General features: G+C 37.6%; 2 protein-coding genes across 7 annotated transcripts; one reads left to right on the forward strand and one right to left on the reverse strand.

The window, feature by feature from the left end:
• Nucleotides 1-25,766: 25,766 nt before the first annotated feature.
• Nucleotides 25,767-90,891, reverse strand: LOC133818577 (DNA repair protein RAD4). 5 transcript variants are annotated; one of them, XR_009885954.1, is made up of 17 exons: nucleotides 90,762-90,891; nucleotides 90,018-90,089; nucleotides 89,821-89,942; nucleotides 89,283-89,582; nucleotides 89,096-89,188; nucleotides 86,851-86,943; nucleotides 86,651-86,752; nucleotides 86,202-86,251; nucleotides 72,603-73,370; nucleotides 58,824-59,193; nucleotides 58,525-58,719; nucleotides 58,281-58,433; nucleotides 57,730-57,939; nucleotides 56,815-57,423; nucleotides 55,831-56,674; nucleotides 35,308-35,440; nucleotides 25,767-26,023 (listed from the first exon to the last, which is right to left on the reverse strand). XR_009885954.1 is itself a non-coding variant. In XM_062251533.1 (14 exons), exons 1-14 carry the CDS (start codon nucleotides 90,787-90,789, stop codon nucleotides 57,028-57,030), a joined length of 2,952 nt encoding a protein of 983 aa, XP_062107517.1. In that variant the 5' UTR covers nucleotides 90,790-90,891; the 3' UTR covers nucleotides 56,771-57,027. The 5 variants fall into 5 exon arrangements, 1 of the variants encoding a protein (XP_062107517.1); XR_009885953.1 differs by having other exon boundaries at nucleotides 31,218-35,440; XR_009885955.1 differs by lacking the exon at nucleotides 35,308-35,440.
• LOC133818578 (probable UDP-N-acetylglucosamine--peptide N-acetylglucosaminyltransferase SEC) lies at nucleotides 38,406-44,497 on the forward strand. 2 transcript variants are annotated; one of them, XR_009885957.1, is made up of 5 exons: nucleotides 38,406-39,360; nucleotides 39,446-39,528; nucleotides 39,679-39,784; nucleotides 43,524-43,600; nucleotides 44,258-44,497. XR_009885957.1 is itself a non-coding variant. In XM_062251534.1 (4 exons), exons 1-4 carry the CDS (start codon nucleotides 39,335-39,337, stop codon nucleotides 44,280-44,282), a joined length of 240 nt encoding a protein of 79 aa, XP_062107518.1. In that variant the 5' UTR covers nucleotides 38,417-39,334; the 3' UTR covers nucleotides 44,283-44,497. The 2 variants fall into 2 exon arrangements, 1 of the variants encoding a protein (XP_062107518.1); XM_062251534.1 differs by lacking the exon at nucleotides 43,524-43,600 and having other exon boundaries at nucleotides 38,417-39,360.
• Nucleotides 90,892-144,179: the final 53,288 nt, after the last annotated feature.

Here is a 144,179-nt window from a genome sequence, read left to right on the forward strand (position 1 = left end):
ACCCCTGAGGAGAAGAACTTCAAGGTTCTCGTTACTTCAGAGAACCTTAGGAAGGTCAGATTGTTTCCTTCTACTGTCTCCAATGTTCCGGATGGAGATGGTCCCGAGCCCGTGAACGCCATAGACTCCCCGTGGCCTATTCATATTAAGGACGTACCCTCTTCGTCCATGCTAGTTGGAAAGGAGGGTGATGAGGTGGGTGCATTCGCGCACTCACTGCTTGCTTCAGATGACTTTGATGAAGTCATGTTCGAACCCAAATCTCATACAGAACATTTGACACTTTTATCATCTTTACTTTATGTTTCCTCTATGTTTGATATCCTGCTAATATTTTATTTTCCTTTTCAGGTTCAGATATGTTCGGCTTTGTTCACATCCAACAAAGGTCGACTCCAACCGAGACTATCCCTACCGTTCGAGCGACCAAGAGGGCCAGAGTTGAGCTTGAGTCGATAACAGAGGTGTCTCCCGAGGTGCCTCCTTCGGCTCCACTGGCGCCTAGTCCTGTCGTAGAGGTAAAGCCATCCTTTCCCATGTCGGTTCCACCCAGTATCACTGATGTAGGTGTTGGGAATAGTGCCCTCAAAGCAATTGTAGTTGACAAGTGTTTTGAATTAAATAAATAATTGAATTGAATTATTATACATATAGACTATGTCTGATATTATATGATAATATTAAGTGAATATAAGAAAATTCCAAAGTTTATCTACGTGGTCTTAATCTCATATTGGTATGAGAAGATCGAGATTAAGATAATAAACTTAAATAGTTCACAATAAAATAAAGTTATGAAATCTTTATATTAATTACTGCTAGTACGGTCCACTAGTATTATGAATACATGTGACCTAGATCTGGGCTGCTAGTGTAGTAGGACACTTTAGTGGAGGTATTTTGCATGTTGAGAGTATGTAGAACTGGACCAGATGTGATTTGTTAATACTTGTTTAAACACCGTTTTATAGTATTAATCAAACACATCAAACGATGATCATATACACAATGATCTTAATTCTGAGGTTACTATGAACTCCTATAGATGTCATATGATCCTTTGATTCATGCGTTAAGGTTTTTTTAAATGATCAGGCTAAGAACAATTGTTTTGGGGACTCAATGATGTATATGGCTGAGGACGTAGTTTAACAAATATGGAATCTATACCTTCTTATAGATTGAATAATGGTTCCCTATTGGGTTTGACTTTTGGAAATGAAAAAGTTATGAGCGCTCATGTCGCAAACTTGTTGTGACACAACCTTCACTAGTAAAGTCAATGGTACTTTAAGAACAAGATATAGCAAAAAAGGTAAAACAGTAATTTTATTCCCTTTTAATTATGAACCATTAATAAAGGATTAATGCTGTATGTAATGATTATATTAATGGACATTTTATTCTTAATAAAGTACTCAATAATTATATGTCTATAATTATCAAGAGTTCAATCTCATATTTTTAGTGGAGTAATCATGAGATTAATAAATATGATTATTTAATCAAAGAGCTTTGATTAATAATGTAATATTTATTGGAGCTTGATATTATAGGTCCATAGGCCCCCATGGTGGCTCTATCAACATCATATCAAGGTAAGAGTTGATACAAGGGTATAACTATAATTTGGGAATTTGAGAAGAATTTTATTCTTCGGGTCAAGTATGCAATTATATGATAAATGAGGTTGAATAATTAATTTTAAATTAATTATTAATTTAGAAAATATATTTATTAATTTAAATATATATAAATTTCGAATTTCATATATATATAAATAAATTAATGAATTTTTTAAATTAATTTTTTTATTTGAGTGGGAGAAAATAAAATTGGTAAGTCAAAAATAATTTTTTGATTTATTTAATTTTAAAAGATAATGATAATGATGATCATCAATTTGAATTTAGAATTTAAATTTTGAAATATGGTTGTCATATTTTCCTTAAAAATATAAATACATTATTTTGTGGGAGATTGATTTAGTTAAATAATTAAATAAAAGAAAAATGCAAAATTCCTGAAAAGGGAATAGCAGTACACGCCTCACACAATCCAAGGACTGTGCCATGCGTGTACTACTTGTACTGATATTGTATCAGTGTAGTTTTTATTTTATTTATTTAAATATTTAATAATTTGAAAATAGTTCTTTTTCAAATTTGGTAAGTTAGATATTTACCTAAATCAAATCTTATCATCATTATTATATTATATTATATTAGGAATAATAAGGTAATATAAATCTCTATATATATGATATAGAAGAAGAAGAGAAAAATACACACAAGACAAGATATCAGACACAACACAATACACAATTCAGAATAGTTCTCAAAGTTTTTGTCTGACAAAAACTCTTTATTTCTTCTTCTTCTTTATTGTATTAATTCTCATACCATAATCCAAGTTCTCATGTGTTGAGAAATACTTGTGATTCCTAAAATACAAATTTATGTTCTTTATGTGCTCACACCCATCTTGAGATGTAGAGAACACTCGAAAGATCGTGGTTTGAGTACTCAAAGCTTTGGATAGGAAGATCGATAAAAATATGAAAAGACTTAATGACACTCGATAGGCTTCAAGAGGTAAAAATTTATGTTCTTGATTTTTTGTGTTTATATGTTGTATATAAATATATTGTATATTTATATACATATTTGTTTCATGATTAATAGTATTGTATGATAATATTTCTGGATTATTTTCTTGATCATATAAATTGTTTATATGATTAATGAATTTTATTTTATTGTTGTTGTTCATATACAAAACAATGGGCCCACTACGCAAAGTATTCACTACGTGCTATGAATGATTTTCCAACAATTGTTACCAGTGCAAGCCATTAATCTATAATATTATTAATTGTTGTGTGGGATTATATGCATTTTTATATTATATGTGATATATGTTTGAATGGATGGATGTTTATTTTCATGATGATAGATTCTTAAGGGTTGTTTATTATGGTGCTTTTGGGTTTAGGAATTGTTCTTAAATTTCTAGATAAAATATGTAAGCAAATTTGAGGCATAGGAATTTTGTAATTTTTTGTTTGAAAATTCTGGGTTAAAAACTATGTGATGGCCCGAGCCCGAGCCCTGAGCCCAAGCTCGACCTCGAACTGCTGCCAGGCACCATGCCTGCTACCCAGTCCGCACCTGCGCACCAGCCCATGCACGCCTGCACGTCGCGCCTCTCTGCCCCGTCGCGCCCCTGTGCTGCAGCCCGAGCCCAGTCGCACCCCTTGCACGTGCCTCCTTGCTGCCTAGTCGCGCCTCCTGCGCACCTCAGTCACGGGCCACCCCACTCCCAACCGGACCTCCAGCTGCCACTGCCCCTTGGTACAACACTTAGGGTGTTGTTACCATAAATATTTTTTTAAATTATTCATTTAATTAAAAATCAAAAATTGAATTAAAATTATTTTAATTTGGTAATTTCTAAAATTGAAATAATAGTGTTTATTTACCTTAATTAAAAATGTTTTAATTATTGTCCTCCATAATTAAAATTGTTTTAATTAAAATATCCAAAATTAAAATTATCTTGAATTTTATTTTATTAAAATTAAATTGTTTAATTTTATTTTTGAATTAAATTACCCAAATTCAAATTGGGCCTTAAAAACTTTTGGGTGTTAAAACCCAAAATTTAATTATTTTAAAAGCTTGTTTAAAATAATTAAAAAGTTTATAATTCAAAATGGATATGGAAAAGGGGTGGCGTTGGCTCAACGAGACTACATCTCAAAGTTGAAGATCAAAGTGCTCTTCATCAAGCCTTAAGTTAGTCTAGGTTACATTTTTCATGTATATTTTTGCAAGTGTTGTAATTTTTCTAGAAATACCCAAAAGTTATCATACCCGGATTTATTTTATTTATTTATTATAAATGTTTGAATGTGATTAAAATGTTTAATATTTTTTCATGTATTTAGCATGTCATTCATATACTCACACAGTATGCAACTAGCATGCATTACGTTCATGTAGAAACATGCTATTAGGAACGTCCTATATTTTTGTTATATGTTTATATGTGATAATTCATATAATAATAAATTTAGTCTTAATTAGTTAAGATGGTAAATCAAAATTAAAGTTGTTTAATTTGTTGTTTTAATGAAAATGTTTTATTAGAATACAAATGATATTCTCTTAGTTAAAGCAAATTAGAATTAGAATTAAGAGCACAATTTTTGTTTTGGTTTTGGTTAATTGGATTAGTAATTAATAGAATATCATTTGGTAAAAATAATTAAATTTATTTTTACAACTAAATTAAAAAATATTGATTTTGTGAAAAACACACTTTTTCCAAAATAGTGAGTGGGAGAGGAAGTTATGACAATAAGTTTCATGGTCTCCATTATTGGTTGAACACCGAGAGGCATAGGAAGGGCCTCGTGTCGCCTCTGTTTGTGGCCTCCCTAAGGAAAGGCTTCTGAATATGTTTATTTTATCTCAAGGTTGACTTCTCTTATGAGAATATAATTAGTGATGTATTTCAAGTTTGACTGGCCCTAAGGCACACTCTTGAGTTAAGTCCTTGATTGAAAATAATGGGTTACACTCCAAAGGTGTATCTAGGCTTTCGAGCACGACTAGTGCATCTTAACCAAACTAACGGTAGTTCATAAGTCAAAAGAGAAAATGCATTTTTAAGTTTTCACTTATGAAATTTAGATTTGTCTCAAAATTAATTTGGGGTTAGTCTGACCTACCCTAAGGCGTTCCATTAACTTTTCAAATTAATTTATCGTGAATTAGTATATTTTTTATGCGTTTTTATATGTTGCATTCATGCATCATTTTTACTTTTCCAAATAAAATCTTATATTTATTATATGTTTTAATTCATTATATTTTATTTATTTATTTCCAGCAACAATGGTTAATCCTCTTAATCCTGATCAAGAACCTCAAAATGAGAAAGAACCAGTTGATTCTCGTAATGACTTCCTAAGTACTTTTCATTTAGACTTCAACAATCTAGATGTTTGGTACAGAAACATACACATAATTCTAGATGAACTAAAGGTGTATGATGCAATCATTGATGTGCCTCCAAATGAGCCATCAACTTTATCTGATTATGATAGTCATAAAAAATATGCGAATTGCATGAGATTTGATTATTTGGCTCGTCATTGCATACTAAAACCTATGCCAGACGATATTAAATTGGGATATGTGAACCTCAGATCTACATACGAGATATGGGAAAGGATTAAAAGAGATTCTTTCGATCACTTAAGAGGTTTGCAAGAAGAAAGGGTAAATATGATTTGCTCATCTCTTTTTAACATATTTGAATAGTTGATTCAATTTTTTATGCTACCATATTTTTGTCTTGTTTTCAGGAAGGCATTATTCAAGAAAAGAAAAGAATGTGAAAGAAAAACAAGAAAATGATTGCAGATTGGTAGACCAAGAGATAACTGACATAGAAATTAGTTTTTCATTGTCAACTTTGTATTAAGTTCTTTTGTCTAGGAACTATGTTTTTAGATTCCTTATTTGATGAATGAACACGTTTAGTATTTCTTTTGATTAATAAATTCAATTATTATTTTTTGAAATATACTTGTTCCACCTATTTCATCAATGAGTATAAACGATAATTATGAATTGTTTATTATTGTAAAAATCATAGATTTAATAAGACATTTTTATTCCAATCCCAATTAAGTAAAACATATATGTGAATTATTTTTTGGATTGGTTTGTAATTAATTAGACACATAAAACAAATAAAATACAGACTTTTATTGCAACCATTCAATGGTTCTCTCCCTATTTATATAGTCTGTTAATTAAAGTTAACCAAAAGACCTTTCTCTAATAAAGGCTCAAAAATCACATAATCGTTTAGCTATTACATAGAGATGTATGTTTAACCTTTTTATGTTCAAAGCTAAAAGAAATAATAAATAGTAAGTCAATATTGATTGACATTTATTTTAGATATGTTTAACTTTGATCAAATGCAAAGAAAATTTCTAGAAATTTTGATGCAACATTCAAAGTAAAGTCACTTAGAGACTTGTTTGATCATCAAAAGGAAGTGTAAACTCGAATTTGGAATTCAAGTAATTTGCATGTGAACTTGAAATTCAAACCCAATTCACATACAACTGGAATGCTAAGCATAATTAGTTTTTTTTTAAATAGAATATAATCATATTAGATAAGATTAAATAGATAATGAGAAGTCATTATCGTCTTTATTATTTCTATAATTTTAACACTTGTTATACTCTGTACATGGTTGATTGTACAACATCGAAGACTTAGAAGTTGGGGTTCACATGTGGTTATATGAATAAATTGAAAATTTTCCATTAAGTCATTTAGTGAAGCAGTTTAATAATCATAAAAGATTACAAAAGATTTTGTATCTCTTTAAATGCTACTTTAATGAAGCATGATTATTATAATCACTGTATTTTCTAGTTAAGTTGTACTAGAAATAATGACTACAAATCAAGTAAGCGCGTTACCAATAATTAACAATGATCAAACCAAAGAATATCACAAATTCTGTAAAGTATTGTTGTAGTGGGAGCGTTAGTTAGTAACTACTCCATTACAAATGTAAAGATAGTTAAATTGTGTTTAACACAATCTAATTATACTTCATTCTCATACTAGTATATGAAATGAAAAAGTTTTTACATAAAACAATGGTTGAAACACCATGAATCAAGAATTGAAATTCAGAATTTTATGACATCTGGACTCTTGAACATCCAACTAAAGTTCATTGAACTTCAGTTTGAAACAGGATATTCAAGATGAAGAGGAGAACAGAGGAAAGTACAAACTTTTCAAAGTTAGGCTAATAGCCAAAGGTTCTGAACAGTCAGAAGAATTTATTACTTGAATAAATGTCTTCTACTGTAACCAAACTTGAATCTACTTACCTACTCTTGTCCAGTGCTTTATGCATGGATTATGAGATTGATTTAAATGAACGTCTATGTAGTCTTTATTGGAATGGCTGACATGAAAAAATCATTTGAAGATCTCGACCAGAAAGATTCTGTTGTGATTCTTATTCTTAACATTGACAACATTCTAATCATTAGGAATGGTGTAGGATAACCATCAATAGAAAAGAAATGGTTAGCTGAACATTTCTAAATATTGGATTTAGAAAAGCCAAGAATGTTTTGTACATTCAATTCTATAGAGATTAAAAGAACAATCCTTAGGCTCTATCTCAAGCAACTTATATAGATAAGAAGCTTAAATATTTTAGTTTACAAAATCCAAGAAAGACTTTTTTTCCTTCCCGGTAAGGAGGATGTATAATCTAAATAATAAATGTTCATTTATTCTTTTACTAGAAAAGAGGACATGAGACAACATTCCTACAACTCAGTGATAGACTGTTTAATGTATCGAATGTTATATTTTCGAATTGGCATTTGCTAAACAGTGGGAATAGTCAGCAGTTATCAATCCATTATGGATTGAGTCATTGAATAATTATAAGGAGTTAGTTTTGAGTATCTTAAATATAATAGAGATTATATGTACGTGCATTTAGGCAGAGACCTAAAATCCAATGGATCATCTGATATTAAATCTTCAAGATTGATATCAGAATCAGATTCCATAACTATAGAGGAAACACATTAATATAAAAATGTGTTATTTCAAATTTATATGTTTCACCACAAAAGCTGATATATAACAGCTACGAGCAGTTAAATAAACTATTTGATTTAGTTAAGTTCTTTGACATTCTGGAAATGTTTTCAGACTAGAATAAACAGCTAGCATCTCATTGCGAAAGCAATGGAGATACAACTATTCTACAAGAACTAGAAATCAAGAGAGGGTAAAACACATGTAATGAAGTATCATTCAATTTAAGATAATATTACACAATTGATATAATAATCTTGAAGATAACTTCAAAACAGTTTCTTACAAAACCATTAGAAAGACTTTGCTAGAAAAAATCTATCAGGAGAATATGATTGACATATTAAAAAAGATGCATCAATTTGTTTTAGGGCAAGTGGGAGATTGTTGGAAATGGTGCACTTAAAGCAATTGTAGTTGACAGGTGTTTTAAATGAAATAAATAATTGAATTGAATTATTATATATATATACTATGTCTGATATTATATGATAATATTGAGTGAATATCAGAAAATTCCAAAGTTTATCTATGTGGTCTTAATCTCATATTGGTATGGGAAGATCGAGATTAAGATAATAAACTTAAATAGTTCACAATAAAATAAAGTTATGAAATCTTTAGATTAATTACTGCTAGTACGGTCCACTAGTATTATGAATACATGTGACCTAGATCCGGGTTACTAGTGTAGTATGACACTTTAATGGAGTTATTTGTAGAATTGGACCATATGTGATTTGTTAATAATTGTTTAAACATTGTTTCATAGTATTAATCAAACACATCAAACGATGATCATATACACAATGATCTTAATCCTAAGGTTACTATGAAATCCAATATATGTCATCTGATCCTTTGATTCATGCGTTAAGGTTTGTTAGAATGATCATGCAAAAAACAATTGTTTTGGGGACTCAATGATGTATATGGCTGGAGACGTAGTTTAACAAATATGAAATCTATACCTTCTTATAGATTGAATAATGGTTCTCTATTGGGTTGACTTTTGGAACTGAAAAGGTTATGGGCGCTCACGTCGCAAACTTGTTGTGACACAACCTTCACTAGTAAAGTCAATGGTACTTTAGGAACAAGATATAGCTAAAAGGATAAAACGGTAATTTTATTTCCTTTTAATTATGAATCATTGATAAAGGATTAACGTTGTATGTAATGATTATATTGATGGATACTTTATTCTTAATAAAGTACTCAGTAATTATATGTATAATTATCAAGAGTTCAATCTCATATTTTTAGTGGAGTAATCATGAGATTAATAAATATGATTATTTAATCAAAGAGCTTTGATTAATAATGTAATATTTATTGGAGCTTGATATTATAGGTCCATAGGTCCTTAGGGTGACTCTATCAACATCATATCAAAGTAAGAGTTGATGCAAGTGTATAACTATAATTTGAGAATTTGAGAAAAATTTTATTCTTCGTGTCAAGTATGCAATTAATTGGGGTTGAATAATTAATTTAGAATTAATTATTATTTTTAAAAATATTTATTAATTTAAATATATAAAAAATTTGAATTTCATATATATAAATTAATTAATTAATTTTTTAAATTAATTATTTTATTTGAGTGAGAGAAAATAAAATTGGTAAGTCAAAAATAGTTTTTGATTTATTTAATTTTAAAAGATGATGATAATGATGATCATCAATTTGAATTTAGAATTTAAATTTTGAAATATGGTTGTCAGCTTTTTCTTTAAAAAAATAAATAACTTATTTTGTGGGAGATTGATTTAGTTACTTAATTAAATAAAAGAAAAATGCAAAATCCCTGAAAAGGGAATAGCAGTACACGCCTGACACAATCCAAAGACTAAGCCATGTGTGTACTACTTGTACTGATATTATATCAGTTTAGTTTTTATTTTATTTATTTAATTATTTAATTATTTGAAAATAGTTTTTTCAAATTTGGTAAGTTAGATATTTACCTAAATCAAATTCTATTATCATTATTATACTATATTACTATTACTATTATTATTAGGAATAATAAGGTAATATAAATCTCTATATATATGATATAGAAGAAGAAGAAGAAGAGAGAAATACACACAAGACAAGATATCAGACACAACACAATACACAATTCAGCATAGTTCTCAGAATTTTTGTCTGACAAAAACTCTCTATTTTTTCTTCTTTATTCTAGCAATTCTCAAACCATAATCCAAGTTCTCGTGTGTTGAGAAATACTTGTGATTCCTAAAATACAAATTCATGTTCTCTAGTGCTCAAACACATCTTGAGATGTAGAGAACACTTTGGAAGATCGTGGTTTGAGTACTCAAAGCTTTGGATAGGAAGATCGATAAAAATACGAAAAAACTCAAGGAGACTTGATGTAACGCCCCAACCTCCAGGGACCGTTACGGTGTGCCTTGTAAACAGTGCTAAACTCGCTAATCGAGTCATTTGGCCAAAACCGTGAACTAAGTATGATTAGCGGTTTAGGGATTAAGAACTTTGGTTAGGATGTAACGTTTCACTAGAACGTTTAATATATACATTGGGATCCCGAAAATAAAGTTTCAGAGTCTATTACAGAAAATATTTACAACAGGTCGTTCTAAGCGGCAAAACAGGGTTCAACCCTAGTTCCACTTTAAACCTCGGCCGTGGTGGACGAGCAGCTGCATATGTACACTTCATCACCTAAGCTCTTCAACTCAAGGATGGTCCAGTTTCCTCTTGCCTTTACCTGCACCACGTAGCACCCGTGAGCCGAAGCCCAGCAAGAAAACACAATAAGGCATGATATAATATCAACAACGATCATAATAACCATTTAGGGCTATCAGTCCAAGCAAATAGGTGACAATAGCCGAAAGTCACGATAATGAGCATAGCTCCCTCTAGCCATGTGACGATAGGGTCACCAGGGCTTAACTGATAAGTGATTCTTTCATAAGTTTGATCAGGACAGGTGTATGGTGAATGGTCACCAACATAACCTTCCTCCCGACTCTAGAGTCGTCCTATGGACAGCGTCCCCTAGCCATGTGACAAACAATCACCGGGGTCATATACCTTGGCTATAAACATCTGGTCATAGACCAGGAAAGCGCTTATAAGTTCTTCGACCTTAGGGTCGGTCCCGCACTAATGCCATGGAGCTATTCAATGCATGATCATCGACCTTAGGGTCGGTCTGGCATTAGTGCCTTAGAGCCACTCAATGCACGATTCTCGACTTTAGAGTCGGTCCAGCATTAATGCCTTGGAGCCATTCAATGCATGATTCATCGGCCTTAGGGTCGGTCTAGCATTAATGTCATAGAGCCATTCAATGCGTGATTCTCAACTTTAGAGTCGGTCCCTGACTAGTCAGTGTCATACACAAGTAAGTCATGCCGCCAATCATATATCACACGTTCCATATCCATAAACAAGGTATTCAGCATGCTCACTAAACAGGTATTAGTACAATTAGGACCATGCATAAACATAGAGGCTCAAGCTCTGAACGATATCATTCTCAGTATACAAAGCATGTCCTAATCACATGTGTCTCATGCATCATATGCAATATATCCAGCAATCCAACATGCACCAATAACAGCCATGCCTGTCACGTTTAATAGTCAACCAACATGCATCAAGAATAGCCATGCATGTCATACATAATAATCGACCGGCATGCATCAATAATAACCATGCATGTCACATATACACAAGGTGCAGTTTTCTTACCTCAAAGTCGAGCTAGAACGATTAAAAGAACGACCCTTGAGAACGATCAACTTTTAGTCCTTTAGCGGTCACCTAGTCATAACCATATATAAGGTATCATCAATAAAAATGATCAACATAAGTTCCCAAACCAATATCTAGCCTCCGGTACATCAATCCCCACTTAACCGGGTACTAGGTTTAACCCCGAGGCCTATGGCTTGAATCCCCAAGCTAAAAACATGTTTTTGATCAAAATGGCCTTATGGATCGCGGCCCTCCCCTGCTGCGCCGCGGCGCGCCCTCAAACAGAAAGGGCTCCCCCCTGCAGACGCCAAGGGTCGCGGCGCTCAGCCCAGACCAGGCAAAAACCAGCACGCGACCTCAGTTCTTCCCCTGTGTTTTTCCTCCAAACATACAATTAAACCCCCAAACAACACCCTTAGCTCACCCTCATCAAATCCCAATCAAACCAACACAAAAACTCCCTTTGATTCCCACTTCCCACATCAAAAACCATGAACTGAAAACTAAAAGGAAAACAGAGCACCACCTGAGATATGTGACTAGAACTCACCTTGAAACCAGTTTTGAATCCCCTTTAATGGCTGAAACAAGTTTCCTAGCTGTCACCTTTGATTTCCTAGCTCAAAACCTCAAGATGGCCTCAAGAACACCAAAGAAGGGATGGTGAGGGATGGTGTACGGGAAGGGAGAAGAGAACTCTGTTTTTCCCTGTTCTTTCTACTGCCCTCCTAAGTCATATATATCTAAACTCCAAATGACCAAATTGCCCTTAAGTCACTTAAAGCCTCTAAAACCATTTCAAGGGTAGAATTGGAAATTTTCACTTATCCCGTTAATCATAATTAACGCTTCCCAATTCCCGCTATTCTCAATATTCCCAAATACCAATAAATCATATCCCATTACCCTTTAATTCCCGGTAATGCTCTAATCATTAAATTCCACCCCGAGACTCTCCCTGAGCCCCGAACTTAAACCCATTATGACTAGACCGAACACTTGCATCTCATGATCGTTTCATGTCGAATAGCTCGAACCAATCCACCTTATAATGTGGCTATATTAATTAATCACAACCGTGCACCCAAAATACTCAATTACACCCACAGTGGCCAAATTACCAAAATACCCCTTGTAATAATAAATACTCCCATATGCATGCATTCATCACCATATAATAATATAATTCACGTAAACATGCATGAAATCATTAAATACTATAATAAATCAATTATGGCCCTCTCGGCCTCCTAATCAAGGTCCTAAACCTTATTAGGAAATTTGGGGCATTACACTTGATAGGCTTCAAGAGGTAAAAATTAATTCTTGATTTTTTGTATATTTATATGTTGTAAATTTTCATACATATTTGTTGCGTGATTAATAGTATTGTATGATAATGTTTCTGGATTGTTTTCTTAGTCATATAAATTATTTATATGATTAATGAAATTTTTTTATTGTTGTTGTTCTATTGTTCATATACAAAACAATGGGCCCACCATGCAAAGTTTTCGTTGCATGCTCTGAATGGTTTTCCAACAGCGGGTGCCTCCTCCTCTGCGCCTGCTCCCTTATTTGAACCACACTAGTCTGCCATACGGAATTTAGGTACCATTATGGACCAAGCGTCCCATCTAGAGTAGACAACAATGACCTTTAATGGGATTGAGAATGAGGACTTGAGCACCATCCTCACAAAGTCACTCCATGACATTCAGAGTGTAATTCCTCTAAAGTTTTCTTTCTGTCTGGTTGACTTGTGTGTTGATGTTATCTAACACTTGTATGTTTTTTGCAGGCGTTGATATTGGTCTCCCATGTCTGTGATAAGTCTGTGGAGTATACCTCTACGTTTTCCAACCTTCGCTCTAAGTTTGAAGCTGTCCGCCAGAAGGTACTGGATCTTAGGCGTGTTCTTGGCTCTAGGAATGCAGACATTGCTTTGAAAGATGAAGATATCAGCACTCTCCGCAATATCATGGAGCTAAAACAACAGGAATTGACTGAGTTGACCCTCAGAGTAACCCAGGTGGAGGGGAAACTTGCCGATCAGCTTAAACAGTCTGAAGCTGAGAAAGAGAAGCTGAATGCTGAAATGGACCAACTGCAAAAGGATGCTCTTGTCGAAAAGGACCAAGAGGACAAGGCTGCCCAAGACAAGGCACGAGAGGAGTATTCAGAGATCGCCTTCTCTTGCTTCTACTTGATCTGGAAGTCCAACAAAAATATGAACTTTGATTTCCTCCCCAAGAAGATGTAAGCGAAGGAGCTTAAGAAGTGTCTGGCTCGTGAGGCTGCCGAGGCTCAGGGTGGTCTTTTAGATGATACTCCTCGTCCTAGTTAGTATTCTTTTGGTCTTTTATTCTTTGTCTTTCCTTTTGTGCCATTGGTGAGGCACCTTGTACTTGACAGTTTTTACATACGAAATTTTATGCCTTTATGCATTTTTGTTACGAGTACTCAGCATATTGATTGAAATTTTTTATTTCCAATGCTTACTAAGAATATCAACTCACAACCCTCATTGGTTCAGGTATCAATATACTCTGAACACATGTATTTCACGTGTCATACTAACCTTACTCATTTACGTTTTTTATGCTAACAATTATGGTAATGTGAGTAATACGATACTTCACCAAGTACCACGAACAAAAATGATAAGCTCGACCACCCCATGGATGATAAGACGACCACCCAATAGGGTTGATGGTATGGTCGACCACCCTATAAGGGACTTGGCTAGGAGTCTCCCTACCAATGCCTTTTTTGTTTTTGTTTTTTGCACTTTCGGAACATATGTTGAACAAATGTCCTAGAAAAACTTGAGCTTGCTTAGTACTTAGGGTCACGTCCTCATTCCTTGTGTATACCCTGGTCAGTATGTACTATATGCCCCCCAAGTGATCATGGGTTTAAAAGCCTTGGTCACTTGATACTTGACCATGTCGTGCTTTAAGCGTTTAGACACATAATACTATCATTTTCACCCAATGATACAAGCAGCAAATGATTGTCCCTCATTGGTAGTCGGGTGATGGTTTCATACTCAGTAGTAATGATACCTATACACAAATGCATATTATGTAGCAAGTGTCGATCACAATCTACGTAATCTCTTGTGTACACGTTATAATGATTGTAGACAAAAATGTCTAAGTTGGACCAATCAGGTCTTGATGGGCTAATCGAGCCTGTAACGAGTCTTAGATCAAATTATTGATCGGTCCCTCAAGGACCAAATTCGATTATGATCCGATGATGGCGACTGGTCTTCGGACTAGTCTCTTTTGTTGATCGTATGGGTCGATAAGTTCCTCAAGAACCAGGATCAAACATGATCAAATAATTTGGCGACAAGGTCCAGGATCGGTCTCTCTTGTTGATCGTGGGGGTTGATAGGTTCCTCAAGAACCAGGATCGAACATGATCAAATAATTTGGCGACAAGGTCCTAGGACCAATCTCTCTTTTTGGATCTATGGGTCGATAGGTTCCTCAAGAACCAAGATCGAACATTATCCATAATGGCGACAGGTCCTCGGACCAGTCTCATGTTTGGATCTTATGGGTCGATAGGTCCCTCAAGGACAAGGATTGAACATGATCCATAATGGCAACAAGTCCTCAGACTAGTCTCTTGTTTGGATCTTATGGGTCGATAGGTCCCTCAAGGACCAAGATCAAACATGATCCATAATGGCAACAGGTCCTCGGACCAATCTCTTGTTTGGATCTTACGGGTGGACCATAATCGAACATGATCCGATGGGGTTGACAGAACTAAAGTGACCAATCCCTCGTTCAAAGAAATTTAAAGAATTAGGCGAAACTTAAGAAATCAAATTCATTCATTTATCATAAGCATAATGACTATTACATAGATAATTCAAAAATAATACAATTGCAAATTAAAATTTGTGTTGCCACTGAACAGCTTCACTGATAGTACCGGTGGAGGTGTTCGACATTCCAATAGTTTTTTATTAGTTCTCCATTCAGTCAAGCTATCTTGTATGTCCCTAGTGGGATCACCTCCTCCATAAGGTATGACCCTTCCCAATTAGCCTAGTACCCCTGTTGCAGTGTCCTTAGTGTTTAGGAACACCCTCCTGAGTACTAAGCCTCCAACTTGGAATTTTTGATCTTTCACTCTGGAGTTGAAGTATCTGGCCACTTTTCGCTAGTGTGCTGCAACTCTGAGACTTGCATTTTCTTATCTTTCTTCGATTAAATCGAGCGACTCTTCTATTAGTTGATGGTTCCTCCCTTGATCGCATGTCTCTCGTCCATGCGTGGAGGAGTGAGTTCAACTGGCAACATAGCTTCATACCCAAACGCCGAAGAGAATGGTGTATGGCTTGTTGTTGTTCGAGTCATTGTTCAATGTGACCATAGGACCTCCGGAAGTATTTCTGGACAGGCTTCTTTGGCTTGTTCAAAGTGTTTCTTCATAGTGTCTTTGATAGTCTTGTTCACTGCTTCTACTTGACCATTGGTTTGGGGGTGTGCTACCGAGGAAAAGCTCTTTGTGATTCCATGCCTCGTACAAAAGTCGGTGAACACATCACTATCGAATTGAGTCCCATTGCCCGAGACTATCTTCTTTGGTAAATCGAATCGACATATGATATTCTTCACCACAAAGTCTAAGACTTTCTTCGAGGTGATGGTGGCGAGTGGTTCTGCTTCTGTCCATTTGGTAAAGTAGTCTATGGCTACAACAACAAATTGGACTCCTCCCCTTCCCGTGGGTAGCTTCCCGATCAAGTCGATTCCCCATACAACGAACGGCCAAGGGCTTTGCATTTGTGTTAGTACGATACTTCACCAAGTATAACGAACAAAAATGATCAGCTCAACCACCCCATGGGTGATAAGCCGACCACCCTATAGGTTGATGGTCTAGTCGAACACCCTATAAGGGACTTGGCTAGAAGTCTCCCTACCAATGCCTTTTTTGTTTTTGTTTTTTGCACTTTCGGAACATATGTTGAACAAATGTCCTAGAAAAAATTGAGCTTGCTTAGTACTTAGGGTCATGTCCTCATTCCTTGTGTATACCTCGATCGGTATGTACTATATGCCCCCCAAGTGATCATGGGTTTAAAAGCCTTGGTCACTTGCTACTTGACCATGCCTTGCTTCGAGCGTTTAGACACATAGTACTATCATTTTCACCCAATGATGCAAGCAGCTAATGATTGTCCCTAATTGGTAGTCAGGTTGTAACGCCCTACTACCTTAGAGCCGTTACTAAGTGAGGTTAAAATGTGCAATCAACTCGCTAAACGAGGTTTTTAAAACAAAAGTGTGATTAAGTGAAAGTCCAGGCTGTAATCTTTAAAGAAAAGTACTCTATTTCATTAAAAACTCAAGAGTTTAACATTCAGGATCCCTTAGTTCAGTTTACAAAATATTTACAACTCAAAACAAGTTTATAAGTAACTAACCATCAAAACTAGGGTTTTTACAGCCATTCCTCAAAAATATTCCCAACCAAAGCAGTCGGGCAGGCCAAACATGTACGTGTCGCCCCCACGCTCTCCGTACTCATGGCTGGTTGACCTTCTCTTTGCCCTTACCTGCAACACAGAGCACCTGTGAGCCGAAGCCCAGCAAGAAAACTCACACAGTACATAACTTATGCATAATATACAATCATTATAGCAGATATCTCAAATCTAGTCAGACAGTCCATATAAACTAACACATATACGGCCATGCCGTCCCAGAAGCGTTACCAAAGCCTGGGATCTCGGTCTACACCGTAAGGATATCCCATGTATCCATTGGGGTCTCACCCTAGCCACGAGCACTCCATGTGCTAAGTGGTATTCCCGGCCCCACTGCCGTTCTCGGCCTTCGCCGTTTCCAGCCCTTCGCCGTTCATTCAGCTATTCCCACATTTAGCATACCCAAATAGCAAACAAATACATAATCACACATGTAGTGCTACATCCTAGCAATAATACAATCTAGGGCCGCGCCCTGCAACAAAACTATGGGCCCAAGCCCTGCTCTACGGGTGCTACAGTTCTCTTACCTATATCCCGAGCTTTCGATGCCCCAAAGCCGTGAGCACGGTCCTCTAACCCGAGCCTCTCCAAAAACCTAGTCACAACACACATAAAACATCCTTTAATACTAATCAATCCCAAAACTACTTCCCGGGACCAATCCCACACTCTCGGAACCCCCAAATCCCTAAAACAATACATCGAATACATCCCCCGAACCCCCAGAGCAAAGGCTCAAAATTGCAAAATCCTATGTTCTGAAAATGGCCTAGCGCCGCGACGCTGCCCTAGAGCGCCGCGGCGCCCAGCAAATCAGAGAGTCTCCCCTGCTCAGAAACAGCCTCGCGCCGCGACGCCCAAGAACAGGGCCGCAGCGCACCTTCGCGAACCCAAAAATCTGGGTTTTTCCTCTGCATTTCCCCGAGCCAAAACACTCCCAAATCATCCCAAACTCACACCTAAGCCCCAAAACCAATTCAAAACCCCAAATAGACCCTTCAACAACCTATAAACATCATAACCTAGCTCAATTACTCAATCACACCCAAAAATCCACTCTTGAGTTTCATGCCTTAGTAATTCAAACCAGAAAGTTAAAAGCTTAAACCCAAACCCAAACCACACTTCAGATTCCCTAACTCATAACAGAAATAAACTTTACAATTACATAGAATCCTTACCTTGAATGAAGAATCCAACCTCTAGCTTCCTTGCTTCCAGCTCCAAGTCAAGCCTTATAATCCCACAAGCTGAATTCCCACAAAACCAGCCATAATTATCCTTGAATTTCCATTCTTCCTTCTAAAATCAAACTTAAAACTCAATAAAACAAAAGCAGTTCTTACCTCAGAACAATTTTGGACTAAACTTGATCTTGGTTACTTCAAATCTCTCAATTCTCCTCCTAGGGCTCAAGTTCAGCTTCCTTCTTCTTTTCCCTCTTTCTTTCTAGCTCTTTCTTCCAAATTCAGCATAAACTAAAATATAACCAAGTATAATGCGTATTCCCCTCTCCTTCAGCTGGAACAATCCAAATCCTTACCTAATGACCATTCTACCCTTCCTTTGATATCCCTTTCCTAACTAAACCTCAAGAGCTCTTTTGTCACTTCTTATCCATTACAATTCTACCATTTCTCCATCAAAACCTGTTACTCTCAACAGTTACTAACAATTACACAAGTTACCAAATTACCAGTTACCATTATCTCACAAGAACTAAATTACAAAATCCCCAAAATACCCCTAGGCTCCTCCCGAGCCGGGTATAAAATCCCGTTGTGACTTTTGAGTTATCTAGCTTGCTAGGACAGTCTCGGCACGTGCATCACATTAATATCACCACACCCACGTGGTACAAATCACATAACATAATTATCACATTTATGCCCTCAACAGGCTAAAATTACTAATTTACCCCTATCATGCAACCGAGGCCCACATGCATATTTATACTACCTAAACATGCATTCTAATCACATACTCATTTAAATTCATATATCATCATATTAATTCACTTATTGCCCTCCAGGCACGGTAATCAAGGTCCTAAACCTTATTAGCAACTTAGGGTGTTACACGGGTGATGGTTTCAGACTCAGTGGTAATGATACCTATACACAAATGCAGATTGTGTAGCAAGTGTCGATCACAATCTATGTAATCTCTCGTGTACTCGTTATAATGATTGTAGACAGAAATGCCTAAGTTGGACCAATCAGGTCTTGATGGGCTAATCGAGCCTATAACGAGTCTTAGATCAAATTATTGATCAGTCCCTCAAGGACCAAATTTGATTATGATCTGATGATGGCGACTGGTCTTCGGACTAGTCTCTTTTGTTGATCATATGGGTCGATAAGTTCCTCAAGAACCAGGATCAAACATGATCAAATAATTTGGTGACAAGGTCCAGGACCGGTCTCTCTTGTTGATCGTGGGGGTCGATAGGTTCCTCAAGAACCAGGATCGAACATGATCAAATAATTTGGTGACAAGGTTCTAGGGCCAGTCTCTCTTTTTGGATCATATGGGTCAATAGGTTCCTCAAGAACCAAGATCGAACATGATCCATAATGGTGACAGGTTCTCAGACCAGTCTCTTGTTTGGATCTTATGGGTCGATAGGTCCCTCAAGGACAAGGATTAAACATGATCCATAATGGCAACAGGTCATCGGACCATTCTCTTGTTTGGATCTTATGGGTCGATAGGCCCCTCAAGGACCAGGTTCAAACATGATCAATAATGGCGACAGGTCCTCAGACCAATCTCTTGTTTGGATCTTATCGGTGGACCATAATCGAACATGATCCAATGGGGTTGACAGGACTAAAGTGACCAGTCCCTCGTTCAAAGAAATTTAAAGAATTAGGCTAAACTTAAGAAATCAAATTCATTCATTTATCATAAGTATAATGACTATTACATAGATAATTCAAAAATAATACAATTGCAAATTAAAATTTGTGTTGCTGCTGAACAGCTTCACTGATAGTGTCGATGGAGGTGTTCACCATTCCAGTAGTTTTTTATTAGTTCTCCATTCAATCGAGCTATCTTGTATGTCCCTTGTGGGATCACCTCCTCCACAAGCTATGACCCTTCCCAATTAGCCTAGTACCCCTGTTGCAGTGTCCTTAGTGTTTAGGAACACCCTCCTGAGTACTAAGTCTCCAACTTGGAATTTTTTATCTTTCACTCTAGAGTTGAAGTATCTGGCCATTTTTCTTTGGTGTGCTGCTACTCTGAGACTTGCATTTTCTCGTCACTCTTCGATTAAATCGAGCGACTCTTCTATTAGTTGATGGTTTCTCCCTTGACCGTATGTCTCTCGTCTATGCCTTGTGGAGTGAGTTCAAATGGCAACATAGCTTCATACCCAAACGCCAAAGAGAATGGTGTATGGCTTATTGTTCGAGTCATTGTTCAATGTGACCATAGGACCTCCGGAAGTATCTCTGGACAGGCTCCTTTGGCTTATTCAAAGTGTTTCTTCATAGTGTCTTTGATAGTCTTGTTCACTGCTTCTACTTAACCATTGGTTTGGGGGTGTGCTACCAAGGAAAAGCTCTTTGTGATTCCATGCCTCGTACAAAATTCGGTGAACACATCACTATCGAATTGAGTCTCATTGCCCGAGACTATCTTCTTCGGTAAACCGAACTACACCAAATACCACTTTCCACAACACATATATATAAGTTTATTAAAAAAGTATTATAATATCTAATGTAAAAATAAAAGCGGTAAATAATAGTGAAAGTTAAAAAAAAAAAAGCGGGCTTTGAAATTGTTAGGTGGCAAACTAAAATGAAATGTTGTGTTAGACTTTCCTTTTCCCTCTTCCCGTTCTATTCTCTAAACCTAAACCCAGAGCTCTCATTTTTTTCCTCTATTCTACCCATCTTCTCTTTCCCCATTCCAGATATGCATTATCACCCTCTACTAAAACAAACCCAACCGCCTCTGTCCTTTATCTTCCTCTATTTTTACTCATCTCTTTCTCATTTCATTCCGAAGAACTCAATCGCTATCACTCCTCTCTCTCTGAATCTCACTCTCTTCTCTTCACTTTGGGCATGCAACAGAGACGTTGGGCATGGGTGGACCGTTCGTGTGACAGCCGTGAGCGATGCCTCTTTCTCGGAGCGACAACCCAGGCAAACGGAGGAAAGGTGCTAGTTCTTTGCCATGGTGTGAAGGAGAATAGTCAATTGATTAAGATGAAGCACAATTATATATATTTTCATTGTTTATATATATTTGAATATCATATATTTTGGGAATATACTTGTGATTTGTTCCTGGTAGAAAAAACTTTTAATCTATTTCACCTCAAGGAATTTTTAAGAATGAGTATATATCCCATTTCTATACAGAATTCTCTTCTATTAGGAGAACAAAATCGCATTCATGAAGCACAATGGAACTCAAGATAGTTATGACAATGTCTGTAAAATTGTTCTTCACTTTGTCAGCACTCAATAGAGGAATTCATATGCAATATATGGTGTCTTTATCCTAATTTTTCTTTTAAAACTACAAAAACAAAGAATCATTTGAAACACTTGGGGATTTTGGTACCGATGGGTCTCCGAAGCCTGCTTTGTTGGGTTTTTCTTGGACCTCTTGGCTGATCTTGTGCCATAAAACTTGCTTGAAGACTAGCCCTTGTGGGATCCATATGTTTTTTTTCTTTATATTTCATTACTTTTTGTATCATTTTTTTCCTCCTTTATTTTTTTCTTTTCGGGTTATAAATTTTCTTGATTGAGTAGTTTAGTAAGATCGGTTATATATCTTCAGAAGCAAAGATCATATTAATTGACACCAAAAGACATCATTTGATAAACCCAACAAATTTAAGCTTGATTGTTGGTGTTATCTGTAGAATCTAGAAAGGTGTGGAATCTTTAAAATTTTCCAAGAGAATTTAGTCATTCAGACTTTGGATTCAGGCTTTCTCTAAACCATGTAAACATTGAAGATTAGTAGTGATTGAGGTAGGCTGGCTGCAATGGGCAAAGGCACAGGGCTGGTGGTCAATCGGACTCTGCTGTTGAGGTTCAAGCCTTGGCCGCCGGAAAAGTCCCTCCTGATTGGTTTTCTTGGAGTCCTCCTTTTGAAATTATGAACTTAGTTTCTTCTTTTTAGTATTGTAAGTTTTATCATATTAATAGACAATCAAATGCAGTTGCTTATGGCTTCTGGTTTTTGTAACCTCAGGGAGGGACCCTACTATGGTCTCGTTGCTCTGTTATTTTTAATATATAGATTTTCATGAGTAGTTTAGTTCATTGTTAAACTGGTTAGCCCATAAATGTTATGTCTTTTGCCTTATTCTTGAGAGGTAATGCATGATTCCATATCTTGTTTTTTCTAAAAAAAAAAATATAATAGTTGTTGAGTTTTGTTTTATTTTGGTCTCTAATTAATCTAACAAGTTCAGAGTTTCTGACCCCCAGTTAAATTCAACTGCTTGTTTTTTATTGCAAATCTTAACACAAACCAGATAGTCTTAATACATCTATTCTATCAATAGATGCTGCTTGGGCCATTGAATGATACTAATTCTGTCGTACTTTTGATTGTGTCTACAGGTTTGATGGCTTCACAAGCACATTCCAAGATAAACTCTTTAAAGGCTATGACATGGAGATTCATAATCAAATTTTCTACACAACAATGTATTCTTGTGTTCTCAGCTTGACTGGTAAGATCCTTATTGCCTTTACAATTATTTTAAGGCATTTTCTCGACATAGTAATTAAATCTCGAAGTCAAGGAAGAACATATTTGTTATATTTGAAGTACTTAAATTGGTTACAAATCCTTCTTCTAATCATTGTTAGATTGTCTTTTTTATTGACCCTTGATCACTACTGGACTGAGCTTTGTGGTTGGGGAGTAGGGGGCTGAGAAGTTTGTTTGAAATCTCCCTTGACTCTCTCACAAACATACTTTTCATTTACATACCAGTACTCCTTTTACGTTTTTATTTTTAATTTCTCCACTTTTCACTTCGATAATGGCTCATCTTTATGTTACTCTTCAGGTCTAATTTTACATAGCCATTTCTTGTTGTTAATAAAATTTGTCTCACACCATAATGAATTTGTCAACTATGAGTGATCATTAGTTCATTCAACTCATTAACTAAGATAACTTTTATTTGAACACTCACCACAATATGCGTAGATATTAGTCTGACTCCATATATACATGATTACAAGGCTTACAAAGTCTTGAATGCGATGATGTCAATGATATATATAATATTCAATATGCAACAAATATGGGTATAAAGTAATTAAATATGCTTTGTAGTTATTTTTGGTTAGGTTACACTAAAAATGGGTAGTTATCAACTTATCCCATATTTTTTCACAGCCAAATCTTTAGCAGCTGAATTGTGTGGTTTTGTTAACATAGTTTTTTAATCTAGTAAAGTGAAAATTTAATATTGTAGCATTTATTATGAAATGGTTTTGTTAACATAGTTTTTTACTTTATTAAAAAAAACACAGTTTTTTACTTGCATGCTTTTCTTTTTATTGAAAAGAAAAGGAATCATTATTACTCCATGGTATTACTCCATGAAAAGAAAAGATTATGAAGCAGGTTCTTCATATTCTCTGGTTCCATTGGAGTCTATAGCACAATTTTTAGAGACGTTGATATGTTGCATTGAGTTTTTTTATGCACTTGGGTTGTACAGAGTTTGTTCTGCATTATGCCAATAATATGCTATTGGGGTTGCTTTTCTGTGAAAATAGATTAAGATATGTGGGATTGTGGCCTCTGTTTCAATGTGCAACATAAAGCTTCCTGCTCATATATGCTAGAGATTATGAGCTCTTGATAATTGTTACTATAGTAGTAGATGAGTATTTTTCTTTATTTTGTCGCTGTTAAAAAAGTTGAGAGGCAACCAGAATATTTTTATTTCAATACCATGTGAATAATAGTTTTATTATACAGAGAATAACTAAAAATTAATCATTTCCCTCTTGTTCAATTTGCTAGGATGGTTCGTGCAACGGGCTACAACATTATGTTGCCCTGGGAAGGGACAAGGTACCCAACATCTCTTTTATTCGAGTTAAATAAAAACACAGAGTGCAAAAGCTGTAATATAAAGGCTGTTTTCTTGGAATTTGTGAATCCTTCTTGTCTACCTAATTTGCAGCATGTTCTTTTTATTTTTTATTTTTGTACGAAAAATTATATTGAATATAATGCATCAAATGAATCTGTACTCACTAAAATCGCATCTTATAAATTTTTTTCCTATTAACTAAAAGTTGTCTTTTATTTGTCATTTTTCAGTTGGGAGCAGCTGCAGTAAATCTTGTTGTAGGAGACAAACCTACTGATGTCTACTCAGGAATAGCTGCCAGGTATCTGCTACTTTCTCTTATTGTAATAACTATTTACAAGTTAGAGCTAATGATCTCCAACTTATAGTTGTGTGACTGCAACAAACATGTAATAAACCCATTAGATTTCAAGATAGCGTAGTGACCACGAACACCTGTGAAATAGTAAAATGTAGTTAGCTATTTGATACAACGTCATGTCTGTGTGTTACTGTATTTGTGATATTTATAAAACTCGGGGACTAGTGAACTTGTTGAGTTAAGCATTTCAATATTTGTTGCATGAAGTATTATGAGCTAGGGTCCATATGTACTAGGTTTGCTGGGTGTTTTTACCCTGGTCACTATGTGGCCAGTTGTGGTAACTGAAGGTGCAGGAAAGTAAAGTTGTAATACTATGGTTTTAAACTTGCATCGGCTGCTAGGTAATACTTATTCACTAAGATTTTTGGTCCTTCATATATTCAGCAAGTTATGCATGTGTCAACTGGGGTTATAATTCCTTTTTCCCAAATATATGCAGTATATTAGCAAGATAATTATATGTTGTTGCATGTTGGTTGGTAATTAACTTATATGGGTTTAGAAGCTATTTGCACTACATATTGGACCCTTCTTCTCCTCTTCTCTGTGTGCAGCCAAGCCTTCTTCTTCCCGGCGTGAGACCAGCTAGCTCCATCCAGACTTCAGTTCGGGCATTCTTCGTCACCCAGCCACCTTCTCCAGCCAAGAGCCATGCAAGCCGAGCATTTCAGTATTTTGGTATTTTTCTCTTTTTTTTCTGTGATGAGTTTTTTTCTACAAAATAACTTATATTTCAATAAATTTGATTGAGTATTACTGATTTTGTTGAAAATGTGTGTATTTGATAGTGGTGTTCCATTATCAGTGATTCATTTGTGAGAATGGAAATGTTTATAAAATATACAATTTAACTATATAATTAATGTAGTTATGATGTTTGATTGAATGTTTGAATGAAAAAAAAAAGCTATAGACATCTATTTATTTGATCTATGTTTGATCTATATTTAAAGTGACTGGTTATTATCGTTGAGGCTGATTCTTAAATTTTCTCTTATAAGGGATATATGGTGTTCTAAAGTGTTTCATAATGTAGGATGAGTGGTTTACCCAAGAGGGGTAGCTCAAATAGTCAAGCATATGGTTTGCTTTTACAAAGTCTGAGGTTGATCTCTCTGGGTACCTACATATCATACATTCCTAGTCTGTATTTTGTAGTCTCCAAATATTGTAGAGTTAGGCGGAGAGCCTAGTTAAGAAATAATAATAATGTAGGAAGAGGGGCTATTAATTGAGTGCGCCCTTAAAGAACATTGTAACGCCCTGGATAGCCAAGACCGTTACACTGTGTGTTTATAAAGTGCCAGACTTGCTAATCAAGTCATTTAAATAAAAATTGTGTTATCGAAACTATAAAGGAACTAGGGTTAAAAGTGTTTTGGTCTCAAAAGCCACATTTTCATTAAGAAGTATTATCTGTTACATGGGATCCCAAAAATAGTGAGTTCAAAGACCATTTACAAAAGACACAAAGTTCATGTACAACAACCGGCCATACTAAGGAAAAATAAGCAGTTAGGTGATCCCTGTCCTGGTCCACTTCTCGACCGTGGCGGTCGAACCGCTGGCTATGTACATTTCACTTCGGAGCTCTCCACCTCAGGCTTGGTCCAGCTTGCCCTTGCCTTTACCTGCACCACGTAGCACTCGTGAGCCAAGGCCCAGCAAGAAAACACAATAACAACAGAGCATGAACAATTAGCAAACAAGTCAAAATCCCACATTGCATTACATAGTCTCTACCATATCATCAATCAGTATAATCAAGTAATCCACATACTAGGCATTTCAATTCATAATATACACAATTCACAAATGATAACCAGGGATAGCGCCCTCAGGCTGCTCCCTCTGTTATCCCGTTATTCTTGGCTCCCAGTGGCCAATTCGTGCCCTGTGCGCTAAAACCATGCACGGTACCCTTAGACCGCTTTTAAATGTCCCATGGCGTGATACCAACATTGACACGACACCATTCCCGGGAGCAATTAGTCCCATCTCAATCATACAACCGGGTGCAGTTTTCTTACCTTTCAATTTACTAGTTTCCGATGCCACGAGGCCGCGAGCACGGTCCTCTACCCCGAGCTTCTCCAAAGACCTAGTCACAACACAAATGAAACATCCTTGTCACTAATCAATTCAAAACTACTTCCCGGAATCAATCCCACACTCTCGGAACCCCCAAATCTCTAAAACAATGCACCGAAGATATCCCCCGAACCCCCGGAGCAAAGGCTCAAAATTGCAAAATCTCATGTCCTGAAATTGGCCTAGCGCCGCAGCGCAGCCCTGTAGGGCCGCGGCGCCCAGCAAGTTAGAGCTGCGGCGCCCCGCAAGTCAGAGAACTTGCCCTGCCCAGAAACAGCCTCGCGCCGCGGCGCTCCTTCGCGAGCCCAGAAACCTGGGTTTTTCCCCTGCGTTTTTCCCGAACCCAAATCATTCCAAATCACCCCAAACTCCTACCTAAGCCCCAAAACCAACTCAAAACCCCGAAAAGATCATACCACAACCTATAAACATCATAATCTAACTCAATCACACAACTATTCTCAGAATTCACACTTAAGTTTCAGATTTCAACACTTAAACCAAAACTGGAGAAAAGCACAAACCAGACCTCTAAATCCTTAAATCATAACAGCTACGAGATTGCAAACATGTTTAATACCCTTATCTCAATCAGATATTCAACTTGAGCTTCCTCCAATCCAAGCTTTGAACTGAATTTCTGTTAGACAAACCAGCTGAGTTTTCATGCAAAACAAGCCACAAACTTGCTTCAATTCATGCTTATCCTCCAAAAACCAGACTTGAGACTTAAACAAATCATAGATAGACCCTTACCTCTGAGTAATCTTGGCCTAGGCTTAGCTTAATTGCCTTGAATCATCAAAATTCTCCTCTTAGGTCTCCCAACTTCAGCTTCCCTCTTCTTCTCCTTTCTTCTAGATTTTCCTCCAATTTTTAGCATAAACCAACTTCCTAAGTGTTATACGTAATTATATTATCCTTCAGCTGAAACCCATCTATCCACTGCCAAAAGACTACCTTATCCCTCCACTAATATTCTTTCCTAACTAAACCTCAAGGGCATACTTGTCCTTTTACTAGCTTTACAATTCTACCACTTTTCCAACAAAACCCGTTACTCTCTATGGTTACTAACAGTTACATAAGTTACCAAATCACAGTTACCATTATCTAACTTTCTAGGACCGTCTCGGCACGTGCATCACATTGGTATCACCACACCCACGTGGTACAATTCACCTAGCATAATTATCACATAACATAATACACATAGTCATATAACATACTTAAAATCATAATCATACATCTTAATCATTAAAGCCACACATAATTCCCATTATGCCCTCCAGGCACACTAATCAAGGCCCTTAAGCCTTATTAGTGAATTTGGGTCGTTACAACTATCCCCTCCTAATGAGAATTTCGTCCTCGAAATTTACCTGAACAACTCCGAATGCTGATCCTGCATAGCTGTCTCAAGCTCCCAGGTCGCCTCCTCGACCTTACTATTCCTCCACAGCACTTTAACCAGAGGAATTGTCTTATTCCGCAACACTTTATCCTTCCGATCTAGGATCTGAACTGGTCTTTCCTCATAGGACAAGTCTGCCTGCAGCTCCAAGTCCTCATGCCTCAACACATGTACAGTATCAGAAACATACTTCCGCAACATAGAGACGTGAAACACGTTATGAACCCCTGATAAGGACGGTGGCAAGGCCAGCCTATACGCCACCTGCCCAACCCTCTCTGGAATCTCAAAGGGTCCAACAAACCGAGGGCTCAGCTTACCCTTCACTCCAAACCTCCTCACACCCCTCAACGGTGAAACTCACAGAAACACGTGGTCCCCAACCTGGAACTCCACGTTCCTACGCTTAGGGTCAGCGTAGCTTTTCTGCCTACTCTGAGACGCGAGCATCCTAGCCCGGATCTTCTCTATGGCCTCACTTGTTTTCTGTACCATATCCGGCCCCAAATACTTTCTCTCACCCAACTCATCCCAATGAATGGGTGATCTACACTTCCTCCCATATAACATCTCATAGGGAGCCACTCCAATCGTTGACTGATAACTATTGTTGTATGAGAATTCAATCAACGGAAGGTACTTACTCCATGAACCCTCAAAATCAATCACACATGCCCTGAGCATATCCTCCAACACCTGGATTGTCCTCTCAGATTGTCCATCAGTCTGAGGATGAAAGGCTGTACTGAACTTCAACTGAGTTCCCAAAGCTTTCTGTAAACTACCCCAAAACTTGGAAGTGAAGATAGGATCCCGGTCTGACACTATAGACTTAGGAACCCCATGGAGACGTACGATCTCCCTCACGTACAGCTCAACGTACTGATCCACAGTATAGGTCGACCTTACTGGAAGAAAATGGGCTGACTTGGTGTATCTATCCACTATCACCCATACTGAGTCATGAAGTCCTACTGTCCTGGGTAAACCTCCCACAAAGTCCATGGTAATGTCCTCCCATTTCCATTCAGGAATACCCAATGGCTGAAGCAACCCTGCCGGTCACTGATGCTCAGCCTTCACCTGCTGACAGGTCAAACATCTGGCAACGTACTCAACCACATCCCTCTTCATCCCAGGCCACCAATACAAAGTCCGTAGATCCTGATACATCTTCGTGGTACCCGGATGAAGTGAGTACGGCGTCGTATGAGACTCATCTAGTATCTCTCGTCTGATCCCCCCATCAGCTGGAACACAAATCCGTCCCTGATACCGAAGTAAACCAACCTTAGAAGTAGAATAGTCCTTAGCTATTCCCGCTAAGACATCCTCTCTAACCCTTTGTAACTGAGTGTCTACCAACTGTCCTTCTCTGATCCGCTCTAGCAGAGTCGACTGTAGAGTAATATTAGCCAACCGGCCCACCACAAACTCTATCCCTGCTCTAATCATCTCATCAGCCAACTCCCTCGAGATCTGAACAGCACTATATAACTGACCTGGACCTCTGCGGCTCAATGCCTCAGCCACCACATTGGCTTTCCCTGGATGATAAAGAATATCACAATCATAATCCTTTACTAACTCCAGCCAACGCCTCTGTCTCATATTCAGGTCCTTCTGTGTAAAGAAATATTTCAAGCTCTTATGGTCAGTATATACCTCGCATTTCTCCCCATAAAGATAATGCCGCCAAATCTTCAAGGCAAAGACCACTGCTGCTAACTCTAAGTCATGAGTAGGATATCGCTGCTCATACTCCTTCAGCTGTCGTGATGCGTAAGCTATAACCTTCTCATTCTGCATCAACACACAACCTAAACCCAACCTCGATGCATCGCAATAAACAACAAACTTCCCTTCCCCCGAAGGCAGACTCAACACTGGCGCTGTAATCAGTCGTCGCTTCAATTCCTGAAAACTGTCTTCACACTTGTTTGACCAGATAAACTTAAAATTCTTTCTTGTCAATTCTGTCATGGGTGCTGCTATCTTCGAGAAGCCCTCTACAAACCGCCTATAGTACCCTGCTAATCCCAGAAAGCTCCGTACCTCCGAGGCGTTCCTTGGCCTCGGCCAATCCCTAACTGCCTCTATTTTAGACGGATCCACCTTAATCCCATCTGCACCAACAATGTGTCCAAGGAATGTCACTTCAGGTAACCAGAACTCACACTTCTTAAACTTAGCATACAACTGATGCTCCCTCAATCTCTGGAGAACCTGCCGAAGATGGAACTCGTGCTCTGCCTCTGAACTGGAATACACCAAGATGTCGTCGATGAAGATTATAACAAACTGATCTAGAAAATCCTTGAACACCCTGTTCATTAAATCCATAATGGCTGCTGGTGCATTAGTCAAACCAAAAGACATGACCAAGAACTCATAATGCCCATACCGCGTCCGGAAGGCCATCTTAGGTATGTCCTCATCCTTGATCCTCAGCTGGTGATAACCAGATCGAAGATCAATCTTTGAGAACACCATCTTACCCTGCAGCTGATCAAACAAGTCATCAATCCTTGGTAGGGGATACTTATTCTTAATTGTTAATTTGTTCAATTCTCGGTAGTCAATATACATTCTCAGAGTCCCATCCTTCTTCTTAACGAACAAAACTGGAGCACCCCATGGTGAATAGCTAGGTCTGATAAACCCCAGATCTAGAAGCTCCTGCAGCTGTATCTTTAACTCTTTCAATTCCGTCGGTGCCATCCTATATGGTTCCCTCGACACTGGTTCTGTCCCTGGTGCCAACTCAATAACAAACTCAATCTCCCTACGCGGCGGAAACCCAGGCAAATCCTCAGGGAACACATCCAAGAACTCACAAACTAATCTGGTGTCCTTCGGTCCAACTGGTGAAACTCTGGTGGTATCCACCACACTAGCCAAAAAGCCTATACATCCACCCTGTAGCAAATCTCTGGCTCTCAATGTAGATATCCTGGGTACGCGGGGTCCATGCACCGCTCCCACAAAGACGAAGGGATCCTCGCCCTCTGGCTCAAAAGTTACCATCTTCTTCCTACAGCCAATGGTAGCTCCATATCTAACCAGCCAATCCATACCTAGAATCATACTCAACTCAATCAAGTCTACTGATAACTCCCTACCATCAACTAACACTGGCAGTGCTCTAATCCACCTCCTAGATACTACCAACTCTCCTGTAGGCAATATAGTCCCAAACCCTGAAACACTATACTCTCTAGGCCTACACAGTCTATCAATCACCCTATCAGATACAAATGAATGCGTAGCACCAGAATCAATCAAAACAGTAAAGGGAGTGCCAGCACTAGAAAGCTGACCTGTCACTACCGAGGGACTAGCCTCGGCCTACGTCTGCGCCAGGGTGAACACTCGAGCTGGAGTCAAGCTGTCCACCTTTCCTGTCTCTCCCTTCTTCACTGTCGGGCAGTCCTTCCTGAGGTGTCCCACCACCCCACACACATAGCAGGCCTTAGCCCGACATTCGCCCGGATGGCGTCTCCTGCACCTTGTGCACTCTGGATAAGTCCTCCACGAATCACCGCCTCCCTGACTGTAATGACCCCAAATTCGCTATTAAGGCTTAAGGGCCTGGAGTAGTGTGCCTGGAGGGCATAATGGGATTCTGTGTGTGACTTTTATGAGTTTAATGCATGATTATGATTTAATGCACGTTATATGAATATTTGATTATTTGTGATGCATGACTATGTGAATTAGTATGCATGTAGACCTGATTGTCTTAAAAAGAGCATAATAGTAATCTGGCCATTTTGGGCATGTTTTGTGTTGATATCGGTGATCCATGACTCGAGACGATCCTAGAGTGAGCGGGATAGCGGAAAAGTCAAAGCGGGAATCTATACCCGACTTGGGTTAAGCCTGGGGAGTTTTAATGAGAATTTGGAATCTTGATGATGAGGAATGTATATTTGACGATTAACCAGGTATTGGGTAGCGAGCGGGAATTATTAGGAACACTTGAGGAATTAGTGGAATTTGGGTAATATGACTAAAATGCCCCTTTATGGACATAAAGGTTTAGAATTAGCAAGGGAGGGCATTTTGGTCATTAGGCTTGTAAGAGATAAATTAAAGAAGGGCTTTATACTTAGTGGATTTAGTAGAGAAAAGTTATAGGCTGAAAAGAAAGAAAGAAGAGAAAAGAGAAGAGAGGGAAAGCTGAAGGGTTTTTGCTCCAAAAGAACGGTTTGTGGCTCTCCCAACCAATTTCCTTCATTTTCTTGGAGTCAAGCTCAGTGGAGAGCTAGGGTAGGCTGAGCATCAAGGATCCTAAGCTAGGCTTGAGGATTGGCAAGGGGTTAGCAAGATCACATCAGAAATTGAGGTAAGTTCTTGGGGATTTTCTGTTTTAGGGCTTGACTGGTTTGGATTGTGTTTTTGAGCTAAATGGATGGGGTTTTTGGGGAAAACAGGTCAAGGTTGTGAAGGTGCAAGCCAAGGAGGTCTAGGGTTCAATTCAAGGTCGAAATTCCACCCACGGTATGATTTCTAAGACCCTATCCTTGTTGTTTGAGTGAATTTTCTGGTTTTTGGGTTCATTGTGTTAGATTTTGAGTTTTGGGTTGCTTGAGCTTGGGATTGAGTTCATGGGATGCTAGGGATGAGTGTGAGGTGTGGTTATGTGTGTTTTTGGGTTTGGTCTGGCTGCAACTAGCGCTACAGCGCTAGTCAGGGGGCGCTGTAGCGCTAGCCCCTCTTCTGGTGGGGTGGTTCTGCTTGTAGCGCTACAGCGCCCTCTTTTGAGCACTGTAGCGCTGCACTGTTCACAGAGGGGATTTTTGGGCTTTTATGAAGGGATTTGACCTAGGGTTCGGGGCTCATTTCCGCCACTTTGTTTTGGGGGTCTAGGACTTCCCGGGGGCTCGGGATTAGTCTCGAGGCTAGGTTTTGGACTTGAGGTTGGTGATGACTTTGACTTGTGAATTTTGCTTAGGTAAGCGCTAGGGCTCGGGTAGGATCGTGCTCAAGGAGTCAGGTGATCAAGGCTACCGAATCTAAAGGTAAGAAAACCGGAACACCCGAGAATAGGGCATGGGCCCACTGTGTGATTGCAGGGCACGGCCCTAGATTGTATTGTGTGCAAATGTGTAATCTTAAATGAACTATTGTATGTTTGAATGGTTATTTCATAATGCATTATATGTGTGATTATAATGGAATGAACGGCTAAGGCCGAGAGCGGCGAAGGCCGGGTACGGCCGTGGGGCCGGAAGTAACGCTCAGCACATGGGATGTTATAGCCAGGGTGGGACCCAAGGGATACATGAGTTATCCTACGGTGAGGACCGAGACCCCAAGCTTTGGTAAGGCCTCTGGGGCGGCATGGCCGTGCTTGTTTAATCTGATGGTTTTCCTATTTATCAGTGAATTATGCCAGCTATATTATTTGCATATGTTATGTACTATTTGGGTTTTCTTGCTGGGCTTCGGCTCACGGGTGCTCCGTGTGGCAGGTAAAAGAAAGGAGTCAGTCAACCGGCCATGAGTATGGAGAGCGTGGGGGCGGCGCGTACATGTTCGGCCTGCCCGACTGCTTTGGTTGGGGGCATTTTGTAAATGGCTGTATTAATCTATTCTTTTGATAGTTAACCTGGTGTAAATCTATTTTTGAGTTGTAAATATTTTGTAAACCTTATTTTGGGATCCCAAATGTTTGATACTTAACGTTTTCAATGAAACTAAACATTTTCAAAGAGTACAGCCTTAAATTCTGATTTATTCACACTTTTGGTTTTAGAAACCACTTAGAGTCAGTCAAGAGCACGATTTCTATTTTTAAACTCACTAAGTAACGGCTCTAAGGTAGTAGGGCGTTACACTGACGGCCACCCTGAGTACCCCGACCTCCTCTATCAAACCTAGGAGCGATTGGAGCATCAGGAGTCTTTCTTTTCAAATCACTGGAGCCTCCGCCCCTACTAGAACCAGAGTGTGGAGGCACCGCCCTGCGACCCTCCCTTCTAGCTGCACTATCCCTCCATATCCTATTCTCCGCTTCCTCAGCGGTCAAAGCCCTCTCCACGGCCTGGGCATAAGTAGTCACTCCAGGAACTATGGTAATTCTTACATCTCGGGCTATCATAACATTCAGCCCTCTAACAAATCTATCCAGCCTGGCTGCATCAATAGGCACAAGATCTGGTGCGAACTTCGCAAGTCTGTCAAACTTCAAGGCGTATTCTGTCACTGTCATACTGCCCTATACCAGCCCCACGAACTCATTCACTTTCGCTGCCCTGATGGCAACATTATAATACTTCTGATTGAACAAATCCTTAAACCCTTCCCAAGTCAATGTAGCCACCTCTCTAATCTGTGATGCCACCTCCTACCAGATTCGAGCATCATCCCTCAACATATAAGTGGCACAGTCCACCCTGTCATGTCCTTCCACTCTCATAAAATCCAGAATGGTAGTGATCAAAGTCATCCACTGTTCAGCTTTCAATGGATCTGGTCCACCCTCAAAGGTCGGGGGCTGTTGCTTCCTGAACCGCTCATACAATGGTTCCATCTTGTTCCCAACATCAACTGGCTGTACCACAAGTACTAGTGCCGGTGGCACAACAGGGGCAACACTCCCAGATGGAGCCTGCTGCAGAATTCGGATCTGCTCGTCTTGGCTCTGAAGCCTAGCTTGCATTTCTGCCATTAACTACTGCCAGTTTTCAGGGACTGGAGGAGGGGTCGGGCCCTGGTCATCATCTCTAGCCCCTGACCTGCCGGCTAGTCGTGTGGATTTCCTTGAACGCATAACTATTCAAGTCAATCTGCAATCAACGACTCGGCAATTAGGCTATGATGACAGGGTAATAATCTTTCCATAATCCATCACTGAAACTCCACGCATTCACAAGCAATAAAAGTATAGAAATTTATCCAGTTATTCATCCACATGCACAGCAATGCTAATAAGCACGCCTCAACAACATCATGCAATAGTCAAGGGCCAGGCCCTATCAGTATCTCATGCTCCCTATTCATCAAGCAGATATCAACAATCATATCTCACTCAAATCAGTTAAGCACATAATCACGCATACACAATTACCAAACCCTGAGTTGAGCTTGTCTCCCGCAGCGAATGTACATACCCAGCCAGTCTTCAAGACCCATAAACCTAGGACACTCTGATACCAAGTTGTAACGCCCTGGATAGCCAAGACTGTTACACTGTGTATTTATAAAGTGCCAGACTTGCTAATCAAGTCATTTAAATAAAAATTGTGTTATCGAAACTATAAAGGAACTAGGGTTAAAAGTGTTTTGGTCTCAAAAGCCACATTTTCATTAAGAAGTATTATCTGTTACATGGGATCCCAAAAATAGTGAGTTTAAAGACCATTTACAAAAGACACAAAGCTCATGTACAACAACCGGCCATACTAAGGCAAAATAAGCAGTTAGGTGATCCCTGTCCTGGTCCACTTCTCGATCGTGGCGGTCGAACCGCTGGCTATGTACATTTCACTTTGGAGCTCTCCACCTCAGGCTTGGTCCAGCTTGCCCTTGCCTTTACCTGCACCACGTAGCACTCGTGAGCCAAGGCCCAACAAGAAAACACAATAACAACAGAGCATGAACAATTAGCAAACAAGTCAAAATCCCACATTGCATTACATAGTCTCTACCATATCATCAGTCAGTATAATCAAGTAATCCACATACTAGGCATTTCAATTCATAATATACACAATTCACAAACGATAACCAGGGCTAGCGCCCTCAGGCTGCTCCCTCTGTTATCCCGTTATTCTTGGCTCCCAGTGGCCAATTCGCGCCCTGTGCGCTAAAACCATGCACGGTACCCTTAGACCGCTTTTACATGTCCCATGGCGTGATACCAACATTGACACGACACCATTCCCGGAAGCACTTAGTCCCATCTCAATCATACAACCGGGTGCAGTTTTCTTACCTTTCAATTTACTAGTTTCCGATGCCACGAGGCCGCGAGCACGGTCCTCTACCCCGAGCTTCTCCAAAGACCTAGTCACAACACAAATGAAACATCCTTGTCACTAATCAATTCAAAACTACTTCCCGGAATCAATCCCACACTCTCAGAACCCCTAAATCCCTAAAACAATGCACCGAAGATATCCCCCGAACCCCCGGAGCAAAGGCTCAAAATTGCAAAATCTCATGTCCTGAAATTGGCCTAGCGCCGCAGCGTAGCCCTGTAGGGCCGCGGTGCCCAGCAAGTTAGAGCCGCGGCGCCCAGCAAGTCAGAGAACTTGCCCTGCCCAGAAACAGCCTCGCGCCGCGGCGCTCCTTCGCGAGCCCAGAAACCTGGGTTTTTCCCCTGCGTTTTTCCCGAACCCAAATCATTCCAAATCACCCCAAACTCCTACCTAAGCACCAAAACCAACTCAAAACCCCGAAAAGATCATACCACAACCTATAAACATCATAATCTAACTCAATCACACAACTATTCTCAGAATTCACACTTAAGTTTCAGATTTCAACACTTAAACCAAAACTGGAGAAAAGCACAAACCAGACCTCTAAATCCTTAAATCATAACAGCTACGAGATTGCAAACATGTTTAATACCCTTACCTCAATCAGATATTCAACTTGAGCTTCCTCCAATCCAAGCTTTGAACTGAATTTCTCCTAGACAAACCAGCTGAGTTTTCATGCAAAACAAGCCACAAACTTGCTTCAATTCATGCTTATCCTCCAAAAACCAGACTTAAGACTTAAACAAATCATAGATAGACCCTTACCTCTGAGTAATCTTGGCCTAGGCTTAGCTTAATTTCCTTGAATCATCAAAATTCTCCTCTTAGGTCTCCCAACTTCAGCTTCCCTCTTCTTCTCCTTTCTTCTAGATTTTCCTCCAATTTTCAGCATAAACCAACTTCCTAAGTGTTATACGTAATTATATTTTCCTTCAGCTGAAACCCATCTATCCACTGCCAAAAGACTACCTTAGCCCTCCACTAATATCCTTTCCTAACTAAACCTCAAGTCCTTTTACTAGCTTTACAATTATACCACTTTTCCAACAAAACCCGTTACTCTCTATGGTTACTAACAGTTACATAAGTTACCAAATCACCAGTTACCATTATCTAACTTTTCTAGGACCGTCTCGGCACGTGCATCACATTGGTATCACCACACCCACGTGGTATAATTCACCTAGCATAATTATCACATAACATAATACACATAGTCATATAGCATACTTAAAATCATAATCATACATCTTAATCATTAAAGCCACACATAATTCCCATTATGCCCTCCAGGCACACTAATCAAGGCCCTTAAGCCTTATTAGTGAATTTGGGTCGTTACAAACATAGTGTAATAAAGTTGTGGTACATCTTATAGGGTGCTCAAATTTTGGCCCAGCCTGAAGAACTTGTCCAATTCAAGCAAAAAATGTACTAAATAACAGGGTCGAAGAGCTGTGCCGCCTTTTAAGCCTAGAAACCCAAAGCCTGGCTTGGTAACAGGCCCTGAGTTTTAGTTACCTGTTGGGCCGAACCAACGCATGAGAATTATTTATTTTATAAGGTTTTTACAATGTATAAATAAAATTCTAGCCTTTATAATGTTAGAAGAGGTATATTCAATGGAGTATATCAAAAACATGTATGTGACAGTTTTTTTTATTAATTGAATATGTTTGGATATTAATTTCATTGATTCCTTTAATTATCATTGAGCTCTGAAATTCATTATATGTTTTTATACCAATATGTTTCTTGATTTTGCTTTTGGAATTGGATGAAGCTGCAATGCAAAATGTATTCCTAAAGTCCCTTGATAATTATATAAAGTGGTGCAACTACTTGTGCATTCAGCCTGTTTGGAACAAGTATGCATCTCAATTTTTTTTTCTATATTATTCATATGATGCTACTCAACTTTATGTTATATTTTTATTTGGATTAAGGTGATTGACACTTGTAAAATATTTTGATGATATTCAGTTCTGAAGTTATTGTCAAGGAAAAGAAAATACTATTTGTTTCCTTGTACTTTCTGATATGGGGTGAAGCAGCCAATGTCAGATTCATTCTAGAATGCTTGTGCTACATATTTCATCATGTAAGTCAACCCTCAAGCGGTGTATGCAATTTCTTAGAAACAGTGAATTTAACTTTTTTTTTCTCCCATAGTGGAATGCATTATTTGTTTCTATGTACTCTTTCTCCTTGTTCTCTCTAATTGAAGTTGGCTGAGTTTTTTCTTGGTTGTACACAAATTGAAGAAGATATGTGATATTGATTCTGACATTTGTATTCTATAGAGTATTTCATTCTAGGTTCGTATTTGATAATTTTAATATGGTGGTTGGTTTCTCTGGATTCAGCTCTTCTAATCATTTGGTAAAAATCATTCAAATTTGTTTTTGATTCCTATAAAAAGAAGTAATGGGAGATCCTTATTTTTTTTCACCAATGAAGCCCAGAGAAAAGTTAAATATTTAATTTTTCCCTACAAAGAAACCATATCATACTCTGTTCCTTAAAAAATTGACTCTGATTCTAGTAGTGCCATCATGCCAATGCATGATTTGATTTTGATTATAGCTTTATAGAACTAGTAGTAGCCATTTTCATGGCTCATATTCTGAGGGATATTTTTTAAGAGCTTTGCTTTCCTTTTAGTCATTACAGAGATAGCAAAACTAGGAAAGTTTAAAGATTGTTTGTTCTAACATTGTTCCTGTGTATAATTTTCTATCGAAAGGAAGAGTCAAGAAATCAGTTTGATTAAAATATTGGTATATTGTTACAAAAATAGCATTACTGTTTTTGAGTTTTTTTAGTCTTGGGATGGTACAATTTACAATGTCATAAAGTTGAGGCAAATTACTAAGGAGTTGTTTTAGACTTATTTATTTTGGCAAATCAGTTTGGATGATGATTTATTTTGGTTTCATGGTTTATAGGAAGCAAGAGCTCTACTAGGAAGACTTGAGTATCAAAAGGGTAACGTAGAAGCTGCACTTCATGTATTTGAAGGAATAGACATTGCTGCAGTGACTCCTAGGATGAAAGGATCCATTTCTAGAAATGTGAACAAAATAGACGCCGTTCACAGAGTGATTCTGTCCCACCTATCTCCATGCACGCTGTTAGTCTGCTCCTTGAAGCTGTTCTTCTCAAAGCAAAATCATTGCAAGGCCTTGGACGATATGAAGGTATTTCCTTTACCTAACTGTAATTTCATTCTTAGTTCATAGCTTTAGAATTCTGTTTCACATTATTGCTGCTGCTGTCTAGTACTAGTCAAAGTAGTTTTTCTTTTCATGTGACAACACTACTTCATGCTTCTCTTGCAGAAAAATTGTGATGTGTTAGACCCAAACTGCTAACCCAAGAGATCTAGCTATGGGTTACCTGAGGACAAATTTATATTTGCTTGTTTTAACCAGCTATACAAGATGGATCCTGATATTTTCAATACATGGTTAGTCGAGTGTTTATATTTGCATAACTTTGAATTGATTGAATCACAACAATGACTATACTGATTCATGTGTCGATAAATGCAGGTGCAACATCCTTAAGCGAGTACCAAATAGTGCACTTTGGCTTCTCAGATTTCCTGCTGCTGGCGAGTCGAGACTCTGCAATTGTACTGCCATTTTACCATTTCTCAAGATAAATCATTTACATGCATAATATTTGAATTCTTCTTTGTTATTTATATTTCATAATGTAGTAATGGGTATTTATCTTACAAAGGAAAGATAAATCAGTAACTGATAAACTATTGGTGTTCCAGATGCTGTTCAAAGAGGTGTACAACCAGATCAGATTATTTTCACAGATGTTGCCATGAAGGGTGAACATATCAAGCGCAGTGCTTTAGCAGATTTATTCTTGGACACGTAAGCATTCTTAATACTTTTTTTTCTATTTTTTTATTATTAAAGTGTATTTATCTTAGTACAATACAATATGTAACTTTATTTTGACATTTGATGTTGCTATTGCTGGTTGATTTTGCTATTGCTGTTTTGTTCCTTTATTTATTTTTGGTGGTGTGTGCTCTGTAGCATTGCATTTAGTTAGCTTAATATTTAGCTCATATTTTCTTGAGTCGTTGCACCAGAATTCCCTTAATCAAGAGCCATATTCTGTCCCAAGGACAATACTCATCTTTTAGTTAATTCCACTTGTATCTTGATCAGGTTATGAAGTAATTTTTTTTTTATTATCTATATCGTGTTGTGACTTACTCATTACTCAAAGCCTATTGTGAAAATAGAAATTGTGAAGCTCCAAGAATATGAAGAGACTTTGATTGCATCTTTAAATCTTTATCATTATTTTCATACGGCATTTATCATTTATTTTCCTTCAATCAATGGTTTATTATTAAGAGAAGTCTATTACTCTGAATTAGATTATCTTCTTCTCCAACTCTTTGGACCTAGGGAAAAAAACTGTAGTCATTGTCCTCCTCTCCTTCTCTCCTCTGATTTCTCATTTTCCCTTTTTTGTAGAATTAATGATGCTTTTTTGGGCATATTTTATCTGCTTTAGTTTGTTTTGAAAATATTTGAGTGGCAATTGACTGTGTTAGTGTGGCAGAGTTAGGCATTTTATATTAGTAAGTTTGTGAGCTTCAAATTTAGGGAGGGAGGGTTCCAATTCTCTTGAACACTTGGAAACATTGTTTACTGATATCTATTAGTAAGTAAAATAATAGTCTACCATATTTCTCTCTCTTTAAAAAAAATAAAACCAAAATTATAAAAGGGAACTGGGGTGAATGAATCTACATCTTTAGATCGTGGAAGCACTCTTGTTACTCTACTTTTGATCTCAATGAGAACCTAATAGAAAAATTCTTTCATACAAAATTGATTTTTTCTGTTTCTAGTGTGTGTGGCGCACTTTATCTTAATGTTATGTTTATGCATTTTTACAATCTCTACGTTGTCAAGATACCTATATCATTTCTAGAAATAGCAGCTTGTATGTTATTATCTTATTTCCCCACTAGTTTTATTCCAAATATAGGAGAGTGAACAAGTTAAAAGGATGTCTTCATTTAATCATTTTCTTATTATTTTTCCCCATATTTAATATTTTCCAATTATACATGCTTCTTATATTTCACCATATTTAATATGTTACAATTATACATGCTTCTTCTATTTCAAGCATCTCAAATGTGTGCACCAAAGAATGTGAAACAGGTGATTGCCCCACATTATGGTTCATGAGTTTTTTTATTTTAAGTTCTGGATTGGATATTTTTTTTCTCTGTTTCTCTCTTCATTTTATAGACTTATTATTTGTTGTTGGTTGAGATTAATGAGTTTGTTCTGCATAACTTTGACCAACATTTAAAACTAAATGAAGAAAAAAATAGAAGAAAATTTTTGGCCTCATTCTTGTTCTTATGGCTAGAGACCAATTTTCATGTTGTCGAGTAATAAAATTTTAGTATAATATTTTTCTTTGTAGAGTAATAAAATATTTATTCATTCATTGCCTTTAGTTTTTTCAAGCTACTCAAAAAGCTCCATAGCTGTATGGCACAATTATTTAGTGATGTTGGACTATTGGCTAATAATAATAGCTCTTTTTTTTTTATTTCTGGAGTTAGAAATGTTAGTGCTTGGCATAATTATAAATAATATATATTCTGTGTTTTAGGAGCAAGATATTGTTTATTAAGATTGCTTATTTATCATTGAATGCCTTTATATATCTATATATATGTTTGTTCAACGTTTTCTACAATAAATCTCAATAATGATGTGTTTATATAATAAACAAATTTTGACCTACGTATTTTTGCATGATGTTGAGTAATGATTCTATGTGAACTATAGTAGTCTAAAACAGGGGACAAATTAATCCTATTGGGTTCTAGCTTTAGTTGTCTCATTAAGTTCATGTATGTTTTTGCTTCTAATGGAACAATAGACTTTTTGCTTAGCTAATGATTAAATGATTCTTTTTCTTTTTTTTTCTTTTCTTTGTTTTTGTCTTGTGAATCCTTTTTCATTGGGATATTAACTTTGTTGTTCTTGTAGTGTCCCACGTGGGGCTCTTGTAGTCACAACTAGTTTAATGCTTTATCTATGTGCATAGACTGCCAATACAAGTGATTGCCAAAGAATATAACTCATACATTATTGTTGTTGGACATCATTTCTCTAACTAATTTTCACAAGAGATTTAAATGTTTCTATAATATATGTGAAATTTGGTTATCTGTTTTGCATTTGACATGTACAAAATTAGTTTAGGTGGTGTCTTGAATCATATCTACTTGTTTTGTTTGTCTAAATAGTTCATATAAAAAATTATAAAAAAAGTTTCTAAATGTATATTGCTCTAATATGGCATTGATATATATTGTAGTGCATAAGCTCTAGTTTCTACTACAGTAGATAGACACAATTGAGATTCTTGGAAGGAAATAAGAAAGTCATTGAAAGTAGGGTTCACAATTATTTTCTCAGACAATGCCAAAGGATCCTTACTTTCTATATATATGATATGCATGCAATTGCTTTTCTCATTTACATATATCAATTTTAGGATTCTCATGATATTGTTAGAGTTATTAGTACAACTAATTGATGTAGAATGAGTTTTGCATGGATAAAATTCTAGTGTGAAAAGAGTTTGGGAGCTGTCTCAAATTTCGGAAAGAAAACTGAACACCCTAGCTGTTCTTTTCATAATTTAAATGGTATTAGTCAATGTAATCCTGAAGATTTCTGTTGTCTTTCCAAAACCCAGATCATTGATTCTAAGTTTCAATCTGTAAAAAGACAGTGGAAACTACAGTAGGATCTTTGGGTTTTGGAAAGACAACAGAAAATCTTACTGTAGTTTGAGAAGCATCAACAATGTGTGAATTGTTATAATTTGAGTGTGCTAGTTCTTCTCAACTGTGTATAGGGTTGTAATCTCAAATTGTTGATGCTTAATAAAGACTTATGGTGTAATCTCATATTCTTGTGCATTATTACATTTTATTCTTCTTACTGTGTTACTGTTATTCTTGTGAGCTAGTTTTGCTAATATATGTTTGCCGAAAGTTTGAGCAAATTACTAAGGAGTTGTTTTTAGACTTATTTATGAACTCATGATAAGATTAACCCCATAAGTTCCCTTATGCTAATATTTTGAAAAGAGAGAAATAAAAATGGAACAAAGAGAGAGAGAGTGACAATTGACAAGATAATAAACTTTTATTTCAATTTTCATAGTACTGGGTTGAATGGGCCACACACAAAGGGATTAAAGTATCCCATCAGATAATGCCCATTAGATGTATAAATTTAACGAATTTGTATTGAGTGAGGAAGATTATCAGACTGATTTGAGTCGTAATTGTAAAGTAGGTTTTAAAGGACATTTTGTCTGAGAAATTAAGAACTGAAGTTTTTGTAAAACCTTGAAGTAAAGTAATGACGATATTGCTTTCATTATTAATTACACAACTTGATGCATATCTTCTTCTATCTAAATGATCTTTTTTGGCTTTTCTTGATATGAGAATTAACACTAACTATATTAGTGTTAATTCTCATATCTAAATGATCTTTTTTGGCTTTTTTGGATATTATGCTTATTTTTTGTGTGGTTATATGACAGATAGTTGAGAAAAGGTTATGATTTCAGAATAACTGGAGGATGAATTTTTGCTCTTTATACTACATGGATTCATCATGGTAAACTTCTGGTTTTTGTGGACATCACCCTGAGTATAATAATACTTAATCATATAGAGTTTGTAATGATTTTTAATTTTAGTAGCAGATTTTAGTAATCAACTCAAAAGTGGTGATTTTGTGGTATGAAGGCTGGCTTAAGTTGGTTGATAAGCCTTTGTTTCTCAACTATCTCAGCAAACCAAGTGCTTTGGATGATTACATCAATTTATAATCTGATAAATTAAAGGAAGATTAATTGGTGAAAATAGTTTCTTTTTTTAGTGTTGCAAAATAGCCATATTCTTTTAAGCTTTCTGAAATGACCTCCATATAGGCTTTGGATTTTATCTTGTTTACTTTGATCTTATTTTTTTTCTAGTTAATTTTGGATGTAATGTATTTTGCGTTTGGTTTTACATATTCGTCTTGGATTGACTGAAAACCAACCCAAAATATATTAAATCCAAACTCTTATAAGAGGTACATTTTCATACTCAAAAAACAACCAATGTCCTATAATTTAGTGTTTGGTTTCTTTGTTTGCTTTGGTGTAGTTGTGAATTCATTATTTTGTATGTGGTGTCATTTCTTGGATATAATTTCCATAGGATTTTTCTTGAAGTAATTTGTGATGCTAGATAATAACAATAAAATATTTCTTTGTTTATTTTGCAGATGTGACAAGCGAAGTAGAAAATGATACTTAATTTTGAAGGCTTTGTGTTAGGCAGCTGTAGAACATTGTGTTGAAAGTAGTAACTTGTCACTAGGTTGAATATTTAAGACTCCTTGAATACTTAAAGAATATTTTGTTGTTGATGATAGTGTTGAATGTTTTAAACTAATTTATGGATTGTTAATACAATGTTGAATGTTTTTACTTTTTGTTATTTGAAAATCAAGTTCATTTGATGATGCTAATATATATTAGAAAGCTAATTTTAATTATAAAAAAATTAAAATATAATAGAATAAATTAGATTTATAAAAATGAAATATATAATGAGAATTTAAGCTTATCTAAATATTAAAATAATACGAAAATTGTGTTATAATATCTATTACAATAACATTTTTTATGCAAAGAATTGTGTTATGCAAACTTCATTATATAACACAAATAATGTGTTATACTAAAGTGTAGTATAACACAAAAAATGTGTTATACTAACACAAATTTATAAGTATTGAAATGTGTTATATAATCGACTATAAATAACATAATTAAACACTTATCTATTTATTAAAATAACACAGAAAGTGTGTTATCGTTGATAGTATAATAACACATCTGTATAAAAATGATAAAGTGTTATGTAAAGTACCCTGACCTACGATAACATAGTCGGTCTTAACACATCAAAAAGTGTTATGGTATGTTTTGATAACACATTTTCGGTGTTATTAAAAGCATTTTTTCTTGTGGTGGAATCGACATATGATATTCTTCACCACAAATTCTAAGACTTTCTTCGAGGTGATGGTGGCAAGCGGTTCTGCTTCAGTCCATTTGGTGAAGTAGTCTATGGCTAGAACAACAAATTGGACTCCTCCCCTTCCCATGGGTAGCTTCCCGACCAGGTCGATTCCCCATATAGCAAAGGGCCAAGGGCTTTGCATTTGTGTTAATTCATTAGGTGTCGCCCGGGGTATCTTGGAGAACATCTGACATTTGTGGCATCTTCTGACATACTCCATCAAGTCTTCATTCATCGTCGGCCAGAAGTATCCTTGCCTTAGGATTTTCTTTGATAGGCTCTGCCCCCCAGCGTGATCTCCATAAAACCCCTCGTGTACCTCGATCATTAATAGGTTTGGCTAGTCTGGTGTAACGCACCTTAGCAGTGGTAGGGAGTACCCTTGCCGGTACATGACCCCTTCGACTATCATATATCGTGTAGCTTGTCTCACCAACTTCCTTGCTTTGTTCCGATCACTAGGTACTACTCCTTGGTTGAGATAGTTAATAATAGGGGTCATCCATGTATCTCCTAACTCAAATGGTGCTCGGTTATGCTTATTTCCACCAAGTATTCGACGGGAACGACATTCAGAGTGTCTGCGTCTTTGGCACTGGCAAGCTTGGCTAAGGCATCAACATTAACATTCTGCTCCCTTGGGACTTGTGTAATCGAGTATCTCTTGAATTGTGCCAACAAGTCATTCACCTTGTTCAGGTATTGCACCATCCTAAGTCCCTTGGCTTGATACTCCCCCAGTACCTGGTACACTACTAGTTGGGAATCGCTGAATATCTCCAGGGATTGTGCGTGCACATCCTGAGATAAGTGTAATCCTGCTAGCAATGCCTCGTACTCAGCCTCATTGTTTGAAGCACTGAATCCAAATCTGAGAGCGCAGTGGATTCGATGATTCTCTGGAGTGATAAGTATGATTCATGTGCCTGAGTTTTGTTCATTGGATGCTCCATCAACAAATAGCTTCTATTTGGAGTATCTCCTTCCTTCTCGGTATCTCCATTCTCCAATTGGTAGGAAGGGTCTTCAAGGTTGGTGCCTTCAGCTATGAAGTCTGCCAATGCTTGTCCTTTTATCGCCGTCCTCGGATGATAAGTGATATCAAACTGTCCTAACTCCACCGCCCATTTGAGTAATCGTCCCAAGGCCTCTGGTTTCTGTAGAACTTGCCGTAGCGGTTGATCGGTTAGGACTCGGATCAAGTAAGCTTGGAAGTATGGACGCAACTTCCGAGAGGCGATTACTAAACAGTAGGCTAACTTTTCAAGAGGGGAATACCTAGACTCCGCACCTACTAGCCTTTTACTGATATAGTACACAGGGTGATGTACCATGTTCTCTTCTTTCACCAAAGCAGTGCTAATTTCATGCTCGGTGATTGCCAAATAGATGAATAGTACTTCACCATCTATTGGCTTCGCTAGGACGGGAGGTTGAGCGAGATACTCCTTCAAGGCTTGGAAAGCTTTCTTGCATTACTCGGTCCATTGGATCTTCTTGCTGCCCCTCAATAAGTTAAAGAAGGGGACACACTTGTCCATAGACTTCGATATGAACCTACTAAGGGCAGCTACTCTCCCTGTTAAGCTTTGCACTTCTTTGATTGTGGTAGGTGACTTCACGTTGATCAATGTTTTGATCTTCTCGGGGTTAGCCTCGATTCTACGTGAATTGACTGTGTACGAGAAACTTACCAGAACCAACTCCAAATGAGCACTTGAGAGAATTTAACTTCATGCGATACTTTCTAATTATTGCAAAGCACTCCTCCAAGTTTTGAACATGCCCTCTAGCTTCTTTAGACTTGACCATGACATCGACATATACCTCCATATTTTTGTCGATCAAGTCTCAGAACATGCCATTCACTAAACGCTGGTAGGTGGCTCCTGCGTTCTTCAAGCCGAATGGTATTACCTTATAACAATACAATCCCTTGTCTGTCTGGAAGCTGGTATGTTCCTCGTCGGGAGGGTGCATACTTATCTGATTATACTCAGAACATGCATCTATGGATGAGAGTATTTCATGACCTGCAGTTGCATCGACCAGTTGGTTTATTCTGGGTAGTGAGAAGCAGTCTTTGGGGCAGACCTTGTTCAGATCTATGAAGTCCACGGATGTCCTCCACTTCCTGTTTGGTTTGGGGACCAACACGGGTTTTAATACCCAGTTTGGGTAGTAGGCCTCCCTTATAAAAAAAATTTCCTTGAGTCGCTCGACCTCCTCCTTCAGGGCTTGAGGTCGGTCTTCGTCAAGTAGTCTCCTCTTTTGTTGCATCCATGGGTAGTTTTTGTCCACATTGAGGACATGGCTTATCACGGACGGAGAAATTCCAACCATGTCTTTATGTGACTAGGGAAAGACGTTCTGGTTCTTCTTCAAAAATTCTACCAACCGTGCCTTAATTTCCACATTTAGTTCCTTCCTGAATTTGATTACTCTAGTCGGGTCCTCCTCATCTAGTAGGACTTCATCAAGATCTTCGACTGGTCCTACCCCAATGACATCAATCCCAAAGCGAGGATCGATGTCGTTTCCCTCTCTTTGAGAAACTTATTATAATAACAAATCTTTGTTAAAAGGAGCTCCCGGCTCCAGTAGAGTGTTTCCTTCAATGTCAACTTCCATGTTGACAACCTCATCAGTTCCTTCATTCCTTTCGCAACAGGTAACCACCATGTTGTTTATGCATGGTCCTTTTTTTGCTTTGACCACCGACGTGTTATAGCATTCTCGTGCCTCCCATTGGTTACCTTGTACGCATCATTGCTCTGCGCTTATGGGGAACTTCAAAGACAGATGCCAGACAGACACTGTTGCGTGTAATGCCATCATAAGGGGTCTCCCGAGCACTACGTTGTAAGCCAATGAGAAATCTACCACCAGGAGCTCTGTCATCACAGTCTCGTGCCTAGGGGCATCCCCACCATGACCGGTAGTTTGATAGTTCCTGCTAGTGCTAGGCATTCTCCTGTGATCCCATATATCACTTGGGAGCAAGGTGTCAGGTCCTTGACCGTGAGCTTCATCTTCTCAAGGGATGATTTGTAGATAATATCTATTGAGCTTCCCATATCCACCAAGCATCTCTTCACTCGAGCATTGCACAATTTGAACGGTAAGGACCAAAGGGTCATTGTGGGGGTACCTCACGTGTCTGGCGTCATCCTCTGTAAAAGTGAGAGTTTCACTTTCATACTTCAGATTTTTTAGAGACCACTCCTCAACTGCTATGCACTAGGAAGACTCCCCTACCTCATGTCTTAGGGTCCTTGCATATCGCTCACGAGCGTTGTTATTGTTGCCTGTTATGTGGGGCCCCCCACATATGGTTTCCAACGTGAAGTCCACAACCGCTGGCTCCAGTGGTGGACTCATTTGCCTTCGGAACTCTAGATTCCTGCTTGGGGTTTTGGTCTTGACTCGGTACCTCGAGAGTTTTCCTAATCGGGGTTTCGGTCTTAACTCGACCTCTCAGATGTCTGACCTTCCTCTCCTGTGTCATTTTGCCTGTCCCCCCGGGAGGGGGCCTTCGGGTTGGTAACACTCTTACTCCGAGAGGAAGTGTTATTCTTCTTAGTCATGGAGGAGGCAATCTTGGACTGCACCTCTTTATCCTGTCTCTGGGAAAGTGGCTCTGAGAGCGTCCTTGGGGTTCAACTCCTCCCTTGAGACTCCCTGTTACTGCTGTCACACATCCCTGCTATTTTTGGTCTGAGCCTCCCTCTTCACCTGAGCAGCAGCTTCAGCATTAGCTCGGGCTAACTGGGTAGCCGCCTCCAGGGCCACAGCAACCTCCTAGTGCCTCCGGTCAGCTTCCTGCTTCCTCTAGATCATCCTCTAGACCTGCTCATCTATCTCCCACCGCTGTCATTCCATAGTCGCCCTCTGGAGGGTGATTTCTCCAGCAAAGGCATCCTGCCTCACCAGAAATTGCGTCATCTCCTCCTAGTGAGTGTCATATGGATCCTTCACATTAGGTTAATCTCCAACCTCCACCTGAGGTTTGTTAACGGGATCGACGGGAACCTGAGTGGTGGAATCCCTGGGAGCCGTCTTCTTCGTCTGACTGGATTTTGGAGACATTGTAAAACTGATGAAAGTGTGTTTTTTGATTTCGTACTCTCAATAAAAGCACCAAAATGTTGACGTATGAAATTGGTCAACAGTCGTATGTACAATATACGACACCTTTTGAACGATATAAATGTAAATATACAATAGAGTACAAATATATTAAATAAAACACACAGAAATTTATAGTGGTGCAGACCTATTTTGATTAATATTAATAACATAATCCACACTTAGTATTTAGTATTGAATCACTCAATTGACAATTACAAAGATGAACTGAAGAGTTCACTCGTCACAAATTTGCCCAGAAGTTAATCCAAATGATCGATCCAAAAGTCTCTCCAAAATACCATCCCAAAACCATCCCCCTTAAATGAAGTCTTAGGTCCTTTATTTATAGTACCCAGGGGTTGTTACATGCTCAGCAAGACTGGGGATCGTGGTTTGGTACAAAAATGGTACAGGGGTTGTCATCTCTTGAATTTTGAGGGATAACAGTCATATATATATATGTGTGACAACTATATTTATAGGATTATATTCAATCTATGAAAAATTATTCTTCAAAATGTAAACATCAAGGCTTAAAATCTAAATCACAACTCTTTAAAATTTAAACCACAATCCTTTAAAATATAAACCTCAACGCATAAAATCTAAACTATGATCCTTTAAAAGTTTATTCTCAAGGCTTAAAATCTAAACCACAACTCTTCAATATGTAAACCACAAAACTTAAAATATAAAACACAATGCTTAAAATTTAAACCATAAGGCTTAAAAATTAAATCACAACTCTTTAAAATTTAAATCACGACTCTTTAAAATTTAAACCGAAAAGCTTAAAATCTAAACCACGACCATATAAAATATAAATCACCGTCCTTTAAAATCTAAATCACGACTCTTTAAAATTTAAATCACGACTCTTTAAAATTTAAATCACGATCCTTTAAAATTTAAATCATAAGACTAAAAATTTAAACCACAAGGCTTAAAATTTAAACCACAACCATATAAAATATACACGATGATTCTTTAAAATTTAAATCACTAGACTTAATATATAAACTACAAGACTTAAAATTTAAACCACGACTTTTTAAAATTTAAATTATAAGGTTTAAAATCTAAACTATAAGACTTAAAATTTAAATCACAATGCTTAAAATCTAAACCACGACCATATCAAATATAAATCATTATCATTTAAAATCTAAATCACGACTTTTTAAATTTGAAATCACGAATCTTTAAATATTAAATCATGACTCTTTAAAATTTAAACTACAAGACTTAAAATTCAAACTACAAGGCTTAAAATCTAAACCACGATCATATAAAATATAAATCATTATCCCTTAAAATCTAAATCACGACTCTTTAAAATTTTAATCGCGAATCTTTAAAATTTAAATCACAACTCTTTAAAATTTAAATCATAAGACTTAAAATTTAAACCACGACTTTTTAAAACTTAAACCACAAGGCTTAAAATTTAAACCACGACTCTTTAAAATTTAAACCACAAGGCATAAAAGTTAAACCATAAGGCTTAAAATTTAAATCATGACTCTTTAAAATTTAAACCACAACGCTTAAAAGTTAAACCACTAGGCTGAAAATCTAAACTACGACCATATATAATTTAAACTATGATCCTTTAAAATCTAAATCACGTCTCTTTAAAATTTAAACCACGTCTCTTTAAAATTTAAACCACGAGTCTTTAAAATTTAAACTACAAGGCTTAAAATTTAAATCACGACTCTATATAATTTAAACCACAAGACTTAAAATCTAAACCATGACCATATAAAATTTAAACAATGATTCTTTAAAATCTAAATCATGACTCTTTATAATTTAAACCACCAGTCTTTAAAATTTAAACCACGGCTCTTTAAAATTTAAACCACAAGGCTTAAAATATCAATCATCATAAGGCTTAAATTTTAAACCACAACACATAAAATCTAAACTACGATCCCTTAAAAGTTTCTTCTCAATGCTTAAAATATAAATCACAGCCCTTCAATATGTAAACCACAAAACTTAAAATATAAAACACAATGCTTAAAATTTAAATCATAAGACTTAATATTTAAATCACGATTCTTTAAGATTTAAATCACGAATCTTTAAAATTTAAATCACGACTCTTTAATATTTAAACTGAAAGGCTTAAAATCTAAACCACGACCATATAAAATATAAATCATCATCCTTTAAAATATAAATCACAACTCTTTAAAATTTAAATCACAAATCTTTAAAATTTAAATCACGACCCTTTAAAATTTAAACCATAAGACTTAAAATTTAAATCACGACTCTTTAAAACTTAAACCAGAAGGCTTAAAATTTAAATCATAAGGCTTAAAATTTAAACCACGACTCTTTAAAATTTAAACCACAAGGCTTAAAATCTAAACCACGACCATATAAAATATACACGATGATTATTTAAAATCTAAATCACGACTCTTTAAAATTTAAACTACTAGTCTTTAAAATTTAAACCACAAGACTTAAAATATAAGCCACAAGGCTTAAAATTTAAACCACGACTTTTTAAAATTTAAATTATAAGGCTTAAAATCTAAACTATAAGGCTTAAAATTTAAATCACAAGGCTTAAAATCTAAACCATGACCATATAAAATATAAATCATTATCCTTTAAAATCTAAATAACAACTTTTTAAATTTGAAATCACAAATCTTTATATTTTAAAACATGACTCTTTAAAATTTAAACCACAAAACCTAAAATTTAAATCACAAGGCTTAAAATCTAAATCACGACCATATAAAATATAAATCATTATCCCTTAAAATCTAAATCACGACTCTTTAAAATTTAATCACGAATCTTGAAAATTTAAATCACGAATTTTTTAAATTTAAACCACGACTCTTTAAAACTTAAACCACAAGGCTTAAATTTTAAGCCACGACTCTTTAAAATTTAAACCACAAAGCTTAAAATGTAAACCATGATCATTTAAAATTTAAATCACGACTATTTAAAATTTACACCACTAGTCTTTAAAATTTAAACCACGACTCTTTAAAATTTAAACAACAAAGCTTAAAATATAAATCATAAGGCTTAAAATTTGAACCACAAGACTTAAAATTTAAACTACGACGTTTTAAAATTTAAACTACAAGGCTTAAAACTTAAACTACTGGGCTTAAAATCTAAACCACGACCATATATAATATAAAACATGATCATTTAAAATTTAAACCGCATGGCTTAAAATTTAAATCATAAGACTTAAAATTTAAATCACCACTCTTTAAAATTTAAACTAGAATGCTTAAAAGTTAAACCACTAGGCTTAGAATCTAAATCACGACCATATAAAACCTAAACCATGATCATTTAAAATCTAAACTACGACTCTTTAACATTTAAACAACTAATCTTTAAAATTCAAACCACAAAACTTAAAATTTAGACCACAATCCTTTAAAATTTAAACCACAAGGCATAAAATTTAAACCACGACTCTTTAAAATTTAAACTACAAGGCATAAAAGTTACACCATAAGGCTTAAAATTTAAATCATGACTCTTTAAAATTTAAACCACAACGCTTAAAAGTTAAACCACTAGGCTGAAAATCTAAACTATGACCATATATAATTTAAACTATTATCCTTTAAAATCTAAACCACAACTCTTTAAAATTTAAACCACTAGTCTTTAAAATTTAACTCACGACTCTATATAATTTAAACCACAAGGATTAAAATCTAAACCATGTCTCAAAAGTTAAACCAATAAGCTTAGAATCTAAATAACGGCCATATAAAATATAAACTATGATCCTTTAATATCTAAACCATGACTTTTTAAAATTTAAACCGCTATTCTTTAAAATTCAAACCACACGGCTTAAAATTTAAACGACGACTCTTTAAAATTTATCCACAAGGCTTATAATTTAAACTATAAGACTTAAAATTTAAACCACGGCTCTTTAAAATTTAAATCACAAGACTTAAAAGTTAAACCTTAAGGCTTAAAATTTAAACCACGATTCTTTAAAATTTAAACTACAAAGCTTAAAAGTTAAACCCCTAGGTTTAAAATCTAAACCACGACCATATAAAATATAAATCATGATACTTTAAAATCTAAATCACGGCTCTTTAAAATTTAAATAACTAGTTTTTAAAATTTAACTCACGACTATTTAAAACTTAAACCACAAGACTTAAAATTTCACCATAAGGTTTAAAATTTAAACCACGACTTTTTAAAATTTAAACTATAAGGATTAAAAGTTAAACAACTAGGCTTAAAATCTAAATCACGACCATATAAAATATAAAACATGATAATTTAAAATCTAAACCACAACTCTTTAAAATTTAAACCACAAGGTATAAAATCTAAACCACGACTATATAAAATATAAACCATACATTTAAAATCTAAACCGCGACTCTTTAAAATTTAAACAACTAGTCTTTAAAATCAAACCACAAGACTTAAAATTTAAACCACAAATCTTTAAAATTTGGCTAAAGTGTCTTGCTTGCAACAATCTTTAAAATTTGGCTAAAGTGTCTTGCTTGCAACAATCAAATCCAGAGACAGACAAGTTTAAGATTAGCACTGTCTTGGGAGGAGGAGGAGGTCGGATTGCCTGATATGCCCAAGCAAGAATGCCCACCAACAATAAAGTTAGTACTTCCTTAAGCAACTCTGAAAGATAATTATACTGTGTAATGTGTGTAATGTGTATGAAAAACAAACATATACCAAATCCATATATTAGAAACTATCATTAAGAAATGCATAAAAATTGAGTGAATTTGATTTGAGGTTGACTGATCTCTGGTGGATTAAAAAAAACTTCTCTCTCTCTCCGTAGTTTGTATATCTTTTTATTTTATATACAAATCATTGTCTTCTTGCTCATTCACAAGTTCTTTGATATTATTTCAAGCTTTCGAGAAAGAATATAGGAGTACAAAGGACTTAATAAGGTCTGAAAAGGAAAATTGTCTGAAGCCAAAGCTACCGGAAATTCTATAAAAATCCAGGGGCACAGGTATGAAAAATTCATATGCTTGTTGAACATTTGTATACAATAGGCATCACTATGATGAGGATGATCATTAATACTGTAGTTTGAATCTTGAAACTTGCATTGTTGTTTGCTTACTGCTTTGCAGGATATGGTAGCTCTTTCTGATTCTTTACAACTCACTCATAAGTGCATTCTTAATTCCTTTTATGGATATGTCATAAGTGAGTTTTAGCAATTTTCTTTGTTTCCAACTACACAATATATATACTTTTTGCTAGTGATTTTCTTGGTCTTATAGAGGTGCAAGATGGTACTCTATGGAAATGGCTGGAGTGGTTACATATACTCGGGCTAAAATTATTCAGAATGCTCGCATGCTGGTTGAAAAGATTGGAAAGCCACTTGAGCTAGATGGTACAGATGGTATTTGGTGTGCATTTCCTGGAACTTTTCCGGAGAATTTTACTGTCAAAACTAAGTATGTATAACTCTTGGTCTCATCTTAGTAGTACAAAGGCCATGAGTTTGAGCACTTTTTTACTTTCAAAACTAAGTATGTATAACTCTTAGTATCATCTTAGTGGTACAAGGGCCATGAGTTTGAGCACTTTTTTGGATGCATTACCTACATTGTCTTTAAGTTGACAATATACTGGTCTTGTTTATCTAAAGATGCTTACTCTGTGGGAAACAAATGTTTCAGACTTGAAGAAGAAGCTGACCATCTCAAATGTTTTGATTTAGTTTATTACTATAATATGGTTTTCTGTAGGCAATGATTATTCCAGCTTCAAAAGAAGTGGGAATTTTGATTAAGAAGCAATATGCAGTTTTCAATGATGATGGGACCCTTGCCGAACTTACAGGTTTTGAAATTAAGCGTAGAGGTTAGCTGAAGCTCATCAAAGTTTTCCAGGTATCCCTATCCTATCTTGTCCTATGTTGTGTGTTTATACCTAGAATTAAATGAGATTTATCTTCTTCCCTCTGTATTAGCGCTTCTTTTCAAGGGCTGGCTGAGTTAAATAGTATCAAAATATTCATTTGTTGTTTTGGTTATCTAAAACAGATACAAGATGGATTATCAACCCTTCAGGATGCCTTGAAAGCTGGATTTGAAGATTTCAAGGTAACACAACAAATTTTCAAGAATATCCAACAGATCTTCCTAAAGTGAGATCTTAAATTAGAAACTTTGTCTACATCATCATCACTTGTTCCTTCCTCGTGGAGGGAAGGAAGTATGTGTATATCTGTGTTCTGAAGCTAGAGTAGTTTGAAGTTTTCATGAATCTAGACAAGCTTGTCACTGAGTTTATGTTTATGTAACATAAAAGTAGAGTTAAAACTTACTAAATGCCTACATTTATTAACACTCTTACTGAAAGATTCAGATGTCTAGAATCACATGTCCATAATTTAAATTTCATTCCAGTCTATCAGAAGAACTCTACAACTAATCTGAGAATTGTCCAACTATTTATGGTTTTTGTAAACCAAAAGCAACGAGGACTTTCATCAAAACAAAACAAACAATAAAAACACTATATAAAAACAGAATTATTCATTTGATGTTTGACGAGGACTTTCATCAAACAAATGGAGTGCAAAATATTAAACAAAACTCTTTTACATACCTCACTACAAGAAAGCAAGCTTCCAAAATGGCTTGGAAATCGAAAGTCAGCTCTGTCGTTGGGGAAGAAAAAGAAACAATAGTCTGCTTCAATATAGGGTTTGGAGTTTGTCAATGGAACAATCGGGAGTATGGCTCTGTCGTGGGGGAAGAATCGCGCTGCAGTCTGGTTCGATGGAGTCGCCGTCACCGCCGAAATACTTGCGCGGTTGCCGAATAATCGCCAATGCCGAAGACAGGGGAAGCACAAAGGTGGTGGTGGGGAAGCTTGTCGAAGACAGGGGAATCTCGAAGGTGGTGTTGGGGAAGCTCGAAAGTCGGAATGGAGAGAAGGTGGGGGGAATCGTGAGAAGAAGGGGAGAATAGACTTTAAAAGGGTATTATGGGAAGAGTAATTAAAAAACTGGGTACAAATCAAAAAAATTTAAAACGTAGGTGAAAATAGATATCACTCTCTAAAACAGGGCATTTGGCCTAATTTTTACCTAGTATTAAGAAAGTGTGTTGGGCTATTTTTAAAAAAAATTCAAATATGAATATTTATTTAATTAATGAGTGATTTTTTTCTGAAGAACTTTTTTATAATTATTTTATATATCAGCATCGGGTATAGTCATTATCCTTCGTACGAGAGGAAAAGCTTCTTCCTTCATTCTTTATTTCTACTCTTTTGTAACCAAAAAAAAATTGTCTATAAATTAAAGTAAATTGCTTCTAAAATGCGGGTTTCAGAATTTAACCACGCATTGGTTTTTCTACGGCAAGGATGTTAGTGAGTTCTAACTTTTGGGCAAATCTAGGACTTATTTCTGTTGGAACAGCTTCAATCGTCTAGCATTCCTTTTCTGGAAAGTTGTGAATTTTTCACTAACAGTGAGTAAAAGCAAAAGTATACATTGTAAACTAAAGCTAAAGATATGTAAACCAAAACAAAAATGGCATACATAGAACCAACTTTAATAAATGGGATAAAGAGATAATAAACCTTATATTTTGTTGTACATGAGATTTTTCCACAAGCATGAAGCTGTCCAAGCCTGTTTTGTTTCAAAATCTGATCTCAGCAGGATTTGTGCTCCTCTTACTAGCATACAAAAAGGATTCTGAAACAGTATACAACACGGAATTTATACTCTCTTCACACTATAATTATCACGTCAAACTCAGTAGTCCTCATGTGGTTGGTTCATTGCTGATGTTATAATTCCTCCACTTCAATTGAAAATCCACAATGGCATCTTTTAATAAGTACCAAATTCTCCTCATCAAAACATTGGTCTTCTGTCAAGAATACATGTTGGTGTTCTTTTGGCAAATCGATGGATGGAGTATCTGACATTTTCATGTCCACGTCTCCTTGCTGGCATCTAACAGAGTGGTTAACATCCTGATTTGCACTGACATGCACATTTGAGATATTACTCGTGGTTTGGATGTCTATGGAAGCCTGTGACGACAAACTTTTCCCATAACGGTCCTTGATCCTTTTCCGAGTAACAATGGATGACAGAAGCTGATACCAGTGAGATATTGCCTCCCTTTCATTCCTTTTCTTCTCTTCAGCCTCTTTTCTTCCTTGTTCTTCCCTGTATGCCTGGACAGGAAGTAAACTAGTTAAGTTTCACAATTTTTTCTTTCTAGATGAAAGGAATTGCATATAAAGTTAATTCAATATACAAAATCTATTAAAATTTCATACATTTAAAAAAAAATTCACCAAAAATACATAATTAACAAATTGTGAAGTTAATATTCTCTATAGGTGGAATTAAGAACTAAAGAATGCAAAAGGGGAAAAAGAAACATAAAAATTAATTCCAGTGACGAATCATGAATATATATATACATTTATACATATATCAAGAACCAGAATTCACTCTTAATGTGTCTGTATGGTTACCTCTAGCATCACATCCCTGAACTCGGCACAAACTACAATACCATCAAAGACAGGATAAGATTGACCATTTCTGAATTCAAAGCCAACCATTGCAGGTGCATAATCGATTTCCAGCTCCCTGGCAATGGAAAATACTCTTGGCAACCTTAAATGCACAGTTCCTGGTGGGAGGCACTTCTCAGACCACACCTCCACTTGACCACGTTCATTCTGTGACAATGACATTTAACTCTGTATATAAGAAGTCCATCTAGAGCTGGAGCTTGAACAAAGCAAATTCAGTCCCAATAAAAGAAAAGGAAAGACGGGAAACTTATTAAGTGGCAGCGTTCATCCTCAAGCTATACTCAAAGGTGATAACAGATGTAATAGAATATTCTAATGCTAATGTTAGTATAATTTCACAACATGGACTATAAAAGAATAGAATGAGGACCTATTAAGTGTGCAAAAGATTGGGGGTGAAAACATGAGAAACTCGTAATTGATTGTTGATTCAACCCCATCTAGAATTTTAATATGCATAATCAACTAAAGGTATAGAAAAGAACCTTTGGCACTAATCCATTAACAGCATGTGGCAACTGTAATGGTTCCAGTTGCCATTTTCCATACAGTTGGAGTGTTCCTTCAGAGTTATCCCTGGCACAATCATCATCTTCAAAAGATTTTACTTTTTGAAGCTTCCTAGAATATTTCAATTCCTGGGAAATGTAACAATGATTAAAAGCTTACAAAACTGGTTCAGTTTAATGCCTCAGATAACAATCCAAAATTGAATCATCCACAACAGACCTTTACAGGGAGTTCTTTGACTTTAACTTGCAATGCGTCTCGCAGCCATCTGTCTTTCGTTTTGAGTGTTTGAACACATGCTCGAGGATAGACTGGATGACCAGAACAAAAACCAAGAATGGGACCCTTTGGATGAAGTACCTGATACTTGTTAAGCCATTTTTCAATAGCATATAGGTGGTGATTTTTATATGCCTACAAATAAAAAATAAATTAATAAATGCTACTTATGACTGAAAATTTGCAAATACTAGACTTAATTATTGTGGTAATCAAAACCCTAATAAGTTGCTAGAAACCTGTTGATTTGTCGGAAGTGGCTCAGTCAAAGCTCTGGTTTCCAACTCCATGTCCTCAAGAGAGCTTCTTGAAGCATTCACAGAATTTCTCAAAGAAGATTCCGCACCAGTTTTCTCACCACAATCTTTTGAGACTTCAAGGCCAGACTTCCCAAGCAAGACAGGATTGTTGGGAAAATTTTCATTGTTCAGATTTTCTGAAATTCTCACTGAATTATCAGGATTAAATGAGGCATCTTCGTGGTCATTTTTTAAATGGACCATGCCACAGGTTGCTCTTGACTCGATATCTCTCAGCGGTGCCAAGACTGCATCCCACCAAATTGAGTTGACTCGTTTTGATGCTATCTTGTACCACTGCATACAATACCTGCAATGATCAAACATCAGCTAGACTATTTGTCATGTTTCATGGGCTCAATTATCTATAGTACTTGGCCAGCAGGAACCTCTAAATACTAGCATAGCATTAACTTGGCAAGCTGAAAATTTGCAATCTTTAATTAATTGATTTATTAAATTTATATATATAGAAAACAAAACTATTGATAATAAGTGCATCATACAACTAAAGAAGAAGAGCTTAAGCAACACACATAGAGGTACACTCACACAAAGCAAAAACCAGCAAACCCAGAACATAGCTAAAAAACCAGAAACATACATAAAAATCTACGAACATAAGCAACTAATCATAACAAACACTCTCAACCCCTCACATATCAGGAAAAAACTTTTGAGGCAAACTCTTTGACAATCTTTAACCATACGGTAATCTAAAGCTTAATCCTTTACCAAATCTACTCCATCTCATTCTCCTTATCTTAAAAAATCCTACAACTCCTCCCAAGCCAAATTGTACATATAATAGCCCATACACCACATCTCCATATAATGTTCCCTTTCTAATCAAAGCCTTTTAAGAAGTCTTGGACCATCACCTCATAACTGCACCCACAATGTCCTTGCAAACTGACAATGTAAGTAGAAGTGAACTGTAGACTAAAACACTCAAAAAGAAAGGATAACTTTCTGATATTTTATTTCTGTACACTAATTGTGTAATTAAACAAATGCAGGGTTCCCTAGACAGGAAATAAATCATAGAATAAAGGTAGTAGATAATTCCTATTAACTAATTTTCTAAAAATACTGAAACAATTATTACAATAACTATTATACAGCTTTACAAGAATCATTCCTGAAATGGATTAGAGTTTCCTACACTCCCCCTCAAGCTGGTCTAAAGATATCCTCCATAGCCAACTTGCTATTTAGAAAATCAAACCGTTTTTTGTATAGCCCTTTCGTGAAGATATCTGCTACTTGCTCTCTAGTAGGGATGTAAGACATTGTGGAAAATATATTCTGATATATTATTTCTTTGAGAGCTCTGCCATTTAAATAGGCACTTTACAAACTATAGACTAATTTGGTATTAAATACCAAATATTCTAGGGTAATTATAATGGTACTAAATCAACCTAAAATCCTCCAAAATAAGAAAAAATATATTGTGTACAGATTGGTTTCCCATTCTTGAGAGATACCGAATTAATTAAAATAATAACAGAAAATAAAAAACAATATTTTCTACACCCTCCCTCAAGCTGGTGCATAGAGATTCCAAGCTTGAAAACAATCTCATTAAAACTGTCTTTCGATAAGCCTTTAGTCAGAATATCAGCCAACTGTTGTTTGCTGGGAACATACACAACACATAACTCTTTCTCTTCAATTTTTTCTTTAATGAAGTGTCTATCCACTTCCACATGCTTCGTCCTATCACGATGAACTGGGTTATGTGCAATGTTGATTGCTGATTTGCTGTCACTATATAACTTTTAAGGCTTCGTTCTTTGAAGTTTCAGCTCTTCAAATATACTTTTAATCCAGATTAGCTCGCATACTCCTTGAGGAAGAGCTCTAAGTTCCGCTTCTGCACTACTTCGAGCTACTACTGACTGTTTTTTACTTCTCCAAGTAACTAAGTTCCCCCAAACTTTGGTACAATAGCCAGTTGATCTTCTATCCTCAACTGATCTGCCCAATCAGCATCGGTGAATGCCTCAACACCTCGTTTTTCATTTTTCTTGAACAATAAGCCAGTCCCAGGTGTTTTCTTTAGGTAACGTAAGATTCTGTACACAGCTTCTAAATGTTCTTCAAGAGGATTGTGCATGTATTGACTAACCAGGCTCATAGCGAAAGCAATGTCGGGTCGGGTATGAGACAAGTAGATTAGTTTACCCACTAATCGTTGATACATTCCCTTGTCTACCGTCTTCTCTTTCGTATTCTTTTTGCACTTGCCTTTTGGTTCAACTGGAGTTGCTACAGGTTTACAACCACTCATTCCGGTTTCTTTGAGAAGATCCAGAATGTATTTTCTCTGTGATACATAAATTCCTTGTTTAGTCCTTGCCACCTCCATACCTAGAAAGTATTTCATAGGTCCAAGGTCTTTCACTTCAAACTCCTGGGCTAGTACACCTTTAAGCTTGTCTTGCTCTTCATAATCATCACCTATTATTATCATATCATCGACATAAACAATGAAGATACTCACCTTACCCTCTTGTGAGTGTTTGAAAAACAGTGTGATCAGATTGAGCTTGTTTGTAACCATGCCTTTTTATCACCTGATTAAATCTTTCGAACCACGCCCTTGGAGACTGTTTTAGACCATAGAGAGATTTTTTCAAATGACATACATTCTCTTTTCCATATCTGTCTTCGAAGCCTGGAGGAATTCTCATATAAACTTCTTCCTCCAAATATCCATTGAGAAAGGCATTTTTGATGTCTAGCTGCTGTAAGGGCCAATCTAGATTGGCAGCAATAGATAACAGGACCCTCACATTATTTAGCTTTGCAACAGGAGCAAATGTCTCGTTGTAATCTACACCATGTGTTTGAGTGAACCCCTTTGCAACTAGTCTTGCCTTGTACCGGTCAATTGTTCCATCAGCCTTGTGCTTAACTGTAAACACCCATTTACACCCTACCACATGTTTATCTCTAGGCTAATTAACAATTGTCCATGTGGTGTTGGCTTCTAACGCCCCAATTTCGTCATACACTGCTTGCTTCCATTCTTTTTGTGCAAGTGCCTCGGCAATATCCTTGGGAACTACCACTTGCTCAACTTTTGACAGGAAGGCTCTATAGTGAGGAGTGAGTTTACTATAGCAAACATATCTGGACATTGAGTGTTGAGTACAACTCCGAACTCTCTTTCTTTTGGCAATAGGTAACTCAGACTCAGGTTCAATCACACTGGAAGACTCAACATTAGGAATATTATCAAGTAAAATAGGTTCAAGAGAAGGATTACTTACATCAGGAGTAGTCTGTGGATCAGATTCATGAGATGTTGGAGCATTAGTGGACTGTATTACTTGATGATGTTTTGGTCGCCGAGAGTAGACTAAGAGCTCCTTAGTCTTAGGTGGCTGAGATTGTTGTTGCTCAGATGAGGTTGGAAACTCCGAAATTTCAGGAAAAGCCTTGGGAAGACAGGTATCCCAACTAGAAATATCACTCACTGTCCCTCCCTGAAGTGAAAGGTTGGGATAAAAGGGTTTTTCTTCATGAAATGTAACATCTATGGAGACATAGAGACGACGAGTAGGGGGATGATAGCACTTGTATCCCTTTTTTGTAGAAGAATAACCCAAAAAGACGCATTTAAGGGCTCTAGGATCAAACTTAGATCGGTTTGGACCGAGAACATGAACATAAGTAACACACCCAAATGTTTTCAAGGGAAGATTAGAAACCAGCGGTGTATTTGGATATACCTTGAGAAGCATAGATAGAGGAGTGCGAAAGTTCAACACTCAAGAGGGCATTCTATTAATAAGATAGGCAGAAGTGAGGATAGCCTCACCCCAAAAATGTTTTGGAACTGAGGTTGTGAACATAATTGCTCTAGCAATTTCCAATAGGTGTATTTTTTCGTTCAGCAATCCCATTTTGTTGGGGTGTGCCTGCACATGAACTTTTATGCACAATGCCATGAGAAAGAAGATAATCACCTAAGATTGAGTTGAAATATTCAGTTCCATTGTCAGTGTGTAAGACTTGGAGATTTGCATTGAATTGATTTTTGACCATAGAGTGGAAATTTTTAAAAATCATGGCAGCATCAGATTTGGATTTAAGCAAAAACACCCAACTAACACGTGTGATCATCAATAAAAGTGAAACCATTTTGTATTTGTAGTATTGGTTATTCTAGATGGTCCCCACATATCACTATGAATAAGATTAAAAGGCTGAGTTGATTTGTAGGGGATAGAACGAAAAACAGCACGTGTATGTTTGGCGAATTGACAAATTTCACATTTAAGTAAGCTCAAGTCTTTATTCTGAAACAACTTAGGAAATAAATATTTTAAATATGAAAAACTAGAGTGACCTAGCCTATAATGCCACCGAATTATATCATTATTATTGGCAGAAATACAACCAGAAATAAAAGCGTTATCAACTTGAGCAGGAGGAAACGGATCAAAGTAATACAGCCCGCTACATGCCTTCGCATTCCCAATCATCTTCCCCGAGGACATATCCTGAAAATTACAACCAAGTGGTGAGAACGATCATGGGTTATTTTACTGACAGAAAGAAGATTACAGGAAAGATTGGGAACATGAAAAACATCATGGAGTATAATGGAAGATGATAATGTAATAAATCCTTTACCAGCCACAGAAGAAAGAGAACCATCAACTATTTTAATTTTGAGTACCTGGGCAAGGAGTTTAAGTGGTAAAGTGACTGGACTGACCAGTCATGTGGTTTGAAGCCCTAGAGTCTACTATCCAGGCAGATTTTTGAGCATTGAAGGCAGCAGAGGTACCTTGAGTGGAAGTAGACGAAGGATCAGATGCGGAAGCATTGGTTGTCGTGCTCAATAGCAGATGGAGTTGAGTGATTTGGGCTGGAGAAAATGGGAAAGGCTCGGGTGGTGCTGCTGTCAAGGCCTGGCTGTCAGAATTGTTACGATTAGAGGATTGAGATTTCCAATCAGCAGGTTTCCCATGAATCTTCCAACATGTCTCCTTGGTATGACCAACCTTACTGCAGTGAGTACACCAGATACGATCACGACGAGTCCCTCGAGAATCATCACTATTATTAGGATGTCGGGCAGCAAGAGCAGATTGCTCAGTTTCAGCAGCAAGAAGGGAACCCATCATGACTCTTTTGCGACTCTCCTCCCTACGAGCCTCTGCAAAAGCTTCACGAATGGTGGGAAGAGGATTTTTTCCCAAGAGACGACCACGTACCTCATCAAGGTCTCGGTTAAGTCCATGGAGAAAATCAAAAAGTCTCTCTCGATCAAGCATTTTTTGATAAAATGAGGCATCAGCAGAACATTTCCATTCAGGAACATAAAATAGATCAATCTCTTGCCAAAGATTAAAAAGAACACCATAATATTGAGTTACCGTAAGAGAGTTTTGTCGCTGGTCCCGAAGCTGAGATTTGAGTTCAAAAACTTGAGTAGAATTCTCCAAATCTGAGAAAGCTTCCTGAACAGTTTCCCATATTTCTTGAGCAATGGAAAGAAACAAATAAGTCTTACCAATATCCACCCCCATTGAGTTGATCAACCACGCCATGATAAGAGAATTCTCGGACTCCCATTTGTCATAAGATGGATAGGCAGGTTCAGGAGCAGCAGTAGAACCAGTCAAATACCCCAAGCGTCCGCGACCACGCAGGTACATCTTCACGGATTGGGACCATTGCAAGAAATTCTGACCATTCAATTTGTGGATGGTAATTTGGAGAGAGTTTTGGTGATCCAATGAAGAAGAAGAGGCATTAGAAGAGCCCTTGTTGATGGTGGAGTCGGCTGTGGTATCATCAGAGATGGTGGGATCAAGTAAGGTGGCCATGAGGAAGAAGAGAAGGCAGCGATATTGAAGAGAAAAAAAAGGGCTGCAATTTCTGAGGGTAGGCTACGATTTCTGAGGGAGAAAAAAATTGTGATTCCTTAGGGTGAGGGTATTGGCTCTGATACCATGTGGAAAATATATTCTGATATATTATTTCTTTGAGAGCACTGCCATTTAAATAGGCACTTTACAAACTATAGACGAATTTGGTATTAAATACCAAATATTCTAAGGTAATTACAATGGTACTAAATCAACCTAAAATCCTCCAAAAAAGGAAAAAATATATTGTGTACAGATTGGTTTCCCATTCTTGAGGGATACCGAATTAATTAAAATAATAACAGAAAATAAAAAACAATATTTTCTACAGACATACACACCAGTCCATTCTTTATCTTCTCCTTAATAAAATGCTTATCCACCTCAACATCATTTGTGCAGTCATGAAGCACTGGATTGTGAGCAATTGCGATTGCAGCCTTGTTATCACAATACAATTTCATAGGAAATGATTGTGATGACTTTAGTTCTTCGAGCAATCTTCTTATCCATAAAATCTCACACATGCCGTGAGCCACAACCCTAAACTCAACTCCAACATTACTTCTAGACATTACATTTTGCTTCTTACTTTGCCATGTAATTAAGTTACCACCAACAAACAAGCAATAGCCTGAGGTAGATCTTCAGTCTACTATGCTTCCAGCCCAATCAACATTTGTATATGCTTCGATTTTCAGATGTCCCCGAGACTTGAACAAGAGACCTTTCCCAGGTGTTCCCTTTAGATATCTTAGAATCCTGTAGACGACTTCGAAGTGCTTTGGTCCAGGTGAATGCATAAACTGACTTACCATGCACACAGAGAATGCTATGTCTGGCCGTGTGTGCGATAAATAAATTAGTCTCTCAACTAATCTCTAATAACGCTCCCGGTCATTGACATTTTCTACTTCTGTGAGCTGGTGTTTCAACAGGTTTGCGATACACCACCAGCCCATACATCTATATTAGGAAGATATGGTGATTGATAACAGATTTGAGAATGGGACATTTAGGGAAAGTTGGTGATTTAAGTTACCTATTTTATTTGTTTTGTTTCTGTTTTGATTTCAGCTTTGTTAGGAAAGTTTAAGGGATTAAATAAGATGAGATGGGAAGGGTTACGGCATGCTGAAATTGATATATTTGAGCCCTAAGCTGGAGAGAAACCAGGTCTCTTGAATATCCTAGAAGTGTTTCTTTATATTTCTGGTATTTTAATAAAAAAAAAATCCCTTTATTTCCTAGCTATTTTTCTAGTTTCATGAGAAACACTACTGTAGTGTATCAATTGGCGCTCTGAGATCGAAGCCATGGTAACCAAGATGGAGTCTCGTGTAGAAGCAATGGAAGAGATGATAGCAACATTACAGACCGAGATAGGTTCCATGAAAGAGGATTTGCAAAAGTACCCTGCGCTTGAACAGGGGATGGCCACTTTGGTTAGTCGCCTTGATCAATTTATGTGCAGCCATGAGGAACGCCGACCACCACCAGTGGTGGTGGAGGGACGGGACCATGCATCCACTGCCGGGAAAGGGGTTGTTACTTCGAGAAGACCAATCGGAATCAGTGGTAGCAGTTTTGAGTCAGGAGGGTACCGTGAGACCACCACTCCGAGATGGGATATTACACCCCGTCGGATTGAACTCTCAACCTTTGATGGTGAGAATTCGGATGGTTGGCTTCTTATGGCGGAGCGATACTTTTCTATACATCGCATGACTGATGCGGAATCTTTGGAGACGGCAGTGATCAGCCTTGACGAAGAAGCACTCATCTGGTTCAAATGGGAGCACCGCCGACGACCATTTGGGACTTGGGAAGACCTGAAAACTCAGATGATTCGTCGATTTCGACCTCTTCCAGCAAGATCTATGTATCGCAAATTTCTGGCTTTGAAGAAGAGTACCATCCGGGAATATCGAAAGTGGTTTGACTTACTCACTAGACGGCATCTCAGTGCAAGTTTTGGAATCTACTTTTCTTAATGGGCTTCAATCAGATATAGGTCATGAGGTGACTATACTTGGGCCTAGTGGGCTTGAACAATCTATGTTTGCTCATGTTAATTTTGGCAACATGAGCAAATGTTTTTTGGTGGTCTATTCCATAGGTTTGAGTAAACCCTTTAGCCACAAGCCTAGCTTTGTACTTTTCAACACTTTCATCAGTTTGGCTTTTTGTTGTGAAAACCCATTTGCATCCTACAATTTTTTTCTCCCTTGGTAATTCTACAATCTCTCAAGTCCCATTTCTTTTCAAAGCATTCATTTCCTCAAACACTGCCAATTTCCAACTCGGTTCACCTAATGCTTCTTGTATGTTTCTAGGCACAACAAGTTCTGAAAATTTTGTAGTAAATGCTCTATAAGTTTCAGATAGGTGATTGTATGAGATGTATTTGGCAATAAGGTGTTTAGTACTGGCACAAGTTCCTTTCCTAAGGGCAATGAGAAGATTACCTGATTCAGATGTTTCTGGGACCGATTCTAGAGTAGGTTCAAGTGCAAAATTAGAATTCAAGTCGGGTTGTGATGGCAAAATAATATTTGGAGATAAATTAGTAGGAATGAAAGAAGAAATAGCTGGAATACTTGGAGGACCATCGCTCAGGGCTTCCGCTTGACCATGTGCAGGAATGATTAGATGGTCTCTACTTCATTCAGAGATATTTTTTCTTGAATAAACCACAGGCTCAAGGTTGTTGCGATTTTTAATCAATCGCAGCATTTCTTTTTTTGACAAACCAATTGCAGATTCGTATTCAGTGAGTCTAGTTTCCTTGAGAAAAATATCAAGAATAGTTTTAGGTAAAGGTTCAATAATTTCCAAAAAAATTGGTTCCCTAAATTCTCCCCTGGATTAAATTTTTGGAGAAATATGAAGTATTTTCTAAAAAAGAAACATACATAGTTGTGTTGACACGTTTAGTAATACATAGTTGTGTGAACACGTTTAGTAATAGGATTAAAACACTTATACCCTTTTTTATTAAGAGGATATCCCATAAAAATACATTTTTCAGCACTTGGATCTAACTTAGACCTAGATCTTTTTGGAATGCGAACATAGGCAGTGCAACCAAATATCTTCAAAGGTAATTAAGAATTAATTCTAGATTCTGGAAAAAACTTTAATAAAAATTCCAACGAAGTAGTATATTGTAAAACCTTTGTGGGCATTTTATTTATTAAATAAGATGCAGTAAGAATGGCATCGACCATAACTATTTTGGAAAATTCATATAAAACATCATAGCACGAGCTATTTCTAACAAATGTTTATTTTTTTGTTCAGCTATTCCATTATGTTCAGGTGTATCTGGACATGTAGAGTAATGCAAAATACATTTTTCTTTCAAAAAAATTCCCAAGGATTTATTGAAACCCTGTTCCACTATCAATTCTTAAAATACTGATTTTTGTTTGAAACTAATTTTTGATCATTTTGTAATAGTCTATAAAAATTTGTTCAACTTCAGATTTTTCCCTCATTAAATATACCCAGCAAAGACAAGTATGGTCGTCTATAAAAGTAACAAGCTATTTTTTTCCTAAATTGGTGGTAACCTTTGAAGATCCCCAAACATCACTATGAAACAGATAAAAAAGTTTTGAAGAATGATAAGATGTTTTAACATAAGATTATCGTTAGCTCTTGGCCAATAAACAACTTTCACATTGAAAAGATAAAAGATTCAATTTTTTTTAAATATTGTTGGAAACAAATGTTTTAAATAAGAGAAACTAGAATGACCCAATCTATAATGCTAACTATTATTTGATCATGAACAGAAAGAGAACTAATGCTCCTAAACTCTTGAGCAATTTCATTACTAGATATCTTATCTTCAAAATAATAGAGACCATTAATAGAAAAGCACACAACACTTAGAATCCCTAGATAATTTGCTGACAGATAAGAGATTATAGGTAAGTTTAAGAACATGGAGGCCAGATTTAATATCTATCCCCTTAGAACATTTTTCTTAGACCTTTTCCTGCAATAGGTGAGAAATTACCATCAGCTATCCTAACATTTTTATTACCTGAACAAGGTATATAAGAATCAAAAAGATTTAGAGGAATTGGTCATATGGTCAAGATGCTCCGGAATTAATTATCCACGGAGTAGATGATTTGAAAAGGAAATTAAGAGCATGTATTTCATTACCTGTGTGTGCAATAGAAGCAATAGGAATACCATATGAGAACGAGTTGGATTTCAGCATTACATGAAGATGATCCATTTGCTCCTTGGTAAATGGGCTGGTCTCGGCTTCATTGGCAATGGGGATGGCACGACCTGATCTTTCTGCTTTGCTCTTCTAGTTTGCAGGTTTCCCATGGATTTTCCTACAGATTTCTCTGGTTTGGCGGGGTTTATGGGTTTATTATAGAAATCACACCAAACCCTTGGTTTCTCATCAAACTTATGCAGATATGTGGTGGTTCTATTATAGCCTCCTCCCATGGTTGCCAAAGCCGAACCTTCAATAGCAGCTCCAAGGACCTTACGTTACACTCCTCCGACTCTACTATCTTCTGACTTCCGAGAACACCTCACCTATAGGAGGCAAGGGTTGCCTTCCAATAATTCTCCCCCTTACCTCAATCAAACTCAACATGGAGTCCAGTCAAGAACTTGTAGATTTGGGTTTTCTCAATTGTTTTCTTATGATGTTTTCCATTTTCGGCAGATTTCCATTCGTAGGTATCGAAGAGGTCCAGATTTTGCCAAATTCGTTTCAACACATTGAAGTACTTTGTAACACTGTCCTCCCCTTGTCGTAATTTACCAAGTTTGAGATTCAACTCAAATATCTGAGATCGATTCTCCAGATCAGAATACATCTGAACTACATTCTCCCAAAGTTCCTTCGCCGTGGGATAGCACATGTAGTTGGTGCTAATCTCTTCCTCCACAGAGTTAACGAGCCACGCCATTACTATGGAATTCTCAGCATCCCAGTTCTCATAGGTTGGATCCTCCTCTGCTGGCACCTTCTTATCACCCGTCAAGTTCCCCATTTTCCCACGGCCTCTTGTGTACATCCATCTCATAGTTATCACCATTCGGGCGAATGGTGGTGATTTGGGTAGAATGGTCTGCGGAACAGTGGTGGGATTGGCTTGAATGTTGGTGGATTCATTTGAGACGTCTGACATGATGAAAGAGATGAAAAAAAAAAACAAAAAGAAAAAAAAAACAGGGGAATAGGGTTGGAGAGATGCGGCTTCTCTGATACCAACTCGAAAAGAAATGATAACTTTCTGATATTTTATTTCTTGTACACTAATTGTGTATTTAAACAAATACAATGAAGGGTCTCTTCTCTTGATCTTATTCAGATTCCCACAGACATTTATGAGGCTTTAAAAGATCCTAAATGGAAGATTGCAATCGATGAAGAAATGAATGCTCTTGAGAAAAATGGTACTGGGTTTTCACCGAGTTGCCTGAAGGAAAGCGCACAGTTGGTTGTAAGTGGATTTTCACCGCCAAGTATAATTCAGATGAGAGTATCAACAGATTCAAGGCTCGATTGGTTACCAAGGGGTTCACTCAATCATATGGTACTGACTATCAGGGGACCTTTGCTCCTGTTGCCAAACTTAATACAGTAAGAGTTCTGTTATTACTTGTTGTAAATTGCGATTGGCTTTTATATCAGTTGGACGTAAAAAAATGTTTTTTTGAATGGGGAACTCGAAAAAGAAGTCTATATGGAAATTCCACCAAGGATGAAGAAACACTCTAGTGGTCAAGTAGTGTGCAAGTTGCTCAAATCTCTTTATGGCTTGAAACAATTGAAAAATTTGCAAAGTTAGTTATCAAACATGGATATACTCAAAGCCAGGTTTATCATACTCTATTTTTCAAGTTCTCTTCAACAGGGAAGCTAGCAATTCTCATGGTCTACGTGGATGACATAATCTTAACTGGAGATGACTTAGGTGAAATTTCAGATCTCAAAAGACTTCTTGCCTCAGAATTTGAAATCAAAGATCTAGGAACCCTCGAATACTTTCTTGGTATGGAAGTAGCCCAATCGAAAGATGAAATTGTTATATCTCAGAGAAAGTATATCCTAGATCTTCTGAAAGAAACTGGAATGATTGGGAGCAAGTCGGTTGACACTCCAATGGATCCAAAATTGAAAGTTAATCGAAGAGAGGATTCAACTCCAGTGGAGAGGGGGTGTTATCAAAGATTAGTAGGAAAATTAATCTATCTCTCTCATACTAAACCTGATATCACCTTCCCTGTCAACATTGTGAGTCAACATATGCACAGTCCTTGTGAGGAGCACTTGGAAGCAATGTATCGTATTCTAACGTATCTGAAAATGACACCAGGTCTCGGTTTGCACTTCAGAAAACACAACAACCAAGACTTGGAAGTTTACACAGACTCTAGTTGGGCGGGAGAGCTGATCAACAAACGATCAACCAGTGGTTATTGCACCTATGTATGGAGTAATTTAGTCACTTGGTGCAGCAAAAAGCAGTCTGTAGTCTCAAGGAGTAGTGCAGAATCAGAATATCGTGCTTTGGCCTTAGGTATTTGTTAAGGATGTGAATCAAAAGGCTTATGAATGAATTGAAGTTTGACTCTCCCGAGTCCTTTAAAATGTAACGTGATAGTCAAGCTGCAATTAGCATTGCTAAAAATCTAGTTCACCATGACAGAACTAAACATGTTGAAATAGACAAACACTTCATTTCTGAAAAGGTGAATTCAAAAATAATTGAGTTCAACTACATTCCTACAAAGAAACAGAGTGTCGACATCCTAACAAAGGCCCTACCAAGAAGTCTTGAAGAATTCAATTCCAAGCTGAGTTTGTATAACACATACAACTTAGCTTGAGGGAGGTGTAGAAATATTAGATAGGCATATATTTTATCCTATTGTAAATACCTAGAGTATATTGTGCAGCTAAGTTTAGGTTGTAATTTTTTCCTTATTTTTAGTTGTTCAGCCTTTATATATATATATAAGTCATTCTATTCATCAATAAAATCAGAAGATTAGAAGTATTATTCACACAAAAACTACACAACTGATCTCTAAAACATACACTCAAAGGATTTCCTCCAAAAAAGACAAAGTAATAACTGGCCACTCCAACTTTACAGCCAATCAACTCAGCCAAAGACAGCACAAATTCATCTTGAACGTTAACACCTAACAATGTACTCTTGCTCATATTTATTCTCATTCCAGAATCCATACAGAATACCTTCAAAATATGAAACAAACTCTTGTTCATATTTATTCTCAGCCCAGAAACCATAAAGAATACCTCCAAGATCTGAAACAAATTCATGAAACACCACCTCAGCCTCCTAAAAAATATTACGTCTGCAAATTGCAAATGTGAAAGAGACTAAACATTTCTACCCACTTAAAAACCTTTATAAAACCATTTATCACAGCTGTATTCAACATTCTACTGAGATCATCAGCTTCCAGAGTAAATAAGAAGGGTAATACAGGATAAGAGTTTAATCACAAACATTTGTTCACAAAATATATATTAGGAGGCAATTCCTAGAGCAATTATTACCCCATTAGAGTATAGATGCACAATACACATGAAATTTTCCAATAAGTTATTGAAGCAGTACTAGTACCTAAATGCATAATGAAAATACGACGCCCACTAAATATGATTCGAACCTATTGCTTGATAAAATTAACACGTAAAAGGTATGAAGGTATGGTATGACTTGATAACAAAATAAATTAAATGCAGGATCTATGTCTCAAAACATGCGAGTAATGGGCATGCAAAATTAGGGACAAGAAAAACCTTCGTGTCACATCTTTAGCACCATTCCCTGCAAAGGCAACTGCATATCTCAAAGATGTTTTGCATGCAGCAGCTATAGCTTCAACCTTCTGCTCTCCATCAATAATAGCATTAATAGCATCAACATGCACCCACTTTCCAGTCAAGTTCTCTCCATTGCAGTGTACTTCTGCCCAATACAGAGGAGACCCCACTCTTTTCGATCCAATTGCAGTGGATATTACATTGGAACATGATTCTTCACAAACAATTTTTTTCCTTCTCTTGGAAAGTGAAGAGAAAGTAGACAAATTATTGTCTACATTGTTCGTAAGTGAATGTATTTTAGTATCTGCAGCTCCAACTGCTGTTGAAGAAAGAGCCATTTCCATCTGCAACTCAAACTCAAGATCCCCTTTTCTCTTTGATCCTTGAGATTTTTGGGCAGGACATGCCTCAGAAGAATCACGCTTCGACTCACAAGCTAATGAACAATCACGTGACACATGTTTATTGTTCAAGTCATAATTAGTGGGAAAGTTTTGGGGTTGAGTGTTGCTTGTTAAGTAGCAGTTCTTAGTTCTGCGTGAACTCCTTTGTGAAGTTTCATACACGCTCTGACTGGGTGAAAATGATTTGCCAGGAGATGCAGACACCTCACTTTGTCTAGCAACCATTGGAGTTGAATTACTGAAGATACCCTTACATGATCTGCTTGAATCGTGACTAAAATAATCAGACTTTTCTCCATCTGGTTTTAAGGAGGTGACATCCAAAATGGACACAAACCTGATTTGAATACATATCATTTATCAGTAAATACAGTGTTACTTATATTTAACATCAGTGTTACTTATCATTTGAACAGAGCAAATTACTAAAGTCACAAAGTAAACATATGAAACTTGATTATACATACAGAAATAATCTAATAAACAAAAACACAGAAGCAAATCAATAATACAATTTATTTCCTTAGCTAATCCATTGACTACCATAATATTTCCTTTTTAATTATTATTTTCTTTCAATAAGAAACGAGGCTGATATTATCTATATAAAATATAGGGGCAAAAGATGACAAGCTATCTTTAATTACAGTCAAAAACTTCTATCACTACTTAACGGAAAAAAAAAAGTATCCTTAAAATAATTATAGTATTTCAAGAAGCACCTCAGTGTTTAATCCAACTCCAAACCATACCTAGATCCCCCACACTGTCTTTGAAAATTTTAAAGTAGAACAGCATTTGTCAATAACATATAACTAAAATGATTAAATAAAGACATGTAAGGTATTCCAGTAATAAATACATTTATTTTTAATGAGTCCACTCCACACTTTTAATGAGTATCTAAATCAAACTAATCCAAGTCTGGTTCCTATTCCCATACAACATCAGCCTCACAATTCCTTCTCTTTTAGTCAAGAAGCACCTTAGTGTTTAATCCAACTCCAAACCATACCTAGATCCCCCACACTGTCTTTGAAAATATTAAAGTAGAACAACATTTGTCAATAACATATAACTAAAATGATTAAATAAAAACATTTAAGGTATTCCAGTAATAAATTCAATTAATTTTAAATGGGCCCCTCCACACTTTTAATGAGTATCTAAATCAAACTAATCCAAGTCTGGTTCCTATTCCCATACAACATCAGCCTCACAATTCCTTCTCTTTTAGTTAAGGATTACTAAACAGGCTTGACTTAGACTTGACAATGGCAAAAAAAAAAAGCCAAAGATAATGGCCAAAGTCTCCTACAGCAACATAATTTTAAAATAAGGTACACATTTGAATTGGTACTGATTCCGACAATGATGATCATGAAGATCACCATGGCATTGTGATGACGAAGTGGTAATAGCAATTGTTAGAATTAATTTGGTGGCCAAATAGCACGACAATAAAAGAAAATTGCATAAATTTCCAGATGTTTCATGAGATTAAAAATTATACATTTAATTCCAATACAAATTAATGGACACCTTTGGAAAGAGAAAATTTTATGCAATGGCTTTCTAAATAAACTATTGTGCCTCTGCATGTAAGGTGAAAATATCAGAGGTTCAAAATTTCTATATTTCTATATATCTTACAGATGATATGAATCATGTAGAAACCAAAAATTGCATGTAATAATCATGTTTTAAGTTTTTACAAACACAGTTCTTTAAACTGTTTTTTTTCATACAAACAGAATCACAGGCATGAAATTTTGTAGACGTTGAAAATTTTCACATTACCCAAAACTCATATAACTAAATTTCCCAATGACTTTTACCTTCATAACAGCAAATTAGAGAACTCTGCCTTGAGCTTATATTATCCATACAACACTTCAAATGTATAAATAAAATTTTTAAATCTGTAGGAAATTTCAGTGACTTCTCAGTCAAATTATCTTTCACAAATCTATACTTGCAACTTTTAAGCTAAGAAATGACATACTTGAGGTCATAACTAACATATGAGAAAAAAACAAAAAAGTTAGCAATTTTCTAATAAATGCCAAAGAACTTTATACACCCTGATGATAGTTCTTTGTATGAGGAGCATGCATCACATTTATAGCCTAAAATATCACATAACAGAATGTGTTAGGAATTCTCCCTGCAAAATGGATTAGAGCAGTAATGGAAGAACAAAGAGTGAAAGAAAATCTGTATAATTGCTACCCTGGAGTTCGAGAGCCAGGAATCTCTCCCAAAGCTGGTTACAGCTACCAAATTCTCCACACCCTTCCTTATTCTATTACTCACTCGGTACACCATAAGTAGGGATGTAAATGGGGCGGGTCTGCCCCGCCCCGCCCCGATTAGTTTCTTAGAGCGGGGCGGGTCGCCCCACCCCGGCTTAATCGGGGCGGGTCTACCCCGCCCCATTTGCCCCATTTAACTTTTCTTTTTTTTTTAAGAAATATTAAATTATAATTTTAGAATTTTCCCCAAGCCTAAATATTATTTTTTATTGTAATCTTTATATTTTACACTTGGTATCAACTACACCATCAAATATTATATTTTGTTTTTTTATTTTAACATTTACAAAATAAATACAAGAATAAGGATGAATTATATAAAACATATTTTTCAATATTTATAATTCTTTCTAGTCTATATAGAATTAAAAATATTCTAAACCACATATAAAATGTCAATTTTACGTACTATGTATATAAGTAGCATGAGAGAATTGAGTTAGAGTATAAAAAAAAAAAAAATTGAGGCGGGGCGGCCCCGCCCCGTTTAAATTCCTAGCGGGTCGGGGCTGCCCCGCCTCGCTTAAATTCATAGCGGGGCGGGGCGGGGCGCCGCCCCGCCCCGAATTCCGCCCCGTTTTTACCGGGGCAAAGATGCCCCGGCGGGTCGGGGCCCCGCCCCGCCCCGCCCCGCCCCGCCCCGCCGCCCCATTTTGCCATCCTTAACCATAAGCCATGTACCCTATCCCCATAGAAACCCTTCCCACATAACTAACTATCAGCCACGTGTGCTTCCTCTATCTTACATCTCCTTGTGTACACATAGGTGAGAGGAGGTCTATCAATTCCCCTGTCCAAAGTCTTACCTTGTCCTCAAGGTGAAAGTTTGGAAACTGCTGCTGAATAACATCGAAATTTTCCCAAGTGGCCTCAAAATCTAGTAAGTTCACCATCTTAATCAAAGTTTGTGGCTGCTACTTGTGAGTTCCTGAGCGAATATCTAGCACTTGTTCTGGCTCCAAAATCCATTCCAACTCGGGTGTCAGATCGCTAGAAAGGTCCGTAGCCACCTGTTGTGATCTGAGAGCTTCCCTTAATAATGAAACGTGGAATACTGGATGTATCCCTGAGTCGGGTGGCAGCTGCAACTTATAAGCTGCTGATCCAATGCGATCTAACACCTGGAATGGTCCAAAAAATCGTGGAACAAGCTTCTCATTCTTTTGTTTGGCGAGGGACCGCTATCTATAAGGTCGGAGCTTAACATACACCAAATCACCAACTTCAAAGTGCACCTCTCGCCGCATCGGTCTGCTTGCACCTTCATTTTCTGCTGAGCTCGCTGAAGGTTTATCTTAAGCAATTCAAGCACTTCATCCCGAGAATGAAGTGTTTGCTCCACTGCGGATTCTCTAGTGTTGGCGGGCTCAAATCAAATTAATGGGGGCAGAACACGATGGTACAAAGCTTTAACAGGAGTCATTCATGCAGCTGAATGATGTAGACGTGTTATACCAATACTCGGCCCAAGGCAGCCACTTTGCCCATTGCAGTGGTTTGGAGCTCACAAAGCAACATAAATATGTTTCAAGACAGCGGTTAACCACCTCAATCTGTCCATCGGATTGTGGGTGGTAAGAGGTACTGTGCTTCAAGTTCGTACCTTGTAAACGGAAAAGCTCCTTCCAAAACAAGCTGAGAAAAATCTTATCACGATCCAAGACAATGGATTGAGGAATCCCAAGAAGCCTAACTATCTCACGAACAAATACAATAGCTACTGTAGTTGTTGAAAAAGGGTGGCGAAGCGCAATGAAATGCCCATACTTAGTGAGACGATCGACCACTACAAAAATCGAATCAAACCCATTAGATTGCGGAAGGCCTTCTATGAAATCAATGGAAATATTTTCCCAAACTTGGTTTGGAATCGACAATGGCTGCAACAACCCAGCCAGAGATTGTGCCAAATATTTGTTTTGCTGACAAATGGCACACTCAGCCACAAACTTCTGAACATCCCTTCTCATTCCTTGCCAATAAAGATCACCAACCAATTGTTGGAAAGTTTTAAACACTCCCGAATGTCCCCCCACATTGCTACTATGGTATTCTTGTAGTATCGTAGGGATAAATGGAGATGATAATGGTAAGACGAACTTGCCACGAAACTTCAAACAACCCTAATTGCAAGTATACCCTTCACTAGCTTGACCAAGTTGCACTTCCTTGATAATCTTTGACAAGTGGGGGTTGGCCAAGACATGGGCTTGCAAATCCGGAATTGAAATGACTGTAGGGACTGATATAGCAACCAGCTCACCCTCTAGAGGCATGCGGGATAAGGCATCAGTCGCCTTATTTTCCAAACCCGCTCGGTATTGGATATCAAAATCATATCCTAGAAGCTTGGTGAGCCATTTTTGGTGTTCTGAAGCTACTAGTCGCTGCTCTAGTAAGTACTTTAAACTCCATTGGTCCGTTCTCACCAAAAATTTCCTTCCTAACAAGTATGGATGCCACTTTTGTATTGCCAATACAATTGCCATCAATTCCCTCTCATACACCGACTTGGTACAGGTCCGAGAGATAACACCTGACTATAATAAGCAACGGGGCGCTGCTGCTGCATTAGCACAGCTCCCAAACCCGACCCCGACGCATTAGCTTCCAACACAAATGGGGCGAAGAAAACTTGACGTGCTAGCACAGGTACTAAACACATGGCTGCCTTGAGACATTCAAATGCTTCTTGAGCCTCCTGATTCCATCCAAATACATCCTTGCATAGTTGATCTGTCAATGGTCTCGCAATCGTGCCATAACCTTTAACAAACTTGCAGTAGTACCTTGTGAGCCCCAAAATCCCGCGCAAATCCCTCAGGGATCTCAGAATAGGCCACCCCTCCATTGCTTTGATCTTGCTCAAATCTGCTGAAACACCTTCTGCCCAAATGACGTGACCAAGATACTCAACTCTTGGCTGCGTAAAAAGACATTTCTTTCTGTAGAATTATGTAAATATCTTGTATTTATTTGGTATCAATTCTTTAAGGAAAACGAATTATCTTATTTCCTAATATATTGTATATTCCTTATTTTTAGGAGATTAGTTGACCTAGGTTAATTGTATAGCTTAGCCTATAGTTTTCTGATGTAATCTGCCTATTAATAGGCAATTCTCTTTGATGAATAAAATATCAATTATTCAAAACTACTACATGGTATCAGAGCGGGGTGGTTTTAATCGCAATATTTTTTTTTTTTTCATTCTCTTTCTTTTCTGCCCTAATCACACCAACCTCTTTCCACTCATTCTTTCTCTAAATCGTACCAGCCCTTCTCCTCTGTTCATCTTTTCACGCATCACTTTCACCATGGCTACTGGAAAAGAAAGCCTAAACTCAGATGCATCCTCCTATCCATCAACCCTCTCTAATCCACATGCATCAATCGGTTCTTCATCTCACAGTAATGATGTTGTTTCTTTGGTCACCAGCCATAATTATCTTCAATGGTCACAGTCTGTAATGATGTATATCGGTGGAAAGGGGAAGGAGGAATATCTCACAGGGGAGATTGAGACTCCAAAATCAGATGATCCAAAGTATAAAACTTGGAAAATAGATAATCACATGATCAAATCCTGGCTGGTTAGTTCAATGAATAATGATATAGGAGAAAACTTTCTTTTATATTCGACAGCCAAGGAACTTTGGGACGCTGTCAAAGATTCTTATTCTCATTCTGATAATACATCAGAATTATTTGAGATTGAAGCCGCTCTTTACGATCTCCGCCAAGAAGATACTACAGTCACACAATATTTTAACACTCTTGCTCGTTTTTGGCATCAATTGGACCTATGTGAAACCTATTCTTGGAAGTGTGCAGATGATACTACTCTATACCGGAGTATTGTAGAGAAAAGGAGAACTTTCAAATTTCTTCATGGTCTCAATAAGGAACTTGATGCTGTCAGGAGTAGGATCATGAGTATCAAGCCACTTCCGACAGTCAAAGAAGCATTCTCTGAGGTTCGACATGAAGAAAGCAGAAAGAAGGTCATGATGGGCGCTTCTCCTCTTCCATCTACTCAAGAGTCATCTGCTCTTGCTGCAAGAGGACTAAGAAGGGTCGACCGTGGTGCGATCACTGTCGTAAACCTGGGCATTTCAAAGAAACATGCTGGAAACTTCATGGAAAACCTGCTAATTGGAAGCCGAAATCATGGAAAGACAGAGAGTCACGGGAATGTCGCTGCCATTTTAAATACTGCTGCTGCTGAAGGGAAAGGGGACACATCTGATTCATCACCGTTCACTAAAGCACAGTTAGAGGCACTTCAGAAACTCCTAAGTCTCCTAAGTCAGTCACACATCGCTGCAAAGCCGAATACTACACCTGGTACAGGGCTGTTGGCCATGAAAGGTAACCATTCAGTAGCTTTTATTGTCAATAAAATGACTACTAACCCTTGGATTCTTGATTCGGGAGCATCAGATCATATGACAGGAGATGCAAATATTTTTTCTGAATTTCACACAAGTCCAGAGCATCATACAGTGAAAATTGCAGATGGCACATCCTCTAAGGTTGAGGGTTCTGGTTCAGTCAACATAAATCAGAACCTAACTCTCACTTCTGTTCTCTATGTGCCTAAACTGGATTGTAATTTACTGTCTATTAGTAAATTTACTCGTGACCTAAACTGTGTGACTAAGTTTTACTCAAATTTGTGTGTTTCAGGAATTGGATTCGGGGAAGATGATTGGCAGTGCTAAGATGTGTTCTGGGCTCTATATCCTACAAGATGACACTCCATCCGTTAGAACAACTCAGAAATTCAGTTTGTTTTCTTTAAATAATCAGTCTATTTCAAATAAAGATAGTGATATTATGTTGTGGCACTATCGTCTTGGTCATCCGAATTTTCCATATTTGTCAAAAATGTTTCCCTCCTTATTTATTAATAAAAATCCAAACTCTTTTTGTTGTGAAATCTGTCAATTTGCGAAACACACTCGAAATACCTATTCTAGAATACCATATAAATCTTCCAAACCTTTTTCATTGATCCATAGCGATGTGTGGGGTCCCTCACGTGTAAACAATATAACTGGACAAAATTGGTTTGTATCTTTTATCAATGATCATACTAGATTAACTTGGGTGTTTCTCATAAAATCAAAATCAGAAGTGAAATTTTTAAAAAATTTCATTCTATGATTCAAACTCAGTTTCTTACTAAAATTCAAATCCTCAAGACCAACAATGCCAAAGATTTCTTCAATTCTATTCTCGGTCCTTACCTCACACAACAAGGTATTCTACACTTAAGCTCTTGTGTTGATACTCCTCAACAAAATGGGGTTGCTAAACAGAAAAATAGACATCTCTTAGAAGTTGCTCGTTCTCTCATGTTTTCTACTCAAGTTCCCAAATATTTCTGAGGAGAAGTGGTTCTTACAGCCACCTATTTAATCAACCGAATGCCATCCCGAGTACTCAACTTTCAAACTCCATGTCACACAGTTTTGCAATCATTCCCTCATACGAAATTCATTAGTCTTCTTAATCGTAAGATCTTTGGTTGCACAGCCTTTGTTCATCTTCATTCTCAAAATCGTAGTAAGCTAGACCCTAAATCTATCAAATGTATTTTCCTTGGTTATTCCTCTCATCAAAAGGGTTATAAATGTTATTCGCCTATAACTCCGAAAATGTATAACACTATGGATGTCACATTTTTTGAAAATCATGCTTACTACAAATCTGAGATTCAGGGGGAGAATGCAGGTGAATCTCATCTTTGGGACACTATTCCGAGTATTATTAATACTTCATCTCCGAGTATTCACCATGAGGATTCTTCCAGCTCTCAAGTCATAGAACATCAAGTTTCATCTTCCCCTAAATCCTTAGGTTCCCAAATCATTGAAAACTCTCCAGGTCCATCCATGGCTCTTGCACCTTGTCAAGAACCAGAAATTCGTGTCTATACGAGAAGAAAAAAATCTAGTAAAGATATAGAGCACACCACATCTGGAGGACCACCATGCATCGGAACCGGATCCTCATTCTCCAGAACTCATTCAGGTTTAAGTAATTCTAACCATGATAATGTTGTTCAAATAAATGATGATTTAGATTTGCCGATTGCATTGAGAAAGGGAGTTCGTGCATGTACAGAACATCCTATTGGCAATTTTGTATCTTACAAAACATTATCACCATCCTATCATGCGTTTGTCTCTGTTATTGATAATATACAGATTCCTCACACAATTCAAGAGGCTTTGACTGATTCTCGATGGAAAGAAGCTGTGGAAAATGAGATTAGTGCTTTGGTGAAAAACAGTACTTGGACAATCACAAGTCTACCACCTGGGAAGAGATCCGTGGGTTGCAAGTGGGTCTTTAACGTTAAACACAAAGCAGATGGGAGCATTGAGAGGTTTAAAGCTCGCCTTGTTGCTAAAGGCTTCACTCAGTCCTACGGAATCGATTATCAAGAAACGTTTGCGCCTGTTGCCAAGCTTAACACTGTACGTGTACTGTTATCCCTTGCTGCAAATAAAGATTGGCCCCTACACCAACTTGATGTGAAAAATGCATTCCTGAACGGTGACCTTGAAGAAGAAGTTTATATGGGCATTCCGCCGGGCTTCGAGAACTCTTCCAATCAGGACAAAGTGTGCAAACTCAAGAAATCTTTGTATGGTCTTAAACAATCTCCACGAGCATGGTTTGGCAGATTCACTAAAGCAATCATTCAGAATGGGTATACTCAATGTCAAGCAGATCACACTTTGTTTGTTAGATTCTCATCAGATAAAAGGATAGCTATCCTAATTGTCTATGTGGATGACATAATACTTACAGGTGACTACAAGGAGGAGATGGAGAGATTGAAAGATTTCTTATCTAAGGAATTCGAGATTAAAGATCTTGGGTATCTTAGATATTTTCTTGGCATGGAAATTGCTCGATCAAGACATGGCATATTTGTTTCTCAACGTAAGTACGTTCTAGACTTACTGAAGGAAACAGGAATGCTTGGATGCAAACCTGCCTCAACCCCAATGGACTCCAACAAGAAAGTGGGTTCAGGAAAAAACATGACACCAGTAGACAGGGGGAGATATCAAAGGTTAGTTGGACGCCTGATCTACCTATCTCATACTAGACCTGACATTGGTTTTTCAGTTAGTGTTGTCAGTCAATACATGAACAATCCTACTGAAGAACACATGGAAGATGTTACTAGAATCTTAAGATACCTCAAGATGAATCCTGGGAAAGGTCTTCTATTCAAGAAAAGTGATAGCAGAGAGATCAAAGTCTACACTGATGCAGACTGGGCAGGAAACGTAACAGACAGGAGGAGTACTTCAGGATACTGTTCTTATGTTTGGGGTAATCTAGTGACTTGGAAAAGTAAGAAACAATCAGTGGTTTCCAGAAGTTCAGCTGAAGCAGAATTTAGAGCTCTTGCTCTAGGTGTTTGTGAAGGGATTTGGCTAAAAAGATTATTGAGAGAACTAAGACTATTTGCAGGCGAGTCCATAAAAATGCTTTGCGATAATCAGGCTGCTATTAGTATTGCTAAAAATCCTGTTCATCATGATAGGACAAAACATATTGAGATAGATCGACACTTCATCATTGAGAAGATTGAGAGTGCCACAGTTCAAACTATCTATACTCCATCAAGACTTCAAACAGCCGATGTTCTTACCAAAGCCCTTCCTAGAATTGTCTTTGATGAATTAGTGTGCAAGCTGGGAATGTTTGATATACATAACCCAGCTTGAGGGGAGTGTAGAATTATGTAAATATCTTGTATTTATTTGGTATCAATTCTTTAAGGAAAACGAATTATCTTATTTCCTAATATATTGTAAATTCCTGATTTTTAGGAGATTAGTTGACCTAGGTTAATTGTATAGCTTAGCCTATAGTTTTCTGATGTAATCTGCCTATTAATAGGCAATTCTCTTTGATGAATAAAATATCAATTATTCAAAACTACTACACTTTCTGTTTGCATAAAGTTGATGTTGTTGAAGCCTATATAGTACCAACTCCAAGTGTTCCATATGGGCTTCCATGGTGGGGTTGTACAACAATATATCATCAAAGAAAACGAGCACGAACTTCTTCAGAAAATCACGAAATACCTTGTTCATGAGGGCTTGGAATGTAGTTGGAGCATTAGTGAGGCCAAATGGCATGACAAGAAACTCATAGTGTCCCTTGTGAGTCCAAAAAGACGTCTTTTCTACATCTTTTGGAGGAACTCTAATCTAATGTAACCCAACTAAAGATCCAACTTCGAAAAGATAATAGCCCCATGATTCATCCAACAGCTCATCTACAACTGAAATAGGAAATTTGTCAGCCACCATTTCACGATTTAGAGCCCAATAATCAACGCAAAACCTCCATCTGCCATCTTTTTTCTTAACCAAGAGTATCGGGCTTGAAAATGGACTCGTACTTGGTTGCACGATACCGGTTTGTAACATTTCTGCCATCAAACGCTCAGTCTCATCCTTTTGCACCTGATCATATCGATAAAGACCCACTGAAATCGGACCAACCCCTTCACGGAGTGTTATGGTATGTTCTCGAGCACGTTGTGGTGGTAGTCCTTGTGGCATATTGAAAACTGAATCATACTGCTGCAACACCCCTGAAATTTCCTCTAAAATGTGTCATTCGCCATCCTTGGTGTCCCCTGTTAAATAGCTCAATTGCACCCAATACCCTTGTCCTTCTTGCACACTGTTCTGGTCATTACTTCAAGGGAAATCTGAGATTTACAGAGGCTTGGATCACCTTGCAAAGTGACCCATGTACTAGCTACCTCAAATCTAATCACCATAGATCGCCAATTAACCTACATATTTCCCAACGTCTCCAGCCACTTAATGCCGAGAATGACATCTGCTCCTCCTAAATCCAGTGGCAATAAATCAGTGACAACTTGTAGTGTTCCTAAATCCAACTTCACTTGAGAACAAATGCCTTCAGTTCTAACTTTGCTTCCTGTCCCCAACAAGACTATAACAAGTGGTAGCCGTGAGTGGTAGCTGAGCAGCATTGACCACATCAGTGGAAATAAAGTTATGGGTTGCACCACTATCAATGAGGATCGTTACTTGTTGCTAGCCAATCTTTTCAGCCAACTTCATTGTATGAGCTGATGAAATTCCCACAAAGGAATTTAAGGATAGTGTAGCCAATGTTTCTTCAGTTGCATCCTCAGAAGAATCTGGGGAGGCAGAGGAGAATCAAAATGGACGGGTGCTTCTTCGTCATCCATCATTAACATTACCTGAAGAAATTTCTGCACACATTCATGGCCTCTGTGAAACTTCTTGTCACACTTAAAGCAAACACCCTGAGCCCATTTATCTTGGTATTCAACTTCCGCAAGGCGTCAGATGGGAGATTGTTTGGCCTATGAAGACACTTTCGCAATCGTTGCATTTGGTTGGGCCGTCGTGGCTAGTGGAGGACAGTGCGATGGAAGTAAGTCTGGTCAAAAACGTAGTGAGGGGAAATCGGGGCATTAAGATAGGGCTAAGAGTGGGTTTTGGGTTGGATGTCTTTGGATGAGGGCTCGTAGCTAACAACTGATGGCCTTCTTCTATCCTTTTGGTCGTTTCCATGATCTTGGCCAAGCCCACAAGTTGCAAGATGTGAAGGGGACCTTTGATATCCTTCAATCCTTTCACGAAGCTTCCCACCAGGATGTGCTCGGGTAAGCTGATGACCCGAGATGCCAAGGCTTCTCACTTAACACGGTACTCCTTCACAGTGGTGTCTTGAACTACAGATAACCATTCCTTAGCTGTGGACCCTTCCGGAACTGTGCAAAATCTCAGCAGCAACATCTTCAAAGTCATCCATGAAGTAATCGGCCTCCTTTGATTTTCCCACTGAAACCATGACAGAGCATCCCCCTCTAATCCAATTATAGTTGCTTCCAACATATGGGCTTCAGACAAACAGTTCGACAAAAAATAACGTTCTATTCGAAAAGTATCCGAATTGTCCCCTGAAAACAGCGGCTACTCCATACGTGGTGGTCGATAGTCTCGACAGTACTAGTGGTCGGAGTAGTGCCACGGATCGCCCGTCTGTGAGGGTGGCTGAGGAGTAAGGCGCGGTTCAAACGCGGGCGATACTAATGTCGAAGAAATCTCGAAGTCCACGGCCTTTCGCTACTGATCGTTACTTGCAGCGGTGGCCTCTGCTCTCGGCTGCCCAGAAGCTAGGAGCATCTGGGTCATAGGACCGACGATGAAGTCCATCTTCTGCATTGACACAAATTTGGACTTTAGCGTATCCATTTCCTACGGTAAGTGCTGGATCAAACTCCCATCAATTCCGATCGAAAACCCAGCTGCAAGTTCTCCAATCGCTCGTCAATAGCTTCCAACAAGATGTCGGTCCCATGGGTTAAGGGCTCTGATACCAATTTGTTAGGAATTCTCCCTACAAAATGGATTAGAGTAGTAATGGAAGAACAAAGAATGAAAGAAAATCTGTATAATTGCTACCCTAGAGTTCGAGAGCCAGAAATCTCTCCCAAAGCTGGTTACAGCTACCAAAACCTCCATACCCTTCCTAACACACTTCCCTTCCTTAATCTATTACTCACTCGGTACACCATAAGCCTTGTACCCTATCCCCATACAAACCTTTCCTGCATAACTAACTATCAGCCACATGTGCTTCCCTCTTTCTTACCCCTCCTTGTGTACACATAGGTGAGAGGAGGTCTATCAGAATGTTTAGGAAGAGATAATTATTTATAGTATTAATTACCAAAAAAATAATACATTAATGAAAGCAAAAACTATCAAAGAAAGATCAATATTAATTTATAATTATCATACCTGGATGTAAGATTCAAAGCTCTAAACAATGCCACTGACAACGCAGCAATCTGTAAAGAAAAGCAAAGTTCTTGTGTGAGCGTATCATTTTGATTCCCTAGGGCTAAACAATAACCAATACGAACTTAATACATTAACCTCATGTCATCAACATGGATAAACAATAATCCAAACAACAGGAGTTACATGTAATTATTATCACAAGTTCACAACTTACGATAATCTAGTATTAAATTAAAACCATTACGACATTCACATTATCTTCTTAGAACAAAGGCCAGGAAGATTTATGGTACGCTAGAAGTATCTGTTTGTCACCAGAGTGAACAACCATTTCGACGCTTACTCCATACTATTACTCTATACCTTAAGAAAATAGTTTACATGCTTAGAATTGATAATATAACCAGAAGAATTCAAAAAGGCTAAAAAAACATATCAAAGACTACCTCTTCTGAAGTCCCTTCACGAGTTTCAAGAGCAAATGCCAGAGCCGAATGAAATGAGATTTTCACATCAGTTAAACTTCTAACATGAAAATTATCTCGAAACTGCAAATTTTGGTGAGCAGGCATAAAGATAAGTTGAGTCATAAAGTTGCATCAATATGTTGTGTTCACATTAAGAAACATAAATAATGGAACAATACCCAAAGGATAAGAGGATGCAAATCCTTTGCAGTTAATTTTGCAACCGTTGATATATTCAGCAAGTGCTTAGGAAGAAGAGAAAGTAAAGCGGCCTGCATCATAATAATTCTCTGTCAGATACAAATATAATAGTAAATAAATAACTATTCCTAAGTAATATGAAAATTCAGAGGAGATAATGATAACAAGATAATAAAATAATGATAACAAGATAATAAAGAGACAGCCAATGTATTAGAGTTCCACACATGGAAACAATATGGGAAAGATAGTAAATATAAAGGGGTTACTCCACCCTTGACCTCTATTTGGGACCCTGTTTTGTCATGTTTTTAATTCTTTAACCTGCTTCAGATGACGCATAACCCACAAATTTCCTGACACGTATACCCCACCACAAACTCACATTAGTACCCAATTAAACCCAAAATTCCCCTCAAGTCACATATCGTCTTTGGAACCAGCCATGAGAGCATAGCAACCAACTTGGCGGGATTGGCTGCAACTCCTTCCGCTGAAATAATATCGTATAAATACTCCAATCGAGGCTAGGCAAATAAACACTTCCTGTGATCAGCATACAAGTGGTGTTGATGTAAACAGAAAAGAACTATTTCCAAATGTCGAGTGTGGTCCTCAAAGGATGGGCTATAAACTACAATGTTGTCAAAGAAGACCAACACAAACTTGTGTAAAAAAATCCCTAAAAACTTCATTCATCAATGCTTGGAAATTGGCCAGGGCATTAGTAAGGATGAAGGGCACAACCAAAAACTCATAATGGCCCTCGTGGGTGCAAAAAGCAACCTTTGCAATGTCACTAGTAGCAAAGTGAATCTGATGGTAACCGTGTTTAAGGTTTCTTCTGGTCGGCTCATATTAGCCTGTGCTTTATTACAGGTAGTCATTTCCCCCGTCCAACTTAGAAATCACAATGGCACCATGAAGTTTGTCCAACAACTCATCCTAAATCAAAAATTTATCGGCATAGTTTTGCGATTCAATGCATGATAATAAGCACACAAGCGATTGCAGTCGTCTTTCCTTTTACCCAACAAAACAGAGCTCGAGAAAGGGTCGTGCTTCGTCGAATAATGTTTGCTTGCAACATTTCAGCAACCAATTTTTTTATCTCATATTTCTGAATTTGGGCATTGTGGTATGGCCAAACATGAGACAAATGGTGTGCTCCCAACCATGAGAGATGGCCCGTAGGGCATGTGAAAGACAGCATCGAAGTGATCAAGTTATAGTTGAATCTCAACCAAAATAAGAAAAGAGGAAGAATCATTGTCTGGTTCCACCACCAATGTTCCCAACTTCAACAAATACTCATGGACCTCATGGTGAACTGTGCACATTATTGCCTTGAGTGAAACTTGAGTGACACACAAGTTAGAACCTTGTAACGTCACCCTATGTTTCCTTGAGTGAAACTTGAGTGACACACAAGTTGGATCCTGGTAATGTCACCCTAGATCTATTGAAGGAGACAGGAATGCTAGGTTGTGAGGTTGTTGGCACACCTGTGGAATCAAGCTATAAAAAACATTTAAGAGGAAAGCATTATTGTTGACAAGGGGGATATCAACGCCTAGCAGGTAAGAATCTCAAACTTAGCAATGAGAGTGCTCGGCGACAATTTGGCTGCAATCGATATAGCAAAAAAAATCTAATACATCATGATAGAACTAAACATGTGGAACTAGATCGTCATTTTATTTTCGAGAAGATTGAAGAAGGGGTGCTCAATCTAATTCATACTCCAACAAATTCTTAGAAAACTAATGTTCTTACAGAAGCTCTTCCAAGAATCAAATTCGACAATCTAATATCAAGCTAGGAATGATTGATATCTACCTCCCAACTTGAAGGGAAATGTTGAATGTTAAATTTATTTCTAGGAGATTTATTTCTCTTTGTAGCTTTATTCTTAGAATAATGATAAAAGGATCTCTAGATCTGAAATCTCCTTGTTGATTTGATGTAAATAGTTTTTTATATATAAATCCCTGATTTTAAGGAATTATTTTATAATGTAATAAAAGAGAATTAGTGGCAGATTTGTGGTCAAACTTCTATAAATTATGTACTATTCCCTAGTCTAAATGGTAGAAAAATACTACGCATTACTAAAAAAAATCCAAATTATGATATCCTAACATAAATACACTTTTGATTAGCTTAGAAGATGATCGTATGACAGTTATCATATTTTAATCATTATCATTTACAATAAACAACCTGAATAAGAGAATCATCACAAGCTCGGTCAATCAATCTTCCCCGTCCAAGTAAGCAAAGTAAATGAACCTTATGAACAATCTCAGCAATTTCCTGCAGCAAAACAATGAACTTTTAACGTATTAATAAGGTGGAAAAATTATCTACAAAAATGACAGCAAACAGCTTATTATTGGATGTATATCACCTTATCTTCTGCAGTAACTCTGTGAATAGGTTTCCGCCTCACAGAATCTGGTGTCTCGTTAAATTCAATGGTCACTTCGTGATTACTTGCAGGATCAAATGTCGGAATTGATCCATCTTCCCAATCTAAATCATCTATTTCTGCCCTGTTTTCTGAAAGAGTGCATTGTAAACTTTCCTCATCAACTTTATATTCCGTGTTGCCAGATGTATCTCTACAACAACCATCAGCCTCCAAAACAGCTGATTTGACGCTCGAATCTATATCTTGCTTGCCATCTTTTTTGGACCCACTTCCTTGCTGAAATAATATCGAACAAATAAAAAAATGCAAACGCTTCCACAATTTAAGTTACTGAAAGAAAGTTCCACGTCTCTTAAGGCTCCATTGTGGACATAACATCAATAAAATCCAATCACAATACACAATTTTAGTAGCTAATTCGCCATTTAGAAAAGTCTAGATATGATTCCGTATAAATTAGCATGAAACACTATTGATAACTAAATAACTAATCAAATAAGTCAATAGGACAAACCGTGCTACTTAAATCACATTGCTGTAGATTATTATCATTTTTCTTTGTTCCCCTGGAGCCTCGTTTGTTGGAACGTCTCAGAAGCCTGCCAACAGCGTCCTGTGATTTTTCAGCAAGAGTTCCTGAAATCATGTACATGGATAAGTTAGTTACAAGTCAATCCAGAAATCAGTTACTCTTCGCTTTTAAGAACAAACCATTGTCATTGAGAATCTCTAAAGAGCTTCTGCTTTCAGAATCACGTATAGGTCTTGTTGAAGTGTCCGTGCCTGCATGAAAGTATTACACAAATAATTATCAAAACATGAAGAAAACAAAAACAAGTGTATGCATGAATGAACGAATGCAATGGAACTGTAAACTACATTCCAATGTATTGGTGGCAGTTTATGGTTAACTTCTCTGTCTTGCTTGCAAATATCAAAGTCTACCATTATATTAGATTTTTTAATACTCATTTAAATTAAACAAATAAATACCTAAACTCATTCTTGCTTTTCCGTCAAACTTTATGATCATGTTTGGTATAGTATTGGGTATAATAGTATTTAACTACAAGTTAAATAATCAATAAGTAATACTACACTAAGATAAAATGAACATTTTAAGTTAGCAATTCCTCATGTTATTCCATATTAACTTCTGAACAGCCAAACTAACAGCTCATTTACTCTCACATGAACTCGTAGCATTTTTTAAACTGATGCAAATAACACTTATTTGGGTCTCAAATCAAAACAGAAGGATCAAAGCCCTATAACCCTCAACCCAAATCATCACCATATAACTAACAACCTAAGTGGGGCCTCTTCGGTTTCGAAGAAAAACATAGCATTTCGTCTTAACTTTTTTGTATTTTATTTTTCTCGGAAAGCGAACAGAGCAGTGAAGGAGACAAAAATGGAAATTGGCTTTGGAGAGAAGCAAGAAGGTAAATTTACCTGATGATGATTTCTTCCTGGTACGCATTTTGTTTGCAGAGGAAGAAAGAGAAAGTTGCGCCTAAAATTGGGTCAGTTGGCTTTGGCGGTTCCACTCATATGCCTCTTCACTCTGGAATTAAAAAATAGAATAAAAAAGTGTTACACCCAAATTTGACGTCTACAACTAGCTAATTACACCACATTTTTTGCGACCCAAAAAAAAAAAAACTTACTCACATTTTTCTAATTTTTTTTATTGTAGTATTCATAAAAATACATATAAATAATACATATTTTAAATATTTAAATAAAAAATATAATATAAATATTTTACAGTTACAGTTTTTTTCTAAAATTTATATATTATTTTTTAAATAATTATAAAAACAAGATAAAATAAAATCATTGAACTCAACAAAAAAAAATTAAAAATTGTTAAAAATGATTTTAAAAATTAATATTTTTAATTAATGGGGTGCCGATATATTCTTAAGATGCAAATATATAATACCTAAAACCTACACCCCCATTTTATTTATTAAAATATATTTTTTTTATAAATACACCCATCTATATTTCCAAAATTAGATCTTATTTAAACACCCCACATCCATTAAAATTTTTGCTAATAATATATAAAAAAAAAAAAAAAGTAATGTGTCATTCAAACAAACAAAAAAATCTATAACTTGATTTTTTAAAAAATAAAATTTTTTATCAATATTTTTTTAAATGAAAATTCAAAATTTTATTAATTATCAATTAACAAGAGAAATGTACTTAGGTGATAGCCACATGCAAACAAGACTTACATAATTTTTTCTTTGATTATTTTTATTAATACGGACATAATATTTTAATTTAATAACTATAAAGTATTTATTGTTAGGATTAGTGTCTTAAAAGCATGTGAAAAGACACTTTTATTTATTTAAATAAAAGTACAATTTTATTCTATTTGATTATCAAAATTATTGTTTAAATAATTTATATATAAATATCAAAAAAAATTATATTTATTTATGAGAATATGATCTTGTATTCGTATGAGAGAATTAAGATTGTATATAACAATTAAAATAGTCATCAAAGTATGAAATATTTAAGGGAAAATATCATTTTGGCCCCTGTTTTTCATGAATACGCGATCGGCTCCTGTGTTTTGTTAAATGATAATTCGGATCCTGTGTTTAACAAAATAGATCAAAATAGTACCCTAGACCCAATTTTGGTCAAAATATTTTCAATTATAAGATCAATTCTAAGGTCGTTAGTGATGCGATGAGTTCAGAGAAATGACGAAAGTGGCTGAGGAGTTGATAATGAAATATTATATTTGAATTTTTTTTTACCAAAAATGGGTATAAGGTACTATTTTGATCCATTTTGTAAAACACATGGTATGGATTGTCATTTAACAAAACATAGAGGTCGATCGCATATTTGAGAAAAATATGTTGGGAATAGTGCTCTTAAAGCAATTGTAGTTGACAAATGTTTAAAATAAAATAAATAATTGAATTGAATTATTATATATATAGACTATGTCCAATATTATATGATAATATTAAGTGAATATCAGAAAATTCCAAAATTTATCTATGTGGTCTTAATCTCATGTTGGTATGGGAGGTTCGAGATTAAGAAAATGTTTACTCAAAAAAGGACAACCTGATGACGTGGCAGAATTAACTTAGAGAGGCTCCAGGTGGCAACAAGCAGGCGCCTGCACGCCAACGCTTGCTACCTTTGCAGCTTGATCCCGTAGTGGGCACTTTACTCACCATCTGTAAAGGCCCGCACCTCGCGAGAAACAGCGGAAAGGCAAGGTAATGATATGCTCGGACCCTACGCCACGATCAGGACATCGAGATAATGACTGTGGAGGATCGGGCATCAAAGAAGGCTCGGTCAGAGGACGGTGAAATAACCTTCTCTGATAGCGACACCCAGCATGACCGGTTCCCGCATTCTGATCCGTTGGTCGTGGATGTTCAAATCGCCAACATGATGGTAAAGAGAGTACTGGTCGATACAGGGAGTTCAGTAAACATCATGTATAAATCTTCGCTGGAATGCATGAAGTTGTCCGTAAAGGATTTGGAGCCCTGCAACCAAACAATATACGGCTTCTCTGGTGAGGGACTTGCCCCAACAAGGTCAATCAGACTTTCAGTAACAGCAGGTACAACGCCTGCTACCAGGACATTACTCGCTACTTTCATAGTAGTCGATTGTCCTTCGGCATATAATGTTGTAATCGGAAGGCCCATACTGGTTGACTTTCAGGCCGTCACCTCAATATGGCACCTGGCCATGAAATTCCCGACAGACGCATGGTTAGGACGCGTGTTGGGAAATCAGAGGGAAGCAAGAGAGTGCTGCAATGCCTCGATCACTAAGGCCAAGAAGGGAACGCCGAGGAGCACTCCCCCAGAAAGGTTGCAGATGGCCATAGATACACAAGCCCAATCAGGTGATGAAATCACCAAATAGAGTGTTGCCCAAAGTGAGGATAGAGACTTAGATCCTCGCTTTGGGGATTTTGAAGAAGATGTTGGACCCGTCGAGGACCTTGAAAATGTCCAACTTGACGAAAAAATTCCGACCAGAGTTGTAAAGGTCGGTAAAAATTTAGAAGCAACAAGGAAGCGCGCACTGGTGGAATTTTTAAGAAAGAACTAGGAAGTTTTTGCCTGGTCACATAAAGACATGGCTGGGATAGATCCTGCAGTCATTAGCCATGTCCTGAACGTTAACAAAAGCTTTCCACCCGTGCAACAGAAAAGGAGGCTGCTCGATAAGGACAGATCGAAAGCCTTAAAAGAAGAAGTTGAAAGACTGAAGGAGAATGGGTTCATCAGGGTGGCGTTTTATCCATCGTGGGTCTCTGATCCAGTACTGGTTCCCAAGCCTAACGGCAAATGGCGAACCTATGTGGATTTCACAGACCTTAATAAAACCTGCCCAAAAGATTGCTTACCACTCCCAATGATCGACCAGCTAGTCGATGCAACTGCGGGACATGAGATCCTCTCTTTCATGGATGTATACTCAGGATACAATCAGGTCAATATGCATCCCCTGACGAGAATCACACTAGTTTTCGGACCGATACATGGTTATACTGTTATAAAGTAATGCCCTTCGGACTAAAAAACGCTGGTGCGACTTACCAGTGACTAGTTAACCACATGTTTAAGGAGTTAATTGGAGTAAACATGGAGGTGTACGTGGACGACATGCTGGTAAAGTCGAAAAAGGCAGAAGGACATGTGAAGGATTTACAGGAGTGTTTCAATGTTTTGAACAAGTTTCAGATGAAGGTAAATCCTCTCAAATGTTCCTTTTGAGTAGGATCAGAGGAATTTTTGGGATTCATTGTCAATTCAAGAGGAATCGAGGCCAACCCCGAAAAGATCAAAGCCCTAATCGACATGAAATCGCCGGTGAAAATCAAAGATGTGCAAAGTTTGACTGGAAGGATTGTCGCACTCAGTATATTTATTTCAAAGTCGACGGATAAATGCGTCCCTTTCTTTAATCTACTTAGAGGCAACAAGAAGTTTGAGTGGACTAGAGACTGTGAACAGGCTTTTCAAGCCTTAAAGGCCCACATGGCACAGCCTCCTGTCTTATCAAAGCCTATAGATGGAGAAACTTTGTTCATTTACCTGGCGATCACCGAATATGATGCTAGTGCGATACTAGTAAGAGAAGAAAAAATGCGTGCAAAATGTAATGACCCAACTACTCTAGACCTTGGACCATTAACGAAAACTATACATAGACACTAATCTTTAACAAAACTTACAAGTGAAAAGATCATAACTTTATTAAAACTTTTAAAAACAAATTTTAGACTTACATAAAATCTCAAGTAGGATATGAGATACCATTGTTTTAAAAACAAAAACATAACATAATGGTAATTAAAAAGAGATTACATAAATAGGTGCGGAAAAATACACATAAACCATAAATAAAGACTTCATCCTCGAAACTGAAACTCTCGACTCCTTGAATCCATTCCGCCTCAATACACATTCCCCAAGCATCCACGAACCTTTCCTGCCACTATAGCTATTTTCCTGCACATATATATATAAAAACAAAAAGGAGTGAGCCTAATGCCCAGCAAGGAAAATCTATCACATAGTCCATATACATAAATTCATAAGAAACATAAAACATATCATAACACTTATGTCACATACATACTATAATGGCCATTATTACTTGTGGTCCCATAAACTAAGCAAGTCATATGCCCATTAGATTAGTGGGGTCTTGCTAGCTAAGCAAGTCATATGCCCATAATCTATTTGGGGCTTGTTAGTCATATAGGTCATATGCCCAAGTCTACAATCATACTTAACATAACATATTACATAACATAAAATCATAAGATAACATATAAAAGCATATAACACATAAATCATATCCTGTTTTCCTTACCAAAATAACCGGGATATGAGAACTGATTTGGGACCTTGGAACACTCCTAAAAACCATTTATAATAAGGTGAGTATATTGAAGAAAAGGGATGAAAGTGAAGAAGGAACTATGCTATCAAAATATACTTACCAAAATTATTGTGCTTAAGAACTTGGATTTCCTAACCAAGAATAGGAATAAGGTTAGAATGAGTAGAAGACTATGAGAACTTTAAAGAATATAATACTGAAATGGACTAGAGTTTGGGATACCTTGAGTACTTCTATGAGCAATCTACACCTTGAACCGAAATGTGAATAAACCTTACTTCCTAAAGTGTTTGATAAGCTTATAATGATCAAGCTTATAATTCCCAACCCAAGTGTTTATACTCTCACACTCACCTAGCAACTTGCAGCCTCTGAACTTAGAGTAATAGATGAATAAATGGCTGGGTACTAGGTCCTATTTATAGAGTTTAGGAATGAAAAGATCTTCTTTTAACTTGAATAAAAATAATGGCTTTTTAAGTGAAAATAATTTGAATTATCGTTCAGCAGAAGCTCTCGTTCAAAAAGATGCTGAACTCATCAAGAGGTTGAAGGTTTGAATGGAGAACATTTTTGAAATCTTTCAAAATATGCTGAGAAGGGCGATATATCGCCCCCTGTAGGAGATATATCGCCTGGGCTAGTATGCCCGAGGCAATCGTGCAACGTTTTGTGTTTTTCGTATCTTCGTGCTGCGATATATCGCCCCCTATAGCTGCGATATATCGGCATACGCTGAATATTTAAATACAAAATTACACATTTTTAGCTTAATTTAAATTGAGTAAACAGCCTTGACTAAGCCTTCTAATGTTTTCAAAGCTGCTGATTGATCCTAGGGTATTCAAATTTTAACCTTAATAGATTTATTCCCCAAAAATACTTGATCATTATTAAATATACACATGACATGTGCTATTATCTTATTGAGTCTTATCTAAACCTTATAGTATATTAAATATTATCATCAATATCAATCATATTAATCAAACCTTAGGTTAAAATTAATATTCCTAAACTATAGGTTAAACTTAGAAAATCTACAAGTACTACTATGAGTGTCCAAATAAATCCTGGTCTGAACCAAAAATCCACAGTCATAAAGATAATACTATTATTACTATAATACTACTATCTAACTAGCTAAGTAAAGTTCTTGGACTCTACACAAAAAACGGTGTATTATGTAAGCAAAATGTTAATCGGGGCAGAATTAAGATATCCTCCCATCGAAAGATTAGCCTATTGCTTAATTTTGGCCTCAAGGAAATTACGTCCTTACTTCCAAGCCCATCCCATCACAGTCTTAACTGATCAGCCTCTTCGGCAAGTTCTACAAAAGCCAGAGGATGCTGGACGTTTGTTGAAATGGGCAGTCGAACTCGGGAAGTTCGATATAACATATTCAATGCGAACAGCAGTAAAAGGACAAGTCTTAGCTGATTTTATTGCCAAATTCACTGAGCTCCCAGAAGACGAGCAGTGCGAAAAACCTAGTGCGCCTGAGCCCCAAGTTGAAGCTCCTTCGTGGAAGTTATTCACGGACGGATCGTCCAATGAATCTCACGCAGGAGCAGGAGTGATATTGATAATGCCAGAAGGGCATCGATTTCACTGCACTATTAGGTTCAATTTCACCGCTTCAAACAATGAGGCCGAGTATGAAGCACTCCTCGCTGGGCTGAGGTTGGCCAAAGACATGAGTATAAAAGTGCTGGATATTTACAGTGATTCACAGCTGGTAGTGAATCAGGTCTTAGGGGAGTATCAAGCACGAGGCTTGAAAATGGTGGCCTACCTGAACAAAACTAAAGATCTGTTGGCGCAATTCGAGAAATACACCCTCCAGCAAATACCTCGAGATCAGAATTCAAACGCAAATGCCTTAGCTAAACTCGCGAGTGCGAAAGATGCTGACACTTTAAATATAGTGCCAGTGGAGCGGCTACGCGAGCTGAGCATACGAGCAGATGAAGCCAGTATGGAGGTACGGTTAGAAGATACATGGATGGCACCGTACTTGGAGTATCTCGCTAGTGGCGTACTACCATCAGATAGAAACAAAGCCAGGACTCTTCAGCGACAGGCTGTTAGATACATTCTGGTCGATGGTGTTCTGTACCAAAGAGGATACTCCATGCCACTGCTCAGATGTATTACATCAGAAAAGGCCAAAGAGCTGATGAAGGAGGTACATCAAGGCTTCTGTGGAGATCACGCTGGGGGCAGAGCTTATCAAAGAAGATTCTGAGGCAGGGTTATTTCTGGCTGACTATGAACGAAGACTCAATGGAGTTTGTGCGAAAATGTGACAAGTGTCAGAGGTTTTCCAAGATCCCACGCGCAACTTCTAATGAGTTAAAGCAGATGCAAAGTCCGTGGCCCTTCGCAATATGGGATATTGATTTAATTGGGCCCTTGCCAACAGGAAAATGTGGAGTAAAATACGCAGATATAGCAGTCGACTACTTAACCAAATGGGCCGAAGCCGAGCCACTCGCTACCATAACGACAAAGAAGTTGCTTAACTTTGTCATCAAGAACATTGTTTGTCGATATGGATTGCCTCGAAAGATCGTCTCAGACAACGACACCCAGTTCGACAGTGACCTATTCACAGACTTCTGCAAGAGGCATGGAATCATCAAGAGCTTTTCTTTAGTTGCGCATCCACAAGCAAATGGGCAAGTCGAAGTAGTAAATAAAACACTAAACGATACCCCGAAGAAATGACTCGAGGAAGCTAAAGGAGCATGGCCAGAACAGCTGTCTGAAGTACTTTGGTCGTATAGAACGGCTCATCGAACAGCGACAGGCCATACCCCATTTTCCGTAGTATACGGGTATGAAGCTATGTTTCCAGTCGAGTTAGATCCGCCTTCAAATCGAAGAATCACATACGACCAGGACCAGAATAGCCAACTATTGATGGAGTCCTTAGACTCGGTTGAAGAGAAACGAGAGAAAGCCCAACTCCGAGTAGCTGTGTACCAGCAAAAAGTCGTCCGGTACTTTAACTCAAAAGTAAAAGAAAGAAAATTCAACGTCGGAGACCTAGTACTTCGATGAGTTTTCTTAAACACCCGCGACCCGGCTGCTGGAGTACTCGGACCAAACTTGGAAGGACCTTACCAGATTGAAGAAGTCCTTCATCTAGGCATATACAAACTTACACACTTAAATGGAGATCTCGTTCTGCGCTATTGGAACGGAGAACACCTGCGCAAGTATTATCAGTAAACAGTTCTTCTTAAAGGACTGGCTTGTATTAATTTTTACTTTTTACAAGTTTTGAAAAAGGGTTAGTCATGTTGTATGACTAATCGCTTATAAGTGTAAGATCTTTTAAAGATCACTCGTAAAGACATGTTTAGTTCATTTTAATACAAGAATTATAAGGGACTGTGCGCAGCCAGTCATTCTTGCCAAACCTTTGTAAATTTTTACAAGTATTTGTTCATTACGTGTGTTGTTTTGCTGTATTACATGTGTTGTATTTTATACCGAGCAGTAATGTTCGCACAGGTCGTAGTCAAGGCAAGTGACCAAGGACCTAAAGCTCCTCAGTCACTTTGGGGCATATAAGGTACATCGATAGCAAAGCATACCAAGAGGTATGTAAACACATGAACAAAATAAGTGAAAGCATGCTACGGTACTTAGAGTATTTTTCAAAATTTATATTTTGTTAAATCAAACCAAAGTACTATGCTAAGTTCGGTCATGCGAACAGATGTTATAATAAGCAGAAATATTATAATATCAAAGAGAATCCTTTTACACCGCAAGCAGTACTGCTTGGATGTAATTGTTCAAAAGTAAAAGTAAAATATGCTGCCCATGTAGCAAAATTAAAAAGAAATCAGTCTTTGCATCACGAACCGTAGGTCGTGTAATTAAAGAAAAGTAAAAGAAAAAACTTTATGGAGCTTGAGGAGCAGGAGGATCCTGTGGAGCATTCTGATTGACCACGTCCCCAGCAGCTTCTCCTCCCTCCACTCTGGCGGCCGACAGAATGTCTGGGGAAGCAGGGACCCTGGCTCTCTCTTCGGCAGCCAACCGAGCAGTGCAGCGGGCTATCTCAGCCTTCTTGGCGTCCTCTGGAAGGTAGTTGAAGTTGACACTTTGGTTATGTTTCCAAAAATCATAGAAACACCGAAGTGTCGCGTTCTTATACCTCTCCAGGTCCTTGGCATTAGTGAGCTTAAGCTGCTCCACCTAGCTCTGAAGGACAGCAATGGTCGTGTCCTTAGCAAGATGCTCCTCCTTAAGTTTTTTGACTTCACGCCATTGGATTCTGCTAGCATCTTGATAGTCATCCATGTGCTTTCTGGTAGTTTCCAAAGAAGCTTGCTTTTCTGCCAGCTCCGCTACCAAAGCATCCTTCTGCTGGGTGACTAACTCCAGCTCCCCAGCATGCCTAGCCTCCGTGGCTTGAAGCTCCTCAATAACCTTCGTTCGAGACTGCTCGATGCTGACACCAGCGCGGGCACGAGCAGCAGTCATTGTCAGTATGGCCTGCAATTAAATAATAAGAGTTAGGCCATCTGAAAAGAAAGAAAAATCAAGACTATAATCACAAAAAGGGAAAAAGTGCTTACACTGGCCACTTCATTAAGGGCCCTGTTGAGGATCTGGTCGACCCCTATGTTTTCAGCCTCAGCCATTGCCTCCCTGCAACGGTCATGCTTCAGGATATGGGCGAGGCGATCCTTGGCCCCAGGAAGTTCGGCTTGCTGGGCCTGTTCTTTTGGAGCCACGGGCGAAGGATTTGTGGCAGCAGACGGGGTCTCCTTCTCAGCAGGAGCGGAAGGTTGGGTAGACGATTGGCCAGAGGACTCGTCCTTTGGGGGATCAGCTGCTCGACTCTTCTTGGCCGAGGGTGCTTGGTTGGACTCGCCATCGTGTTTCCTGGCCGATTTCCTCCTTCGGACCAGGGGAACCTCTTCCTCCTCCTGAGTATTATACAGGTTGAAAACGTTGGCGGAGGCCATGTCTGCAGAAAGAGATAAACATGCAGATAGTAAGCTAAAAATAGATGACAAGTTATGGCACATTAGAGAAAAGACAAAGAAAATTACAAAGTCCAATACCCGAGCTATTACTACTTGTCGCTACACTATTGACTCTACTAGTCATACACTCACTCTCTGGCACGAAGAAGTCTGGCCCTAGATTTGGAGTATATGTAAAATTGCAGTCCCCGTCAAATAAGTGACAGAGAATTGGCAAGCTATTTAAAAGCGAAATAATAGTACCATTTTCGTCTGAAGACTCATCCAAGTCTACGACAGTCTCTGCTGCCTTTTGTTTCCCTTTCCCTTGGGGGGCAGAAGGCCTTTCTGCTGAGGGGGCGCTAGTCGGTTCTCTGATCGTAACCCCAGTCGGTCTCCTTCGAGGAGGGGACGCTGGAGGTTGCTGCTCGGGATGCCCCTCGGTAATGGCGTCAACCACCGTGGGTTCCCTCATTCCCTGATGAGGGGTCAGGAGGCCAGACAGCCTCAAGTTTTCATCAGTGATCAGAGACTTAACGCTTTTTTCAGCGTCAGTCATTCTGGCCAGTGTGTTGGACCTCAACACCATGTCTGGTGTTGGGTTTGGGTGTAACCATGGTCCTGAAAAGCATAAGATATTTTAGAGAAGTACAAGGAGAATCGCTAAGTAAAAACATCGACTAGTAGAAAAAGGATATTTACCTCCTTGAGCGAAAACCAAGTTGTTTGTAGTCATGTCGGGCATGAGGAAATACTCCTGACTGTATTTCCCCACGTTGGAGATGTGGGTGGTGTCACTCAGGAATGTTCGGGTTGTTTCCAGGTGACAAAAATGAAAAAAGCCCGTCCCGGACTGTTGAGGGTTGAACTTAAGGTCAAAAAGGAAGTTGACCTCGTGAGGAGTAGGCTCTGGCCATTTTTTAAGTTTGTAAATGATATAGAGTGCAGCGAGCATTCTATATATCCATTGGGAGTAATTTGGAAGGGGGCGACACCGAAGTAGTTCGCCACCCCCTGATAAAAAGGATGAAGAGGAAAGGTAGCCCCCGCCTCTATATGATACCTCGACCAGGCGTTGTAAACGCCTCCAGGCAAGTTAGCCATCTAGTCCGCAGTGGGGATCTTGAGATTGACCCCAGTGAGGGGATACTTCATGAGATAATTAGCCAGCATTCTAGGGGTCACCTGGCTGAGGGGAGAGAGATACCACTCGACATCAGGAAGGGTTGAATGCCGAGGGCGAGCCCTGACCTGAATGCGAGGGTCCGGGACAATGTTTTCTCGACCGCTGGTCGAGGGAACCCTAGCCTGCGAATCAGGCTGGGCAGGAGGATTTGGATTGTCTTCGGGATTTGATTTCTTTTGGCGAGGAGATTTGAAACGGGCCATTCTGGATGATGATGGTTGAGTTCTGGAAGAAGAGAGTCTTGAGAATGGAATCGCGTGAACGCGTTGAGAAGGCTGTTCTTCACCTTCAAGCAGTTGCGCAAGGAGATCGTCTTCGATAGGCCGCTCACCTCCCCACAAATCTGGCATTAAAGTCTGCGGACAGAAAAATGGGGAGGTGAGGATGGAGAGTCTAGAAAGATGGTTAGAATGACGTTGGTCGTGTATAAAAGTCAAATTTTTATACAACAGCATTCTAACGAAAGCTAAAATTTTCCACATGAACAGTTTGAAAAACAAATCAAAAAGTGAAAGCAAAAAGTTTTTTGAAAAAGCTTTTTCAACTCGTATAAGGGCGAGAAAAACTGAGTTTTTCAACTAGCATAAAAATCGAATTTTTACTTCGGTTTTACGTCCTAAATTTATGATCTCGACTATCAAACTGATTCACAACTCCTAAATGGCAAAGATACACCATCCTATCTAGCATCACTCGATAAATCCCCTACTTTCATGCATCTCAACCCAAGAACACAGACAATGCCAGAACCTAAAAGTTAACTCACAGCGGCATGCATAGCGAAAATAAAGAGTAGAATAGTTCTGGAACTTACCGAAGCAAAGACTATGGAGGTTGGAAGAAAGTTCAAGCGTAAGCGAACGAACGGTGGTTCTTGAAACGTTGAAAGATGATCTTCAGAGAGAATGAAGGTTCTGATTTAGGGTTTCTTGAAAGAGAAATAACTTGCGTAAAAAGAAAAAGAAGGCTCTGAGAAGGCTATATATATTTTGTATGTGGCATGAAAAAAGAGGTAATCATCAGTTTCCTCTTTTCGAAGCATGTGGAAGGGTGATAGCCGTCAATAGGTTACTTGGGAACCGAAAAGCCATGATTAGACAGGGGTAGGTCACTTTTTCCAAGAATGCACGAACTACTCTGACAGATCTGGTGGGGCAATCGAAGAGTCGTTTTCCTTAAAGTTTATTTATTGTTGGTCGTAATAAATAAACTTGGGGGGCAAATGTTATCCAAAAATCAAGCACGAGTGACGTGGCAGACGTTTTTAAACACGTGGCTGATACCTGGCAGAAGTTTTGTTCAACCATCGACTAGTAAGATTCTCCTGGCGTAACATTTGAAGTTTCTTTACGACCAGCATGGTCGTACACTCCGCATATTTCAAGATGTTATTGGGTAAATCATAATCAATTCCGAGATTATCTCCTATGATTCCTGATTATCCGATTAATTATGAGAGAATATCTGTAACAAATTCATGTAATCCTCCTTGAGCCTATAAATAGAGAGAAATAGCTCAAGGGAGGGACTTTTGGCTTTTAGTTGATGGAAGCTAAACACTTACAAGAGAATTAGAGCTATTGTATTACGATTGTATTGTTTATCTCTCTCAGGCTTGTGAAACTCAGAGAACTCTAGTTCTTTGATCACTCCTTTGAGAGCTCATATCAATAATAGCTTAAGTGGATGTAGGTCATTACCAGTTCTTGGGACCGAGCCACTATAATTTATTGTGTTCTTTACTATTTTTGTCATTAAATCTACTCCAACACATCTATCCACTTCAAGCGTTTCACTCCGTGTTAGTTGACCAAATCGAGGGTCAACAGTTTGCAAACCAATGTGGAGTGTAGGGTTTTCGTATATAACCTGCTCTAGTACATTGAAGCAGTATTATCGATTAGAAGGTGAAGAGTACTTCTTCTTACACTAGATAATGTTTAAAGGAGGGTTTTTGTTCGTTAAAAAACTAGTGAGCAATTTTAGATACACTTAAATTGGTCCTTTTATTGTAGACTCTTAAATTTGTTAATTTCAATCTGAAATCTTGTAAGTTATTGTGAAAAACCAACATGAAATATCAAATCATTTTTACTCTTAACTCAATCAATTTTACTCTCATATCTTGCAATTTTTATGCTCAATTTGTTTTGCTAAGCTATATATGGATTCCATAATCTGGTTTGTTTTTCTAGTTATGCTGAGCAATTTCAATTTTATGGTGAAGTTCAATATGGTTACATTATTTCTATTCGATAAACCAAAGCTGATTTGATTTTATTAAGTAAAAAGTATATATTTGATAATCTGATTTTAAGTTTGACTCTACTGTGTTTACTTATAACTTGTTCTTTGTGCTTCTAGTTTTATGAAATATAAAATATACTTTAGATTATTGGACAAAGGAAATTCAACACTATCATTAAGTATTTGTATATCTAGAGTCATGTGCAATACTGATTTGTTGTTATTGGTTCCTAATAATGCAAATATTGGTTTTTTATTTGCTTTCTACATTGATACATTGATAATGAATAACTCTATTTGTGTTCTTTCCTTTGTCTTGTTTGTGATATTTTCATTGATATTAACACACACACAGTCATTGATATGTCAATCAAGTAGAGGATTTTGACCAAGGAAGATTTTGAGTGCGGGAACTTAAACCTAAGAGTTCAGGATCGATCTTACTATCCGGTTTAGTAGAATTCGATGTCCTGGAGGCTAGGACTCGGTCCGGAAGCCTTTATTCGCCCGTTGACATAATTCTATACTTGGTTGTAACTAGGTTATTGCTAGGGGCTTGGAACCAGGATCGTGCTCAAGGGTCATTCATTCTTATAGCCTGTGCAGGGACCAAAGGTAAGAAAACGACACCCAATACGTGATGTGTGTGATTAAGGCTTGACCTTTGAGAATATGCATGATTATGATAAAGCTTGTAATTGTTGATCAAGCATGTTGAATGCTCTGTATCTGGATATTTGATATATGATATATGCTTGTCTGCATTATTAGATTGACTTATGAATCAAAGACGGTAATAGTGCTGAGTGCTGATCGGATTGCATTGACTTATAAGTCGAGGGCGGCAATAGCGCACTGAGTGCTAGTCGATATGGTTAAGTCTAACTAAGAGCTATCATACACTTGTCCGACTCAATGGTCGTGGAAAACTTAGCGCTAGGTACGCTGGGCCAGCTCCAAGGCTGGTTACATAGAGGATAGGGCAATGTGCCCCAGGGTGACTTATTAGTCTCATATCTTAGGGTTGGGCTCCGAATTTGACTTATAAGTAAAGAACGACATTAGCATGCTGAGTGTTGATAAAAAGCATTGACTTATAAGTTAAGGGCGGCAATAGTGCGTTGAGTGCTGGTTGATATGGTTAGCCTAACCAGGAGCGCATCATATGTTTGACCGACCTATTAGTCATGGAAAAACTAAAGCCCTAGGTACGTTGGGCCAACTCCAAGGCTGATTATACAGTGGATAGGGCAAAGGGCCCCAGAGTGACACATTAGTCCCATATCCTAGGGCGCTAAGCCATACTATGATTCATTAATCATGTATTTTAGGCAACGGGTCTGGGTATGATTCATCAATCATTTAATTAGGGCAGCTAATCCCATATGACACTGTAGTCATTTATATGAGTGGTATGCATGCATGAGTAGAGTTATTATTGCTAGACATGCTTATTATGATTTTGTAATATGTTATTAACTGCTTATGAGCATGTTTAAGTTTTTTTGTTGAACCTTGGCTCACGGGTGCTATATGGTGCAGGTAAAGAGAAAATGAACCTGGACCATCCTTGAGTTAGAGAGCTTCGGTGACAATGTGTACATATACGGCTGCTTGACCACCACGGCCGGGGTTTCTCAGAGGAACTAGGGTCAAACCTTATTTTGCCGCTTAGGTCAGCAGTTTTAACTTTTCAATTGTAACTAATCTTTTAAAATGTAGTTTGGGATCCCATGTATGGAAGTAAATGTTTTTAGTAAAACGATTGTACCTTATAAGAAAAAAAATTAACCATAAACCATTAATCACGTTTAGTTACACGGTTATGGCCAAATGACTTGTTTAGCGAAATTAGCACTATTTGAAATACACAGTGTAACAGTCCTTGATTAGGAGGGCGTTACAAATACTTTTTTAACAGATCGAATATTGGTTCCCTCAAGGGTTAATTCTGGAATTGAATAATTATTGAGCTCAAATCTATAATTTGATTATAGATTAATTATTCGCTAGTGAATTAATGTTACTTAAGGATGAAGAGTTAATTAGAATGGTAAAACGTTATTTTTGATATCTCTAATTAACGAACTAATAAATGGAAGACAATATTACATTTATTGATTATATCAGTGGACTACAAGAGAAAATTCTGTAAATATAATTCTATAAATACCTAGAGTGTAATTTCATATTTATAGTCGAGTAATCATAGAATTAATAAATAAGATTATCAGATTAAATAGTTTTATTAATAATCTGATTTATTGGAGCTTCGTATTATAGGTTCATGATCTCTAGATCACTTCTGTCATACACTGTCAATGATAAGGATGTCAAAAGAAAATTTTGTTGCGATGACTTAATTACAAAAGAATTAATTTTCCAGGGCAAGAAAATAATTATGTGATAGTTATGGGTAATTGATTAATTATGAATTAGTTAATTATTTAACTATATAGTTTTTATTTTGAAAAATTATATGTTAAAATTAATATTAATTGTAATCTCTTAAGTTTGCTAATAAAGTTTAGTGTCTTGATTAGTGTGTCGAGAGAGCATAATTTGATATATATATGTGGAATTAATTGATTAAATGTATGACCACGTGACATACATGATTTATATAGTAATATGAATATATGTGCATGTTTATGGGTATTAAATATGCATTTGGGTTCGTTCTTGTTAATAATAATATATTTGTAATTTTGACCGTTGAGAGTATAAATGTGATTATATATGTTAAATGATTGAGACCACATTATTATGTGGATATATTTGCGATATTCGGCTCAAGGCGATCTTGGTGAGCGGATTAGTAGAATAGTCACAACGGGGTTAAATGCCCAACTTGAAGTGAGCCTAAGGGTATTTCGGGGACTTAATGCGTATTTGAAATTTATTGGGTAACGAGTAGTATTTTGTGATTATTTGAGCACGTCAGGATTAATTGAGAATTTATAGAACCACTTGAGGATTAATGAGAAATGTGGTAAGTGACGGGTTGCCCTTGAATGCATTAAGAGGCTAAGGATAAGTCCAAGGGTATTTTGGTCACTCTCTAAGCTTATGATAGACTTAGGTAACTCTGAGAAACAACCAGAAACCCAAAGGTAATCTCCCAACTCTCTCTTTCTCGTTTCTCTCTTTTCTTCTTGGTGCCTTGGTGGGTTTTGATCTTTGGGAAGGAAAGAGCTTGGGAATCTGTGGATTGAAGCTGTGATTGGAGTAGGGAGTAGTTCAAGGTCGTAATTCATAACTGGAGTAAGCTCTAATTGTTCTGATTAAGTTTTTGGTCTCATTTCTTGAGTGTTTTGGAGTGTTGAACTTAAGGGATTAAGTTCGAATTGTAATTGTAACACCCTAAATTCCCTAATATTGTTTAGTGCCTAGATTAGGGGGCCGTGAGACAATAATTGAATTAATTGAGTACTTATTGTTATATTATTTTATAATATAATGTAATATTATATTATTTTATAATATAATGTTTTAGATTAAATAAATGTGACAAAGAGTGTCACATATTGTAACATATAATAAAGAGTTACAATATTTGGATATATCCAAATATGTAACATATTTGGTGTTACAAATTTGTAACTTTCAAATATTGCTCATTATTGTGTAGATTTGTTGTTACACAATATTGAGATGAATTTCTTAAAGTCATATGTGAAATGACTGCTAGAGATATGATTTTAACTCCAATAATGTGGGGGTTACAAAATCAATTAAGATTGATTTGGAGCCGTTCAGAAAAACAACACATTTTTGTGTGCTGAAATTGGTCAGTGGCCGCGGCCAGGGGTGTTGGTGGCTGCAACCTGGGGAACAGAGACCAGTGTCTGCGGCCACAGAGGCTTGACTGACCAAATATTTTCAATTTTTTTGAACGGCTCCAAAAACATAAATAACTCCCAAATCTTATTTTTAATTTCATAAACATTCAATTAATTATTGGTAACAACCATGAGAGGTGGTGAGATTTTAAATTCAAAAGGTGTCTCTAAACTCTATAAATATGAGTCTATTACTTACTTGTAAGACACAACTTTTCTATCCATTAGAGCACTTGGCTAGAAAACACCTAGAGACTTGATTATTTCAGAAAGCAATTTCTAAAATCTGTGAGAGATCCCTTAGTGCTTGAGTTAGGGGCAATAAGCTTTTGGACAAAGGTTTCAAACCTTGTTCAAGTTGGTGATCCTCAACACTCTTCACTTTGGTAGTGTGAGTGAGAGTTGTTTGTTCTTTGTTTCTTGTTCTTTTCTTTTATTCTAATGCTTTTCATCTTCATATTCCTCTTATCTCGTTTACTTGTATTTCTAGTTTAAGAGTTGTAATCTCTCATCTTTTTTGTTACAAACATTTTACTTTATTTGTATCTTTTTGTTTAGAGTTGTATTTCTCTATTCTCTTTTTCTATTGTTTATTTGTATTTTCAGTAATAGAATTGTAACACTATTTAATCAATATTATTTATTTGTATAATTTTGTCTAGAGTTGTAATATTTCTTACCATTTCCATTGAAATAACATATATTTTCCTAACATTCAAAACCTTATTTCTTTGTTTGTTTCAGTGGAATGTGAGACTATCAAGATTATGAATCAAGACCTAGTGAGTTTGGGTCCAATTTCACTAGATGGCAAGACAAGGTGAGAGTTCTCTTGACCACTCCCAAGATCGCCTACATCCTAGAGTCCACCCTTGAACCTCTCTCAACGCCATCCGACAAGTGCACTTCCGAGATGGTGGAGAAAAGAAGGAAGAGGGAGGAGGACAATCTCCTATGTAGGGGTCATATCCTCAACGCCATTTCTAATAGGCTCTATGACCTCTACACCGAGACCAAATTGGCAAAGGAAATATGGGATGCACTTGAGACAAAATTCAAGGCGGAAGAGGAAAGTATCAAAAAGTTTTTGATATCTCAATATATTGATTTCAAGTTTTGTTGGTGATAAACCTATTCTTCCTCAAATACATGAATTGCAAATAATTGTTAACAAAGTGAAAGTTTTGAGGATTGAGCTTCTCGAGACTTTTCAAGTTGGTGCTATAGTGGTTAAATTACCACCAACTTGGATGTGCTATAGGAAAATAATCATTCATAAAAATAAGGATTATTCTTTGGAGGAAATCCAAAAGCATATTTGAATCGAGGATGAATCAATATGTAGAGATAAACTTGTGGAGGAGTCTAATGGAGAGGCTTCCAAAGCAATTGTGGTGTCACAACCAAAACATCCAAAGACAAAGGGAAAGATAAGAAGGGTAATGAGACATCCTTGGGTCCAAGAACCAACCCAAACAAGTTTAAGGGCGAGAAATGTCATTACTTTGTGTGTGGGAAAAAGAGTCACTATGCTAGAGAGTGTAGGCATAGAAAAGACCAATAAAGACCTAAGGTAAATGCAAATCAAAAGGAGAATATAGTTGTTACCCTTAGTGAGGTGAATGCGATCCAAGGCAAGGTGAAGGGATGGTGGTATGATACATGTGCCACCGTCCATGTCATCTATAATAAATCATTGCTCAATACCTTTGAAGAGTCAAATGGCAACCATGAGATTCAAATAGACAATGGGGGCAAATTCAAGGTATTTGGCAAATGTACCATTAAAGTCTTTTTTACTTCCGGCAAGAAAGTAACTTTAGTGAATGTACTTTATGTTCCTGAAATGAGTGGAAACTTGGTAAGTGGTGATTTGTTTGGCAAGCCCGGCATTAAAGCCGTTTTTGAGTCTGGTAAACTTATTCTTACCAAATCCAATGTATTTTTAAGAAATGGGTACTCTTGTGAGGATATGGTTAAATTGTGTACCGATGTAACTTTCAATGTTATCAATAAAGATGCTAATTTTGTCTATATTGTTGAGTATGATTCTTTATTTTGTGGCATCTTAGACTATCTCATATAGGTTTTTCAACCATGAACATAGTAGTAAAATGTGGTATGATTGCATGTAATATTAAAAATAGGGGTGGCAATTCGTGTTATCGTGTCATAATCGTGTCGACACGATTATGACACGGCACGATTAGAGTAAACACGTACACGGCACGATTATCTTAGCGCGTCACACGTGTCAACACGATAACACGTTTAATAAATTTTTCATTTGACACAAATCTAGGGCTAACAATTTTCGATACGACACGATGACACGACTCGAAAACGACACGAAATAAATGGGTTTGGGTGACACATTTAATTTTCGTGTCATAATCGTGTCGACACGTTTAACACGTTTATTAAACGTGTCATTTTCGGGTCAACCCGCTTAACCCGAAAATGACACGCTTAAGACACGTTTAAGATTATATAAACATTTTAATTTATTTATATTATGTTAATCGTGTCAATTTCGTGTCGTGTCATTACACGTTTAATTGTGTATTAATCATGTCAGTTTTAGATTTGTGTCAAATGACAAATTTATTAAACGTGTTATCGTGTCGACACGTGTGACCCGCTAAGATAATCGTGTCGTGTACGGGTTTGGATTTCTGACACGAATAATAATCGTGTCGTGTACGGGTTTACTCTAATCGTGTCGTGTCATAATCGTGTCGACGCGATTATGACACGATAACACGAATTGTCACCCTTACACAAATCTAAAACTGACACGATTAATACACAATTAAACGTGTAATGACACGACACGAAATTGACACGACACGAAATTGACACGATTAACATAATATAAATAAATTAAAATGTTTATATAATCTTAAACGTGTCTTAAGCGTGTCATTTTCGGGTTAAGCGGGTTGACCCGAAAATGACACGTTTAATAAACGTGTTAAACGTGTCGACACGATTATGACACGAAAATTAAATGTGTCACCCAAACCCATTTATTTCGTGTCGTTTTCGAGTCGTGTCATCGTGTCGTATCGAAAATTGCCAGCCCTAATTAAAAACTATGGTAAATGTGAAACATTTGTTAAGGAAAAAATGATTAAAAACCCATTTCTTAGTATAGAGATATCATCTAATTTACTAGATTTAATCCATAGTGATCTTTGTGAATTAAATGGTGTTTTAACTAGAGGTGGTAAAATGTATTTTCTTACTTTTATAGATGATTTTAGTAGATATGCCTATGTGTTTCTTTTAAAGCATAAAAGATGAAACTTTTGATTCTTTTAAAGTATATAAATTAGAAGTTGAAAATCAACTCAATAAAAATATTAAGGTGCTAAGAAGTGATAAATGAGGAGAGTACTTCTCTAATGAATTCAATACATTTTGTGAAGAAAATGATATAATTCACGAGTGCACCGCACCTTATACACCACAACACAACGGTGTTGCCGAAAGGAAAAATAGGACTTATCTAGAGATGATAAATTCTATGTTAGTGTTTTCTAAGTTGAACTTCAACTTATGGGGTGAAGCATTGTTAGCTGCTTGTCACATTCTTAATTGAATACTGATGAAGAAAAATGAGATATCTCCATATGAATTATGAAAATGAAGAAAACCCAACATATGGTACTTCAAAGTGTGGGAGTGTCTTGCATATTGCAAGAAAAATGAACCCAATAGAACAAAGTTAGGTTTAAGAGCCATAAAGTGTGTTTTTGTTGGTTATGCCAACAATATTAAAGCTTATAGGCTATTTGACTTAGAGTTTAATGTTGTGATTGAATCTAGAAAAGTTGAATTTTTTGAGAACATGTTATGTGACAACAATTCTCAAGCTTCAACATCTCTAAAGGAGAATTTGTTATATGAGAACAATTATCAAGCATCTACATCCAAAAATGATTCTTAAGTGGAGAATTCTCAAAGGAATGTAAAGAAACCTATTGAACTTAGAAGAAGTCAAAGGCTTAGAAAGGAGAAAAGTCTAGTATTGGATGAGATAGATCCTCAGAGAATTTCTTTCTACATGGTAGAAGGAAATAAAGAGGAAGTCATTAGGAAAATTTCTATTGTACTTCTTGTTGAGGATGATCCTAAGACTTATAGAGAATTCATGCAATCAAGAAATAGTGCATTTTGGAAATAAGCCATCAATGATGAGATGGATTCCATTCTTTCCAACAACACTTGAGAATTGGTAGACCTCCCACTGGGGTCTAAGCCAATTGGGTGTAAGTGGGTATTTAGGAGAAAATACCATATTGACGTCACTATCCAAACTTTTAAAGCTAGATTAGTAGCTAAAGGATTTAGGCGAAAAGAGGGTATTGATTATTTCGATACCTATGTGCCTGTTGCAAGTACAACTTCTATAAGAATTTTATTCGCTTTGACTTCTATAAAGAACTTGTATGTTCATCAAATGGATATCAAAACGACATTCCTTAATGGTGACCTCAATGAGGAGGTCTATATGCAACAACCCGAAGGGTTTGTCCTACCAAGATATGAACATAAAGTATGTAAGCTTGTAAAATCCTTATATGGATTGAAATAAGCTCCTAAGCAATGACATGAGAAATTCGATCAAGCCATAATGTATAATGGGTTTAGGCATAATAATGGAGACAAGTGTTTGTATTCCAAAACTTTTAAGGGATATGTGATCATTGTTTGCTTATATGTGGATGACATGCTTATTCTAAGTGGTAGCATGAAAAGGATAGAAGAAACGAAGATGTTTCTATTATCAACCTTCAAGATGAAAGATCTAGGAGAAGTTGACACCATACTTGGTATCAAAGTGAAGAAACATATTGGGGGTTTTGCGTTAGGGCAAGCCCACTATGTTGAGAAAGCATTGAACAAATTTAACCATCTCAAGGTTAAAGATGCCAATACTCCATTCGACAATAGTGTAAAACTAGAGAAGAATGAAGGAAGAGCGGTGGTTCAATTGGAGTACACTAGTGCTATAGGGAGTCTTATGCATGTTGCCCGATGTAATAGACCTGATATAGCATTTGCGGTAAGTAAACTTAGTTGGTTTACAAGTAATCCAAGTGTGGATCACTGGAAGTCTATTGGGAGAGTCCTGGGTTATCTCAAGAAAACCAAAGGACTAAGCCTTCACTACTCCAAATTTCCCTCAATCTTAGAAGGATATACAGATGCAAGTTGGATATCCAATCTTGGGGAAAACTTGTCCACAACTAGTTGGGTATTTACGCTTAGTGAGAGTGCAATTTCTTAGGGTTCCAAGAAACAAACCTGTATATCTCATTCCACTATGGAAGCAGAGTTTATAGCTCTAGCTGCTACCGGCAAAGATGTCGAATGGTTAAGGGATATATTGATAGAGTTACCCCTAATAAAAGAGAATGTATCCACTATATCTATACATTGTGATAGCCAAGCAACATTGGCTAGAGCATACAGCAGAGTGTATGATGGGAAGTCTAGACATATTAGTCTAAGATATGGATATGTAAGAGAATTGATTCAAAGATGAGTCATCTCAATATCCTATGTGAGAACAAGTGAAAACCTGTCATATCCTTTAACTAAGCCACTAACGAGAGATTTAGTGACTACATTATCTTGAGGGATGAGACTTAAACTCCATAAAGAGATTCACGATTGATGGTAACCTATCTTAACACTAGTTATTGAACTAGTGTTAGGTTCAATAGGTAACAACAAGTCAGTCAAGTGAATATTAGTTGTACTCAAAACTAGTCTCATCTGAGATGTTGAGTACTTGTGAGTTACCAAGTTGAGGGTTAAAACCGAGAGGTTTTTTAATAGAATTTAGTCTTGTGAAGACAAGTACTTTTTGGTAACAAAATATTGTAAGAGTTCTACCTATATGGACCTAGGAGTGGTGCTGTCTCTCATTAGAATTGGGAGTATTCTCAAGAACGTCCATGAATGGTGTTATCCAGATTTCCGGATAGCGTTTAGATGGATATCCTCGGGGAAGCAGAATTATCAATGTCTTTCACGGTAGATGACCAGAGCTCGCAGATGGACAGAAAGGCTTCGCCTCTCCCGTTTAGTGTCCGGCTTACTCTTTCAAGCAAACGCGACACGGAAGCTCGTCAACTCTCCCGGACTCCCGAAGGGATATCCTTCGGGGAAGCTCCTTCCAGGAGAAGCTCTTCAGGTTGTCTTCGCGGAAACAGTTCCGTGCCTCGCACGGAACAAGACCAAGCGGTCGAGTCATGGAGGAGGCATAGTTGGAATGATATCCGCCTGACACAGAATCCCGCCTGACACGCCCGACAGGTCAAGGCCGCACACATCCCAGCACGCCTAAAAGTACTATTTCGCCTACTGTTCCGCTGACAACTTGGAAAAGACGGCTGCCTTTGTGCATTCCCCATACTTTCACGTAAATATACCCACATAGAGCCTGGTAGCCAGGCGACTACGGTAATTGTATCCCCTATTTATGGCTGGTGTAATTAAGACTCATGTGAGTAGAGAAAAACCCTAATCCAAAAACCTAGCTATAAAGACCCCCTCATTTTACGATAGGGGGGACAGCCAACAGATCAGATAGCAAGAACTCTACTAAAATTTCTCTAGCTTCATCTTCTCCAAGAGAACCCGAGAGAAACACTGTGAGGTTGTGAGTTTCTTGTACACCAGCTATTTAACTGTTATTCTCTACAAGTATAATAACATCGACTCGTGGACTAGGGCTCGTTAACGCCTGAACCACGTAAAAACACTGTTTGTTTATTTACATTTCTGCACTTCTATAGTTCTTATCATTTTATTATTCCGTTCGTATTCGTTTCCGAAAAACTCGGTAAACAAATGGAAAGTGCACATGGCCATTAACGGTGCAAAGCGAGACATTGAAGTCTCAAGTGAACATGGCAAATGTGTGTGTGTTATTACCGATTTGTTATCATGGAAAGATGGGTCAACGCCTAGTGCAACCAAATTTTCAACAAATTTTGTGATAATTACACTATAGTAAAGTTCAAGTTGAAAAATAATTTATTTAATACACCAATGCAATGACTCCTATAAGAGAGAGTTATTATTTATTCAATTGGGGGATATGTTATATTTTAAAATATAATGTTGATTGATTAAATAAGTGTTACAATAGATAACTATTTAATCTAATGGTGGAATGTTATATTATTTTATAATATAATGTCTTAGATTAAAAATAAATGTGAAAAACAATGTCACATATTGTAACATATAATAGAGAGTTACAATATTTAGATATATGTGAATATCCAAATATGTAACATATTTGGTGTTATAAATTCAGTTACAAATTTGTAACTTCCAAATATTGCCTATTATTGTGTAGAATTGTTGTTACACAATATTGCGATGAATTTCTTAAAGCCATATGTGAAATGGTTGTTAGAGATATGATTTTAACCTCAATAATGTGTTTTGGAGTTACAAAATCAATTGGGAGTGGTTTGGAACCGTTTGGAAAAGCAACAGATCTTTGTGTGCTGAAATTGGTCAGTGGCCGCGACCATGGTGTTGGTGACCGCGGCCTGGGGAACAGAGACCAGTGACCGCAGCCACTGATACTCCTGGCTGCGGCCATAGAGGCTTGACTGACCAATTTTTCATTTTTTTTCAATAGTTTTTAAACGGCTCCAAAAACACAAATAACTCCAAAATCTCATTTTTAATTCCATAAACATCCAATTAATCATTGGTAACAGCCATGGAGTTGGTGGAATTTGAAATTCAAAGGGTTCTAAACTATATAAATAGGGGCCTATTGCTCATTTGTAAGACACAACTTTTCTATCCATTAGATCACTTGACTAGAAAACACCTAGATGCTTGATTATTCCAAAAAGCAATTTCCAAAATATGTGAGAGTTCCCTTAGTGCTTGAGTTAAGGGGAAATAAACTTTTGAACAAAGGTTTCAAACCTTGTTCAAGTTGGTGATCCCCAACACTCTTCACTTTGGTAGTGTGAGTAAGAGTTGTTTGTTCTTTGTTTCTTGTTCTTTTATTTTATTCTAATGCTTTTCATCTTCACATTCCTCTTGTCTCATTTACTTGTATATCTTGTTTAAAAGTTGTAATCTCTCATCTCTTTTATTACAAACATTTTACTTTATTTGTATTTTTTGTTTAGAGTTGTATTTCTCCATTCTCTTCTTCTAATTCTTCTATTGTTTATTTGTATTTTCAGTCATAGAGTTGTAACACTATTTAATCAATATTATTTATTTGTATAATTTTATCTAGAGTTGTAATATTTCTTAGCATCTCCATTGAAATAACATATATTTTCCTAACACTTATGTGTTATAAGTATTTTATTATATAAATTATGTGAGTTATATTATAATATGACTATATTGTCATATTTAGGTGTATTAAGAATGCACGTGGGCCCATCTCTTATTATAAGGGCATTTTCATAATTTTAGCATGTTGAGGGCATAATTGTGTTGGAAAAAGCTTATACAGGATCTTTATTTATTTTCATGTATATCTAATATTAAACAAATTAATACGAGATAGCCTAAAACATGTTTCTAAAATTGAATTCAAAGAGAAACAAATAATATAATATTTACAGTATACGCAGCGGAATTAAGAGTCCTTCCTTCAGTTTCTCTAACTCTTGTATCCTTTCTGTCGCAGAGTATTATCAAGAAACTGAACCGATCTTCTATTTTTTTCACGATCTTCCAATGTATCCTTAGAATCACCTAGACTAGTGTGGGCAATTCTCAACACATGAGATAGTTATAGAGAGAAGAAGAGAAAATAACAAAGTGGCTTAGAAAAGGACTTGTGTTTAGAGAAAATCTAAAACTATCAGAAAATCTGACGTATGACTTATCAAACTTCTTTTTTTTTTACTTCTCTATAAGCACTCATTTTATAGGCTCAATTAGGTCATTTTATTTAATTAAAAAATCAATAAAATAATAGCTATTTTGAAGCCCTAGGTCGAAATTATCATGGGCTATAGGCCCGTGAAATTTCCCATTTGATTATAAGCCCATTGGACTTAAAATCAAAGCCTGTATTATTTTCTATTGATTTAATTAATTAAATAATTATTTAAATCATTTATCAAATTAATTATTTATAATTTGAACCTTGATTTAAATTTATTTATTAATTTAGATACCAATTTATCTGAATTAATAAATCTGCCATAAATTCTCTTTTCTTCTCAAAATTACACAACTCTGTGAAACTATCCAAAATTGACCTGGTCAACTTTGATAATTCTAATTGATGATTAAATCAATTAATTGAGACTATCTAGATGATTTTATCCAAGGTACAATGGGAACCATGGGCCTATGAAATCAAGCTCCAATAAGTTATCATAAATCTAACAAATAAATTTACTAACTTATTAATTCCTCGTGACTCCACTATAGACTCGGAATTGCACTCTTGAATTCATAGAATGCTCTATAACAAATATAGATACGCTATTAATTATCCATTGTTACAACCATAATTTTCACTCAATCCACTATAGACGGTCTACAATGAGATAGGACTAAAATACCGTTTTACCCCTCATTGTATTTTATCCTTAAAACACTTAGTTCCTTGTAAATGATATTTCAGTAAACTAATTTAATTACTGAAATGAGATCTCTATCATTTATCACCTTGAACCAAACTAAAAGGAAACCATCGTTTCACTTCTTCATCAGAAGTTATAGATGTTCATATCTATGATGAACACTCCCACTCAATTATACTACCGAGTTCCCAAGATGTAAGTATGGGCTAGTCCGTAGGGTAAGCTGGTAACGAACAAGTCAAAGAACTCAAATAATACAATCAGTTAGAATACTAACCACTCAGAATTGAGATTGAATTGACCTATGGTCAACTATATGATATAACTAGAATAGATAATAACGGTATGTTTACTTATCTTATCAACTGTCAATATCGGTCCTGTCCGATGTAACAAATACATCCGATCTTATCTACTTTGCTAATGTTCTGGAAAGAACATAACACTGTAATTTGTAAGTAGATCATATCATAGATTGGCAAGTCAGTGTAAATCCGGTGCACTGACTAATCTTAGGACTAACTTATTTTGAACATATAATCATATTTATATTCCACTGTGATTACGTCACTATAAATAAGATTAGCTATATGCTCGGGATTTAATAAAATTTTATATTAAACAAATAATCATGAAAATAAAACATGTGAGCAAAGTGATTGACCAAGTCAAAAAATGATTTCTATTCTTTTATTGATAATAAAATGAGATTACAAAGAATTTGGGTTTTAATTAGGGCATAAAACCCCAACAAATTGAATATATGTATGGTATATGATTGTGACCACATTATTATGTGAGTATATTTGGGTTATCCGGCACGAGGCGATCCTAAGGGGCAAGTTAGCAGATTATTCATAACGAGTTCAAATACCCAGCTTGGGGTGAGCCTAGAGGTATTTTAGTAATTTAACACATTATCGGGATTTATCGGGTAATAGAGAAATTATTTAGTGATCATTTGAGGATATTGGAGATAACGAGAATTTATGAGTCGTTAATTATGATTAATGAGGAAAAGTGGCAAATGGTTTTAGGTCTTTTGGATAGAACTTGGCTTGACTCAGCTGGTTTGGAAGGTTGTGGAAAGCAGAGGAACACTCAGAAAACACAAAGGAAAAGCTCTCTCTCTCTCTCGTAGCTCTCATTCACTCTTCTTAGGGACTTGAAGATTTTGTGTTTCTTGAGGAACAAAGCTTGGGGATTGAAGGTTTGGTGTCTAGGATTAAGCTAAGAGAAACTTGGGACCAAAATTCAGCCACTAGATGTAAGAGTTTGCTCTGATTGTGAGTTTAATTCCTGGTGGTTTAAGGTTTTCTAGAATTTTAAACTTTGATGGGTTTTGGGTTTTGATTTGGATTTGAGTTGGTTATTGGGATGTATGGGATGCATATGATGTGTATTATTACTTTTGGGACTTAGTTGGGACTTTGGGGAAACCTTGAGATGATTTTGGAAAGTTTGGGTTCGGAGAAAACGCAAGAAAAACTCGATTTTTTTGGATTTGTGAAGGGGCGCCACGACGTTATTCTTCTGAGTCGCAATGCTGAGTTGATCCAGGGCAGGGGGCCCTGGCTCTGTGTCGCGGCGCCTGTACGGCTATGCTGCGACCTTAGGCCATTTTCAGGGCCTTTGATTTTTGTATTTTTAGGGCATAGGCCCAGGGGCTCGAGGGACGATTTCACCACCCCTCATGGGAGAATTGAAGGTCCCGAGAGCATAGGAATTGTCTAGGGATTCTATTATAGAATCGAATAGTAATAAGAATGTTATTTATGGGTTGTGAGTAGGTTACCACTATGGCTCGGGAGAGGATCGTTCTCGGGGGTCGTGCTTATTTGCTTGTGCTTGGACCAAAGGTAAGAAAACTGCACCCGATGCGTGAGATACGTGATTAGGGCTCGACCCCGTTGTTGAATGTATTATGATTAGGGCTCGACCCCGTTGTTAAGTGTATTATGATTAGGGCTCGGTCTCATTGTCAAATGTATTATGATTAGGGTTCAGCCCTGCTGTCAAACGTATTATGATTGGGGCTTGGCCCAACTGTTAAATGTAATATGATTGGGGCTTGGCCCAACTGTTCAATGTAATATGATTGGGGCTTGGCCCAGCTATTAAACGTATTATGATTGTGGTTGGCCCAACTGTTAAATGTAAACATGATTAGAGCTCGAAGGTAGCTAATGAGCATGATTATAATTATGCATATGTGTACCTGTGTTAGTACATTGTCATGTGTTGTATATGTGTATGATGAATGTGTTATAGGTATGTTTGTTCCCAGTTTGGAGGTTCGGCTTATAAGTCAGAAGTATGTCTATTGCACCTAACCAAGAGCTCGGTCTGCTAGTTGAGGGTATATTTGATTAAAAGGGGCTCGACTTATAAACCGATGGACAAAAAAGGCTCGGCTTATAAGCCAAGAGACTACATGGGCTCGGCTTATAAGCCAAGGGATTAAAAGGGGCTCAACTTATGAGTCGAGGGGTTTAGAAGGCCTAGCTTATAAGTCGAGGGTTTACAAGGCTCGACTTAAAAGTTGAGAGTTCACAAGGCTCGACTTATGAGTCGAGGGTTTGATGAGCCGTGATCGGCATTATACACGTTGAGCGCAAGCCGTTATGGCTAGGCCACCCTGGGAGTGCATTATGCATTTGACTGGCTCGCGTGCCAAAGAAATTAACTGGAGTGCATTATGCACTTGACTGGCTCAGATGTCATAGGAATGAACGGGAGTGTGACACACACTTGTGTGACCCTATGGTCACTTGCTTTTACAGTGTGTATGCTTGGTTTCAGTTATTATTGTTAAGCATGGTGTTATATTCTGTTGACTATCTGAATTTGTTAATATGTTTTCTTGCTGAGTCTTTTGGCTCACATGTGCTTTGTGATGCAAGTAAGGGTAAAGAGAATTCTGGCCAGCCATGAGTTGGAGAGCGTTAGGAGCGATGTGTACATATGCATTCTGCTCGACCGCCACGGCTGAGGTATCGTAGGGGAAACTAGGGTTGGACCCAATTTTGCTGCTTAGATCGGCTTATTTTGTAATCCCTGAGTTGTAAACAAAATTTTAAACTCGTATTTTGGGATCCTATGTAAAGACTAAAGTTTTCTTTTAATGAAAATGTTTATTCGTTGACCAAGATTTTTAATACATGAACCCTTAATGGCTTAATCAGATGTTTTAGTCCAAATGACTCGTTTAGTGTCTCGTACTAATTTAAATACACGTGGTAACGAACCCTCACTAGCAAGGCGTTATAGTAATGAGGTTTTTGGTTAAATTTTTGGGTTTATGTACTGCTCTGAGTGTAGTGAAGATGTTTTGGGGCTCAATTCTGAGTATACATGTTGTTTAGGATAGATTTTGGTGAATTTGGTTCAGGTAAAACATAGGAAAAGTCCCATAATTTTTGGGTTTTGGGCTCGAGCCGTGGCGCTATTCTTCAGGCGTCGCAGCCCGTGTGCATGGGATGGCCTTGGCGATAATCTGAAATCGCCTAAGCGTCACGACGTTGGTTGGGGCGCGTCGCGGCCCGTGTCTCTTAGGAGAGAGCCCCCTTGCTCTCTCACTTGTAGCATGTCGCGGCCCTTGGACCTGGGCCGCAGCTCTAATTCAGAAAAATAGCCAAAATAATATTTTTAGCTCAAAAACTCAAACCTAAGGGCTCGGGAAGGATTCTATTACCAGGTTTAGTGGAATTCGAGGTTCCAAAGGCTATGATATTATTATGAAGCTTTTAATTGGTTTAGGTTTTAATGATTATCCATTATTGCGTTGTGACTAGGTTATACCGCTAAGACTCGGGATTAAGGATCGTACTCGGGATCGTCTTATACTTTCAGCTCGGGACTCGAGGTAAGAAAACTGCACCCGGATTGTGATCGGGGCTTGGACCCCTGTAAACGAATATGATTATGCTGTGATTATATGTGAAAGTATGATTATACCTGTGTTTGAGAATATCTAGATAGACATGCTTGTTTGTGCTGCAACTGATTGCATATTCTGCAATCTATTCGTTTGTTTTTATTTGATATGAAAGTCCGACCTAAGGGAGCCGAGGCTAACGTTAAGAGTGCAGAACGCATCCCGACCTAAGTGTGTCGGGGTCAGCTATATAACCAGAGGACTCGGCCTAAGGGGGCCAGGCGTGAACGTCACTAAAATAAACAGATGTGTCATTTGCACTTAACTAACTGTATTGAATGCTGAGATTGAATTATGTGTTAGATTGAGTAGATTATTACTGCCTAACTCATTGCTTATGTTTTGTTATTGTTTGAACTAAATGATCTGAGTCTACTATTTATATATTTTTATTCATTTGTGTTTGTGATTTAAGTTTTCTTGTTGAGCCTTGACTCACGGGTGCTATGTGGTGCATGTAAAGGAAATGGAAAGTTGGACCAGTCGTGAGTTGGAGAGCTTTAGGGGCGGCGTGTACATTTGCAGCTGCTCAACTGCCACGACTGAGGGATCAACATGGGCTTGAGCCAACTTAATTTTGCTGCTTAGGCTTACCTTGTAATTATTTTAAAGTTGTATATGACTTGTACACACTTATTTTTGGGATCTCGTGTACCGACTCAATTTTTTTAATGAAAATAGCTATTTCTACATTCAAAATCTTTTTTAACCCTAATCTGTTAATTAACCTTAGTAACACATTTATCTCCAATGACTTGATTAGCAAGTCCAACACTATTCAAAATACACAGTGTAATGGTCTTGGCTATCCAGGACATTACATTATCTTGTTTAGATTAATATATAGAGAGAATAATAAATATCTTATTTAGAATATAATATTTATTTATTTAATTTAAAACTGATATTTTAAGATAAATTTAATTTTGAATTAACTGATATTTATATTAGGATTAATATATTGTCTTAAAAGTTGATCAAACAAACAAATGAGAAAAAGTAGGCAAACCTTAATTGATGTGGGTGACACACTCACTGTACAGTGAGTGTGTGGCGCCACACACAGCGATTCCTCATCCCTGGGATTTGAATTTTGAATTTCAAATTATTTGCTTAATCAGTTATTTAATTATTCTTTTTAAATATGATTTAAATAAATAATTAAATATAAATATCAGATCAGTTTAATTATCTTTATAAATGTGATAGTACGATACTTTCAGATGAAGGGTTTTCATTAAGGAATTTTTAAGCGATTAAAAATTAGACTCTCTTTCTCTAAGAAAAGTGATATTTTTCTATAAACCTGAAAACTATTCAATAGATCTTCTCTCAGTCAAATCTCTCTATATCTTATGTGTTGAGTACATCTAGAGAGTCGCAAAATCAACATTGTAAATCCTACGTACCCACACATCGCAAAATCAAATTTTTAGGGTTCTTTGAAAAAATTATTTCTCTTACACCGTAGCCTAGTTTTTTCTAAAATTTTACTAGGATCTTTAATCATATATTATTTAGTTTCTCTCAAAATTTTATAATTTTTTAGGACAGGGAAACCCATTCAAAATGTAAGACAACCTGGGCAGTGTTTGCTGCCCAAAAATTTCGTTTTCAGATTATTAGGGGAAAATTTGAAAAACCATTACTCTTTAACCATTTCTCATTTTCCTCTAAAAAATATTTGTGATCTTTATACATATTAAACTAACTGTTTACCGAATTTCATGGCTTTTGGCTCATAAAACATGTTCAAATTTTAAAACAAGCTGGGCAGTGCATGCTGCCCATAAATTTTCCAGATTGCATCAAGATGCCAAAAAGTTCATAACTTAGGTTCAAAAACACTTTTTTTTTTTCGATTTTCCAAAGCCTAAATCCAAGTAATAATCTAGAAATATGCAACCATATAAATTATTTCCACAAAAAGAGGTAGTAGGGTACGATCTGACCCATTGGAAGTCAAACCACGAAAACTTGGCAGCGTGCATTTTTACACATTCTAGCAAAACTAAACAAAACTAGCAAAACCCTAGCCACATGAATGCATGCAAATCAACAAATCAACCAAGCTAACCCTCAAGCATAAAATAAACTTCAAAAACCAACAAAATAACCTATAAAACTAGATTTAACATCAATAATAAAAAAATAACTCAAAAACCAACCATAAACTCTACCTTGTAGTTCTAGCTTGGAGATGAGATTCCTTAGCTTTTCAAACTTCCTCCTTGGATTATATACACTCAAACCGAGCCCCAAAGGTTCCACATGCAAATTTGTAAAAGAGTGTTAGGGTAGAAGATGGAGATGAGTGGAAAAACATAAAAATTCTAGAACCCTTACCTTTGTTTTCACTAGATCATAAAAAAGCCTTAACTTTGAGATTATCCTAGAACCACCTCTCTTGAACCCTAGAATACAAGATCCATGCCATGCATGACCATTAAAATCACATGCATGCATATCCATCCCTTAGGGTTTCAGATTTGAAGAAGAAGAGATGAGAAAAAAATGGATTAGGGTTCGAACTTACTCTTCCTTATGGTGTGCTCTTGAGCTTCTCCCCTTCCTTCAATGGAGAGTGAGTGCCTAAGCTTGAGGAGAGAAAATGGCAGCCATGGAGCTTAGGGAGCTCTCGGTTTTGGGGAGAAGAATGGAGAGAGCTATTTTTGTTTTCTTGAGGAAAAAAAGAAATTAAAAGAAATAATGATTGGATGTGTAAAAGGGAAATGATTAGTGGTTTTGCCAATGGGTGTGGTAGTCTCTTACTCTTCCTAGGGCAAGTTTCATAGACACTTGAGTACACTAGGGCATAGCCTAGCTGCCCATCACACCTCTTTCCACCTTGGGAAAAGACTAAAATGCCCTTGCCTCGTTTTAACTCACTTCTAATGCATTCAAGGGCCCTTTGGTAATTTCACTCTCCAAATTTAACTAATTTTTTTACCCTATAGTTTTTAAATATCTCCAAGCTAAAATAAAATAAATGTGACCAAAAGTAAATTTTGTCGCATAACACATAATTTTGGTAATTTACTCAAATTGACCAAAATGCCCTAAGAGGCTCGGGCAAGAATTTTCATTCTTAAGCCCGCTAGATTGGAATTAAATCCTCAATCAATTTTTCTTAAATTTACTGGCTCGACTATACAGTTCCAGTTGCCAAATATTTTTATGCCAAAGTATTCCTCATTTACCTAATCCGAGATTTTTTCTGTTACTAGGGCTTTCCCCTTAGTCCAAGACCAATTTTCTTTGCATAGGCCTAAGCCCTTTATCAAATTAGCACAACGACTATAAAATTAACGAAATAACATAATTTCACATAATATTATTTATCAAAATAATATTTCACAAAATTCTTCACCGGTGAGATTTCGTATTTTAATATTACCAAGTGATTTTAAATAAACAACTTAATTAAATGCGGAATAATGATTAAGTTATTTAGACAGATTTCAGTTTTGTTCACACCACATATGAAACTGTTTAAACAGAAGCAGAAAAACAAGTAAAAATTGAACACACGAGAATTTTTACGTGGTTCGGAAATCTTTTCAAATAACCTACATCCACGAGGCCACGCCCAGAGAATAAACCAATTAGTAAAGAAACAATGTGTACAAAAGCATTGACTTAAACAATGTAAGACTCCCTCTTAAACTATTGCAGCAATCTTGTTGTACTCTTCTCTACGAATCTGGTTTTGATGAAACGCTGATTCTCTTGATCTCCCTTCAAAGAATAGCGAGTGCACACTTCCTCTCGAAGTGAGACTTAGATAGAATCCTCTCCCGAAGATCCTTATGAACACGTTCACAATAGACACTATCTGTTTACAATGGACTAGATAGATATGCACAAGTACACTCAACACTCTCACAAAGATTAAGGTGAACAAACTTAATCTCTACAAATAAAGACACTCTTCAAAATAACACAATGTTTACAAATATTCAAAATGGAAGAGATAAAAATTCCAAAGGCCTTGGCAAGATATTTATAGGCATGGAAATCGTCCAAGGCCATCATTTTCTGATATCTTTGAAATCAATTTGCAAATTCCTTTGATTTGGGAAATCAGCCATCCAGATGAATTATGTGTCGACAGAAAAGGAAATTGATGAGTCAGCAATGTAATCAGTTTTATCTGGCAGAACGAACATGGTCATTTCTTTTGACCATGTTCATCTTTGACACCTTCTTTATTCCAGAATAAACATAATCCCTGAAAATAATCTCAAGATAATTGGAATACATATTTTTACCAAATATTGATTATTTGTGATAAATAAGGTAAAAAATATATTCACACTTAAAATATATTTTCACATTAGAAAATCAGATGAATCAATTTGATATTTAAACCATGAATCAATAAGGATATGCTACTGATTTTTCTTAATAAATTTAAAATATTTTGTCTAAATTAAAGTTAGCCAATAAAGGATTTTACAACCGGCTCCAACCGGCTACTAACGGTGTTCAAAATACAGGATGTTACACATATAAACTCATACTTTTCGTAACATAATTCAAGAAAATTCTAGCTAACTTCCTTACCTCAAGTCCAAGCAAAAATAAACTGCAAGGTACTTCGCAACGAGTTTAGAATCACAATCAAATGTTCGTCTTAATATCAAGTAAGATTACATATGCCCAACATACATACCCCACGTGTGCATGTGCCATGCACATGTGGCACATATTGCACCACACTATAAACATTCAATAATTTCACATAAAATCATAAAAAAGTAATCTCAAGCTGCCAGTGAATCCTCAATGTTTGCAAAACAAGAATCATGCACTTAATCAAATGGCGTATATTGAACATAGAACTAAATTTACATGTGACATGCGTACTTGAGAAAGTCTTTGAAGAGTGCATGGAAGTTGGAAGATTTTAGCCTTTTTAATTCTTAGAAATCGCATAAGATTTCATTAAACAAATATCTTACCAACTTTATTTATATCAAAAGGCTATATTAAAATCGTACTTTAAAATATAACTAAAAGAATCATTTTATTTTTAGTTGTCATTTTCCAAATATTAATCACATTTACTATTCTTAACTTAAATAAAATAATCACAGGAGTATAATTTCTTTTTTTTCTAGTTCTTTTTTTTAACAAAATAATTAATTTAACAAAATTAATTAATACTAAATAATTTAACATATTTATTTAAGAAAAAAAAATTGGTACTCACTCAGTTTGCCAAATCGATAAGTAAAATAATTACATCTTTTGTAGAAAAATAAAAGTTATATCTCAAGGTTACCGCATTTTCATAAATATCACAATTTTAATTATGTTGGAAAAGTTTTTTTATACCATTTTTTACTCAAATAAAATACTTAGTCTCATAAAAATAATGCTACTTGATTTATTATTTTAAAAATACATTATGCATTATTTTAATTAGAATATTCCATATTTTAAAGTATAGAAAATTACATTTTTCATGTATATAGTCTAGGGTTTAATCTATATGAGCATATGGAATTTTCTTTCAATAAAATAAAAATTCCAGAAAAAACTTTTATTTGTTTAAAATCACGTAATTGAACAAATCACTTTTTCTTTCACAAAATAATAAAAAAAAACTGCATGTGTTTCAATTAGTTAAAAGTCCCATTAAAATGAAGAAGAAAAAATTATCTCTTGTTTACACAAGTTATGTCTAAAATAATACACAAGTTGTTGCATAAAATATTATTTTCGGCATAACTTGTGTATTTTTAAAATCATTGATTGATCATCACCATCACAATAAGAAAAATTACAGCAAGCATAATTATTATAAAACACACTTTTAATCATGTTTAAGTTATCAACGGGCCAAATGACCGAAATGCCCATATGGAAGTGAACCTTGACGACTTAGGATTGTGTTCCACCATTGAAGAGGGTTCTAAACTAAGCTTGAGGTAAGAATCTAGCCATTAAAACTTTGGTTTGCTCTGTTTTTCTATTGGATTTCAGCTTAGATTTCTAGGTTGGATAATGGGAATTGATGGGAGTTTTTGGCTAGGGTTACTTGGGTTATGATGCCTAGGACTTATGTATGTGGTTTTTGGGTTCATTTGGGAGTCTAAATGAGGTTTGGAAGTTGGTTTTTCAGATTGGAAATGGTGGTGTCAAAGGAGGGAAAAACCAGGGTTGAAAACCCTGGTTGTAGCGCTACAACGCCTATCCATGGGCGCTATAGCACTAGCCAGGGGGTGTTTCACTCTGCCAATAGTGGTGGGGCGCTAGGGGGGTAGCGCTACCCTGCTCTTCCAGATTCCTATTTTGGGCACTTTTGAGGGATTTTGGCTCGGGATTTCAATTCCTAATGTTCGGGATCGAATCTACTCATTGTTTGGGTACAATTCGAGGTCTCGGGAGTGAGGTTTAGGTCAAGAACCTTTTATGGTTGATTTTCATTAATGGGGGTTATAATTTGTTATGTCTGGGTGACCGCTAAGGAATCAAAGGGTCGATCGTTCTCGATGGTCGTTCTTGTATTAATTCTCGCTCGAACCAGAGGTAAGAAAACTGCACCCCATATGTGACATGCATGGTTATTCATGAGGCATGTTGAGTGTTTGAATGTGGACTTTGATTGCATATCAAATGCTTAGAAATCTTGCTTACTTGTGAATGGCTTTGACTCATTAGTCAGAATCGGCAATAGTGTCAGTATTAACTGTGAAGCTGTGACTCATTAGTCAAGTTCGGAAATAGTACTGAGCACTGGTCGTGTGGTATTGACTCATAACTCAAGAACGGTCTTAGCGTGTTTAATGTAAGCCGAAAAGATTAGATCTAATCGACATCCGCATTGAATGACTCATCATGAGCATTAATGCCGGATCGACCTCAAGTTTGATGAAAACTAAAAGCGCTTGTCTAGTCTCATGACTAGTCACTTAAAGCCAGGGCCAGAAGGTCCAGGTGATTGCATCGTCACATGGCTATGGGTGCTAAGCCCACGTTAGTGACTCACTCATCAGTCACTCATCTGATTCAAGCTAGTGACTTATTCATCTGTCACTCATCTGTTTAAGCTAGTGACTTACTCATCAGTCACTCATCTGGTTTACGTTAGTGACTTGCTCATCAGTCACTCATCTGATTAGGGCTACAAACCCTAGCAAGGTTACTAAAACCTTGAAGTGATATCCACTCATCTGTTAAGGGCTATAAGCTTTGTATGATTATCATGATCATCATTTGAAATTATATACATGCAGTAGTGAGTTTTCTTGCTAAGCCTTGGCTCATGGGTGCTATGTGGTGCAGGTAAAGGGAAAGAAAAGCTCACCCAACCTTAAGTGGAGAGCTTAGGTGGCGATGTGTACATATGTGGTTGCTTGACCACCACGGCCAAGGAGTTTCTCAGAGAAACTAGGGGTTAACCCTATTTTTGCCGCTTAGGTCGGTAGGTTGTAACTTTTACTCTGTAATGACCATTTTGGATTGTAAATAACTTGTAAACGTTTTTATGGGCCCATGTACAATTTTATGTTTTAAATAATCATTTGCTTTTGATCGATTTTTTCACCTTAGCCTATTAATAACACCTAGATGCACGTTTATAACCAAATGACTCGATCAACGAGTTAAGCATAGTTCAAAGCTCATAGTAGCGTTTTTGGAGTAACCAGGGCGTTACAACTTGGTATCAGAGCATGCCAAGGTTTAGGGTTCCTGTAGACTGGCTGGGCATGTACACTCGTTACTAAAGTCAAGCTCGACTCATGGTTTGGTAACTATTTTTGTAGTTATATATTTAACTGCTTAAATATAGTATAAATGCTTTACCTGTCTACATGAGATACCTTGATAAGGTTGTGCCTTGACTACTGTATCATCGGCAAGAACGTGCTTATTAGTACTGATATTGCTAGAACATACTCATTATTATTGATCATTGTGAATTATCAATTGATACGTGTTAAATGTTAAATGCTATAATCATATATCCATCTGTATATATGTATGATTGTGGAATGTGGGTGATTATTTGCTTGTTCTTGAACCATGAGGCGGCAAGAGGTTTAGTTATCACTTCCTAACTGGTCGTATTGACTATTGTACCAATGTTTAAGTTGTAAAAAAAAATGATTCCAAGATAGACAGATTCATCAGCTGACTAGGAAGATCAAGGCCAGAATAACAGGTAGGGTCAAGAGAATGACCAGAGTCAGATTCCACAGCCAGCTCCTGATAACTGGCAGTAGTTGTTTAATGACCTGCAAACCACAATATTGAGGCAGGAAGCAGAACTCCGCCTCCTGAGACAACAGCAGGTTCCTGCAGGAACCAGTGTACTTGAGGCACCACCTGTATCAGTGCCAATAGTTAAGCAGCTACCTGAGGCTGGAAATAAATGGGAGCCTCTTTATGAAAGGTTCAGAAAGCAGCAACCTACAGTGTTTGAAGGCATTGCAGATCCTGCTAAAGCTGAGCAGTGGATGAGCATGATTACCACCATACTTGACTTTATGAGGGTGACTGGTAATGAGAGGGTGTCCTATGCCACGTATATGTTTCGGGAGGATGCCCGAATTTGGTGGAAAGTTATATCCCAGACCAGAAACAGCAATGCCCTGAGGTTGGAAGAGTTTCAGACTCTGTTCAATGAAAAGTATTATAATGATGCCATCAGGGCTGCAAAAGTTGAGGAGTTTATCAGATTACTTAAGGGAAGTTTATCAGTGACTGAATATGCTCTGAAGTTTGATAGATTGGCAAAGTTTTCCATGGAGCTGGTGCCCACTGATGGGACCAAAAGGGAGAGGTTTCTCTAGGGGCTACAGCCTAGATTAGCCCGGGACATTTATATCACCACTGTGGCTGGGGTTACTACCTATGCACAGGTGGTTGAGAAGGTGAGAGCGCAGAGAATAAGATTTGGCGAGACAGTGTAGCTGGAAAAGAGTTGAGGAGGACAGGTCCTCCATTTTTGGGTTTTGGTAGGGGTGGAGGCCCCAGTGATCAGAAGAGGAAGGCTCCTGATACCTTCCCAGGTCCAGGTCCTGATAGGCGACCACGTGGTATTTCAATGGGTCTTTAGGGTGGCAGTGAGACCTGGAAGACTTATCCTGAGTGCCCTAGGTGCAAGAGGTGCCATTTGGGAGAGTGTAGGGCAAAGTCCTGCTTTTTATGTGGGGCAGTGGGTCATTTCAAGAAAGACTGCCCAAAAGCAAGAAAGGAAGAACCCATAAAAGCAGACAGCTCGACCCCAGCTCGAGTGTTCGCATTGACACAAGCAGAAGCTGAGGCTTCACCCTTAGTAGTTACAGGTCAGCTTCTTAGTGTTGGAAACCCTTATACTGTTTTGATTGATTCTGGTGCTACACATTCTTTTGTTGCTAGTAGAATTATTGATAGACTGTGTAGACCATGTGATTATTATGCTGTGGGGTTTGGAACCTTATTACCCACTGGGGAGTTAATGGTATCCAGGAGATCGGTCAGATCTTTGCCAGTGACAGTGGAGGGAAAATAGTTGTCAGTGGATTTGATAGAGTTAGTTATGACTGACTTTGACATGATTCTTGGTATATATTGGTTAGTGAAGTATGGGGCAGCCATTGATTGCAGAAGGAAGATGGTCACCGTTGAGCCTGAAGGTGAGGATTCATTTGTGTTTGTTGGTACTGTGCATGGACCTCGCATACCTATGATTTTCAGTTTTGAGGGCTAGAGATCTATTGCAAGGAGGTTGCATTGGATTCTTAGCCAGTGTGGTGGACACCACTCAGGTCATGCCAGTGAGACCAGAAGAGACCAGACTAGTCTGTGAATTTTGGGAAGTGTTTCCAGAAGATTTACTAGGGTTGCCACTGCATAGAGAGATTGAGTTTGTGATAGAACTGGCACCAGGGACGGAGCCAGTGTCTAGAGCACCTTACAGAATGACCCCACCTGAGTTGAAAGAATTGAAAGTACAGTTGCAAGAACTATTGGATTTGGGTTTTATCAGACCTAGTTTCTCACCTTGGGGTGCACCAGTTCTGTTTGTGAAGAAGAAGGATGGTTCTCTGAGGATGTGCATTGATTACAGAGAACTGAATAAGTTAAAAATTATGAACAAGTTTCCTCTGCCAAGGATAGATGATCTGTTTGATCAGTTGCAAGGTAAAAGGGTATTCTCAAAGATAGACCTTCGTTTTGGTTATCATCAGTTGAGGGTCAAGGAGGGAGACATACCAAAGACTGCTTTTCACACTAGATATGGGCATTATGAGTTCTTAGTCATGTCTTTTGGACTGACTAATGCCCCAGCTCCTTTTATGGATTTGATGAACAGAGTGTTCAAGGATTATCTAGACAAGTTTGTGATTGCCTTCATCGATGATATTCTGGTTTATTCTCATTTAGAGTCAGAACATGAAAAACATCTGAGATTGGTTCTACAGAGACTGAGGGAGCACAGATTGTTGGCCAAATTCAAGAAATGTGAGTTTTGGTTATCTCAGGTATCTTTCCTTGGGCACATTGTCAGTAAGGAGAGGATCAAAGTAGATCCAGCAAAGATTGAGGCAGTCAGAAATTGGCCAAGGCCAAAGAATTCTTCAGAAGTGAGAAGTTTCCTTGGATTGTCAGGTTATTACAGATGTTTCGTGGAAGGGTTCTCTAAGATTGCTACTTCATTGACTGAGCTGACACGCAAGAACCAGAAGTTTGTGTGGTCAGATAGGAGTGAGAACAGCTTCCAGGAACTGAAGCAGAGGTTGATTACAGCTCCGGTTCTGAGTCTTCCAACAAATCAAGAGAAGTTTGTGATATACTGTGATGCTTCACATCAGGGTTTGGGCTGTGTTTTGATGCAGTCAGGGAAGGTGAACGCTTATGCTTCACGTCATCTGAAATAATATGAACAGAGATATCCCACTCATGATTTAGAGTTGGCGGTTGTGGTCTTTGCATTAAAGGTATGGAGGCATTACGTGTATGGGGAGAAGTGTGAGATTTACTCTGACCACAAGAGCTTAAAGTACTTCTTCACACAGAAAGACCTGAATATGAGACAAAGGCATTGGCTGAAGTTAGTAAAAGATTATGATTGTGAGATTCTATATCATCCAAGAAAGGCCAACGTGGTAGCTGATGCTTTAAGCCGGAAGGGTCCGGGATAGATTTATAGTGCAAGGCTGATAGCCAGAGAATTGGCAGATGATATGACCAGAGCTGGTATAGAGTTGCTGGTGGGCCAGTTGGCCAATATTATGCTACAGTCTACACTGTTAGAAAGGATAAAGGAAGGTCAGTTGGGTGATCCACAACTGATCAAGATCAGAGAGGATGTTTTTGGTGGAGTATCTAGAGATTATCCAGTGTCTGATTTAGGTTGTTGAGGTACAAGGGTCGGATATGTGTTCCATTAGACACTGCTTTAAGATGAGAGATTCTGGATGAATCTCATACTACTCCTTATTCTTTGCATCCAGGCACCACGAAGATGTATCAGGATGTGAGATTAGTGTATTGGTGGCCTGGGATGAAGATGGAAGTAGTGGAATATGTGGCTAAGTGCTTGACATGTCAACAGGTCAAGACTAAGCATCAGAGGCCAGCGGGGTTATTGTAGCCTCTAGATATCCTAGAGTGGAAATGGGAGGACATCACGATGGATTTCGTGGTGGGATTACCCAGGACTGCTGGTCAACATGATTCTATTTGGGTTATTGTGGATCTCTACACAAAGTCAGCTCACTTCTTACCAGTGAGGACTACATATACAGTTGACTAGTACGCAGATCTCTATGTGAGAGAGATCGTGCGCCTCCATGGAGCACCGAGGTTGATCGTGTTAGATCGGGACCCCACTTTTACTTCAAAGTTCTGGGGGAGTTTATAGAAGGACATGGGAACACAATTGAAGTTCAGTACTGCTTATCATCCTCAGACAATGGACAATTTGAGAGGACGATCTAAATATTAGAGGACATGATGCGAGCATGTGTGCTGGACTTTGGTGGATCCTGGAGTAAGTATCAACCTTTGATAGAGTTTTCCTACAACAAAAATTATCAGTCTAGCATTGGGGTTGCACCTTATGAGATGATGTATGGTAGGAAATGCAGATCTCCCATTCATTGGGATGAGACAGGAGAAAGGAGCTACTTGGGTCCTAAGGCAGTTCAGAGGACCAGTGAAGCCATTGAGAAGATTAGAGATCGGATGCTTCCTTCTCATAGTAGATAAAAAAAGTTATGCAGATCCCAAGCGCAGGAACGTAGAGTTCCAGGTGGGAGACTATGTTTTCCTTAGAGTCTCTTCATGGAAAGGGGTGAAAAGATTTGGAAAGAAGGATAAGCTGAGCCCTAGATTTGTAGGTCCATTTGAGATCCTGGAGAGGATTGGTCAGGTGGCTTACAGGTTGGCCTTACCACCGGCATTGTCAGTCGTGCATAACGTGTTTCATATTTCAGCTCTTCAGAGGTATGTATCTAATGTGACCCATGTTTTGAGTTATGAAGATTTGGAATGTAACGACCCAAAATTACTAATATGGCTTAAGGGCCTTGATTAGTGTGCTAGGAGGGCATAATTGGTTTTTGTGTGGAAATTTTCAAATTAACATGTGATTATATGATAAACATGTTTGTATGGCTATATGAATGTAAATGTGGTTGTATGCTATATTTGTGAGAACCACATTATTATGTGGGTAAGCCTGCAGCGTGCGACTCGAGGGGATCCTAGGGAGCTAGTTAGCGGGAAAGTCACAACGGGGCTTAATGTTTGACTTGGGGCAAGTCAAGGGGTAATTCGAGTATTAGACGATTATCTGGGTTATCGGGTTATGGAAATAAATATAAGGAGATATATTTGAGGTTAGGAAGCCTAGGCGGGAATATTGGGGAATTTTACCAATTTGCCTTAGGGGACGTTTTCGGTACCCCGAGCCTCGGGATTGATCTAATTAGCTAATATTAGATTAAGTAATCAGAAAGTAGTAGAACAAAAGACCCAAACCGACCCATGTTTTCTCTTATCCTCTCTTCTCTTGTCTCTCTCAAGAAGGCTATAGAAACCTAAGGTGAATCAGCTGGAATTTTGTGTTTTGTGCTGAATTTGTGAGGGATTAGCTTAGCTCTAACCAAGGAACACTCAACCAGGATCAAGGTAAGAATTGAATTTCATTCTTGAGCACTAGAGTTCTGAATTTTGGCTGAGAATTAAAGGTGTTTATGGTTTTGATGTTTAAGGGCTGAATTAAAGCTGAGAGGCTTGGGTTTTAGCTCAGAAGTTGTTAAGGAAGTGGTTCATCAAAGAAGGTAAGCTTCAATTCGTAGTTTAGAGCTTAAATTCTAAGTTTGCATGACTGGTTTTTGAGTTCTTTTGTTGCTGGGTTTCAGAAATCAAAGTGGAGTTCTAATGAGTTTCTAAGCTGGATTTCTATTGGATTATGCTGTTAGGATCATGCTAAAAGTTTTGTGATTAATGGGTTTTGGTATTAGGGTGCTTTGGGGTGGTTTTGAATAAGGTTAGGATGTTAGAAATGGTGGATTTTTTGGGCACGAAGGGGTGGGTCGCGGCTCTGTTCTAGAGCGCTGTGGCCCTACGAAGCAAAGGAGCCAGGGAGCACCGCGGCGCCACAAGGCAGGGCCGCGGCGCGTGTCTGCCTTCAGAGGGGCTTGGTTTCTGTTTCAGGGGCAGGCCGTGGCTAGGTTTCTGGGGCTGCAACCCTTAGGTGCATTTATTATCTTTTGGGGATTTTAAGCGTGGGAACTTAACCTAGGGTGCTCGGGATCGATTTCACCACCGTGTTTGGTGGAATTCGATGTCCTGAAAGCTAGCATTGTACTCAGAAACCCTTATTTGAATATTAATGGAATCCATTACCTTGGTTGTGACTAGGTATTAAGCTAGGGCTCGGGAAGCAGATCGTGCTCGAGAGTCGTCGCTCGTAGTTGGTGAACGTGGAAATTAAAGGTAAGAAAACTGCACCCGGTTGCGTATTTGTAATGGGACTAAGGGTTCCCTAATATGTATGCTTTGAAATTATGGTATTATGCCATGTAAACAGAAAATCAATGGCCTAAGAGTGCCAAGGTTACACTAGTGCACAGGGCGCGGCTCGGCCACTGGTAGCCGAGGATAGCTTATTATGCACTGAGCTCGGTTTAAGCGGGCTGGAGTCAGTGGGGTAAACAGAGGGTGCGACCTAAGTTGTCGACCCTGATTATCATGTAACTTGATTGTTATTAATGCTTAGTTGCACCTTTGATTCTGAATACATGCTATGTAACCCATATGAGTGTTAAGTGTTTGATCATGCTTAAAGGATTATTCATCTGTTATTATTGTTTGTGATGCATATTATGTTTTCTTGCTAGGCCTTGGCTCACGGGTGCTACGTGGTACAGGTAAAGGCAAGGGCAAACTTGATCAGCCCTGACTTGGAGAGCTCTGTGAGCTGAATGTACATGACCAGCTGCTCATCCACCACGGTTGAGGGGAAATCAGGAACAGGGGAACCAGAAATGTTTGTTTTGCCTTAGAATGGCTAATAATTGTTTAAACCTTGGAAATTTTGTAAACTGACTTTCGATCGCTGTTCCTTTTTGGGATCCCATGTATAAAATGTTTTGCTATATAGAATGTACACTTTTGAGACCAAAACCTTTTAACCCTAGTGTTGACTGCGTTTTTAGCCAACGACGTGAGAACGTCAAATACGACGAACCTTCAAGAGAATGTAAACGACAACAGACGGTATAAACAAGAAAAGTAAATAACACAGAATTTTTATAGTGGTTCAGCCCCGATTGTCGGTAATAGCCTAATCCACTTAGAGTTGTGATTTATAAATCTATACTCAAGATCAGATGGACTATGTCAACTGAGTTTCTTCAGTATAAATTGTGAAAATACAAGAATTCTCTCTAATTTCAGCACTTTCTCTCTCTAGAATAGACAGACCCAATTTTATCTCTCTCGAAAGAATAAGCAGAAGGGGCCCCTCTCTCATCTCATAAGCTCTCTATTTATAGAGATGGGATCCTCAACTGATATCCCCTTATAATAGGGATATTTTACTATATTTATTACATTTATATTACAAATAAACATTCAAAATTCAAAATGTAACAAATTCCCCATTTGTGGGAAGAATGAGAGATTCCCGCGCATGTTGTTGAAGTTGTGTCTGACTTAGTCTCCTCTAGCTAGTTGGTCCACCTCCTACTCACTACCCATGCAAGTGCTGGTTAAACATGCATGGTGGTAGGATATGCATGGTGGTAGGACATGCTTTGGGTGGGTTGAACGTGCATGGTTCTCCTCGAACATGTACTCTCCTCTAGCATGCCATGTTCCTCCTTGAACCAATCTCCTTGGCTTCTCCTCGGACCAAGGTGGTTCGAGGCAACTTCCTTGGCACCTCACCTTGAACGACATTGAGGCAACCTCACCTTGGACAACATTGAGGCAACCTCACCTTGGACAACATTGAGGGAACCTCACCTTGGACAACATTGAGGGAACCTCACCTTGGACAACATTGAGGCAACCTCCTTTAGCATCTCCCAAACATGTCCGATCGAACATTGTATAGACTTTCCTTATGAAAGTCTAAGTCTCCATTCTCTTGCATGAGACTCCTCCTCCTTAGCTATTTACCTTGGGCACGTTCGAGCCAACACTTAGAAAACCTTGGGAGGCTTACCTCCTACACACCCTTGGGGTCTCCTAGGACCACACCCTCCTTGGGGTCTCCTAGGACCACCCTCTTAGCCCTCCTAGGAGGCACTCTCCTAGATGCATTCTCCTTAGCCTCCTAGGATGCATTCTCCAATTTTTGGGTATAACACCTAGCACATTAGTGGTTTCAGTATCACGTTTTAACTAAATGACTTGATTAGCGAGTCCTGCATCTTTATAAACACACAGTGTAGCGGTCTTGGCCATCCAGGGCGTTACATGGAACTTGAGGCAGATCTCTCCTATGAGGAACAACCAGTTCAGATACTTGACAGAAAGGACAAGGTCCTCAGGAATAAGACGATACCTTTGGCTAAGGTATTGTGGAGGAACAGCAAGGTCGAGGAAGCGACCTGAGAGCTGGAGTCAGACATACAGATTCAATATCCCAAGCTGTTTAGGTAAATTTTGAGGACGAAATTTCTGTAAGGATGGGATAGTTGTAATGCCCCAAAATCCCTAATGAGGTTTAATGGTTGGATAAGTAGGCCGGTAGGGCCATAATTGATTTATTATGCCATTAAATGATTATGTGCATGTTTATGTGAATTATATTATTATACGATGTTAAATGCATGCATGTGGGTCCACATTTGATCATAGGGGCATTTTGGTAATTTGGCTCATTGAGGGTGTAATTGTATATTTGTATGCATGTTGGTGAATCATTGATGAGGCCACATTATAATGTGGATTTGTTTGAGCCATTTGGCATGAGACGGTCTTTGAGTGCAAGTTAGCAGTTTGGTCATAACGGGATTAAGTTCGGGGCTCGGGGTGAGTCTCGGGGTAATTTGGTGATTAGAACATTGCCGGGAATTAAAGGGTAATGGGATATGATTTATTGGTATTTGAGAATATTGGGAACAACGGGAATTGGAGGGTGTTAATTATGATTAACGAAATAGGCGGGAAAGGACAATTTTACCCTTGGGAGCCTTTAAAAAGACTTTAAATGACCTAGGGGCAATAAGATCTTTTCACCCTAAGGATATATTTAGCCATTGAAGGCTGTAGAACCTTGTCAAAAACAGAGTAAGCTTCTTCTCTCCCATACATCATTTCCTTTTCTTTTCTTCTAGGATTTTTGAGCTTTTTTTGAGGATCTAAGCTAAGGAAGTGAACCTTGAGGGCTTAGGATTGTGTTCCACCATTGAAGAGGGTTCTAAACTGAGCTTAAGGTAAGGTTTTAGCCATTAAAACTCTGTTTTTCTATTGGATTTCAGCTTGGATTTCTAGGTTGGATAATGGGAATTGATGGGAGTTTTTGGCTAGGGTTACTTAGGTTTTGATGCCTAGGACTTATGTATATGGTTTTTGGGTTCGTTTGGGAGTCTAAATGAGGTTTGGAAGATGGTTTTTCAGATTGGAAATGGTGGTGTCGAAGGAGGGAAAAACCAGGGTTGAAAACCCTGGTTGTAGCACTACAGTGCCCATCCATGGGCGCTACAACGCTAGCCAGAGGGTGTTTCACTCTGCCAATAGCACTGGGGCGCTAGGGGGGTAGTGTTACCCTGCTTTTCCAGATTCCTTTTTTGGGCACTTTTGAGGGATTTTGGCTCAGGGTTTCAATTCCTAAGGCTCGGGATCGAATCTACTCACAGTTTGGGTACAATTCGGGGTCTCGGGAGTGAGGTTTAGGTCAAGACCCTTTTATGGTTGATTTTAATTAATGGAGGTTATAATTAGTTATGACTAGGTGACCGCTAAGCAATCAAAGGGTCGATCGTTCTTGAGGGTCGTTCTTGTATTAATTCTCTCTCGAACCAGAGGTAAGAAAACTGCACCCTATATGTGACAGGCATGGTTATTCATGAGGCATGTTGAGTGTTTAAATGTGGACTTTGATTGCCTATCAAATGCTTAGCAATTTTGCTTACTTGTGAATGGCACTGACTCATTAATCAGAATCGACAATGGTGTCAGTATTAACTGTGAAGCTGTGACTCATTAGTCAAGTTCGACAATAGTACTGAGCACTGGTCGTGTGGTATTGACTCATAACTCAAGAACGATCTTAGTGTGTTTAATACAAGTTGAAAAGATTAGATCTAATCGACATCAGCATTGAATGACTCATCATGAGCATTAATGCCAGACTGACCTCAAGTTCGATGAAAACTAAAAGCGCTTGTCTAGTCTCATGACTAGTCACTTAGAGCCAGGGCCAGAAGGTAAAGGTGACTGCATCGTCACATGGCTATGGGTGCTGAGCCCATGTTAGTGACTCACTCATCAGTCACTCATCTGATTCAAGCTAGTGACTTGCTCATTAGTCACTCATCTGTATAAGCTAGTGACTTACTCATCAGTCACTCATCTGGTTTACGTTAGTGACTTGCTCATCAGTCACTCATCTGATTAGGGCTACAAACCCTAGCAAGGTTACCAAAACCTTGAAGTGATATTCTCTCATCTGTTTGGGGCTATAAGCACTGTATGATTATCATGATCATCATTTGATATTATATACATTCAGTAATGAGTTTTCTTGCTGAGCCTTGGCTCATGGGTGCTATGTGGTGCAGGTAAAGGGAAAGAAAAGCTCACCCAGCCTTGAGTGGAGAGCTTAGGTGGCGATATGTACATATGCGGCTGCTTGACCACCACGGTAAAGGAGTTTCTCGGAGGAACTAAGGGTTAACCCTATTTTTGTCGCTTAGGTCGGCGGGTTGTAACTTTTACTCTGTAATGACCATTTTGGATTGTAAATAACTTGTAAACGTTTTTATAGGCCCATGTACAATTTTTTGTTTTAAATAAAATAAATCCTTTCCAATTGATCAAGTTTTTCACCTTAGCCTATTAATAACACCTAGATGCACGTTTATAACCCAATGACTCGATTAGTGAGTTAAGCACGGTTCAAAGCTCACAGTAATGGTCCTGGAGTAACCAGGGCGTTATAGCAACCAACTCCTCTTGAGTTGTGTTAATTTTAGATCCATTGTTATAGGGCTTTCGATACTTACATTCTCTAGCCAAGTGACCACTCTTGCCACAAACAAAACAAGGTCCTTTCACACCCTTGAATTGCCCTTCATTCTTTGTTGGAGCTAGATGAGTATCTGTACGTCCTCCTAATCCAAGACCGTTACACTGTGTATTTTAAATTGTGTCAGACTTGCTAATCAAGTCATTTGGTTATAATTGTGCAACTAAGGTTAACATTAAGGGTTAGACTTAAAATTTTTGGTCAAAGGAACTATTGAATTTTCATTTAAAAAGTTTCATACATACATGGGATCCCAAAATATTACAAACAAATGTTTAAAAGGGTGTGTATACATAAAAAGTTACAATCGGCCGGCCTAAGCGGCAAAATTAGGGCTACAACCCTAGTTCCTCTGAGATATCCTCAACCTTGGTGGACGAGCAGCTGCATATGTACACACCACCAAAGTTCTCCAACTAATGGCTAGTCAAATTTTCCATTTCCCTTACCAGCACCACATAGCACTCGTGAGTCAATGCTCAGCAATAAAACTTAAACATGTGCATGAACAGAAAATACATATTTTTAGATACTTATCTAGCATGCCCAGCAGTAATAACCTACTCATGTAGGCATACAATTACAAATAAATGGTCATTGGACCATTCTGGGGCCACTGCCCTGAATAGTTAACCATAGAGTCAGCCCCGGGGCCTTATGCCCTAGATATGTGACCATAGAGTCACTTGGGGCCCTCACCCTTAGCTCTGGGTAACTAGCCATAGAGCTAACCAAACACTTTTGTTTTCCAACGAACATTGGGTCGGCCAACATAATAGTACGTTGTTGATTTGGGCCTAAGCCTTTTGACCAGCGCACAAGGCGCTATTACCGTCCTTGAATAATAAGTCAAGCCCTGAACCAGGTATTCGAATATAGATACAAAAACAGATATAGATAAGCATACTTCAGACATTACAAGTATGCATACATATTAATCATATAACATCATCAAGTAATTGCAAACATAGTAATAACCATGCTCCTTAATGGGGCCAAGCCCTAGCTACGCAAACCATGCGAACAGTCATGTAACACTTAATCAGATACATAATATTCAAGTATGTTTAATCAACAAGCGAAACGGAAACTTTAACATGTTCATTCTCAGGGGCCCGAGCCCTATTCGCAATTATAGTCAACAATCGGGTCAAGCCCTAATCACACATATATCACGTATTGGGTGCAGTTTTCTTACCTCAGGTCCAAGTATAGCTTAAAATAAGAACGACCCTTGAGCAAGATCCCAGTTCTAAGCCCCTAGCAATAACCTCTGCTGTGAATGATGCTCTCCTAACTGCAACCAGTCCTGAATCCTAACTCGAGCCTTCAATTCCCAAGTATTCAGCCAAGAATCTCCTTAATTCCTCAAGAACTTCACTCACAATTGGGAGAGAGTGAGAGTCGGTTGGTGAGTAGAGTGTTTTTTAGTGTTTTGTTTATTTCTTAAGGCTTAAGTAATCTTAAGCTAATCCCGAGGCTCAGGGTACCAAAAATGTCCCCGAGGGCAAAATGGTCAAAATCCTCAGTATGCCCTCCTAATCTCACAAACTCCAAATATATCCTCAATTATTCATTCCTGTTTCCCGATAACCCAATATTGTGCTGAATACCTAAAACACCCCTTGACTCGCCCTGAGTCAGGTATTGGGTCTCCTTGTGACTTTCCCGCTAACTTTCTCCCTAAGATCGTATCGTACTCAATAACCCAAATAAACTCACATAATATGTGTTCTCTCACATATATGCACATATATACAATTATGCCCATAACGAGCCAAATTATGAAAATTGCCATTCTAATAAGAAACGGGCCCACATGTATATTCAATACTCCGAAACATGCATAACTAGTTATATTATCATATAGCTCACATAATCACATAATCATACACAAATATATCATATAAGCATATAATTCCATAGATTGTCATCCTGGCCCCCTAATAAAGGCCCTAAGCCTTATTAGGTAATTTGGGATGTTACAACTATCCCCTCCTTACAGAAATTTCGTTCTCGAAATTTTACCTGAACAACTCGGGATACTGAGTCTGCATATCTACCTCCAGCTCCTAGGTCGCTTCCTTGACCTTGTTGTTCATCCATAATACCTTAACTAAAGGTATAGTCTTGTTTCTCAGGACCTTGTCCTTCTTGTCTAAAATCTGAACTGGCTGCTCCTCGTAGGACAAGTCTGTCTCCAGTTCCAAATCCTCATAACTCAATACATGAGTCCCATCTAACACATACTTCCTCAGCATGAAAATATGGAATACATTGTGCATACTAGACAATGCAGGGGGTAAGGCCAACCTGTAAGCCACCTGACCAATCCTCTCCAGGATCTCAAATGGTCCCACAAACCTAGGGCTCAACTTGCCCTTCTTCCCGAATCTCTTCACCCCTCTAGAGGTGAAACCCTAAGGAAGACATAGTCTCCCACCTAGAACTCCACCTTCCTCCACTTGGGGTCTGAATAACTCCTCTGTCTACTCTGAGACGCGAGCATCTGAGCTCTAATCTTCTCAATAGCCTCAGTCATCCTCTGCACTGCCTCAGGACCCAAATATTTCCTCTCACCCATCTCATCCCAGTGAATGGGTGATCTGCACTTCCTACCATATAGCATCTCATAAGGTGCCACTCCAATATCTGGATAGTCATCTCAGACTCACCATCGGTCTGAGGATGATAAGTTGTACTGAAATTCAGTTGTGTACCCATCTCCCTCTGTAAACTTCCCTAAAACTTGGAAGTAAAGATAGGGTCCTTATCCGACACGATAGACCTTGGGTCCCATGAAGGCGAACTTCTCTCTCACATAGAGATCTGCATATTGGTCAATCGTGTAATTTGTTCTCACTGGTAGAAAATGAGCTGATTTCGTATACCGATCCACGATGACCCAAATTGAATCATGCTGGCCCACTATCCTGGGAAATCCTACCACGAAATCCATCGTGATGTCCTCCCACTTCCACTTCAAGATATCCAGAAGTCGTAACAACCCTGCTAGCCTCTGATGCTTTGCCTTGACCTACTGACAGGTCAGGCACCTTGCCACGTATTCAGTCACATCCCTCTTCATCCCAGGCCACCAGTATAAAGCTTTCAGATCCTGATACATCTTCGTGGTGCCTAGATGTAGAGAATAAGAGGCTATATGAGATTCATCCAAATTCTCCCGTCTGATCCTAGTGTCCATCGCAACACAAATCCGATCCTTGTATCTCAACAAGCCCATGCTTGACACCGTATAATCCTTAGCTACTCTAGCTAGGACGTCCCCTCTAATCTGCCCTAACTGTGGGTCTTCTAACTACTTCTCCTTAATCCTCTCCAGAAGAGTAGACTGTAGGGTGATGTTGGCTAACAGGCCCACCACTAACTCAATTCCTACTCTAGTCATATCATTAGCCAACTCCGTTAATATGTGCCTGGTACCATACAACTGTCCTGGACCCTTCCGGCTTAAGGCATTTGCTACCACATTGGCTTTCACAGGGTGATAGAGGATCTCACAATCATAATCCTTTACCAGCTCTAACCAACATCTTTACCTCATGAAGAAGTATTTTAAACTCTTGTGGTCGGTGTATATCTCACACTTCTCACCATACAAGTAGTGTCGCCACACCTTCAGTGCAAAAACCACTGCTGCAAGTTCTAAATCATGTGTGGGGTATCTCTGCTCATATTCCTTTAGCTAACATGATGCATAGGCCATCACCTTCCCTGTCTGCATAAGAACACAACCCAGACCCTACCTTGAGGCATCACAATAAACTACAAACTTGTCCTGATCTGTAGGAAGACTCAGAACCAGAGCGGTGAGCAAACTCTTCTTGAGCTTTTGGAAGTTGTCTTCACACTTGTCTGACCATATGAACTTCTGATTCTTGCGTGTTAACTCTATCAGTGGTGACGCAATCTTGGAAAACCCCTCTACAAAGTGTCTGTAATAGCCTGCCAATCCCAAGAAACTTATGATCTCTGAAGTGTTCTTCGGTCTTGGCCAATCTCTGACTGCCTCAATCTTTGTTGGATCCACCATAATTCCATCCTTACTAACTATGTGACCTAAGAAAGTCACCTGTGGCAACCAAAACTCGTATTTCTTGAATTTCGCTTACAGCTTATGTTCTCTCAACCTCTATAATACCAATCTAAGGTGTTGCTCGTGTTCTGTCTTTGATTGTGAGTATATCAGTACATCATCTATAAAGATGATCACAAACTGATCCAAGTAATCCTTGAACACCTTGTTCATCGATTCCATAAATGTTGTTGGGGCATTATTCAATCCAAATCACATCACCAAAAACTCGTAATGCATGTCCCTGGTGCGAAAAGTTGTCTTCATTATATCCTCCTCCTTGATCCTCAGCTGGTGATAACCAGATCGAAGATCTATCTTGGAGAATACTGTCC

This window comes from Humulus lupulus, chromosome 2 (genome assembly GCF_963169125.1).
Source record: "Humulus lupulus chromosome 2, drHumLupu1.1, whole genome shotgun sequence".
Lineage (NCBI taxonomy): Eukaryota > Viridiplantae > Streptophyta > Magnoliopsida > Rosales > Cannabaceae > Humulus > Humulus lupulus.

Excerpts from the sequence above, each read along its gene's own strand:
- LOC133818578 (XM_062251534.1), top strand. The coding sequence starts at position 39,335 with ATGGATCCTGATATTTTCAATACATG. Across the intron at positions 39,529-39,678 it reads CGAGTCGAGACTCTGCAATT|ATGCTGTTCAAAGAGGTGTA; the intron begins GTACTGCCATTT and ends TTGGTGTTCCAG. Across the intron at positions 39,785-44,257 it reads GCAGATTTATTCTTGGACAC|ATGTGACAAGCGAAGTAGAA; the intron begins GTAAGCATTCTT and ends TTTATTTTGCAG.
- LOC133818577 (XM_062251533.1), bottom strand. The coding sequence starts at position 90,789 with ATGCGTACCAGGAAGAAATCATCATCAG. Across the intron at positions 58,720-58,823 it reads CACTTCCGACAAATCAACAG|GCATATAAAAATCACCACCT; the intron begins GTTTCTAGCAAC and ends TTTTATTTGTAG. Across the intron at positions 58,434-58,524 it reads TCAAAGAACTCCCTGTAAAG|GAATTGAAATATTCTAGGAA; the intron begins GTCTGTTGTGGA and ends TACATTTCCCAG.